The following is a 109833-nucleotide window of genomic DNA, read 5'->3' as shown; positions in this document are numbered from 1 at the left end:
CCAGCACTCGGGGAGGCCGAGGAAGGAGGATCTCTTGAGGCCAGGAGTTTGAGACCAGCCTGGGCCACATGGCAAAACCCTGACTTTGAAAAAAAAATTAGCCAGGCATGGTGGTCTGGGACCTGTAGTCCCAGCTACTGGGGAGGCAGAGGTGGGAGAATAGCTTGAACCTGGGAGGTGGAGATTGTAGTGAGCTGAGATTGCACCATGGGCCACAGGATGAGACCCTGTCTCGAAACAAAACAATGCACAGGCAAACAACATTTCGGAAGGGACTGCAAGTGCTGCAGGAGTGCAGAATTGTGACCCAAAGCTAACAGGGTACAGGGCAGGAAGGAGCAGGGACCAGAGGTCACACAGACTCAGGTGGCCACATCCTTACTGACCAGTAGCACACAGAGAATGCACCTGCCACACTCAGGAGGGGCCACTGAGTGATCACACGCATGTAACCTGCACTCTGTCAAGACAAAGAGCATTCCTCCACCCCGGCCTCAACCCCGACTTCCAACCACATGAATTAGGATAAAGGAGCTTTGGGTGTTCTAAGAACAAACTAACTGTGGGAGTTGGGCTCATGGATGACACAGAGAAAGCGCAGCTGCCAGACCCATGGGTCTCCATCCTCCCACAACAGGAATGCTCCGTGAACTGTGCAGGTAGAAGCAGTGTGGTTATGAGCTGATCAGACCTGATCAAACGGCCGACCTTTGCATGCTTGGAACTTTGCCCTAAATGCCAAGCTGGCTTTATTATCGTTGTGGTTGCTGCCGTGGCTGCTGTGGCTGCTGTGGGCTCAGGGCGTTGGGTGCAGGCAGGTGGAGCCCCCCTGCCTCTGCACTTCCTGCCCATGCTCGGGGCCGCTCCCCACTGGCTGGGACTGCAGCTGCAGAGCCCACAGGGAGCCCCTGGCTGCTGACTGCTGTCTCCAAAGCAACCTTGCCCCACGGGTCCCCCCTCCTTGGGTGCTGCCTCCTGGGAGGCCATCAGTGCTGGACGTTGCCCCGTGTCTCCCCTGATTTGGAAGACAGCGTGGGTGCCCCCCCATGTGTGCTGTATCTGAGAGGGGACAAGGACAGTGGGCCAGTGTGCTCTCGGACAAATGGCAGTGAGATGACAGTCATTTACCTGCCCACGTATTTACTATATTGAGGTTGTCCTGTGTGCTTTCAGAGGAAGTCCCAGGGAGACCATCTCAGACTTTAAAGACCCTGACCTCTCACTGGTGCTGGGAAGGCCCTGGGGGCGGGGGGCTTGGGGAGGGCAAGGGTGAGGGGCCAGTAGGCAGGAGTGGCTTTTGTCCAGGGGTGTGGGAGGTCAGATCCCGGACCTTGTATGTCCAGGTTCTGAGAATGATGGAAGGCGCTGGACCCAGGCAGGAGGCCCTGCTCACTGCTGCCCCCCTCTGCCCTCCCCGGGGGCCACCTCTGGAGGAAGACAGTTTCCTCTCGCATGGCAGGGACAGCAGTACACTTCCAACGTCTTCTCTCAGAGCTGTATCATTTTCCAGCTCACTGCTGGTTTTAGTCACAGACATCTTGATGGTCTTGCCACTGCACAGCATGTCACTGTGGTCTGCCACACTGATGACATCAGGCTGAATCAACCTGGGGAGCAAAAAATGAAAAATGCCAGATGCCTCGGTAAGACACATGCTTGCTAAAAATTGAAAGAGAAAATAACACATTTTCAAAACCTGCCACCTTGGTGAAGTTTCTGTGGGTCCATTGGTCTGATTGGTCAAAATACATATCTAAAATGAAAGAAAACATGCTGTTTCTGGCAAGCAAGCCTACCCCTAAGAAAGAAGGTCGTACCTGGTGAGGCCCTTCGGGTTTGCGAGGCAAGGTGCAAGACACTCGGGGATGCTTCTCTGGCCCATTTTGTGTTATTCATAAAGCGTTTGGTTTCGAGTAGGGCCCAGAGTAAGAAAGATTCTGCTGCTGGTCTAGATGGGCAAGCTGCTCTCCGGGGAGGCCACACAATCTGGTGTTGTTCTCAGACTTTAGCCGGCATCAGAGTCACCTACGTAAACCTTCACATGCACAGGAGGCACAGATCACCTCGCTCCATCCTCAGAGACGCAGGTTCAGTAGGTCCGAGGTGGGACCTGAGGACCTGCGTTTCTAGAAAGTTCTCAGGTGATACTGACGCTGCTGGCGCAGGAACCACAGTTTGAGAAACACTGATCTGGCAGAACCAGTGGGAATTGGAGGGTCTGTGGCAGACGGAGATGTTGTAAGCAGTGCAGAAAATGACAGTTGTATAGAGCTGAACGCTCTCCTGAAAATATGTCTTCTCCTTTTGAATAAGAGCGCCCCTGAGCCATAGCAGAAACTCGGGGAGCTCTGTTACCATAGAAGCTGAGCGGCCCAGCAGAAGCTATTTGTTATTGGACCTACAGAGGTTGTGCAGACAGCATCCTGCCGTCATCAGGTGGGATGTTTACGACACAAGGCTTGAGCAGGTCTGGAAGGCGCGGTAAGTTCCATGAACCAGCACCCACCCTTGCTGCGTTGAGACCGCTTCCTTAACCCAGACCTCTGGCTACATGGGAGTTTCTTATGACATTGAACGGAGAAAATGCATGCGTCGGGGCCTGGATTACATGTGTCTATACACCACACACTGCCCCCACCAGAGAGTGAAAGGCTGTGTCATCATGGCCTTCTGTGAAAGACCAGTGAAAGAAAGCTTCCCAGTGGGCACATATTCAAACCATGCATGAGGTTCATCATCTAGCCAAGGAGGGATGGCCAGAGGATGGCCCTAAATGTAGTCATAGGCAGTGGCGAACGGTCTGGCTACAGAGCAGGAGGCTTCAAAGAAAATTGAAATATTGATGACAAGATTTTTCTTGGTAGATTTCATGTTTGCAGAAAATCTTGAGGAATTTACAAAAAAAACTGTTAGAATTTATAAATGAATTTAGCAAGGCCATGGGATCTGATGAAAATCGATTGTATTTCTATGTACTGGCAGCAAACAATTCTAAAATAAAACCTAAAATAATTTCATTTACAATAGCATCCAAAACAAAATGCTTGGGGATAAACAGTATCTGAGACTTGTGCACCGAAAACCTAGAATCCATTGCTGTGAGAAACTTTTAAAAGTCAAGACAAGCGGAGGAGTGTCCATGTTTATGACTGAAAGGCTCAATATTAATGAGATGTCAGTTCTTCATAAATTGACATACAGACTCAATGCAATCTCAATCAAAATTCTAACTTGCTTTTTGAAGAAATTAACCAGCTGGTTCTAAAATGTGTTTGGAGATGTGGGTGACCTAGAGTAGCCAAAAGAATCTTGAAAAAGAACATTGGAGGAGGACCTAGGAGATGCCTTTCACAATTCCACCATCCTAACAAAACTACTTGGACTTTTTTCTGTAATTATCTTGGCATTTGTGTCTTTTTAAAAACAGCCTTACTGAGGTGTAATGGATATGCAATATTCCAAGTGTACGATTTGGTGAGTGACTGATGGGGTCATGGCAACACGATCACACGCAAAGTGATGGTGGTGCTCATCACTTGCTGACTTCCCTCCTTCTGTGTCTCTTTACCTCACCCCCTCCCCAGGCAACCACTGATTTGCTCTTTTTTTTTTCTCTCTTTTTGAGACGGAGTCTCACTGTGTCACCTAGGCTGGAGTGCAGTGGCGCGATCTCAGCTCACTGCAGCCTCTGCCTCCTCAGTTCAAGCGATTCTCCTGCCTCAGCCTCCCAAATAGCTGGGATTACAGATGCCCGCCACCACACCCAGCTAATTTTTGTATTTTTAGTAGAGACAGGGTTTCACTATGTTGGCCAGGCTGGTCTTGAACTCCCAACCTCAAGTGATAAGCCCGCCTTGGCCTCCCAAAATGCTGGAATGATTTGTTTTCTATGATTACAGAACAATGTGTTTTTAACAGAATTTTATATAAATAGAATTATACAGTAAGTACTGTTTTCTGGGTCTGTTCTTTTGCATTCAGCATATTTAAGAATCCACATCATTGCATCGGCAGTTAATACCCTTTTATTTATTTGTAGTATCCATTGTGTGGATATGGGATATGATGTACTTGGTTTTTCCATCTGCCTATTGATGGACTTCTGTCTGTTACAAATAAAGCTACTATGAACATTTGTGTGCAAGTCTTTGAACATAGGCTCTCATTACTTTGGGGTAGGTAAGAAGTACTTAGTTGTGGAATGGCTGGGTCGTTTGGTAGATATATGTTTAACTATTTTTTTAAAACTGTTAAATGCTTTTGCAAAGTAGTTGTATCATTTTATATTTCCATGAACAGTGTATGAGAATTTTAGTTACTTCATATTCTAATGAATACTTAGTATGGTCAGTCTTTTAAATTTTAGACATCCTAATACGTTTACAGTAATAGCTCCTGTACTCCTCTAATGAGCATGATCTTTGAACAATTTCTCCTGTGTTAGCTGCATAAGTGCCACTTCGTGTCAAGTGTCTGTTCAAATCTTTTGCACCTTTGGGTTGTTTAATCGAGCTTTGAGAGTTCTTTACTATTCTGGGTACCAGTCCCTTATCAGATAGGTACTTTGCAAATATTTTTCCCAGTCTTGGACTGTCTTTTCATTCTCTTAATAGATTCTTTCAAAGAAAAGAGTTATTAATTTTGATGAAGTCTAATTTATCCATTTTTCTTTCACAAATCCTGCTTTTAGTGTTGTATTTAAGAAATCTTTACCAAATTCATGATCACCAAGATTTTCTCCTAAGTTTTCCTCTAAACTTTTTAAAATTATAGATTGCATATCTACACATAGAATGCATTTTAAGCTAGCTTGGTGTAAGACACCGATTGAAGTTCACCACTTTACCTCGGAAGAGCCAGTTGTTCCAGTGGTTTGTTGAAGGCAGCCCTTTCCCCGCTGAGTTGCTTTTGCACCTTTGTTGAAAAGTCAGTTGTGTGTATGTGTGTGGGTTTATTTCTGGGCTCCCTGTTTTATGATCTGTTAATCCACTTTGATGCTAATACCACACTTGCTGTGGACTGAATTGTGTACACCCAAATTCATAGGTTAAAGCCATAACCCCTGCAAGGTGACTTTATCTGGAGATAGGGTCTTTAGGAGGTGATAACATTAAATTAAATTGTAAGGGTGGGGTCGTAACCCAGGAGGACTGTGACCTTATAAGACGAGGAAGCTCTCTCTCTTTCACTTTCTTCCATGTGAAGATAGAGTAAGAAGGTGGCCGTCTGCAAGCTAGGAAGTGAGGCCTCACCAGGAACTGAATCAGCTGGCGCCTTGATGTTGGATTTCCAGTCTCCAGAACTGTGAGAAACAAATGTCTGCTGTTAAGCCCCCAGATCTTGGGTATTTTGTTGTGGTAGCCTGAGGAGATTAAAATAGCACTATCTTCATTATGGTCCTTTTGTAATACATTTTTAAATCAGGTAATGTAGGTCAGACAACTTTGTTCGTTTTCAAAGTTGTTTTGCATATTCTCGGTCCTGTGCTTTTTCATATGAATTTTGGAATCAACTTTTCAATTTCTTCCAAAGTTCCGCGTGGGATTTCTTCGGGTGGAGGCTGCCATCAATTTTTCATCATTGTTCCTTTCTGAGGCAGGCTTGGTGTCTAGATTTTCTTCTAAGTTCTGATTTAGCCAAATTCCAAAAAGTTTGATATGTTGTTTTGTTTTCATTCAGTTCAAAATATTTTCTAATTTCCCTTTTGATTTCCTCTTTGACCCATTGTTATTTAGATATGTGATTAGTTTCCAAATATTAGAAGATTGTCTGGATATGCTTCTTTATTTTTTGCCAAATGTATTTTTCATTTTGGTATCAAATTTATTTGCCTCTTTGTTGGAGAACTTGCTTTACATGACCTGAATCCCTAAAAGGAATTTTATGGTCTGGACTGTGGTCGATCTTGGTAAGCTTTTCACAGGCATTTGAAAAGAATGTGCACTCTGCTATTATTGGGTGAATTATTGTATAAATATCAAATAGGTCATGTTAGTTCGTACTGTTTTTGAAGTCTTCTGTATCCTTAAAAGTTTCTGTGTATCTGTTCTACCAACTATTGGGAAAGAGGTATTGAAATCTCCAAGTATAATTGTGTGAACTGCTCTATGTCTCCTTGCAGTTCTATCAGTTTTTGCTGAATTCATTATGAGGCTATGTTATTAGGTACATAAACATTTGTCCTTTTGGTGAACTGACGCTATCATAAAATGACATTGTTTAGACATGATCTTTTTTGAGGATTCCCATGGCTTGCATATTAGGTGGCTTGAAGTCCCACAGTTCTCTGATGCTTGGTTCATTTTTTTGTCTTTTTTCTTTATTTCATTTTGAACAGTTTGCACTGCCATCTATATCTTCAAGTTCATGTATCATTTCTTCTGAGATGTTGAATCCACCCCTCCTCTCAACCAGTGCATTTTGCATCTGAGACATTGTGGTTTTCATCTCTAGAATTTGGATTTGTGTCTTTTAAAATATTTGTGTCTTTTAAAAATATCTGTCATGTCTCTGTTAAACAGGTTCAGTCTCATCTTTGGCTAGCTCTTGGAATGAGGTAACAGTTATGATTGTCAATGCCTCTCTAATTCTATCATTTGAATCATCTCTGGGTCTGTTTCTATTGACTGTAGGTCACATTTTCCCACCTTTTTGCATTGTGCTAATTTCCAGTGGATGCCCAGCATTGTGAATTTAACCCTGTTGGTTTGTGGATAACACTGTACTAATGTGAATATTCTGGAACTTTGTGTTTGGCCACTGCTAAGGTCCCTGTTGTAGTTTGGTCATTATTTCAGGCTTCGCTTTTAAGCTTTGTCCAGGAGGACCAGAGCAGTGCTTTGCTCAGGGCTGATACTTCTTCCCTGCTAGGGCAAAGCCCATCTTAGTTTCCTGCCTGATGACCGTGTTTCCCAACGGAGGGTAAATCCAGTCTCTACTCTTCCATTTTGACTGGAAGCAAAAATTGTGGACCTATTCACTTTTCTTTTCTTTTCTTTGAGATGGAGTCTCACTCTGTTGCTCAGGCTGGAGTGCAGTGCTGCGATCTCGGCTCACTGCAACCTCCGCCTCCTGGGTTCAGGCAATTCTCTTGCCTCAGCCTCCAGAGTACCTGAGATTACAGGCGTGCACCACCACACCCAGCTAATTTTCATATTTTTAGTAGAGACAGGGTTTCACTGTGGTGGCCACACTGGTCTTGAACTCCTAACTTTAGGTGATCTGCATGCCTCAGCCTCCCAAAGTGTTGGGATTACAGGCATGAGCCACTGCGTCTGGCCCCCATTCACTTTTCTTACATTTAAGGGAGTTAATCTGCACCTAGCCAGCCCTTGACAGTGTCACATGACAGACAGTGGCCTCCTCATCAGTATTGCTGTTTCTGTTGTCCTTGTTCAGCAAATGTTTTTCAGTTACTCTTGTAGCTTCTCGGCCAAGTAGCTCAGTTCTGCCCTGGGGGAATATGGGCAGAATTCATGACATTTAGCTTCATTTAGATGAGAGAACATACTCTGTGTGATTTAAACATCTTGAAATTTATCTGTGGTCAAGCATATGGTCTGTTTTGTCAATTGCTTCATGTGCACTTGAAATGGCACATCATTTGGTGAATAGAGCTGTTTTTCTATGTAACTACATTTTTCCCTGATGGTTATATCAGTTACTAAGAGATCTATGTTAAAATCTCCAACTATGTTTGCAGATTTATTTCTTTTAAATCCTGCCATTGATGCTTAATATATTTAAGCTATGTGATTAGATACATGCACTTTTAAGCATTGTGCCTTCCAATTGAACTTTTATCATTGTGAAATGTCTGTCTTTAACTCTGCTAATTCTCCTAGTCTTTAAAGTACACTTAGTATGACAATCTTGCCAAATAGACTTTCTTAAGGTTCTGTTTGCATGTTATAAATATATTTCCTATTCTTTTACTTTCTTACCTTTTTGGTTTTTTTTTGTTTTGTTTTTTATGAGACAGAGTCTCGCTCTGTTGCCCAGGCTGGAGTGCAGTGGCGCAATCTCAGCTCACTGCAACCTCCACCTCCAGGGTTCATGGGATTCTCCTGCCTTAGCCTCCCAAGTAGCTGGGACTACAGGCATGTGCCACCACGCCCAGCTAATTTTTTTGCATTTTTACTAGAGATGGGGTTTCACCATGTTGGACAGGCTGGTCTTGACCTCCTGAACTCAAATGATCTACCTGCCTTGGCCTCCCAAAGTGCTGGGATTACAGGCATGAGCCACTGCACCCAGCCTATTCTTCTACTTTCAATCTATATTTAAACAGCATATAGTTAGGTATTTTAATTTTTATTTAGTCCAACAAATGTCATTTAGGAGTTTTTAGTCTATATTTAATGTAACTACTAATATGATTGGATTTAAATTTACCATTTTGCTATTTGTTATATATTTCTATTCTCTATCGTTTGTTCTTTCCCTCCCACCTTCCTTCTTAGTTTAGGTAAAATTTACATTTATATTAGTTATACTCCTTTGGTTCTGTTTTCTATGGGGGGAGGTCTTACTATGTGTATTTTTTTTTTTTTTTGAGATGAAGTTTTGCTCAGTCACCTCAGGCTGGAATGCAATGGTGCAATATCAGCTCACTGCAACCTCCACGTCCGGGGTTCAAAAGATTCTCCCACGTCAGCCTCTCAAGTAGCTGGGATTACAGGCACCCACTACCATGCCCAGCTAATTTTCATATTTTTAGTAGAGATGGGGTTTTACCATGTTGGCCACGAGCTCTCCTGACCTCAGGTGATCCACCCACTTCAGCCTCCCAAAGTGCTGGGATTACAGGCGTGAGCCACCATGCCCGGCCACTATGTATATTTTTAACTTACCACAATCTACCTTCAAATGCCAAATTTCTGCATGGTATTCTCATATTTCTGCCTGTAGAACTCTGAACATTGTTGGTCATTATGAACTACTGGCAATGAATTATCTCAGATTTTGCTGATTTCAAAATGTCTCTATTATGCCTTGATTTTTAAAAGATGTTTCTTTTAGCATAGAATTCTAGGGTGGCTGCATTTATCTTTAGCCTCTTTGAAGATGTCATCAGTCATCTGGGTTGCCTAGTTTCTGCAGAGAAGTCAGCTGTCATTCTTAGCTCTGTTCCTTGATGTCTGGGTTGCATAGTTTCTGCAGAGAAGTCGGCTGTCATTCTTAGCTCTGTTCCTTGATGTCTGGGTTGCATAGTTTCTGCAGAGAAGTCGGCTGTCATTCTTGTCTCTGTTCCTTGACGTCTGGGTTGCATAGTTTCTGCAGAGAAGTCAGCTGTCATTCTTAGCTCTGTTCCTTGAAGTCTGGGTTGCATAGTTTCTGCAGAGAAGTCGGCTGTCATTCTTATCCCTGTTCCTTGACATCTGGGTTGCATAGTTTCTGCAGAGAAGTCGGCTGTCTACTATAATCCCTGCCAGGGTATGACACAGGCAGTGGATGTCAGCCTGCCTCTTTCCCAGCCAACCCAGTGTTTACCTAGTAGAATCATTCACAAACTGGCACTGGAAATAGGGATGGAGATGAGTGTGGATCAACAACAAAGAGCCGACCCATCAACAATAGCCTAGGCTGATGCAGTTATCACTGGACTCCCAACATGTCAGAAGCAGGGTCCCATACTTAGCCCCAGGTACCACTCCCGGGAAACGGACTAGCCAGCCCCCTGGAGGCAGGTTGATCACACTGGACTCTTCTATCATTGAGGGGAATATCTCCTGGTTTCAGTTTCCCTTATTCCAGATACGGATATGTCTTTGCTGTCAGTGTTTCTGCCAGCACCATCTGTGGGCTTGATGAATGGCTTATTCACTATTGCCCACCTCCTATGGCATTGTTAAGGAATTTACAGCAAAGGCAGCATGGGAACAGGTACACATTTGGAATCCCTATGTTTCCCATCACCCAGAGGTGACGAGTCTGATAAAGCATGAAGATGACTTCTTGAAGCTTCAGGTGTGCTGCCCATGGGGAGGCAGGGCCCTAGAACATTGTCCTGATGGATGACATAGTGCCTCAAACTGTGGACCAAGACATGGCACCATTTCATAGCCAGAATAATGTCTGTAATGTCAATGGGTGGAATTAGGACTGGCCCTGCTCACCACCACATCCAACACTTACTGCAGGGTGGCTGGTGCTGCTGTTCAGAAGATCCTTCACCTCCTTTGAGGGGCTCCCTTGCAGGACTCCGTGTCTCTAGCTGTTGAATTCAGCTGTGGCCACATGGCTTACTGTGGCCAATGAACCAGGAGTGGGCCTGCTGTATTTTGCATCTGTGCAGAAGATTTAGCATCTAGGCAGGTTTGCTTGTCACCTCTCTCTTCCCAAAGCCATCTGACTGGCTGAGTCCCAGGAGGGGCTGCTGTGCTAGGCTGCATGCAGATGGTGACATGGAGCGGAGCTGCAGCTGACCTGCCTGGGAGAGACGGGCGAGGACCACATCTATTTAGCTTACCCCTACATTTTATTGGTTTACGTTTGTTACTGCAGCATCAATGATCCCAGGTGGGCTGATAAACACCCATTCGCATATTTTTGCTTTCCTCGTCTGTGACGTTGGGCTCTTTTACTTTCGAGGTCCTAGTTCCCAAGGTTGGAATGCTCTCACCTGGGACCTCAGTGATCCACCTGCTGCACTGAAAGTTCAGACGGTCATCAGCTATTTGGGGCTGCTCATGCCACTTAGCTAATAGTTCAAGAAAAGCGTGCCGTCTCGGTGGGGATGGTTAACCTCAAGGAAAGGGCTATCTTGGAGCTCAGTGGATTCTCTAGGTACTTCTCAGTGCTTTCACGACTAATATTGTGACTAATAAAGGCAAGATGACAACTGCATCAGACACACTGGAATGAAAATTTGAGTCCTCTTACTGGGTAAAGAACCCTGACCATCCAAAGTACTGCTTAGGGTCAAGAAAACGTGGAATGGATAGTGGAAGAAGGAAGGTGTAGCTGCTGATCACAGCCTCACAGCTAGCCACAGCATGAGGACAGTACTGGGCACGCAGGCTGTCCTCTTTGCTTGGTGTGTGTGTGTGAGCATGTGTGGGAGCATATGTGTGTGTGCATTAGTGTGAGCATGTGCATGCATGTGAATATGTCTATGAAGATGTGTGCACGTGAATGTGCTCATGAGCATGTGTGTACGTGTGAGCCTCAGCATGAGGCATGTGAGCATGTATGTATGACTGTGTGAGCATGTATGATTGTGTGAGCATGTGTGGATGTGAACATGTGCATATGTGTGTGTGCACGTGAGCCTGGGAGCACACATGCCATTTGTTAATTGATTACTCCTTTTTCCACCTCTCAGCATCCCCACTGTTTTACACAGGGAATATTAGTGGTGGCAGATGGTGAACTTTGAAACTTAGTTTTTCATGTCAGAGAACGTCCAGATAGGTTTGTGGCTGTACCAGAGAAACTAAGGTACCATTAGTGGCGAGGAAGACTCATGGGTCTTCACTGTTTCTGGGGAAGGGAAAAGCACCTGTGTTGGGTGGTGTGAGTACAGCACTGTGTCGGAAGATGTCTGAGTGTGTGGCTTGTGGACACAGAGCAGCTATGGGTGGGCAGTACTGGTCCTTCACTACCCCGTTTGCCCTCAGCCCCACGTCCCACATCCCAAGCTCTGCTTCATGGCCCAGGGGGCCTCTCCTCCCAGCCAGCTTCTGGTTAGGATCAGCACACGACAGCAGCAGCGGCTGGCTGGGAAGACAAGCCCATTCTGTCTGCCGTGGTTCTGATGGAGTCTCCGGCACAGCAGGTACAGCTGTGTCAACTCTTGCGTGAACACCGGGGGTGGGTTTGCTTTCCCTGAGGGTCCCACCTTCATTTCTCCTGGCTCCAACGCTGAGTAGAGAACTGAACACACAGAAGCAGAGGCATGTTCGATGACAAACATGTGTGCCGCAAACCACAGGAGTTACCCTGCTGTGCCCCTCCCCGGGTGCACCCACCAGGCACAGCCACCCTGCCCACAGCCTGCACCTGGAGCCAGACACTCCTCCTCCTCGGTCTCACACCAGCTGTGTCTTAGCAGCAGCTGCCCCATCCAGCGCTGATGTGAGATGTGCAGATCTAGTTTTTGTTTTAACCCTTGCTTTACTTTAAAACTTGGACATAATTTCAATGGCAGTATTCATTTATTAAAAATGGCAAATGCATACAAGCATGAAGTAAAAATTGCTGTTGCTTGAAATAATGTCATTTTGGTGCATATTCTCTCTTACTGAGTGAGGTCAGACTGCACAGCTCACTGGTAGCCCATGTCTGAGACTTACCTTCCTGAACAACATAACGATTCATTTTTCACCTTCTCAGTATCCCCCATAATTGTACACAGGGAAATGAGTGGTGGTGGATGGTGAACTTTGAAACTTGGTTTTTCAAAGTATTAAAAAGGAGAAACGCCTGCAGATTGGACATTTGCAGGTGTTTCTCCTTAAGTATTCTTCCATCCTTGATGTTGGTGAAGACACAATCTTGATTCTTCACATGCAGTTTTGGGGAGTGTAACAGTGAGCTCCATCTTTTACCTCTAGTTCCAACTTTTACTGACTCAGTAGCACTAAATGCCAGATCCCTTTTCCTCTTTGCTTGACAAAACATGCTTAAGGTGCATGTACTTAAAATTGAGAAATTACATAAGTCAACCCACCAGGCAGGCAGACAACCATCCATGTTTCAACTCTGTAAGATGTCTGCTACCATCTGCAAAATACCAAAACACTCCAGAGCGTCCCTTTGCCACCAAGACAGCTTTTTCTATAGAATTTCAATTCTTGTGTTTTCCGAACATACTAGAACCACACTAAGAAAATCTCATCTGGATTGGCTCTCCTCTCACAATGCCTGTTGTTGTCCTTCTAATAAAAAAACCACACAAAACAACATCACTCCCAAGTATAGAAGACTTTGTTTTATTCCATTGAAAATCCCAAGTTCCTTCATGGCAACCCTCCCTCTGCCCTCATACCCCAGCAGGTCCCTGCAGCCCAGGGCCCATGCCCCACCTGCTCACGGGTCTGGTTCCCAGGCCACCAGGGGCCCGTTGCGTCCCGTCTCACACACAAGGGATTTAACTCAATGCTATGTACATTCACAGTTCTGAATACCCGCCAACTCTAAGTCACCACAAAGAGAAAAGAGAATCAGGAGGAACAAACATCCATTCAAAGTCTGTTTATCAGAGATTTTTTTTCTGAAAATACACAGTGGCATTTCATTCAAAAAACCCTTCATCTGCAGACCTGCGGAAGGGAGATGGCCTGGGTCCCCTCCCTCGGAATATCTTAGTTTATTTACCTCCTTCATTGGCCATTTGCAGGCTCTTCTCCTTGAAAAATGAATCTTTACACATTCTCCAATTATAAAATCAATGACTGTTAGCTACCAAAGGCTGCACTAGAATTTCTTCTGTGTCCAACACGCCAAGAGCCCTGAAACTGACTTCAGTTTACTCCATCCCTGTCTGTCCTGCTGGCAGTGTCCATGCTAGAAACAAGTCGAGGTGATTGATTGAAACGGAGCTGAAGGTTGTTTGTTTTTAAATGTCTGTCAGTGGAGAAACGCGTATCACGCATCTCTGAGGAAGTTAGTAAACATTTTTTCCTGTACTTACTGGCCTTGGTGGTCACTTTCTATAGAGATGCCCCAAATATGAAAATCAATTCATTTCAGGAATCAAAAAAATTTTCCAAACAAACCCAGAGCCTTTGCTTTAGGAAGCAAACTGAAGTCTGTGATGATTATTGTGCTTGAAGGATGGGTTTCTAATTATGTCATAAAAAATGATGAAATAAGGTGATGTCATAGGGACTTCAGGTGACACCAAAATACCCCCATCCAGGGCCTGGAAGCCCCTCTGCCTTTGACTCTAAGATGGGGCAGGACCCCCGCTCTCAGTGGGATGTGCCCGCGACCCTGGCACCGGGAGGCAGTGCTGCAGAGAGAGTGGTGTCTGTGCGGCTGTCACCAGACATCCTCGTCACCCTCCGCACCGCACGGCCCAGCGTGTCCTTCCACAAGCAAAAGACTGCGGCTCCTCTCTGCAGGAAGGTCAGCCACACTCAGGTGGCTGCGTCACGCCAGTCACCATGGAAACCAGGGCTGAGAGGAAGATGCAGCCGCTTCCAGCAGGGACCCGGCCTGAGAGCAAGGGAGGAGTGGCCCGTGGCGGCTGCCTTGAGCTTCCAGCTCGGGCCCTGCTCATTTGAACAATATCCAACCTCGGATTGGAGTTTAGGCTACAGTGAAGTGGATTATGTTATGCTGAAACAGAAACATCAAACTGCCAACGTTTATAAAAAAAAAAAGAGGGAACTGGAAAAGGATTAAGAAAAGCAGAAAAAGTGTTTTGGGGCTAGGTCCTTGAGTTCACACCTCCCCAGGGACCCAACGGAAGGAGAGGGATTACCTGCTGGAGAGAGGCCTGATGGAAATTTAAGTCAAAGCCCAAACAGCCTCAGATTATATATATATTAAAAAAAAAGGCCTATAAATAAATATCCTTTGACCCTAAAAGGAAAAATGAAGTAGAAAAACAATTTTCATTTTTTAAAAAATGCTGCATGTTTCCTGAAGTACCTAAATGGAGTTTATAAAATACTCATGAGCTCCAGCACACAGGTAAAAACACTGAAAAATCAGGCGACAGCTCTGCCAGGTTGTGGATCCACAGAGGCAGACAGAGGTTTCGTGCCAGAGTGACACGCAGGCGCACGCTCCATATGGCAGGCGTGTGCTGAGTGTGCACGGAAGCCCGCCTGGTGCACGCTGCCGCTGGAAGAGGCTGTGACAGAGACTCGAAACCAGGACCCCGTGGGAGGACATGGGGTGGCACCGGCGTCCCCCGCCCGGCAGGGAATCTGACCCCATGGGGTCCAGGCCAGGTGGGGGATCCGCGTGCGCGCCCTCCGATTCTCGCACAGTAAGCGTCGGTTCTGCAACAGACTTCACAAAGGAACAAGATACAAACAGCCCCCGAGGCCCCTGGAACTCGGGCTGAAGACAGTGCCTGTACAGCAGGAGTGAGGAGTGGAGCCCAGAGGTCATTCGCAAAGAGGCTAATGGCGGTGATGCCACGCGGGAGGGGCCGCGTCTCTCTGCAACCCTCGGTCCTAATCCAGCTTCTTGCGAACAGGCTTCCACCCAGCGTCCGAGTTTTCCGGGCTGAAATCGGCACAGAAGCCATTTGGGATTGGCGCAGGTGGGGTCTCTGCACAGCTTTCGAAATGTGTCTGATCCGGGTACAGGTATTCCTCTGCGAAGTCAGGGTACATTTCTGCAAACCTGTGGAAGTCAGCTGGAAAGACAAAGGCACCTGTGGTCATGGAATGGGGACGAGCAAATGTCTAGGATTTGGAGGCTCTTTTCCTAGGGCCCTGGCGGGTGTCCACCTCACACCCTCCGGGGAGGGTTAGAATCGTCTGTGAAACGGATGCTTTCGGGGTGGAGAGAGGAACTTGCGCTTACTTTCTTTGCAGTGCACAAAGTCACCCTGACAACGGGGGCAGGCTGGGTGTCCTCCTAGCTACTCCTGCTTTTGGGAAACCCTATAGAAAGCTTCTAGTTTTGAATTCGACAGATATATCCTGGGGACTTAGCACTTCTGAGGCACTGTAACCAGAGGAGCTGGCTCAGGGACAAGCCCAAGTGTCTGGACAGTGATCTGGCGCTCTGAGAGGGTGCCCTCGTCCACACTGGGGGACCCGGCAGGCAGGGGGCCGTCCTCACAGAGCCTCGGACTGCACTTCCTGGCCACTCTGTGCCTGGCTCTCGGGTGAGCACCCTCGGCTTCTGATGGCACCGTGGAGGCTTCTGGTGGGGCTGGAAAGGTGGTGCAGGGGGCTGGTTATGCCAGGCAGCTCCAGAAACATTCAGAACCTGGGCCACCAGGTGAGAAATCCAGGGATGGTTGTTACTGGAAATTGTCTGCAGCTAGTGGGTGCCCACTACAAACATCAAAGAGCCTGAACACACCAAGGAGCGTTGCGTGCTTTCAAAATGGAAACAAGTGCACGCATGTGCACACGCAAACACACACGGTAACCACACATGTGCGCGCACACACACACAAGTGCACACACACAGTAACCACACGTGCACACACACACAAAACAAGCACACGCACACACGGTAACCACACACACGTGCACACACACAAAGTGCACACACACAGTAACCACACATGCGTGCACACACACAAGCACACGCACACACGGTAAACATGCATGCGCGCACACAAAACAAGCGCACACACGGCAACCACACGTGCGCGCACATACACACAAAAGCGCACACACAGAAACCAAACACGTGCATGCACACAAAGTGTACGCACGCACTAAACACACATGCGTGTACACAAAACAAGCACACGCACACACAATGGTAACTAAACACATGCGCACACACAAAACAAGCACACACACACGGTAACTACACACATGCACACACAAGCACATGCACACACGGTAACACGTGCACACACACACAAGTGCACACAGTAACACATGCGTGCACACACACATAACACATATGCACACTCACCCAAACAAAACAAGCACATGCACACACATGCACGGTAACTAAACACGTGCACACATACACAAAACAAGCTCACGCACACACACGGTAACTAAACACACATGCGTGCACACACACAAAAGCACATGCCCACACACAGTAACTAAACACGCATGCATGCACACACACGGTAACTAAACACATGCACACAAACAAGCACACACACGGTAACTAAACACGTGCACACATACACAAAACAAGTGCATGCACACGGTAACTAAACACACGTGCACACACACACAAGCACAAGAGCATAGACACGGTAACTAAACACACGTGTGCTTTCAAAATGGAAACAAGCATGCACATGCACACACAACACACACGCATGCTTTCAATACTGAAACAAGTGCACATGTGCACACACGAGTGCACACACGGTAACACACGTGCACTTTCAGTACTGAAACAAGTACACACGTGCGCGCGCACACGATAACTAAACGTGCACTTTCAGTACTGAAACAAGCGCACATGTGCACGTGCACACACGGTAACTAAACACGTGCACTTTCAGTACTGAAACAAGCGCACACATGTGCATGTGTGCACACACAGTAACTAAACACACGCGCTTTCAATACTAAAAAGCACGCACATGCGTGTGCACACATGTATGCACACACGGTAACTAAACACGCATGTGCACTTTCAGTACTGAAACAAGCACACATGGTAACTAAACACAGATACGCACTTTCAATACGGAAACAAGTGCACACATCCGCACTTCCGCCTCCAGGCCCCCATGCAGAAGCTGTGCACGCAGCTCTCTCGCATCTTCTCATTTGCTCTCAGGCCACACTTCCAGGTGGAGATTGTGGCATCCACCGGGATGAGCCAGGCCAGAGCCTGCAGCCCTGGGAGCCTCTGGTGGATGCAGCGTGGCTCATTCACACTGCAGGGGAGGGAGGCGCCCTGGGCTCGGGTTTGTGGATTTTGCACAGCAATTTAAAAATATCAACCACCATTTCCCGGACACCGACAGCTCGTATTCTGAAAACAGCCGGGTTACCAGTCACCTCATCAGATGTCCACAGACAGGTGAGTTTTCTCGGGAGGAAGTCGTCCTGGGCGGCACGGGGGTCTGCGGCGCCCGCCTCCTCGTCTCTCCTGACAGACCCCTCCCAGGAGAGGGGGGATGTGAGACCACGCCCCAGCCGGCAGTGACAAAGCCCACAGCCAGTGGCCTCGAGGACTGGGTGCGGGTATCCCCCACCTCCAGGCACCTGGATCCCGGCCTGACGCTATGGAAGGCTCAGAGCTTCGGAACTGGGCTTGAAGTTTGGTTGTATAAATCGCCAAAACAAATCAGATTGCAAAGCTCCCTAGGAACCTTGCCAGGTCTCCAGAACCTTCCTTCTCAGGGGTTTCTGTGTTACATAGGGCAGCCTGGTGAATGGAGGCATGGCGGGGACTCCACTCCCATCCTGGGCTCCCATGGAGACTCGCCCCACACTCTGCCCGGGCCCTGCCCAAGGGCCGCGAGCACGACCCCACTCCCGCCAGCTCACCGAATGTGATCTTCCCCTTCTCCTCTTGGTCAATGGCTCGGAACAGGTCGGTCACGGTGAGCTCTGCCACCCCCAGGGCCGTCTTGAGGATGCAAGACAGGTCACCTTCGCCGACGCTGCCGTCCTCCTGCGAACCATACATCTGCAAGGCAAACTGGGTGTCACCTTGCGGCCTCCTCCCCCGCCCACCAGGCCCCGCTGTCCAGGGACACCCCAGCGGCCCTGCCCCGCTTTCTCAGAGCTGCTGGGCACCTGCAGGGTCGGCGGCTGGACACGGGGGACTCGAGCTTCCATGTGGGGCCATGCGGCAGGGCCCTGTACCTTGGATCGGGCCCCTCCAGGTGCCTCGTGGACACACAGCAGATGCTTCTCGGGCAAGGACTTAGACGCTGCCCACCCCACCCGTGATAGCTCAGCAAACCAACCAGCACCTGTGGCTGCCACTGGGAGGCCACAGAAGGGACCTGCCTGGGTCACGGGCCAGCGTGGCGAAGCTTGGGCTGCAGCGTCTCCCCACAGCCCTCTGTCTGCCTGAGTGCAGGCTACAGCGGACGTGTTCACAAGCATCAGTAATAACATTAAAAAGCCCTGATGGTTAGAAATCGACAGGGCAGATCAGGAGCAGAAATGAGAAGGACCTGGGAGGGCCCCAGCGGGGAGCGGGAACCAGGACCTGGGCTCTCTCCTGAGCCTCACACGTGACGCCTCCTCTCTTCCTCCTGCTCCAGCTGTGGAGGCGGCGGCTCCGGCCCTCTCTGTGCAGGGACCAGGGCCGAGATGCCTGCTGCCCACTCCCCACAACTCCATGGCGCTCCCCTCCCTGGCTTCACATGGACTCTGTGACCTGGAGATCCACCAGACCCCTTGATCAGGGCCTGCCCATCCCTTCGTCCCTCTGCCTCCTCGGAAACACTTCGGCTCCCCGTGGGGTGCAGGGTCCTGCCCCAGCCCTTGAGGCTCGAGCCTGGCCCACGGGCTCTGTGGCAGCACTTGCCTCTCAGGTCCGCCCGTGTCCTTCCGCTCCAACCCCCGGGCTCCCTCACCCCTCTCCCTGCCCCCTCAGATGGGCCAGCTCTTCTACCTGGTTCTTCCCCGAGTCCTCTACCTGGGGCTGCACCAACCCCCGCCGCCCCCTCTCTGCCTGGGGCCCCTGGGTCCTGGGGTTCCCGACAGGACCGTCGCCCTGACTCCGAGCCCCCTTCTCCTGCTCCAGTGCGCTGTGATCTTGTGAGCGTTCGCTCCACCCTCCGAGAAGTGGACTGCCTGTGAGGGGCGTTGCCCTCTCTTCAGGGAGGGGCTGTGCCTTCACCTCGCCCGGCTCCTCCTTGTGGTGCTCAGGGAAGAAACGCTGACGCCTCCGGCCTTCCGGCCTGGCAAGCTGTCCCAGGGATCACACCTTCTTCTCCGGGCCCTGTCTCTACCCCCACGGACCGGGTCTGCCGCAGGCTCTGGGGACCCCATCCTCACCCGCGACCCTCCCTCCCCTGGGCCTCATCCCACAGCGCTGGTGCACGCGGGCACCCTGTCTTCTGTGGTCTACGTTTGTCTCCTGCTTTTAGATTTGCTGAATCAAACATCTGCAGACGAAATCCACGCTGGCGCTGCTGGAGCCGCAGAACAGGCCGGGTCAAACCCTCAGGGCCACGGCCTCCAGCTCCTGGGCCGACCTGGATCCCACTCGGCCCCCAGAGAGCAGTGCCTCCTGCCCCCTAGTGGTTCCAAGGCTGCTTCAGCGGGGACGACCTGACATCTGTGTCCGTTTGGACATGACAACTGCAGATGCAGACTTTCATCCTCGGAGCCTGTGTAGATGCTGCACGGGAAACGCAGGGAGGTAGGACTGAGGCTACCACGGGCAACAGACTTCAGTTCTCACTGTCCACTCTCTGAGCTGCTCGAAGTTTTACCAGGACCACATCTTAAGGTTTTACACAGTAATAATAATGAAAAAGAACAAAAACAAGGGGCCCCAAGGCATATGAAGCACGTCTGTGCATTGCCCATCTGGAAAGTCTCCAGCACCAGCGGGTGCCTCTGGGGTCCTAGGTGCTAGGAGTTGTGTGTCCACGGTCAGCCTGGGAGGCAGCTTCCTGGATCTCTATGTCCCAAGGGCAGCACGCTGGTGCAGTTGCTACACTCTCTCACACGAGACTGCTCGCTCCATGGAAGCCCTTCCGGCTACCTGCAGCCCCCCTCAAAATGTGCCAGGCTCCCAGGGCAGCAGAAAAGCACAGTGGCCATGACTTCAGGAAATGATGACACCATGGAAGGTATAGGCTGCAGAAAGGGACATGGGGAGGCAGCCCACAAGAAGGTGGGAGGAAGGCGGGGCATGTGCCCTCAGGGCGGAGCTGCTGAGGGTGGAGGTGAGGCGGGACCCTGGTGTCTCACCCATCTTGGGCCTCACCCATCGCCTGCAGGATTCACCTGAGAAAGACCTCCCGGTGGCACGTACCCCACCCCGAGCAGGGACCCGGTGCACACTGTCCTCCCCAGCAGGCATCCTCAACCCAACCACAGCCAGTTACCCTGCCCACCTGCAGGTGGGGCCTCTGCGGGAGGACGGTCAGGCTCCACAGCCCATTGTTTATGTTGAGAAACAAGGCAAGTGCCGCCCTCACCGCTGCTGTCATTCGTTCCAGATTATACTTGGTAGCTTTACAGAAGGGGCTGGTGGGGCCAGCAGAACGGGGGGTGGTGGCTCATGCCTGTAATCCCAGCACGTTGGGATGCCGAGGTGGGTGGATCACTTGAGGCCAGGAGTTTGAGACCAGCCCTGCCAACATGGTGAAACCCCATCTCTTCTAAAATTACAAAAATTAGCCAGGTGCTGTGGCATGAGCCTGTAATCCCAGCTACTTGGGAGGCTGAGGCACGAGAATCGCTTGAACCTGGGAGGCAGAGGTTGGTTGCAGTGAGCCAAGATCGCACCACTGCACTCCAGCCTAGACAACAGAGTGAGACTCCGTCTCAAAAAATTGTTTTAAAAAAACAGGGCGCAGTGAAAGCACGGCCAGCAGGGGCCGTGAGGCCACAAAGCCTGGCTCAGATCAGGGCCCTAGGAGGCAGGCTGCCCAGGCCTGGAGGAGGTTGGGCTTTCTTACAGAGGGCTGCCAAATGTTGAGGTCATCCAGTTCATCCTGCCTGGTGAGACCCCCACAAGCCACCTTTGCATGTGGGGACATTCCCCAGTGTTGCTATAGAGAGGGTGTGCTGGCGTCAGAAGCCAGAGAAGGGAGTTCTTGGAGCAGTGAGACAAGCAGCTACTGACTCACACATCAGGCCCTCGAGATGTGGCTAATGTGAGTCACGCCCCGTGAGAAGCCTTGGTAAAAGTGTGCCTCTGTACAGGCAAAGCCGGCCCAGCTCTATCCCAGATGAAATCCACATTGGTGCTGCTGGAACCTCAGAATAGGCCAGGCCAAACCCTCAGGGTTACTTGGCCTCCCGCCCTCCAGGCCTGACCCAGACCCCACTCAGCCCCGAGGGAGCAGCGACTCCCTTCGGTGAGGCAAGTCCTGAGGGCTTCCTAGGAGTCTGCAGCTGGGCTGGGACCCCAGACTCCCCCAGTGGTGAATGACGGGGCTCTGACATTTGTAGCCCCTGGGGTTAGCCGATGCTTTCTTCACCAGTCCACAGTCTGAGGGGGAGAGAGGACGAGGCGTGTGGCCCCTGTTAGGTGCCCTGTGGTGTGTGATGGTGTGTGACACTACCAGCCCCACCCAGGTGCCCCAGGACCCAGGAAGAACCTCAGCCATGCTTTCTGATGAGTGTGGATTGCTAATTCCAGGAAGAAATAAATCTGGGAGTTTTCTGGGTGTTTTACAAACAACAGCTAGCATAAAAAGCTTATGTAAAAATAGCAGTTGGGCAAATGATCAATTAACGGATATTATAAGGAACTAGAGAAATGAACAGTGGTGCTGACGTGACTGCGCCGCCCTATCCCCCAGTCAAACCCATGTGAACTCTGCACTCACCTTGAAAGCCAGCTGGATGGTGTCCAGGGTCCGGGCCGGCCGGCAGACGACAGACAGGGCAACCACACACTCTCGCAGGTCCACCTCACCGCTGCCGCTCTGTGGGGAGAGACGCTCTCAGCCACAGCTCGGCTGCCGCCTTTGGCACTGGAGAAACACCAGGGTTTCCCACGGGTGCTGGTGTTAATTAAAGGCCAGTCCCGCTCTCACTCAGGAACGTCTGCCCATGTGAAAAGGGAACCTTGAAAGGACATTCTCCAAGGTCACTGTGCTGTGTACACTTCTTGGGGCCATTACAGTGACTTCCCAAAGTTCACAAGGCTGCACAGGAAGCACCTTGGCAAAGCACACGCGATGCAATGCCTGCCACCTACCGAGACCTGCATTTGAGAAAACCCCATGAGCACCAAGGCTGCTTCTGGGCTCTAGGAATTTAGTCTGTTTATGGCAATCCATCCATCCCGCAGAAAGAAGGTGAACCCGGAGCTGTGACATGGAGCTAAACACGCAGCCCCTAGGCCAGCTGTGGAAGCCAGTCAGCCCCGTGCTGACCATTCTCAGTAACTCCTCACACCCAGAGTCTCCAGGGACACGCGGATGTGAGAGAGCAGGGTGGTGAGAGGCACAGGTGGGGGCTGACAGGGTCTGCACTTCTGATGATGATGGGGACGGTCTGCATGTGGCTGCAGGGTGTGCCCAGGCCATAGGAAAGAACCTCCCAGGTCAGGGCGGGAGGAGATGAGGAGCACCCTGGACAGGGGAGGACTCCCTGGTCAGAGAGCAGGAGGAGGTTCCAGGAGGAGAGCAGCAGGAGCATCCAGGGGTAGAGGGAGGACTCCCAGGTTGGAGAAAACAAGAGAAGGTGGGGAGCACACAGGATAGGGGGTGGACTCTGGCCAGAGAGCAGGAGGTGAGGAGCACCCAGGACGGGAAGGATTTTGGCCAGAGACCAGGAGGCGAGGAGCACCCAGGACAGGGGGAGGACTCTGGCCAGAGAATAGGAGGTGAGGAGCACTCAAGAGCAGAGAGAGGACTCTAGTCAGAGAGCAGGAGGACGTGAGGAGCACCTGGGTAAGAGGGAGGACGCTCTGGTCAGAGAGCAGGAGGTGGTGAGGTGAGGAGCACTCGGGGCAGAAGGAGGACTCCCTGATCAGAGAGCAGGAGGTAATGAGCACCCAGGATGGGGGAGGACTCTGGCCAGAGAGCAGGTGAAGAGCACCCAAGGGCAGAGGGAGGACTCTGGTCAGAGCAGGAGGAGGCAAGGTGAGGAGCACTCAGGGGCAGAGGAAGGACTTTGACCAGTAGTTGCCCCTCTATGCTTGTGTCAACCACAGGCCGTAGGTGCTAGGGGTGAGACGCACACAGGTCCCTGAGGGTCTTCTGAGGGAACTGATAGCTTCCTTTGTGCTACGCCACACCCCTTGCAAGGCATGGGGTACTGGGACTGGGGCTTGGGTATCTGGCAGGTGGAAATGACTATAAGTCCCTGGCTCTGGGAAGGTCTCGGCCTGGGGGTCTGAGGTCCTGGGTGTAAATGGAGAATATTCCTCTCATAAGATCATGTGCATTTGAAATTGCAGAAAATAAAAACTTAACCACACGGTGTCATAAGTTACCTCGGAATGCTGCCTGTGAAACCAGTATTCACCATTTCGCATTTCAATTCCAACACTGTGGTAAAGCACCTGAGTGCAAACGCAGCCACAGCTATGGCACGGACACCAGGCGGGACTTGCATCCGAGACGCTGTTTGCAGCTGCCCCGTAGCAGAGGGCCTGTGGCTGGGGGCCCCTTACAGACACCAGGCGGGACTTGCATCCGAGACGCTGTTTGCAGCTGCCCCGTAGCAGAGGGGCGGTGGCTGGGGGCCCCTTACGGACACCAGGCGGAACTTGCATCCGAGACGCTGTTTGCAGCTGCCCCGCAGCAGAGGGCCCGTGGCTGGGGGCCCCTCTGGTGCGTGTGGTAGAATGCCCTGAGCCACACACTGTGATCCTTGGTTCACACTCTGCATACTTGGGGGGCAGCCTCCTTCCCCTGTCCTGGGTGCTCCTCATCTTCTATTGCTCTCTCCAACCAGGGAGTCCTTCATTTGCCTCTGGGTGCTCCTCACCTCCTGCTCTCTGGCCAGTCCTCCCCCTGTCCTGAGCGCTCCTCACCTGCTCTCTGGCCAGAGAGGCCTCCTGCCTGCCCGTGTTCCACCCAGGGCCGCATTACAGCTGCTCTGTGTTGGTGCAAAGCATATATGGCGCTGTCACATGGGACGTCTCACGCTGTCACGGGACAGTCATGGCTGAAGGAGCCCTCCACACACATCCTGGTGTGTCACCAGCTCCTCCAGGACCACAGCATAAGAGTCCATGCTGGGACATTGACACCCAGAAAAGACCAGGATTGGCCGACCTGTGGCTCGCCGTGGCAGCCTGTCCCGCCCCTGCGTGCCACCTCGTACCTTCCTAAAACCCCGAGGCTGCCCGCATGTTCAGGGCCACCTGGTGTGACCATGGATGCCTCATCAATTACGACGAGGACCTGGGGATGATGTGCGGAGGGCGGAGGGGAGTGGGCGGCTGCACCAGGAGGAAGCCCTCCCACACCCACAGGCTGGCGGGGAGCCTCTAAGCCGATCACAGAGGACGGACGTGTTATTAGAAACTCTTCTGGTGAGCAGGGGCCCTGCAGGGGGTCCCTTGGAGACCCCAGGCTGGGTGTCACCGTTTGATAGTGTTAGACTCTGTAATCAGACTAAAAAACCCCAAACCACAGGCACATTCGTCAGTAAAGGGTAATTTAAACGTCAAATGTGTACATGTATTTAAAGGCATGGGAGGAAACACCTCAGAATGATGGGGGTGGGTAGTGAGGGGTGGTTTTCCTTCTCTGCTTTCAAATTCGTGTGAAAACATATTTATATTAGAATGAGAACAATTTATACTTCAAAAAGCAGGAGGTTTTGCGGAGAGCCCGCTCCGCAGGCGACAGCCCCTACCTCGTCAAACAGCGAAAACATGTCTTCCAGCAAGTCAGAAACGGGGACCTCCAGGGAGGCCGCAAACTCCCCGATACCAATCCTCTCTCCTCCCTTCATCCTGGCTCTTTCTGAGTATCTGTCCAGATCTTTTTCGAGTTTTTCTGGTTTTAGCCTAGACAAAAAAAGAAGGAAAGCTTTCTTTTTCAAAAAAATGGCGGCATGCTAACACTAGATTTACTTCTAAGACGCGTCAAAATATTAAAATTGATAGAAGTAGCAGCAAGTTAGTTTTCAAAAAAAGGCATTCTCCTAATTGGAAGATGTGAGATGTGTTCTGTCCAAGTGTCAAGCCAGGTGCCTGTGCCCCTGAGACCCCTTCCCTTCCCCAGGGCGGGTCTGGCAGGACACAGGGTGGCCCTCCTGGGGCACCGTCCACACAGACAGCTGACGCCAGCATTAAGCATTGAAAGACACTATGTGGGCTGCAGTTGATGTTTGAAAAAGCCAGAATAAACATCATTAATAATAATCTCCTCAGTTCCCCGCTCTGCAACCCCAGGCAGCCCCCGCCGGGCCTTGGCATCACGGGTTCTAGCTAATGCTCAAGGAAGAACCAGGTACTCACCCAAGGCCCCGCACGAGCCTGGCGAATTCTAAAAGGCAAGTGTCAGCAGGGAGACGGAGCTGTCCTTCCGCCAGGGCCAGCTGGCAGTCCTCGAACGTGTAGTCAGTCACGGAGACACCCAAGGCCCTACAAGCAGGGCAGCCCCCTGTCAGCCCAGCCTCGTGGCGGCCAGTTCCCACCGCCCCACCGGAATAACCGCCGATGGCTCAGGGAAGAGGAGGGCTGAGGAGAGGCAGTGAGACAGGGGAAGGGCCAGCTGGTGGGGCAGTCACACATTCATCGGTCAGCTTCACCTCTCATCTGGGTGCTCTGAAACAATGACGGCAGCCACACCAAAGGTCACTAACACAGACTACCATCACGTGAGAACCATGAAAAAGTTTGAAACAGCATGAGAATTACCAACATGTGACGTGGAGACACGAAGTGAGCTCATGGTACGAGAATTACCAAAATGTGACCCAGAGACGCCAAAGTGAGCTCACGGTGCTGGAAAATGGTGCTAACAGGCTTGCTCAACACAGGGTTGCCACAAACGTGAAGCAACTGTCTGTGAAGCACAGTAACATGAAGCAGAGTGAGGAGGGCTATGCCCTCACTCCCAGAGCTGCCCTGACCATGCTGTGAAGCAGAGTGAGGCGGCCTGTGCCCTCACTCCCAGAGCTGCCCCGACCGTGCCGTGTGTGCTTAGGTGATGAGAAATCGGTGCCTCTCCAGTCCTATTTGAGAGCCGCTGAAGTTCCCCTTGGCAAACTTAGGCATCATTGTTTGGGAACAGGAGAGTCTCAGGCTATCCACAGGAAAGGACAAGGCCCAACTGAGGGGCTGCCCGTGAAGATCACAGCAGTCCCGGCCCCGCCACGTGTGACTCCGGGTGAGCCAGGGACCAGGAGCCCCGGCTGGGAGAACCACCCACCTCCACCAGCCACACCTGGGGCCATCCCTGGCCTCTCCTGATGGCCCATCCTGGGGGGCACCTCTCTCCAGGCCAGCACTGTGCATGTGTCATTCAACTCAGAACCCCGAATGACACAGAGGCCAGCCCCATCCCAGATGAAAACCAAGGTCGGGGAAGGATGTGTGCACTCTGCCACCCTGGGGTGCCACCGTCCTCGCAGCAGGCAGGGGAGGAGAACGTGCTTCCAACACTGCCTCCTAGGACCCACTATGGGAGTGGAAAACCAGCCGGGAGGAGGCACCACCAGGGTCCCTCTGCTCATGATCAACTCCACTCCCCGAGAGGGGCTGCACGGCCCCACCCAGGCCTAGGAGTCCGAGGCTGCTTCTCCCTCCCATGTTCCTTGGTGGGGGGTTTTGCTGACGGTGGCAGACCCTCCAATGGCCCTGATGTGATGAAACATGGCTCCCGGTAATTTGGAGTGGGGTTTTAAGAGAATTCTGAATTACTACAATGGAAGCGGCAGCACTCTCGTACCCTAAAAAAGGTACAAGTTCCTCGGAGTTCGTTTGAAATGGAGGGTTCTAAAATAATCAGTGAGGCCCACAGGCGATCTCTCCTTGAGCTCTGTAAAATCTGTTCTCTTCCTCCCAAGTCCCCCAAAGTAGCCAGTATTGGCAGCAGTCCGGAACACAGAGGTGCTGGGCTTGGAGGTGGGAACGCATTCCCCTGGCTTGGCGCCTACTCAGCTTTCTGTATTGTTCAGAGCTGCCTGTGGTGGGGGTTGAGCGGAGCTTTGCGGGACAGAGACTGCCGGGCCCATTTCTACCCTCGGACACATGCTCTGGGAGGGAGAGGACGGGAATGTGAGGGAATGGGCCGCCCAGCTGAATCTTCGGGGTGTCAGTGGAGTGTGAACAAAGTGGCTCAGAGGTCAGAGCCAGGCACACTCTGACGGGCCCGGCCATGGCTGTGTTCCCCTCTGGGCTCTCTGGAGAGACGAGTTCCCAGCCATGCCCCGACCTGCTGCAGTAGGACCTGCTGCGGTAGGAGCCTGGGGGTGGGGCCGGCGAACGAGGCTGACATGGCTTCCAGGTGGCTCCTGCAGCTCAGGTCTGGCAGCCGCCCGGTGGAGGGGAGGCTCTAGCTCCACTGGACAGAGCTTTGCAGGAGGAAGCACTAGGGAGGCATCCAGGTGGGGGTAAATCCAGGTGGGAGGACCTGGTTGCAAGGACAAGTGTGGGGGGAGTGGGACCCCAGGGACGGAAGGTGCTGAGGGAGGGAGATGGGGAGGGTGTGTGAGCTGACGACACTGAGGGAGGGAGGGGGAGGGTGTGTGGGCTGACGACACTGAGAGAGGGAGAGGGGGAGGGCGGTGAGCCATGCTGTCCATGTAAGTGGGGGACGTGGGACCGTGGGAAGCGAGGACATTCCCTCTCTTCCTAACTGCATGCACGAGAATTGTGTAAGTAGCACAAGTCACCTTACAAGATTAAACGTGCAACCACTCCACCCTGCCAGATAGAGTAAGGGCACTGGTAAGTATCACACAGGCAGAAGAGCAAAGGCAGGTGTGGAGGCCGCCGCACAGATGTGAAGTTGGCCCAGGCCAGCGCCCCGTTGGATCATTTAGGGCACAGGGAACATAGGACCTGGGGTGACCAACGGCTGCAGGCAGGTCTGGAAGAACCAGTCATGCATCTTCCAAACATCAGAGAGGGTGAAATGCCATCAGAGGGAAACAAGGGACACAGCACAAGGCCAAGCACACTTCACCAACATGCACGGAGCTGGTTCCTGCACTTGTGCACGAATGCCTTTTCCTAACACTGTTGCCTATTTTAAATAGACAGAGAGCAGCACTCTGGGAGATGCTCCTGACTCGGCGATGGGGGAAGGAACTGCTCACTTACTCGGCCATGACTCGCCGCACGTTGCTGGCGTACAGCGCGGGGCTCCTCTTCTCCTCCTCGTTAGGGCTGTACACAGGAAGGAACTGAGCGCACAGAGAAGCTGCGTTAGTATCACAAGACGCTGACCTCAGCACCACCACCATAACGACAATTGGGAGGCTGACAAAATTAAGATCTGTCAAAGCAACGCCCGTTAGAACCATCTTCAAAGTTGTCATGTGCACACGTGTGCGTGCACACACCCCATGACGCATGAACTGCACACGTGTGTACTTGAACACTCACCCTCGCCGATGCTCCCTGGGAGCACCTGCTGCCTACATCAGAACATCCAGCTCCCTGATCTACACTCACCCCCGTCAGTGCTCCTAGGAGCACCTGCTGCCTACATCAGAACATTCGGCTCCCTGATCTCACAGAGGGGCTTATGCCCATTTCTCACGGAATCAGTTTTGCAATGGGGATAATGCAGCACGTTATTCCTACATTTGGAACAGATTATTGGCAGCGTTTTGCCACCTCTTGCATTTTGAAATTAAAAGAAATTGTCCAATGAACTTGTCCTTGCCTGAGTGACACTTATACAGCATTTTAAATGAATATGACCCACATTGCACGCCGTGCAGGAAAGGGCAGAAGACCACCCTGGATGTCCTTTTCTCTAATACGGAATATTTCAGAATATAGGAACATCCTGAAACCCCAATTCTTGCTCTTATTTCTAAAACTTCCGTAAACTGCCATGGTTCCTCGCATCAACATTTGCATCTTGTATGAACAACGTGAGTAAGGACAGAGCAGTTTTGCAAAGCCATTCACTTTCTTTTCAACTCTTAAAATTGGAAACCAGGCCTGTAACACAGCCATTCAACACCAGGGAGCCCTCGGGAGCTCCAGCTCAGTCCCCGTGTTCTGTGCGTGAGGCCTGGCCTGCACCCTCCCGGCCACGGCCCATCCAGCCACATAATCCGGCTGAGGGCGGGGACTGCCACCCTCAGGCCCGGAACGAGGCCCTTCAGCCCAGTCCTCTGTAATGAGAGCGGCTTATCCTCTATGGAAGTGAACAGCCAGGCTGAAAGCCGGGCTTATTGGTATATTTCGTAGCGCTCTGCAATACTTATTGGAAGGCAGCAAATTGTTTTATTAAATATTTAAGTTGCATGTGACTCATCTTTTATTTCCAGATGCAAGAAGTGCATATTAATTCCCCTTTTAAACAAAAAAAAAAGAACTACTCCTCATCGACTTAGACAAAATCGTGCAGGCTACACAGAGGTGACTATTTAGTCCAAGGTCTTGACTCTGGAGACCTGGGTCAGGCTGAGAAGGGGGATCTTTGACTAGTATTAAACAGAGCATGGTGCTATGACAAACTCAGCGGTATTAAATATGTAAAGTAAAACTAAGAGCCAAACAAATAATTATTTGCACGTGGGCCAGCTTCATATGCCCTTAAGCTACAATACCCATAATAACAAATGGTAGGTTTAAAAAATCCTTTCCAGCTGGCTGTGGTAGTTCACGCCTGTGATCCCAGCACTTTAGGAGGCTGAGGCAGAAGGACTGCTTGAGCCCAGGAGTTTGAGACCAGCCTAGGCAACAAAGTGAGACCCATCTCTACAAAAATTAGCTAGGCATGGTGGCGTGTGCCTGTGGTCCAATTACGTGGGAGGCTGAGGTAGGGAGATCGCTTGGGCCCAGGAGGTCAAGGCTGCAGTGAGCCCGTCGCTACACTCCAGCCTGTGCAACAGAGCAAGACAAGACTCTGTCTCAGAAAAACAAAAAAACAAAAACCCAAATCTTATCCAAGTGGTTCAGACTCATACAAGAGACATAAAGTCATTGAAGTAAAGTAACCAGAGGCTCCTCTAAGGAGCCTTGAGAAATGGAAAGATGGGAAAGCAAGACAGATGATATGTCACATTGTACAAGGCTTATCTGGGCATCCTGGTGTAACCTTGTGTCTGCATCAACCACTGTGAAGAGCACTGTGTAACTCTGTATCCATACGAACCTCGATTTCCACTTGGTTGTGAAACTGACACAGCGTGAGCCACAGGATTTCCAGCCTTAAAAACAGATTGCACAATGTTGAGGAGATTTACAACACAGGTTAACAAGTAAATGACTCCCAATTCTGGAGCGAAACCTCCAGACGCGCCCTCCAGAGGGTGCTACCGGGCAGTCAACGCTCCCGCGGAGGGGGTGCTGTGCCCACCCAGCCCGAGCCCCAGTGTGACATACAGCCATGGGTGGAAATGCTGCTTTTCCGATTCAACACCTGCTCATGTCTTTGGTTCGTCTAGCAAGACACCATCTCCTGCTTGTTCTCCAGCTCAGGAGACCTCGTTCAGCCCACACCTGTCCCTCCACACCTGTCCCTCCTCGCTGTCCCCAGGCAGCACAGGCCCTAAGTCATGCCACCCCTCCAGCCTGGATCCAGAGTTCCCAACCTCAGAACCCGGATCGCCATGCCTTTGCCGCAGGAGTTCACATGGGAGACATTCGGAGCTGCTCCCAGGGCCACACTCATGCCCCCGACAGACAGCCCACTGCCCCAACCCTGTTTCTGCCCTGTCATGCCAGCCCCAGCCTTAGGCTCCAGGGACCCCAGAACCCCTATACCCCCTAGAGAACCCCTCCCAGCTCTGCTCCCAGCTGGGAGCCTCCACACGCCAGCCTGGGAAGCACTGACCTCAACACCTTCACCTGAACACACCAGCGGACCCACGTCCTCCCAAACGCCTGGGATGGAGCTGCTCTCTCTCGGACTTCCCCGCTCCCTCTGCCCTCCCGACGTCAGCTCAGACATCAGCACCCAGGAGGCCCTGATGAGCCTGTGGCCCTGGGCTTCGCCTCTGGGGCTCGTTCCCGTTTCCGTAGGGTTGTTCATCGTTGCATAACTGACCTTCGGTGTCTGTGCCGGGGGGACAGGGACACTGACCCACAGTAGGGGCTGGCCTCCCACCCAGCACTACTCAGTCCCTGCGCCTGTGCAGACGGGGTCCCCCCAGACACCCCTAAATCTCTACTTTCCTTACCAGGGGCCAGCAGGTGGACGATGGTAATTACTGAGCTGGCCAACTAGAGAGTGGAATGCAAGACTCACAGTCCCCTCCTGCTGGTACTGAAGACGTGCAACTTAAGACCCCAGAATCCATGAGTGTCAGGCCTGGGCCACGTCTGTACATTTAGTTTTCACAATGGGCTGAACCTAACGGCTGTCCCACACCTGCTTTCACAACTGCAAAAGTAACTAGCGTGCACGGCAGACCCCAAGCAGCCCCTACGTGTTCATGGAACAACAGGACAGAGGACGACATGGCATTCAACTTACGCTCCAGGTCCTTGCCACGTCCATGTGATGGTGTCCTGGGGAGGAAGAGGCAGGGTCAGTCAGCACAGGGCCTGCACCCAGCACCTGCGTGTGCCGGCCTCTCCCTGCACCTCCCACCCCACAGAGGCGCTGCAGCCAAGGGGAAGGGAGGAGGGTGCTAGAGCTCCAGCTTCCCAGAGCCCCTGAGGATCCAGGACTCGGACCAGTCCCCCAACCTGAGGTCCCCAGAGCCTCTAAGGACCCAGAGAACCACCTCCTTACAGGTCCCCAGAGTTCCCCAAAGATCCCCAGAGTCCCTGAGGACTCAGAGCCCCCTCTTACAGGTTCCCAGAGCCCCTAGGACCTGGGAAAAGGGTCCTCCCTCCCGCCATGCTCTCCTCTTTCCTCACAGGCCTGGGGACACCGATTCCAGTGTGCACCCGGGACCCTGGCCCTCTCCTGCCCACCGCTGTCTCCAAGTGCTCTGGGTGTTCCCCCAGCCACTGTGCATGTACAGGGACCCCCCACCCCAGGTGCTCTGGAAGTCCCATCTTCAGCCTCAGCGCCGCCAGGCAGGGACTACACAGCAGGGGCCCTGACGGCAGAAGCCCGGACACCATCACCCTGGGATGGACCCTCTGCTCCCCTGACGGCTACGCTGAGTGCTTCTTGGTGCGTCCAGTAACAGTGCGTTGCTTTAAACACACTGAAGAAACAATCTTAAAAGTGGAAAATCGAGATGACCGCACAGATCGGTGTCTGTTGTCCTCGGGTTGATTTTTTGCTCACAGGAGTTGCACTGGGGCATGGTTTCTGCAGTGGAGGCAGGAAGGGGCCCTTGGCCAGGAGCCTGGCTGACAAACGCACGCCTCAGTAAGAAGCACGAGGCCTGTCAGTCGTGTGACTACCGGCCCTGACTCCATTTTATTACCTGACCATCAGCCCTCTGGGCAGAGTGAAGCCCGCAGGCATTGGACGGGACAGGCCCTGAGGCGGACGGCCCAGAACCTGGCACCCAGAGGTCACCTGTATTTCTGCCCCACTGTGTCCTGACCCACGAGGTTTTTCTTTCAGTGCTTTCCTTTGCCGTCACAAAAAGGCACTGCTATAGACGGGAAGCTCCCTGTGATGGGCAGGCCCTCCTCGGCACTCTCCCGGGTGGGCGCTCCACCAGGAGTCTGCAGTGAGCCCAGCACCAGTGGGCTGTGGGGACCTTGAGTCCGCCTGGGCCATCTTTATGCTCCAGGAGTCTATGAAGGGGCAAGGACGTGCAGGAGTCATTGCAGTGGAAGGCGGAACACAGCTGGCACCAAATGAATGCCCTGAGCCCGGGGCAGGCCTGTGAGGCAAGGCCACCTAAGTGGGGAGGGCCGATGGAACCGGAAGTATTCTGAGCGTCCAAGAGCACCCGGAGGAAGGCGCAGCAGCCACCTTACAGGTGTGGAAACTGAGGCAGGATGTGGGCAGGGGCGGGGCCAGGGGGTGGGGCTGCGGCCAGGGGCAGGGATGGAGCAGGGCCTGGGTCAGGGGTGGGGTAGGGCCAGGGCAGAGCCAGGGCAGGCTGGGCTGGGGTGGGGTGGGGTGGGCTGGGGCAGAGCCAGGGCCGGCTGGGGTGGGATGGGGTGGGCCAGGGCAGGCTGAGCCTCCTCCAGATGCAGCAAGGCCCCATGGGGAACTGCTCTGAGGCCTCGTCCAGACTTTCTCCCCAAAGGTGGGGTCCACTACCTTCACCCCAGGAGCTCTGGACCCCAAACGCCTTCTTAATTTTGTTTTCTTAAACCAAACCTGGGCAGTAAATGATGAAACCACAGAAATGACAAAGTCACCTCCTTTCTCTCCAGCTGCCTCCGCCTTCCAGAACTTAAATGTTCTTAATTTTTAAACTTCCTGGAGCATGAACTGGGTACTGAAAGCTGCCGGGGGCCCTGGCCAGTGACGTGGGGTCAGGGGGGTTCCCTCTCCAAAATGTCAGGTTTGGCACACAGAGGAAAGGGCAGCTGCTTCAGGACCTACGGAAGCAGGCTCTGGAATACCGGGGACCACTGTGGAATCATGGGCTTGATCAGGGACACATGCGTAGAACAGGCTGCACTCAGGAACCCGCCGAGCCCAGGGCCCGGGCCTGTCCTGCCCTCTCCAGCGCTGAGGCCGGATGGACTCAGCATGGCCGAGCGTGGGCTGTGGCGCAGATAAAGGGTGTGGAGAGACAGAGACACAGGCGCACAGAGGCAGCTCGCAGTTCCCGCTCCCAGAGAACTCCCCCAGAAGCTGACCCCAGGAAAACACAACTCACCAGTTTATTTGGATATCGTAAAACCACAGGCTGGACAGGCGCTCCGGGGATGAACGCACCTGCCAAGAAAGGAACAGCGGTGTTGCCCACGGCAGCCCACGCAGGACAGCGTCTGCTGCGTTTCTCATGCTGCCCTTGGGATAAAAGTGAGCTTTTCTGTCTAGGCCTTCCTGGTCAGCAACGGCACTCCATGCCTCGACTATCTCAACATCTGTCCCAACCGTAAACACCAGTGCCACAGCATGGATGGGCGGGAACATCGGCCAGGGGTGCTCCCTGGCGGAGGGACACTTGCTATTATAACATTGCGCACCAGCTGGAAGGCGTCTGTGGAGGGACACCTGCTACTATAACATTGCGCACAAGCTGGAAGGCGTCTGTGGAGGGACGCTTTCTGCTATAACATCGCGCACCAGCTGGAAGGCGTCGGTGGGAAGTGGGGGTCCTCATCACCGGCCATGCTCATCCACCTGATGGGGTTAGGGTCTGCCCTCACCAAGCACACGAATCTGCCTCGGGGCCCCACCCGCCGCCCTCACCTGCCCCTGGGGCTCAGCTCGAAGGACAGGCGGATTTGGTCACAGCTGCAGCAGGACCTGCCCGGGATCTGCCTCTCTCTCTCAGCGGCTGCCACCTGATGGGCTCCCAAGGAATCAGGAGGAGGCCCAGCGAGGCCCAGCCAGAGCCACAGGCTGCGGAGGCTCAGGAACTTCCCCGTTCCCACTGGAATTGTGGCCGTACCCAGCAGCCACTCCGCCTTCTCACTGGCCAGAGTTGTACCTTTGCGGGCTGAAGCAAGGCACCATGGACTCTGTGGATTCTGTTTCTATTTTAAATTCTATTTAAATTTCTATAGAAAGAGTTTTTTTTTTTTTTTTTTTTTTTTTTAACTGGAAAACTCAGGCATCAGAAGTACTCAAGTTTTAGAACAGGGCAGGTGGTCTGAGAAGGGCTCCCCTGCCTGGCGACCTGAGGCCACGCGGGTGAATCCCCAGGCAGCACGTTCCTCCCAGGCTGCCAGCGAGTGCCGCTATGTGCTCAGGAATCTGGGGTTGGTCCTGGCTGTGGGATTCTGCACAATTCTGGGAGAATGGAGCCCATGCTTGCCCCTGAGGCTGCCAGGAGCATCTGCCCCTAGGGCCAATTCTCCTTTCACCGTGGCCTGAGGCCAGAGGCCTATGTCAGGGCTGAAACCTCGAGCTGACCGCCCAACCCGCTCAGCTTTCGTCTCATGCAGGACATCCGCCTGCAGCCTTGGTGTTCAGCCGGCACCCCAAGTCCCTGGGCCCGTGTGCCGCAGCTTTCCCCGTGTCCAGGGCTGGGTTGCCCCCTTCCTGCCGTGGGCTCAGCAGCACCTGGGAGCGAGCTCACGCAGTTCACCCGGGCACTTCTGTGTGCCCAGGTGAACGGGTGGCTGTCAGGGGAGGCGGAGGACGGCAGGGCTGGCACAGACCCAGGCTCAAGCCCCAGCTCCAAAGCCTGGCAGCCGAGTCCCAGCCCCTCAGACACGCAGTGTGGAGAAAATAGTCCTCACTGCCTGGGACCGGGCCCAGGAGCACCCATGGAGTGCCGAGACCTGCTGTGGGTGATAATGGCTTTGCTGCTGCGGCTCAGCTGACCGTCTCCACCACGTGTCAAGGGGACATCACTGAAACTCAGTAAGAATCAAAGGAAACCTCAACACCCTGGGGACCTCTCAGGAAAGTCCCCAAGAGCACAGAAACCCCCCATGAGCCTGAAAGGTCAGTGACTTCATGGAAACCCCGGTGGGAAAGTCTACAGGGGTCTCTGGCCTCCCTAGTCTCCCAGGGGCCCCTGAGGGTCAGCAGCACCCAGACCCCGCCAGCACCGTGCACCCACGGCAGGCTGCACAAGGGCCAGGCTGGGAGAAACCAAGATGAGGGAGACGGAGCCCAGGGCTTCTGAACGCAGGAACAAGGCTGAGGGGAGGAGGCACAGGCTTCTAAACTGCACAGAAACCTCCATATTCACACATACATTGTGCCGGGCCTGGGTCTAACTTCACTAGTTGCAACAATGAGGCTGGAAAATGGCTCAACAGAGACCTCTGAGGCCTCCAGAAGGTCATCACCCCTTATTCACCCTGACCATCCCCCACAGCCCACCCCACAGGAAGAAACAGTCCACCATGGCCCAGGAAGAGCTGTGTCCACATCTGGGCACAGCCCGTGCAGGGAGGCTGCTGCAGCACAGGGACAGCCACATCCATGTCTGCTCACAGCCAGTGCAGGGAGGCTGCTGTGGCCCAGTGAGAGCTGTGTCCACTTCCAACAGCCACATTCGGCAGAGGCTCATCCTCGGGCAGTCGGTGCCATCACTGGGCCCACGCAGCATCCTAGGGCCTTCTCACTGTCTTCATTCTGCTCTGAGAGCTCAGAGTCGGCAGGCAGGTGGGGTGTGGGCATGTGGAGGGCGTGGGCCCAGGACATTCCAGGACACTCCAGGCACCCAGTCAGCCGATCCTGCTCTCGTGCCCTCTGACAAGGAGGGTGAGTGTGGGCACTGGAGAGGAAGGCCCCACATGGGCCTGTTTCAGGAGCAACTCGCTCCCTGCAGAGCCCTGAGGGTCTCAGCCCTGCTGGAACCCACCACATCCAGCAGACCCCACAGGGCTCTGCTGAGCTCTGTCACCCCCACCTCAGAGGCGGCACCCCTGGCCTGGGTCAGAACAGGGGGACTCAGGTGGACAGCGAAGCACAGACAGGAGACGCTCAGGAGAAAGAAGGCGCCTGGGCCCAGGAGGCTGGAGGCTGGGCCAGATGCAGGAAGGTCTCCGGGGATGAAGGCAGGGAGTCGGCAGTGGTGCCCAAACAGGGGTGACCCCAGCAACATGACCCCAACATCAGGAGATGTGATGGAAGGCGCAGGGAGGGTCTGAATGGACGGGCCGCCACGGAGCTGGGGCAGTTCGAGCCTGAGACACCAGGCAGGCTGTGGGTGCCTCTGGTGTCAGGCTCAAGGTGGGAGACCTTCGAGGCTCTGGAGGGCTCCACCTTGAGGCGTCAGGATCATGCACCACACACCAATTTCACCTCCAAACAGGAGGCTCCAAACCTCTCACTAAAAAGTACCCAGCTAAGACACACGAGGGCCTGCGAGATTCCGAACACGTGACTCGAGGCAGCTGGAACCCCGTGCCTGAGGGTGACACGTGGAACTCATGGCTGGACCCACTGGAAATGGAGATGGGGACATGATCAAGCCACCGTGTCATCTCCCCAGATGCCGTGGAACCCACCTGTGGCACAGCGAGCGCCCTTCCTGGACTGCACACAGTGAGCTCCTGCTGGGCACCGCCGTGACTCCCCTTGGTTTTGTGATATGCGTTGAGAGGTTCTCACGCGCCCTCCTCACGTCTACACGAGGGCCGCCAGCTCCAAAGAGCAAGGCAATGGCCCTCCCCAGGGGCCTCCCCGCAGGCACGAGGCTCCACTCCCGAGGAACACCTGCCCTTGAAGACAGGGCACGGCACTGACCCCAGCCCCACACCTGCCGAGGAACAAGACCTGACGTACTTGCCAGCTGTCTTCTGCCTGGGGCCTTGGAAACACGGCCCACTTTCGGCCTTCACCAAGGTTGCCCACAGGCCATGCCCAGGCATGGGCCCAGTGTGGTGGGGCACGTGGATTCTTGGTCACTGGGTGCTGCCTCCACCCTCTGCATCTCTGGTTCTGATCAGAATGACTCAGAACCACACGTGGTGAAGACAATGGAACGGGAAGACCCAGTACCTTCCACTGAGCTGCACCTTGAAGCCTCTGCTAGCAAAACCTGCCATCTGCCTGCTGCACCAAGGAAGGTGGAGGGTGACAGCACATGCATCTGAGCAGGAGGAGGATGGCCGCAGGCTCGGAAACCACGGCGGCACACGCAGGTGAGCGACTGCACACTTCCTCGACGCAGCTCCCATAAATGTCCAGACACTCAGGTTGTGCGGCCTCAGAGGCAGGGCAGCCGGTGCCAGTCCGAGTGAGGTACCTGCGTTTCCACGTGGCTCTGACCCAACCCGGGAGAACAGGTCTGCATGCCCCAGTATGGACACAGTTGATGAAAGCCACTACTTTCTAAAGTAGCCCAAGGGAGACGACAGGATCCAGGTGGACCCTCTGACACGCCCAAGGGTGTGCAGAACTCCAAACAGACTCAGCGCAGAAAGAACAGTGGACTCCGCTGCCTGCTCACTGCCACACTTCCCATGTCAGGGGTGCAGACGCAACAGTAGACCCGGATGACTGCCGCGGGAGAGGCCCAATGCCTGCTCACTGCAACACTTCCCACATCAGGGGTGCAGACACAACACTAGACTGGGGCAACCGCCGCAGGAGAGACCCAAGTTCACACGCGTTTGAGTCCCCCCTCCCCAGGGAGAAAGAACACCGTCTAACTGGGGACCTGAGGACCTGGGCATCTGAGGATGGCTCGCAGGGATTTGCACCTGGCATTCCCAGGCGGGTGTGGGGGGTGAGCTGCAGGCCAAGAAGGGTAACCTGAGCCATTCAAAGGCAAGCAGGCCCCTTCTGGACCCAGGACCCCCTTAGCCTGGATCTCAGAACAGAGGCAAACACCTATCTCAACCTCACTGGAAACCACCTGAAACCATAACTTCTCCATCTTCCTGCAGACATGATAATCCTTGACTCACATTCTTATATTTATCTCGTGACTTTTCTTAGGAATACCTCTAAGAACCCCAGCACACAGGATAAAAACAGAAACTGTTCTTATCTACACAGCACATTATTAAAATACATCTCTTTAATATTTTCCTTTTCTCTAAGAGAAAAATAAACAATTAAGAAAACTACATACCAGGTTTGAAGGTAATTAGGCAGGTCCTGTTCGTACAAGTTCCTTCTGGAAAAATCATTATCTGGAAGTGGGAGAAAGAAAAGGATCAGCATTAACCTGTACATAATTATAATTCGGAGCTTACAGAAGCCAGTCTTCACAATATATTTTCTTTGCTGCTGACGTAATTCAGACACTGTGATCATATTCAGTATCTAAATTATTAAAATGCATTATGGAAGCACACACTGATTTCCGCTCTGCTGGTTTTACTAAAGTGCAGCAGCAGTGTCAATACACAAACAGCATCTGTCTTCTTCAACTACAGCTCCTGGAAAGCAGGGTAATCGCGGTGCCCACCTCTCAGACACTGTGAGAAACAGGTGCAACTAAATATAACCCACGGTTGGCACAACATAAGCACCTCCTGGGGGCGGCACTCATTCTCATCAGGAAGAAGGCGGAGAGGAGAGCAAAGACCCACAATGGCAGTGCCTGGCTGATGGAGCCGAAGGAGGGCTGGGACCCCAGCAATGGGCTGGATGGGCAGGAGAGCCGAGCCCCAGTCAGGCAGCACCTCCACACCGGGGTTTCAATTCCTCCGATTCACACTGGCCTGCTGTAGCAGAAACTGCACTCAAACTCCCAGCCCCACAGGCTGCTTTCAGTTCTGGGTCGCGCGAGGTAGACGGACCTCAGGCAGGCCGGCGTGGGCTCACCCAGACCTCAGGCGGGCCGGAGTGGGTTCACTCTGGCAAGCCCAGGGCCAGGCAGGCCAAATGGGTGGGGGAGGAGGCTGCCTGTGCTTGTGGGGGCAGAGCTGGGGCACCCTGGACGTCACAGCCCTCTAAGCGGCTACCCCCAGCCAGACCCTGCAAAGCTTCCTGAGCAATCAGATCCCAGACAGTTCTATGAAATTTCTAGCTTCTAATGCTGGCTCAGCTGGAAAGAAGAGAAAGAGCGTTCAAGCTAATGTCGGCCGAGCTGCCCCTACGGCTGGGTTCAGGGCTTCTGAATAATGCCTGGGAACCAGCATACAGACCAGGAAGTTTACTCCAGGACTTTTAGAACCGCCCAACACATAGCTGACACATCAACTCCGAAATCAGACTGCACCAGGAGGGCGGGTGAGCAATGCTCTGAGTCAGAACTTAGTTCAGAAAAGATGATTCAGGAAGCTGAGATGCGTTTGAGAATTATTTTTCTTTACTTTAAATTTCAGGCACCGAAACCAAATGCGCCTGACAGCACCCTCCTGAGTTCACGCACTCACTAGGAGAAGATAATCAGAATCCAGCCCCGGAGGAAGGGCCCCGGTTACTTTCTCCCCACTCTCGAAGTTCGCATCTTTCGGAATAAAACCACTGAAACACCATCAGGGCTGCGTGCGTTACCTGCGGCCACTTTCCATTTGACTGCGCACGTCTCTTGATTTCTTCTACTGTTTTCCTGCGAGAATCCTGGTCTGACCGGGACACGAACACAGGCCGTATATACCGGATCAGAGCTGGAAGAGAGGAGGGGAGAGGATCACGTGGAATGCACGGCTCCCGCCAGGTAGGGCTGAGGAAAGAGGGGGCTGCTGCATGGCGCCCAGTGGGGCAGAAGCCCCCAGATGCCTTAGGGGCTGTGCCATGGGTGGGCTGTGAGTCCCTGCCTGAGGGAACGGGAACAGCACCCGGGCTTCCCACGTCTGTGACAGCAGGAAGCCCTGTAGCCTCAGTGCCACAAGTAACAAACACCAAGTCCCTGGCACCCGCTGAGGACATGGAGCACAGAATGGAGGTCAGTGAAAGACAACCTCCAGGCAGCAGGAAGTCTTTAGTCCCGGTCTTCACAGAGGACAGGGTTGAAGGTGCCAGGTCCCTGGATTGGACCCCGCCTGCCCCCTGTGGGTTGAACTGCATCCCCTAAAAGACAAGCTGAAGTCCTCACTCCTGGTATCAGGAATGGGACCTCATTTCGAAACAGGTGGTAGCAGATGCTCAAGGTCCCAGATGAAGGTCCCTATGGGAGGAGGAAACAAAGCAGATGCTCAAGCTAAAGTCCCGGATGAGGGTCCCTATGGGAAGAGGAGACGAAGAGGGAGAGAGAAGGCCAATGATGAAGGAGGCCATGGGAGGATGTGGCCACAGCCCCCGCCAGGAGCCAGGAAGGCTGAGGGAGCTTTCAGAAGAGCCCAGTGAGGCCAGCACTTTGTTCTGGCGCTTCTGCTTCTAGACGGTGGGAGAATACATTCCTGTTCTAAGCCACCAGCTTTGTGGTGCTTTGTAGCACAGCCCCAGTTCTAACCATGGCACCCCACAGCCTCCTGGAAGGTGCGGGGTCGGGGTACAAGCAACACCCCGCCATGAAGGCTGGTGCTCAACCAGGGCAACGCGGCCACGGCACCTTTCTGCAAGAGGATTTGAACGTGGAAACATACTTCTTAGAAGAGAAAACTCTGAAGACTTTAAAATGAAACTATCCCTGAGCGGAGCTTCCTTTTTGAGGATGGTGAGCAGGATCCACGGTTGGCACCCCCCAGGCCAACTGAGGGTGTCTCTGACCCTACCACAGGCTCCCAGGCTGCTGGTCAGCCCCACCTCCCCACCCCAGTTCAGTTTCCAGTTTCTTTTTTTAGCGCTTTTATTACTTGTAAGGAGTAGCATTTCATGACTTTTATTCTTTCCTGGAGGTTCATTCCTCCAAGAACAACAAGAAAATTGAAGCCAAAAAAAGAAAATTCCTTCTATCCTGCAGTTGCCTGTTGGGTCTCTGCGGGCTTTCCTACGTCTTGAATCATTTTGCTTTTTCACGATTTCAGTACTATTTCATCCTTACTCATTGGTTATTTCCAACTCTGCTAAAAAAGGACGAAATCGGAAGGAAGGGAAGCATGGCGGAGTCCTCTCGCAGGACGGCGCACGCGTGAAAGAAATGGCCCTGACTGCGTGGTCTTTCGGTTCCCACTGTTTTGGCCATAGCGTCCCATGGTCATCCCAGGGCACACGGGGTCTGGAGATGCCACCCTGCCACCTTCACTATCCTGTCAGCTGGTTTGTTTCATGAACAGAGTAGAGATTTCAGAAGTTGTCTATAACGGCAAAGAACAGAACAGAACAGTGACATGGGGGCGTTTCACACTCAGATGGGTCCCAGGGTAAATGTGGGGGGTGCAGGGGGAGGACTCTGTATCCGAGCGACGTCTTGGGCCGTGCATCTTCAGGTGGGTTGCCCGGTGTGCGTTTCACACTGAGAACTGGGCGGTGAGGACAGCAAGGAGATGCAGCTCCTCCCCGGGAGCCCTGAGGAGGGAAGGGCGTCACCACGCCGTGTGCACAGCCACACTGGGACTGGCGCATTTTGCCAGCAAGAAGGTGACAGCGTTCTGCCGTCTTTTGGGCATTTGAGCCTCAAACTTTCCTTGACAAGTCTGTAAATGGATGGTGCAGATATGAAGGTCACTGAAAGGAAACTAAGAATGTGAAAAGGAAAAAATCCACCTGGTTGATCACCCTAATTGGTATTGATGCATCTAAAAATGAAAATATTTTGAACATTTTCAACATTCATCTCTTCAACAAAGTTGTGAGCTGTCAAAGGGTCCACGAGAGGAACCAGAAGTCACTACAAGCTGGGACCAGGGAGACATCTCTGAGCTGGGACCAGGGGAGACGTCTTTGAGCTGGAAACCAGGGAGACGTCTCTGAGCTGGGACCAGAGAAGGCGTCTCTGAGCTGGGACCAGGGGAGACGTCTCTGAGCTGGGGCCCGGGGAAGGCGTCTCTGAGCTGGGACCAGGGAAGGCGTCTCTGAGCTGGGGCCTGGGGAGACATCTCTGAGCTGGGGCCCGGGGAGACGTCTCTGAGCTGGGGCCCGGGGAGGTGTCTCTGAGCTGGGGCCTGGGGAGACATCTCTGAGCTCCCGAATCAGAGGGTGCTCCAGGTGTGCAGTAGAGGAGTCGTCAGCCACGCCCCAGGACGATGGCCCTTTCAGGCCAGGACAGCAGAGAGCAAAATGTGGTTCCTGCTAAGTCTGAATTCTAACGAAAATTTCTGACGAGCTTGTTTGTCGCTATCCTTTCCCTCGCAGGTCCGTGGATTATCTCTGAAATGACAAGAAACACACAGGGCTCCACGAGGGCCCTGCACACAGCAGCAGGGCTATGGCCATTCTTCCTGCTGCGCCGAGATGAAGGCCAGTGCTGGGTCACCTGGGTTGGTCCGGAAGAGGTGGAATCCCGGGCCTCTAGAAAGATGGGACTACAACGTCCAGCGTCATCGCACCAAACACTCCTTCGTGCTGGCGATCTCCACAGGGAGGCACCAAGGGGCACAGGGAGAGCCCGGCCAACGCTCAGGTTCACTCTGGGTGGGCCAGCCCCCCGTCCAAGGACCCCTGCAGCTGCAAGGGTGCCTGGGCACATGGCTCCACAATCCCCCTCCCTGAGCAGATGACGACAACCACGGGCTTTTGCCACGGTGGGGGCGCAAACGTGGTTTCCCGGGTATGCCAGAACCACAGGATGCAAAGGGTGCTGAGTGGAGCTGAGGCTGCCCCATGAGCCTGTGGAGCTTACAGAGCGGGGAAACCTGCGTGTGAGAGCCAAGGCCATCACTCGGATGGTGCCTGCAGTCCAGTCTCGCCTCCAGTGCCGGCCTGTCCAGCCTCCTCCAGGCTTCCCCAGCCAGCTGAGTGCTGCGAGCCCTCCAGTCCCACCAAGGACCATCCCTGATTTCCAAGCCTGACCCAGGCAGACTCAGGCCACCCACAACTGCCCAGCTGCAGGCACAGTCTGGACACCCCCCAGCTGCTGCAGGCCCAATCCCCCACGGGCCGTGCCGGGGTTCCTCACCCCACTTCCAGCCTTCCTATCCCAGCTGTGGCCGCCACCCTCAGTGGTCAGCACCACAGAATGTGTCCCCACCCAGTCCATACTGAATGTGTCCCCCCAGATATTCTCTAGAAAACTGTTACATGAATGCTAACGTTAGGTGCTGCATGGAAACAGAGCCGGCAGGAGCGCCCAGGTGAGGGCCCCGGCCACAGGTGACGCCCCTCCTCCCGGCAGCTCCTTCCCTCAGCACCGCCCACTGCCAACCCAGGACCCGCTGTGCCCCAGAACGTGCTGTGCTGTGCTGACGGTGCCTGCGAAGGAAGCACGAGGACAGAACGGGCCCAGCTGCCCTGAAGAGCACCAAAGACAGCGCTCTGGCAGGTCAGGGCTGCGCACAGGTGGGTGAGGGGCCACACAGGGCTCCAGGGCTCCCTACAGTCCTCGCAGAGCAGTGGGTCCATGGGATGCCGCCCCCAAAGATGGGTCCACATGCTGACCCTGGAACCTGTGAATGGGGCCTTATTTGGAAAAAGGTTTTTACAGAGGTAACTGGTTAAGGATCTGAAGACAAGAGCATCCTGGATCACCCAATGACTGGTCCTTATAAGAGACACACGGAGGAGACACTTGGAGGGAGCCAGGCCAGTTGCCCACTGAGGCAGAGTCAGAGCGATGCAGCCACAGCCCAGGATCGCCTGCAGCCCCCGGAGGAGGAAGAGGCAGGAAGGGGCCCCACAGGGCCTTCGGCCCAGAGACGCCTTGATTTTGAACATCTGGTCACCAGATGACGAGAGGGTGAATCTCTGCTGCAGTGAGTCCCCGGCTTTGGGGAGGGGTCACGGCAGCACCAGGTGCTCAGGCCCCTGGGTTCACGGCACAGCCCCGGTGCATGGGCAGCCCTGCCGACCTACTCCCAAAGACTTCCAGAACTGCCATCTGATAAAGGTGACCCACCCTTGCCAAGCAGACCTGGAGCAAGCACTGTAGCCTGTTATGATAGTGAGGGCACTCAGGTACCAATAAAAATAACAATTACAACAATGAAAATTACACAGGAAACCACAACACAGAAAATGGGGCACAAGGCCAATATGCCCGGCGGTGGGGGCTCGATCACTCCCAGCAGCGTGGGGGGGGTCCCTCACTCCCGGCATGGGGGTCTCACTCATTTCCCCTCATTCCTAGCAGGGAAGGGATCTCTCATTCCCAGAAGGGGGGGTCCCTCAAAACCAGCAGGGAGTCCCTCACTCCGAGCAGCAGAGGGGGTCTCATTCCCAACAGAGGGGGGACCCTCACTCCCAGCAGGAGGGGAATCTCTTATTCTCAGCGGCAGGGAGATCTCATTCCCAGCAGGGCGGGGTCCCTCACTCCCAGCAAGGGGTGTCTCACTCACTTCCCCAGATCGGGATGTCTCTGCTCTCTGCCTTCATCACGATGGAGGACATCGTCATGGTCACAGGGATGGCGTCGAAGTAGGACGAGTGAGGCGCGAGTGTGAGGATGGCCGCCTCGGTGGGCAGCGCCTGCCGCCCCTTCACGGCCACCCGGTGGAAGCCGCCGGCGAACCACATGGTACGCATGATGGCCTTCAGCAGGAAGTCCACGACCCTGCAAAAGAGGGCGCTGCGTCATGCGGGCACATGGGCACGGGTCCGCGGTCTCGGAGGCTGCGTGAGGCACAGGGGCGGTCCTATGGGAGGGCCCTCCAGGGCGCGGTCCAGGCCACGGGCCTCCTGTGGTCGCCACCGCTGGGACATCTGCTTGAGGGAAGAAGAGGCGCCGCGCCTTCCTGGCCTCCGCCTGTGTCCTCACTGGCTGCGCTCTCACCTGTGAAGGAGGCCGCGGAGCCCTGTGTGGTGGTCACGGCCACGTGACAGGCAGCGCTAAGACAACATGAGACTCCGGAACACAGACAGCCCAAGTCCCAGGCCAGAAGACCTCCGGACCTTCATGTTAGCAACTTATTTATCAGCATCCTATCATTTTGAAATGGGAAAAACATTAAAACACCTAAAACATATATCGAAATATGGAGGGGGCTCAGAGCTGAGGACGGAAGCTGAGACCTGCGTGCGAACCTCCCCATCTCATCTCCACAGGAAGCCTGGCGTTCCCACAACCAGGCGTTGTGTTATTACAGTGAGCTGTTTCTAGAAGAAATTAGATGGCCAATAAATTTGGAAAATAAAGTAAAAATCAGCCTAGGTTAACTGAATTTGTGTACCCTTTCTCTCTTTTTAAAATAGGTACAAATGTAGCCTTTTAAACGTGTGTATTCTCTTTCATATGAGGCTGCAGATTAGGCTGTTATTCCACATATCAGGGAATTGACACGCGGCAGACGGCCACGGTGTGTGAGAAGCCACAGGCCACGCACACAGAGAACATGATTCAGCTTCATGAAAGGCCACGTTTCTCTTGGCCACTGGGTTAAGTGGGCGATCACACTGGGTAAAACTACTGCACAGAGAAACGAGAGCCTGAAGCCTTACTGGATTCACATTCCCCTGGGATGGATGATCCTCTCAGGAGACTTCCAGGACGGGTCCCCATGGATCTGAACCAAGGCAGTCACTAGGAGAGCACAGAGCCTCTCGCGGGGCCACCTTGGAATGGCCTTTGTGTATATGGACGATAAACAATGGTGTAGTTACACATGGAGACGCTGGGGACCAGCCCAGAATGCTGCTTTTCTAGAGGAGGGGGGATCACACAGGCGTGCACTTCTTCACCACCTGTTCGGGTGCCCATTTAAAAATGTACTTTTCTGGCCAGGCATGATGGCTCACGCCTGTAATCCCAGCACTTTGGGAGGACAAGGGAGGTGGATCACTTGAGGTCAGGAGCTCAAGACCAGCCTGGCCAACATGGTGAAACCCTGTCTCTACTAAAAATACAAAAATTAGCTGGGCGTGGTGGCGTGCGTCTGTAATCCCAGCCACTCAGGAGGCTGAGAGAGGAGAACTGCTTGAACCCAAGGGGCAGAGGTTGCAGTGAGCCGAGATTGCGCCACTGCACTCCAGCTTGGGCAACAGAGTGAGACTCCATCTCAAGAAAACTAATCTAAACTAAAAAATAAAGATGTACTCTTCTGTATGCATGTTATTTTCCACACACACACAAAAAGTACAAAAACAAAAGCCAACAGACAGCGATTGATGCCTAAGATGGAAGAAACAAGGCAGCGGAGGAGGGAGAAGTGAGGCTGCAGAGGAGGCTGCAGCGGGCACAGGAGCCGGTCCTGGGCAGGCTCAGCTGCAGAGGAGGCTGCGGCGGGCACAGGAGCCAGTCCCGGGCAGGTTCAGCTGCAGAGGAGGCTGCGGCGGGCACAGGAGCCGGTCCCGGGCAGGTTCAGGGGCAGGAGAGAGGACAGCAGGAAAAAAGAGATTAAAACCCGGGCAGCCCTTGGAGGAACACACCTGCCAGCCCCCAAATCGAATTGCAGGGACAGACGGTGCTCAGGGGAAATGTACTGGGTGTCAGGGCAGGGAAAAAGCAGCTTCAGCTCTTCTCTAAAGATCTTGGAGGAATTTTATACCTAAACTATCCACATGTGAAAACCTGGACTGCTGGCATGGATGACAGCCTCAGAGAAAAGCTCCGCTCGCTGTGGGGTTGGGGACCCAGTACCCACTCACCCCAGGGCAAAGGGAGCCAGCACAAGCCCAAGGTGCTCAGGTGCCTTGGCAGCCTGTTCCCAGGGGAATGTGAATCAGGAGACGGATCTATCTGCACACACAGGAGTGGGGATCTCCATCAGCACCCCCGGGAAATCCACTCCGTCCTACCGTCCTCTCACGGACGACACCCAAGAATCCTGAGACATGTGAGCAGAGCAGCTGCATGGCAGAGAAGCAGAAGACTGACCCCAAGGAGACAGAAAGGGCGGGCAACAGAAGAGGGGCACAAAGCATCCACCACGCTTGCCAAGATAGTCAGGAAGAACAGGGTGCTCAGGAGCATCAGAGAACAAGAGAACACTCCCAGAAACCCAGACTCTCACTGTGGAGACAAGCAACGCACAGGAAAGCCTGGGAAATGAGGAGGGGGAAGTCTCCCAGAACATGCAGGGGGAAAAGGAGGAAGGCCGCTGAGGCCTGCATCTCCTCAACCCAACTGGCGTGTGGAGGTGGCCGAGGGAGACCCACATATCTAAGTGTGAGGGGCAGGCGCAGGCCCCGGCTCTGCAGGTTCCAAATGTTCTGCCGTGAGCAGAGGCGAGAGGCGGAGCAGAGCCGGCCCTGGAGGGGACCTATACACATGTACACAGCCCGAGTATATACGACATCGCTCTCATATATACTCATACACACGTGCACACACACACTCATACATATGTACACACATATACTCTCATACACACATGTACATACATCATACATATGTGGACACCTGTACACATGTATACTTGCACATATACACACATACACACGTACACAGAGACGCATGTACACAGAGACACAGGTGGCAGGAGCTGCTGGCTTCTGGGAGACCAGATAAAGTGGTTTGATGCTCAAGTTCAAGCTCCAACCTCCAGGCCAACGTACGGGGAGTACTAGAGTCATCATGGGGATGGCATCCCCAAACTTGGGAACGGGTGTTCCCACACAGAGCATTCAGGAAAGGGCACCATCCATCTGAACCGTCCAGTCAGCCAAGGGGCAGCCCCTGGAGGACCTGGCCCAGCTCAGGACTTGGCCCGTGGTCAAGGATTCAGCGCCAGATGGTCAGGTTTTGCAAAACGATGCTACGGTTTTTACAACACTGTGTGTTGAAAGTAACTTAAAATAGTGCCTTTTGCGAAACTGTGTCATTCTTTCACTGAAAGCCTAAGATTTTTATTTTAGGAAGGTTTGAATGACACTAACTTACATTCAGCAAAAATGCCTTAATTCAACATCAATCTATTCAAAACTGCAGAGCAGTGCAATAACGTGAGCCAACTTAAGTCCCAAACCGACTACGTAATTATTATTCAGCGGTACACTCTGAATCTGCTATTTCAAATCCCGTTTTTTCCTGATCCCTTGCGTCCCTAACTACGGTGCTTTTGTGACTAGGTTTCCCCTTGGGGAGTTCAGAATTCAGGGTTTGTTCTCTCTTCTGTTTCCCTTCAAGCACCAAGCCAAGCCCAGGACTGTGCACCAAGGGAGCTTTCATCAGTGCTGCTGAAGGAGACACCAGGGGCTCCGGGGGTGGGAGGGTGGGATTCAATGCCAGGCAGCACGGGCAGCTTGAGTGCCCACAAGCATCCATGCATACTCTCGCACATGCATACATGTTCACCTGTACACACCCATGCACACATTCACACACATACACAGACATCGCTCTCATATATACTCATACACACACTCATATGTACACACATATACTCACACATATGTACATACATCATACATATGTGGACACCTGTACACACATACACTTGCACATATACACACATACACACGTACACAGAGACAACACATACACATGTACATACTGTCATACACGTACATGTATGTGCACATGATAGACATCCATACATACACACATATATACATGCACTCACATGTACACACATGCAACACATGCAGGTACACAACACACACATATACACATGTACACACTCTCATACACACACATACTTGCACCGGCGGCTCACATACACACATACACAAATGCAACCACACACCTATGCACATGTACCTACTCTCGTGCATGCACATACACACGTATGCACACTCATGTGCATATGTACATACACACATGCGTGTACACTCTCTCTCACACACCCTCTCTGCAAACATACACAGAATGATACACAGTGAGTCTCCACAGATCCAGATGCCCAAAGACCTCATGAAGCAGAGGTGACAGAAATCCCAACGTGTCACTTCACAGGACACTTGACACGTGCATGAGATGTACATATGAAAGCGTCTCTGAAGTGCAGCTGCTGGAGTAAGAGTCCGTCGTGGTCCATGTATCGCCTGATGAAGCCAAGTCAATTATTCACAGACAAGAAAAGCCACCAGGGTTAGCATGGGGAAATGGAAAATTGCCCCAAGCCATCTACTTTGAGAAGTGAGAGCCTGTGCTCGCACGGGGTTCCTGCCTCCCGAGATAGAACAGAGGAGGCGGGGAGCTCGGCCCATCAAGGACACGGGGAGTAAGAGAAAGGGTGCCAGGAAAGCACCGTGAAGCCATTGCTACCCACAGCACCACATTCAGCCAGGTCACCTGCAGCCTGCTTCACACTACAGAACCCCCACTTTCTAGCTGTGGCTTCTCAGCTCAGCAAAACGGAAAGCCTGACTTTGATTTGGTCTTGATTTACTTTGCTTGGTTATATATTTGATATCCAATTCCTATTTTATGGTTAAAACATTTCAAAAACAAACCTCAAGATAAAGCATAAGAGAATTTAAAAAATCTAGAGAGGCAAAATGAAGAACCAAAGCCAGTGATGATCCCGTTGCCCCTAAAGAACCCAGGCTGCCCTGGGTCACCATTACCCAGTGAGCAGCAGGGCCCAGAGTGAGGGACCCCCAATGCCCAGGTTGCCCTCAACTACGACTGCACCATGTCTGCACGCAACGGTGCGGCAAACCCGGGACCCTAAGTGGCGGTCTTCCCCCTGCACCTAACTGTGTGTCTGAGTGTGGCCCCGGGTATTGAGGAGAACCGAAACTCAGGCAGATGTCAGCTCCCATCAGCCTCTTGGCCGTGAAAACTTTGCTGTACATACAGCCCAGAGATCAGACACCTTCCAGAGAAAGGAGGGGCCTGGGCATGCCCACTACACCTGTCGGGGGCCAGGCAGTGAATGCATTAGGCTCTACAGCCACACGGCCTGTGTCCCAACCACTTGGCCTGACTTCCCCCCAGTGCAGCCCTGAACATCACGCAGGCCAGTGGGCGTGCCCGTGATCCAGTAAAACTTTATTTATAGTCAGGCAGCAGCCTCCAATTAACTACTAATATTCCTGTTTTTGAATAAAAGATTCAGGGAGCCCCTTCAGGATGATGAGAGACGTTAACAATACGTGGAAGGGTTGTCAGAGCTGTGGTTATAGGACATGAGTGGTAACTTTTAAGATACTGAAAATATTTATCAAAGTATTTATGATATCTCAACATTTTCATTTGCTAATGGCAGATACTTTCAGTGAAAGCACAGCTTTAGGAATTTAAATGAAACAAGAAAATATTGTGAATCAGTTTAATTTTTTTGTGGTCTCTTTTGGATCTTCAGTTTAGATGTATTCCTCATCAGATAGGTGTGCTTTATTTATATTCCGTGCTTAAAAGCCAGGAAAAGTTTAGGTCCACAAAGCAAGAGAAAGACGGCCCTGGAGGGGTGGTGCCAGCAGGCAGCAGGCCAGGCCAATGTTGGCTGACATGCAGTCTCGGAGGGCGGGGGAGGACCGAGCCTCCTATCCAAAGGCAGGGCTGGGCCTGGCTCCAGCCAGTTGCTGGCCCTGGGGAGCAGGCCCACTGGCCAGAGCTTCTGCTTTTCCAAGACTGGCCAGAAATGGGGATTTTGATGTCAAGTCACTGGACTTTTATGATGTAGCAACCTGTTCCCACTTAGCCCACTTTTAATAAGACCAGGTTGGCAGGAGATGCCACAGCGGCTACCTGCCCCGAGCAGCCGTTCCTCTCATTGCTGCTGCTCTTACATCTGGAAGACGGCCCCTCCCGGGCCCACGGCACCCGCACTAGGTCCAGCTGCCTCTGCATGGGGGCCACTGAGGTGGGGACCTCCCTAGGCAGGGGGCCTGTGTCACTGTGGTGCCCTGTCACTGCAGCCCAAGAGGCTGTCCACTCACAGCCTGAGGGTCTGGGGGAGGCCACCACGGGCAGGGCCAGAGCTGAGGCGGGAGAGGCAAGGGGGCTGGCAGTCACAAAGCCAGGAGAGGGTGCCCAGAAGTCTGACTTTCGTCAGCAACAGGGAGCCCTGGCAGGTTCGGGAGCAGAGAAGGCCACGGTGTAGGGGCGTCTCTGTGCTCAAGGATGTGAAACAATGGCCACACATCCTGCAGAGCCCTGGAAAGTGAAGCCTCAGAGCAGGACCGTGGCGGAGGTGTGGAAGACGGAGGCAGCGGGGAGGTGGCCGAGTCCCCGCTGGCAGGGGGCAGCCCTGGTGGACGCTGGGCTCAGAAGGGAAGGACGGATGGGCTAGGGTGGAGAGACACAACCCCACTGTGAGATGAGTTCCCACTGTTTGGCTGCGTGACCCCCCCCGCCAGGAGGAGAGCACAGCACATGCGCAACTTACTTCCTCCACAGGGCCAGGGGCTGCTCGGGTTCCTTCTCCGCAGAGCCCAGGGATGCGACCAGTGCGAGGGGCCAGGCCAGCAGCATCATGGCGGCGGCAACCAGGAGCCGGACCGGGAAGAGCGTCAGTGTCATGAGGGCCACCTGCGGACAGAGGGGGGCGTTATCCAGAGAATCCATGTAGGACACCAGGCGGCTCCCCACCCGGCAGAGGCCAGCCCAGGGAGACAGCGTGCCCCGCAGAGTGGAGAGCTGGGGAGGGGCTGCAGCTGGCACACAGCTGACCAAGGCTGACCAGCACTGACCGAGGCTGACCAAGGCTGACCAGTGCTGACCAGCGCTGACCAGGGCTGACCGGCCCTGTCCAAGGCTGACCAACATTGACCGGCCCTGTCCAAGGCTGACCAACATTGACTGGCACTGACCAAGGCTGACCGGTGCTGATGCTGACCAGCCCTCACCATGGCTGTGGACACTGACCAGTGCTGACTGACATGCTCCACGCCCACTGCCCGCTTCCTGCCTCCTTACTGGAGCCGCCATGCGAGTGGCTTGGGAACGACACAGTGGAGCTTCCTCCTGCAAATTCAAGGGCCACTCTGACCCACAGTACACAACCCCAGGCAGCTCCACCCACCAGGACGCACCCCCAGGCAGCTCCACCCCCCCAGGATGCACCCCCAGGCAGCTCTGCCCCCCACGACACACCCCCAGGCATCTCCACCCCCCAGGACGCACCCCCAGGCAGCTCCGCCCCCCAGGACGCACCCCCAGCCCCACAGGCCTCACTCAGCAGTTTCCCCTGAAATCCTTTATGTGGACATGAGAGTGCATACGCCACCCTAGACAGTGTTGGTGACGTGGGGAGGTAGCTGGCCTGGAGTTTGCAAGGTTGGACCTCAAACCACAGAGAAGACGGCAGAATGAAGGTGTGACTTTCCAGCCAATGGAAGACCCGGCGCAGGAGAGTGGACTGGCAGGAGGGCAGAGGCGCAGGTCAATATGGGGGCTCAGGAAGGCCCCCCAAGCCAGGGCAGGCCCCCACACCAGGGCAGGCCGAGGCTGCAGGATCCCAGGCAGCCCAGGGTCCGAGGATGGAGGTCCCTCTGGGAGGCGGACAGGACTCCGTGCAGAGGAGCCAGAGGCTTTAGGTGAGGGGAAACACCAGTCCTGAGGTGCAGGTTTTGTGCAGAGACAGAAAAGACCCAGGAGACACAGATGGCAGTTGGCTCCCCAAGCAGCAGCCATCCCTAATTTCTGATGCCTGTCATGAGAGCGCTCCCACTCTGTTTCCTTGGTTTGTCCCTAGATTCTTTTGGGTTCTCAACGGAGACAAGCATAGCCCAAGAGAAACATGCCTGCCACATGCGTCATTTTAAGTTTTCGAGTGGCCACATTTAAAGGGAATGACAATTTAATATATAGCTCATTTTGCCCGGTATATCTGAAATACCATTTCAACACGTACTCAACATAGAAGTTGCTACTGGCTAGTTTGCATTTTCTCACGCTGTCTTGGATGTGCAGTGTGCATTTCACTCTCACGGCTTTATGCCACCCGTGTCTCTCACCCTGACCACCAGTGGTCAGGTCAGCCTGTCGGGTACGCAGATCTAGACGATGTTTGGTTTGCGAGAGATGACGACCTCTAATGTGCCTCTTCTTCCCCACTTCCGGGGCTGCTCCTCACCCCAGCTGGGTCCCCGCTTCAGCATCACGCTCGCTGCACCAAGCAACCACAAATCTGTTATCCCGCCATTGGTGACGATTGTCACTGTTCAACATCGTGTTACTGGCGTTCAGCAAACGTTCTTTACTGCTGAGAAACCTTCCCAGGCCTCATCCTCCATGAGTTTTGTTTTGCTTTAAATCATGAATGGGTGCTGAGCTTTATCAGAGGTGCTTCCTGCATCTGTGGGGAGAGCCACGCGCTGTTTCCCACTTTAATCCACTAACATGATGCCTCACAGCCACGGTCTCTCTAATATTGAAAACTAGCTTCAGCGCTGCGCAGCTACCTGTTAGGATCATTTTTAAAAAGGAATTGCTAGGTCTGTTGGCTAACAGATGCTTGGGACTGTCACCAGCTGTTAAGTAAGACGCGCCTGTCACTTCCTCCCAGCGGCTTCCTGGTGTGGTCGCCCTATGAAACCAGCGTGCGGCCATGCCCACCGGCAGCTCCTGACCGCTGCTTCACTGTTTCCAACCCTACTGTTTAGAGTCCCTCTTTTTTCTTGGGTTGAGTTCACTGTCTTTGTCAATGAGGAAGTCTCTTCCTGGAAGCTTTTGGCATATTTTTCCCTCCCGCTACCAAGGTCTCCTCCCAGCTGCCTTTAAGATAACTGAGTCAAGTTGCCCACCACACTCTCCTTGGGTTTACACCAAGCCTGCTCTCTGGTTTCATTTCTAATGTTACCTGTGTCTGCCAAAACTTCTAAACCTACGTTGCCAGATATTTTTCTATTTTATCAATCTTCTTACAGAACCATTTCAGATTTGTTCACTCTCAGTTGTGACCTAATCATATTAATTTTGGCTCTTATTAGTTCCTCTTTCTTCTGCTTTGAATTTAGTCAAATATTCTTTTCAACTTTTTGAGGGAAAAGCCCACATCGTTATTTTCAGAAATACCTTATTTCCTGATATTCACATTTAGAACACAGCTCCCCCTAAGGACCACCTCAATTTGATTCCACAAGTCTAAGGGGCAGCCTTTTCCTTTATTTGTAAAATTTAGTTTTAAATATTTCGTCCGTTCCCATCTACTGTTACTGTTTCATATTTTGTTGCAGTGGAGGAGAGCGCAGCGGAGGAGACCGTAGCCTCGGCCTTCAGCCTGCCTGGTCCTGGGGCTCCAGGGCCACTGGCTGGGAAGAGGCCACTCTGGGGCGCACAAGCCTGGCTCTGCTGTTAAAGCTGACAGCTGGGCCAGGCATGGAGGCTCACATCTGTAATCCCAGCACTTTGAGAGGCCAAGGCGGGAGGATCACCTGAGGTCGGGAGTTCGAGACCAGCCTGACCAACATGGAGAAACCCCATCTCTACTAAAAATACAAAAGTAGCCGGGGGTGGTGGTGCATGCCTGTAATCCCAGCTACTCTGGAGGCTGAGGCAGGAGAATCACTTGGACTCGGGAGGCGGAGGTTGTGGTGAGCTGAGATCGCGCCATTGTGCTCCAGCCTGGGGAACAAGTGCAAAACTCCGTCCTCCCAAAAAAAAAAAAACAAAAGCCGACAGTAAGTTACTGGGTAAGTTTCTTCTTCCCATAAACTGTTCTTAGAACCTGTTGCCTCCCCGTGCAGACGCCATGAAGCAGTGATAACCAGCACTAAGAGAAGTCTCAGGAAGTTCCCCACTGTGACCTGCGGCCATGGCAGCCTCTGCCCACAGTCTGCTTCACTCCACCTCTGGCACTGCAGCCAATTCTGCTACAACACTGCTTCCACCACAGAGAATGGAATAAAATCACAGTAACCCATGGTGTTCCTGAAACAGCACTGACTGCCAGGCCATTCCATATGGGACAGCCCACTGCGAAAGGCTCCGGGGCTGGGGGAGCAGCGCCCCATCCCCAAACAACATGGGGCATGAATAAGCCCTGGATGGGGGGAGGCCCCACCTGCATCCCGGATAGTCAGGCTGCTGGTTCCTTAGCACATGGGGTTCGCTGGGCCAGCCAGTGGGGGAATGCACTGTGCGACCACGTGACCCTCGGCCCATGCACCCCCGCGCCTGCTCCTGCACACATAGGGAAGACTGGGCGACCACCTGAGCCTCAACTTATGCATCCCTGCACCTGCTCCTTCGTGCACAGATTAGACTGCATCACCACCTGACCCTCGCCCCACACATCCATGCATCCATGCATCCATGCACCTGCTGCTTCATGCACGGGGAGGACTGTGTGAACAAGTGACCCTCTGCACCAGCTCCTTCCTGTATGGGAAAGAATGCCTGACCACGTGACCCTCCCCACCCGTCAGTGCATCTGCTCCTCTTGGTGTCCCAGAAGACTGCGTGACCATGTGACCCTCAGCCCACGCATCCTTGTGCCTGCTCGTGGTGCACCAGGGAATGCGGCCCGTGCTTCTGAGCTTAGCGGCAGCAAGGGGGGGCCTGTGGGCCACAGGTGCAATCGCTGACCCTCGGCAAACAGGGCTGATGAGTGGAGGGTGGAGAGGGAACATGGCCAGGGAGGAGCTCCCCAGGCCTCCAGCAGATGGGGAGGGTGTGGCTCTGCTCTGCAGTGCTGTGAAAACTGCTTGGAGAGGGGCCTCTGGGAGCCCTTGGTAGGAGGAGCAGCAGTGCTCATGGTGAAGAGCTGGGCATCTCCACCGCTCTGCCTTCACTTCGCCCAGCTCTGGGCCTGTGCACTCTTTCTCTGCCAGGCTCGGCCCGCCCACAGGAGCCAGGAGCCCTCACCAAGGAGAACAGGACTTGGGTGACTGCTGTGGCTCCTACCAGAAGCTTCTATGACCCTGCACCTTCTGCCCAACTGTCTCCTCCACAGGCTGCACCCCTGCGTCCAGCCTCAGGCCCACCCATTGGGATCCCTCCATTCCTCATGCCCCCACGCCGTGGTGCAGATGGGTCTGGATGGGCTCTAGCCCCCCGGGAGATGCCAGTATGGCAGAGCTGCAGAGAGAGAAGCTGGCTGGGGCAGCTGCAGCAGCCAAGCCCGTCAGCGCTGGTGGGGGTGGCCAAGGGAGGTGCTGGGTAGGCAAAGAAATTCTTAGAAGATCCTGGCTAGACCAGAAACTCCCAGAACAAAGGCCCTCTAAGGAAAGGGGCTTGGCCGTGTGGTCTCCCAGGCAGCGTCGCTGGAGACTCAGGTCGATAAAGTGGAGGCACCAGGCACAGCCATTCCTCCCCGAGACAGCTTTGCAGTGTCCACTGAGAGCAAGCGTGCGTTTACAGACCTGCAGCCACAGGGACACCTGGCAGAGAGGGCAGGTGTCTCTTTTCCTCACCCAAGCAAGGCCCAGCACCCTGGCTCAGAGGCTTCCACAGAAGCCCCCTTGGCACCTTCACCAGAGGCAGCAGGGGCAGCAAGCGGAACCAAGACATCACTGCAAGTCGTAGACAGGGATAAGCGGACTGCCGCGTGGACAAGGCGGGCAGCATGGGGAGCCGGAGCAGCCTCCAGGCAGTGTGGCCAGAGGCTGAATGCGGGGAGGGGGAGGGACTCGGAGAGGAGAACACGGACCACGCTCCTGGTCACCATAGGTCAGGCCTCCACGCGGCAGCCAACTGGGGAGGACACTGGACGCCTGCAGACGCTGAGACCTGCAACCTGGCGCTCCGAAGACAAGCTGTTGATGGCTGTGGACCGGCTGTCACCATAGGACCCTGATCACCCTGAGAAATGCCAGTTGGAGGAAGCAATATGGTCACCCTGTATGTGAGCCATAAGTGAGGGTTTATAGCATAATCCTAATGGGGAACTTTGTCTGAAGTCTGAGGCTGAGTTACTTAAACTATTTGAAAGTTGGCTACGATAAACCAAGGTGTCCAGGCAGTGACCTGCCCACACGGATGGAGAGCTTTGGTGCAGACTGCGGCCGCTAAATGCCACTTCCCAGCAGAAGGCCCAGGGCTCCTCAGCCAGGCTTGCTCCAGGTCACGGGTGGGAAATGCAGAGATGAAGACGCGACAGCATGGCACAGCCCACATCAGGGAAGCTGGCAGGGGCCGGGCACGGGGGCTCACGCCTGCAGTCCCAGGAGCATGGCGCAGCCCAAATCAAGGAAGCTGGCAGAGGCTCACATTCTGAGGGCTGGCTCGAGGCCTACCCAGCTCACACACACTCACGTGACAGGGGTCCAGCAGCAGCCAATGCCAAGCCTGGTGCAGGAGTAGCACAGCAGACCAGTGGGGACTGACCCTCTCTGGGTCTAGATGCAACCACCAGCTTCCAGAAAACCCCAACGACAACAAGGAGATACAATCAATCAGAAAATGCAGAGAACTCCACAAAACACAGCCCAAATCCATTGCAGCAAACAAGGAGGAGCTGGAGGACCCTCCTGATCCACATGCACCAGAGGCCCGAGGGAGCTCGTTCACCCCTCCAGCTTGTGGGGACACAGAAGGTGCCATCTATTGACCCGGAGGGGGTCCTTGGCAGACACTGAATCTGCCGGCATCTTGGACTTCAGCCTCCAGAATGGTGAGAAATCCGTGTCTGCTGTTTAGGAGCCACCTTGTCTGTGGTCCTTTGTGACAGCAGCCGCGCCAAGCAGGGCGGGCGCAGCGGGAGTGCACGTGACCCCGGTCTGGCCATACACCGTCATTCTCCGGGCTGGGGGACAGGTCCCAGGCCCACTGTATTATCACTCCTTTGGTGTTCTGGGTTGAATTTTGCCCCCCTTCCCCAATTCCTGTGATGTCCTGACCCCCAGGACTCCAGAGGGTGACTGTATTTGGAGATGGGACCGTTACAGAGGTGATGAAGGTAGAATGAGATCATCTGGGGGCCCTGAGCCAACCTGCCTGGTGTCCTTATAAGAAGAGATGAGGACACAGACACCCAGGGAGGGGCGGCCCTCTGAGGACGCAGGGAGAAGGCGCCATCTGTAAGCTCAGGAGAGGCCTCAGGAGGAACTCGGTCTCGGACTCCAGCCTCCAGGATGGTGAGAGAACAATGTCTGTGGTTTAAGCCCGGTCTGAGGCACTTTATTATGGAAGCCTGAGCTGAGAAAGACATTTGACACGTTTGAAATTTCCCATGATAAAAAGTATAAAAGTGATGACTCTTGGTTTAAATGTAAACAAGGCCATCCAAATATTGGCCTGGAACTCTCTGGAAGTCTCTGAGTGAAGGCGCCGGTGGTCACAATGCCCAGGCCCAGGCTCTCTGATGTCAGGCAGCTGGCAAAACCCTCCCTTGTCTCTGCCAAGGCCACCAGGGCCGTAAGCAGCCCCAGGCCCCAGCATCACCAGGCCCCAGCATCACCCGGCGTTTCACAATCAGTGCTGAACCCAAAGACACGAGGTCTCCAGAGAACATGTGGTCCCTCTCGTGTGCACTCACACCATCGCGGTGCTTGGCAGGGGTGCTGCGGTGAGGCCCACCAGGCGCAGTGATGCTGCGGCCCCTCCGAGTCCACTTGTTGGAGGTATCACATTGCAGGGCCCCAGCCAGTGAAGGGTTCCAATGCACCTGCAACAAGGCAGGGGTGCAGGGGAGGCTGCCCAAAGGACGGGGCCCAGAGACTCAAAGGACGTGGGGCTGTGTTACCCCGCACAGGGGGCCGGGGCAGATGCTCAGTGCCAGACACTCCAAGCTCTATGGTTAGCGCAGTGGAGGCAGCTCACAGGAATGCTCCCTCCTGAAGGTGCATCCCAATGTTGCTGTTTTAATTCTGGGGAGAAAATTATCCCGATTCCACAGGATATGTGACAGTGCACTTGCAAATCCACGAAAGAATGTTCACTCCTCCCACAGTGAGAGGGCGAGCGGCAGCACACACAGGCGCCTGCTGTCCAAGGTCTAATTTCCTTTTGCTTTTTCCTTTTAGAGAAAGAACAACTTTTGAAAGCACAGCAGTTCTGTCAGGCATCCCACTGGACGGAGCCGGCACTTCCATCAGCAAACACCACCAGCCCGCCCTCAGCATCTGAGAGGTGGAGGGAGCTTCGAGAATCACCGACTCCCATCCAGCACCCACAGACACAAACCGAGCAAGGCAGCCGCAGGAAACGCCCTCCTTTTCTGTCTCCCCAATCACCAAAACACCTTTATTCATATAACATGCCTTCTGGTCCAAACCAAACGCTGCATTCAAATACGGCATCAGCAATCACACCCACAATGAATTCTCATAGTTAACGATACTAAAAGCAGACACAAAATGTGAAAAACTGGCCCCGTGAACTGTTGCTACGGACTCTCTCCACACACAACCGCTCTTACCTTTGGAGCCCGAGGCACGGCCCACACCCCAGGCGCTACAGATCCCAGGTGAGACCTGCAGGAGGAGGGAAGGGCTGCCAGGAGCGCAGGCCACATCGCGGGGACGGTTTCACCGGGAGGAACATTTTATGTTTACTGGGTATTCCCATTTCTGTTTGGGTAATTTGCTCATTTATATAAATGTATATACATCTTTTGCCAAATTTATGGTGGGTTTCTTTGTCTTTTTCTCACCTCTGTGAACACCCACTGTCTCCTTGACCTTAGATTTCAGTGGGTCACACTCTGGAGCTTTTCACCCCCACCCCACGTGACTGCAGGAGGATCTGCGCCTCCCCGCAGGAACCCCTCTCCCCCAGAGCCCGTGCTTACTGCTATCTATAAAGCTGTTTCTTCTTCGCTCTCCCACTCAAATCTAAAATTAAATATAGCTTTTCTAAAACTGAACTATTTTTCTTTTCAAACCCTCAACCAGCCGCACCGCCTCCTGCCGCTGTCATCTCTACTCCACCATCCTCACCAGAACCCTCGGCACCGTCACCTACCCGAGGCTCTCGCCTGCGAGATGACAAGTGTGTTCAGTAATTCCCTTTGAATTTGCAAATCGGCCCCGCAGTCCCACAGCACAGTGATTCTCCTAGACCACTCTATTTACCATTTTCAACCCACTCCAGTCCCCGGGCATCTTACGAGGATGCTGCACGGTATTGAATGGGATCAAAGCCAGTCCGGTCTTGGCCATGTCTAAACCATGACACCCTGTGACTGGGGAACCCCCATCAACACCCAACCAGCTCTCCTGTGAGCCAGCTTCCAGGATACAGGGAAGGCCCTGGGACCGATGGCACCAGCGTAGTCACTGGGACTGGATGGTATCATGCAGGTAGCACCCTGGGGTGACACCAACGCTGCCTGGGCCACGGTGCTGCATCCGTGGGACACTGGAACATGACCTGGAGGGCAGGCACTGGAGGAGCATGTGGTGTCTCTGGAGCAGGGGCCGCTGCTGGAGGGCAGGCGGGCCTGGAGGAGTGCAGTGTCTCTGGAGCAGGGGCCGTTCTCCGCAGCGTGGGTGGAGCCTGTCTCCCATGGCTTCTGCAGGCCCTGGTTAGTCCTGCTTTCTGGAAACAGCCATGGGGGAGCACACCTTCCTCCTGCGGGGCATCCCCACCAGCGTCTGAGGGGCACTGGCTCCGAGAAAACCCTGGGCTCCTAAGACAGCACTGAGGCCCCATATCCCAGCAAGCAGAGACCAGGGAGTCACTGCGGTTACTCGCTCATGCCCACGCAGGCCTTTCTGTGGATCTCCACACGCAGCACCTCCGACTGCGACCACACTTGCACCTGGGCTCACGGTTGGCTCTGCGGGGTTGGCCTCCCCGGCGAGTGCTGTTTGCTGGTGCTGTTTGCTGGTAGTGTTTGCTGGTGGTGTTTGCTGATGGAAGTGCCGGCTCACCCTACGTGGGGACGCACCTGCTCACCTCGCTCACCCTCTGTGGGGACGCACCTGCTCACCTCGCTCACCCTCCGTGGGGATGCACCTGCTCACCTCGCTCACCCTCCGTGGGGACGCACCTGCTCACCTCGCTCACCCTCTGTGGGGATGCACCTGCTCACCTCGCTCACCCTCCGTGGGGATGCACCTGCACGCCTCACTCACTCTGCCATCAGGACACTGCTTGAATTCCTCTCTTGAACACAGAGCTGCTTCCAGCAGACAGGGTCAGAGAACAGCCAGGGAATTCCTGAGTGGGATCAGGCCACTCCAGTCTCGGTTGGCGAGGAACCGAGCCCCTCCAGGAGGGAGGTCCATCCAGCAGCCTCATGCATCTGCACAGCAAAGCTGGGCATCGTCCTCTGCTCCCAAATGGTGGCACCCTCCTGCTTGCCACTCGGCAAACAACCCCAAGGAGGCGGCCTCATGGCTGGGGCACGCTGTGTTGAGCTGCGGCCCCAGCTGTCCCCAAGCCCTGTGGCTTGGGAGGAGCATCACTTCCCAGTCTCAGCGGGCGTCTGGAGGGTGGGCTGGGATCTGCTGAGGCCAGGCAAGGAGGCTCCACCTGGGCAGCCCCACATCACCACCAGGACACAGCAGGTGGCAGAAGGCGTACCACACTTAGAGCCCTGCTCATTCGCCAGTACAGCGAGCCCCACGGCCACCCGGAGAGGGCTTGGCAGGCACAGTAGTCTGAGCTCCTGGGTGGGGTGCGGCCCCGTGAATGGCAGTGGGGCTATTTGCTGACAGGCAGGCCCTCCGATCGGGAAGATATGGAGCCACTGTCAGCTCAGCATCATCATCCCACAGAGGCTCACAGGGTCACACGGCCCCAGCTCAACAGCAGCCCCACACTACAGCCTCCCTCTCACTCTATCCTTGAAGCACCCAGTGTCTGTGCTTCTCGTAGAATCAAGGGCCATAGACCCTCAACATCTGGGGCAAGCACCCTGCAGTCACCAGAGAAGATACAGCCTGCTGAAGTGCCCATGGGGGGGGCCGCATCTCAGGCTTTTAACCTTGTGTACTACAAATGCAGATTCCTGGATACCTTGTAACCTTTGGAATGAGGCTGTGCCCTGTGGGCTGGCTCCCTCAGGCCCCCTGAGCTATGTATGGCCCACATCTTCACCTGGAGTCTTCCTCCCATCAGGGGGCTCTGCTGTCTGGACTAAGAGCTCCCTCAAGCCCTGGTTCACACCCGTGATGCCAGCAAAGGGCACGGTGCTCACACACTGGTGCTGCTGGTAAGTAACTAGTAAAAAGGTGTGTGAAAGAAAACAGGTTTACTCATTCTGCAGACACTTCCTGAGAGCCTGCGATGTGTACTCTGGACAAATGGTGTCCAGGTGCAGGGAGAACGAGACCGATGGAGACTGCAGCACCACCTGGCTCAGACGGCACAGGTGCAGCCTGTGTAAAGGTGGCACACACAGGCGTCCAGGTGTGGGCCTGCAGGAAAAGGGCATGGGGTGGGGGTGCAAGCTCACCTGAAAAATCAGGAGTAGAGAGTGCAGAGCCCCACGGAGGGAGGGCCCAGGCAGGGTGGTTACGTGAGCATCACAGCCAGTGCCCCAGTTCCTGCTTCAAGATGACCGATGGCAGGCAGGTGCCAGAGCCGCTCCTCTGGTCCCCAGGCTGGCCTCCGGGTCCTGCCCACACACTCTCCCAGACAGTCCTCATGCCTCCTCACCCGCAAAGCTCTGCACAAATCCCTCTTCCCTGAAGTTTTTGGGACTTCCAGCCAGAGTTCTGTCCCTCTGATCCCTACATATGAGGTCCCCCATGTCCCACCTGCAGCCCCACACTCTAGAGGTGAGATTCCACGGCAATCCAGGCTGCAGGCTGGGAGGCCCTTCCATCGCTGCCTGGTCACCCTAAGGGCTCAGCTCCTGCAGGGCCTGGATCACAGCAGGTGCTCGCAAGAAGAATACAGGAGGGAAGGGAGCAGAAACTCAGAAGTGTAAGCTTCTGGGCTGCACACGTTCCACTGCGGGAATAGGCTAAGCTTCAAAAGCAGAAACTGGCTGCAGATTCCTATTTGGAAGCTGCAGGGACTCGGTTACACCTGACCTATTTCCACAGGCTCTCGCCCGTGGGGCAGGACACCCTGTGATTACATTTCCTCGGAAGGCAGCCTTCAAGGCACCAAGCTCCCACGTGCAAAAACGGGCCCTGGAGGTGGGAGCCCCAGGAGCCATGGAGAAGCTCCAATGAGAACGGGGCCAGATGGGCAGCCCGAGAGCAGGAGCCCCACCACCAGCGGCTGGGGAGAGGCTGGAGATGCCAGGGCCCTCCTGGGAGGCACCAGCTTAGTCCTCCAGGCCGAGGGGAGGAGAAGCACAGGAGATGCTGGGCACAAGGGGCCCCGCACAGGCCAGGCACAGGGAGGCCCCAGCCTCATCTGCCCAGTGAGCAATATCCAAAAACAACAAACAGGGTCCAAATGCCAGTGCTGCAGCCACAGCAGCACGAGGGGCCATCGCAGGTGCACGGGCCACACAGCTTCACAGGGCAGAGCCAGGCCAAGCACTCGCGGTGAAAGGCAGCCTGTTTCTTCAGTACTGTTCCTTCAACAGGTCATTCCCGAGCCCCAGGCTGTGTCCCAGGACACTGGGGGTCTGCTCCGCACTGGGGGACTCAAAGTCCAGACGGGGCCCACAGGTGGTCAAGTGAACCAAACGCCCCACATTCCTGACCCCCAGGTGCACGTTTTGCACATTTTAATTCCGAGGTTGGGAATGCACCCCACACCGCCAGGTACGCCACCAGGCCGAGGTTTACAGCAGCATTTCGCTCTGTTGGTGTCTGAGGACCTCAGGGGCTGTGGACCATGCAGGCACTGCAGACAGTGACACATCCTGGGGGCTCAGGAGAAGCGGGCTCCTGGGATCATTCCAATAAAAAGGTCCACCTGCGTGCTCCGCCAGGACCCCGCCTTCCACCTCCAGCCAAAACAGGACCTTTACACATACCTCGGAACTGCACCTCCCCTCAGGGGACCCTTCCCCAAGGCAGCACGCTACCCATTCAGCCCAGGCCCTGAGACAGACCCTCCCGGGCTGTGGCCTAGGGAAACGCCAATCTCCCCGGACCTCCTGCATGGTCTGAGTAAAAAGAATCCTGAAATTCAAGATCCGTGGCATTTCTAGCCGCTTGCATTTGTTTAACAAACATCTGCAGAAAGCCAGTGGGGCCCTGGTGGAGAGCACCTCCCAAGCCGCCTGTGGTGGGAGCCCCACCCCCAGCACATCCTGCATCAGGGGATCCTGCTACAAGAGTTCCCAGCCTGCCCGGCCCATCCTACTCTGAACTGGCTGCAGATATGGGGAGCCCCCAGCACATCCTGGCCCAAGCCCTCAAAAGCTGTAGGAGCCCCCAGCCTGCCCTGTACGCCCTGCCCACTACCCTTAAATACAAGGACCGTCCCACCTCCCCCACCGGCCCAGCACATCCTGGCCCAAGCCCTCGAACGCTGCAGGAGCCCCCAGCCTGCCCTGTACACCCTGCCCCACACTACCCGCAGATACAGGGACCCCCCAACTCCCCCGCCAGCCCAGAACATCCTGGCCCAAGCCCTGCCCCCAGCCTGCCCTGTACACCCTGCCCCATACTACCCGCAGATACAGGGAACCCCCAGAACATCTTGGCCCCACCCCCTGGCCTGCCCTGCACTATCTACAGATACTGGGACCCTCCCCCACCTCCCACTGCTGCCCACACAGAACATCCTGGCCTAAGTCCCACCCCCTTAGCTGCAGGAGCCCCCGGCCTGCCCTGTACACCCTGCTCCACACTATGGGCAAATACAGGGGGCCCCCCGGAACATCCTGGCTCACCCCCACTCCCATGAGCTGCAGGAGCGCCTCTGTCCCCACAATTCTGGGTCTGTGCCACCATCTCCAGGGAGCCCACTAAGCACACCCTGGCCCTGTCCCCGGATGTGGGAGACCCTCCACCCAGGACATCCTGCTCCCCCCAGCTGCAGGGAGCCCCTGGCCCACTGGTAACGTCTGTGAGGCAAGGCTGACCCCTGGTGCTGGCCAGTGGGTAGAACGGGAGTGGGCAGGGGCTGTGGGCCCTGGCAAGTACGTCCACTCCTCTGAGTGCAGGGAGGGACAGAGGTGACCAGCCTGACGTGCAGCTGTGGACAGAGGGGGAGGGCTGCTGGGGGCTGGAGGCCACTGCCCAGTGGCAGTTGTGGGGGAGGCAGAAATGACCCGATCGCTCTAAGGTGAGGGAGAGGAGCGCCCACTCTTCACAGAGACTTCCCCACAGGCACGGGCGCCATGTGGTCCTGGGGCCACTGAGCGGGCAAAGACAGCCTGGCACAGGGACAGGACAGGTCTAGTCTGGGATGTGCTGAGCTTGATGGATGCATGGGACCCATGAGGATGTCACAATGATAATTCACATGGCACACAGGTGACCATGACTCTTCTCTGACTCACTGCTGCAGAAAGGCGGATCTAACCCCTCCAGGGTAGCCTAGGAGAGCAAACAGACTCCACTCTAAAGAGCCCAGGCATTCCACGCTGATCCACACCTGCCCAGCCCAGCGGCATCCCCACTGTCTGTGCTTGGACACCAGCCCTCCCCGGCTCCAGGGCCCTTGCCCTCCAGTACCTTGGCCCAGCTTTGGTTCTACCCCAAAGGCTTTGAAACATTTAGAATTGGGAGAGAGACTGTTTTCTTTCTTTCCTTTTTTTTTTTTTTTTTTTAAGCTTGTATGTGGCAAATATCTTTTAAGAGGAAATAACTCACTCCTCTGGCTCTAAGAGGGAAGCGTGAAATTCAAGAGTAAAATCAAGGCTGGGAAAAGGCTGCTGTCCCCAGGTACCAGCCCCCACCCCGGCAGTGCCTCCCCACACAGGGGACGAGGGGGCAGGGGACGAGGTTGGAGGGCCACCAGTCACAGCAGAGGAAAGACCACACTGAGGGAAGCTGGGAGCTGACTGTGCTGTAAGTTCAAGAACAGCACCTCACCTTTAACACACCTAAGATCACGCTGCTGGAACATGGCTGAGAAGCCAGGGATGCATCGGTTTTAATACAGCAAAAAGTATCCCCCAGAGTTGCAAAATGACGTGGGTTTCAGAGGGACAAACACTGATCACATTAGAAAATAATATTATTTCCAAACACAAGCCTAGCATCATGCTTTTTTCCCTGGGCTCATTTTCAAAATGATTCACATCTAGATTAAAGGTTTACACTGGAAATGCTGGAAACACTAACTGGGAATGGTAAGCATGCCCCAGCACCCACAGGAGGCCCACGGGACTGGGACGGGACGGTCGCGGCTCCTGGCCATTCTGGGAACCATGGCACTTTTGTCATGGGCCGCGTGGGGATGAGGGCCCTGGAAACAGGAAGGGGAAGATCAGGAGGGCTCCTCCTGCAGTCTGTGTGTCAGAGGCAGGGACACGGCTTAGCAAGACGGGTGACCTCATGGAAGCCTAGCTTGGACACTCCCAACCAGTCATGCCCAAGCAGTACAGCACAGGGCACCTTCTCAGACAAGAGCAGTGAGAGGGAGCGGTGAGAGGGAGCGGGACAGGGAGCCACGTTCTCCACTGCCTGGGCCCTCCCAGCACTCGAGGACGCTCTGCCCCTGCGGGCACAGGAGGCACCGGGCATGGGCCAGACACCCAGCAAGTGTGGTAGTTGAGCCCCACGCCCGGCTCCTGCAGCAGGGCTCCTGGGTGGCCACTTTTTCAGGCATAAAATCCTAACAGTTTATATGAGAAATAGCTAATTCAACTGCAAAAAAAAAATCAATGTTAGGAAGAAATGATTTAAATGAAATGGAAGCAAGTAGTGACCACAGCTTGACATTTTCTAAAGACTACAGTTCATCTAGGAACAGAGGCCACGTGTGAAATTCAAGAGTAAAATCAAGGTTTGGAAAAGGTCGCTGTTCCCAGACAGGAGCCCCCACCCCTGGCAGTGCCTCCCCACATGGGGGACAAGGGGACAAGGGGACGAGGTCGGAAGGCTCGGGAGAGCTGCATCTGGAATGCACTCTGAACGCAGCTGTGGGCTGCCTGCCTCCTCTTACCAAAGAAAGTGGACATCAGAGAGGAAGCGTTTGCGAAGTTTGACGACGGCTCACGTGGACTAACGCAGAAGTGAACCCGCAGGGCTGACGGACGCCTCAGGGTTCTCACCCCACTCAGAGCACGGCCCTGCGGCCTCTCTCGAGCCCACCCACTCCTGACCCTGGGTCCCACAGGGTGGGGGGAGGCACCGTGGCCCCATGCATGGGATGAAGGGCCTGGGCCGGGTGACCGGCTGGACGCCTTCCAGAGGAAAGGCAATGCGTGGTTTAAAGCGGAAAAAAACACAGCTGGAAAAAAAAAGAGAAAAATATAAGACAGAGCTGATGCCTTACCCCAGGTTGCTTGTCCCAGGCATAGTAAAAACTTTTTTTCTTTTTCTTTTTTGAGACAGAGTCCCGCTCTGTCGCCCAGGCTGGAGTGCAGTGGCGCGATCTCTGCTCACTGCAAGCTCTGCCTCCTGGGTTCACGCCATTCTCCTGCCTCGGCCTCTCGGGTGGCTGGGACTACAGGCGCCTGCCACCGTGCCTGTCTAATTTTTTGTATTTTTAGCAGAGACGGGGTTTCACCATGTTAGCCAGGATGGTCTCAAACTCCCGACCTCACGATCCGCCCGCCTTGGCCTCCCAAAGTGCTGGGATTACAAGCGTGAGCCACGGCGCCCAGCCCACAGTAAAAACTTAAAATGCACCTGCTGCGGCCAGCACCGACCATGGCTGTGAACAGCAAGCAGAGGCAGGAGCAGAACCCACATGGCCTCGTGTTCCAGTGGGAGGAAGGGGCGGCCCCGAGCGCCAATGATGATAGGGGCCAGACCCAGGCAAGAGGCCAGCATCATTCTGAAATGCGTAAACTACATGTGCCCCTTTAGAGTTCCGGAGCCACGACCACAGGCGGTGAAGTAGGCGCCCTGGGTGTCACCTCCTGTCTGGGAATGGGAAGGTGTTGTCTCACTTGGGCTGATGTGCGAAAGGAACCGTGCCTGCAGGAAGTGTGCAGAGCAGGGTGCATGTGTGGGGGAAGAAAGCAGCTCCCATGGCTCACGCCAGCCTGGCGTCCTGAAACAGACCCAGAAGCTGCAGAGTTATAAAAGTTGGCACAGATGTGTGCTAACAATATAAGATAAAGGGCTCTTTCTCACGATGAAACAGGAGTGCAAAGGCAGTGTCCGTTTAAGACGAGCTTTGGGTCACAATCATGGGCTTCTGCGTGAAACTGATGGTGCTTTGCTGTCAGCTGTAAAACAAAACTATGTGCTTCTGTGTGTATGTGGGTATGCTTATGTGGATGTTTGTGTACACTGGCATGTATATGCGTGTGTATGCACTTACGTATGTGTGTATGCGTGTGTGTACACACATATTCTCATACACACACTCAGAAACCCAAGTTTTAGGACAGAATGCTACAAAAAATGACAAGTAAAGTCTTTCCCAATTTTGAATCCCCCTTCCCATTTTGCAAAGTTAACCACGACTAAGTTTCATGAGTGCGTCATTCGGAAAATTAGACAGGATTACAGGAACACTCTCGATGACTTTGAGAAAAAAGCCAGTTCCCTAAGGTCAGGGCTCCTTGTGAGGTGAGGGCAGATATCCATGCTAAGCCAGCCCATGCTGCCCTCCCTGCCTGGGAGACGGCACATTACGTGGGCCCCTGTGTCCTCACCTGTGCTTCCTGGGGCAAAGGATGACAGTGACCAGAGGCGAGGACATGGGAAAATGACCCTTGGGCCTCTACTGGGCCAAAACAGTTGGCACCATCACACCCAGGTCATCAGAAGGCAGCTGGGGGCCAGGGGCCTGGCACCATCTCCAAGGCCTCTGAGGCATCCAGGGAGGGAGCAGGCCCTGTACAGCCCTGGCCTTCTCCACCCTCCCCAAGGGACAAGCACTCTCCTGCACAACCTCCACAGGGCGTGGCTGCCCTGTTCTCCAGCCGGGTACACTGCCCAGGGCTCCTTGGCCCACCCCACCCCTCCACACCCACTGCCCGGCACTGGGGCTGAGCGAAGAGCCAGTCTTACTGAATCCAGGCAGGCAGCACTCAGGGACCCAGTGGGCAGCAGGAGCAGCTCCGAGAAGCTTGAGGAATCCCCATCCCCGTGCATGTGTGCCTAGAGGGCACCAAGGGTCAAGAACACACTGCAAACACAGCCATCCACGTGAGGAGCCCGGCAAGGCGTGCAGGCACACGAATTCCTGCTCTGCAGTGGCCACACTGGACTCAGGAGCGAGGCTGAGAGGGCGGAGTCCTGCTCCTGAGTTTTTTTAAAAAAATCACAACTCAGGCATTTGTATAAAAATGTGGAGAAAAAGATGGCCCACTTTTGGGTAAATTCTATGCAGGGCCACCAGGCAGAGAGGAGCAGAATCTGTCCCTGGACTCAACCCTCATCATAATCCTCTCTGTGGATTAGCCAGCGTGGGCAGGCGGGCACCCAGCAGCCTCCTCCACTCTGAGACAGCAATGCCCGTCCAAGGACTCAGCTCCAAGGTGCACAGGAAGGCGCTATGCTTTCCAGGACGTAAGTTCTTGCCAACTCTGGTTCTGAGCAGCAGAGACTTTAGAAATGGGGAAAATGGGCCGGGCGCAGTGGCTCACGCCTGTAATCCCAGCACTTTGCGAGGCCAAGGCGGGAGGATCACAAGGTCAGGAGATCGAGACCATCCTGGCTAACACGGTGAAACCCTGTCTCTACTAAAAATACAAAAAAAAATTAGCCAGGCATGGTGGCAGGCGCCTGTAGTCCCAGCTACTCAGGAGGCTGAGGCAGGAGAATGGCATGAACCCGGGAGGCAGAGCTTGCAGTGAGCCCAGATCGTGCCTCTGCACTCCACCCTGGGTGACAGAGCGAGCCTCCATCTCAAAAAAAGAAAAAAGAAAAAAAAGAAATGGGGAAAATGCATCAGAACCATGGTGGGAAATACTCATACCCACAGATTCCACGGAAAGTACCGAGAAAACCCCGGGTGATAGAAAACCACTTCATGACTCCAAAACAATACATGAACGTGTGACTATGAAGAACTTCAGCTGAAGTCACTAAGATCCTAACCATCCTATTTACCGCTCTCTACTACCTCTGTATCCTTGCTTTAGCTGGGGGATTAAAACATTGCACGTATTACAGACCCTGATGCTTTGATACCTCTTTTCAGATCTTAATGTGCTGCTTTCTGTCCAAAGAGATACTTAAGCTCCTCACTAAATCTGTAGTTAAACGACAGATGGGCTGGCTGGAGGAGGAGGTGTCCCCGCATGGCGCTAATCTGAAGACACACAGCGGCCCCTCCCAGGCAGCAAATGCTCACAGGTGAATGCAGGTACTCACTGGTTTATCTCAACTGGGAACTTAGCTGGGTTTCTGAGGGTTCTTGAGTGTGTCAGCCACTACTCGACCCATTTCTTTCTTTGGGGAAGAAGGCTTTCTTGGCTTGAAAGATACGCTATTTCACTCTGCAGAAACTTTACAAGAATGTATTACATCCAAGTAAAAGCTTTGCAAAGCAACGTTCAGTGAAAAGCAAAATGTTTCTGCAGAGAACTTTGAGAACATTTACAAACCATACCCGTGAGCCACACACTGCAGACATCCAGCAGAAACGACTTGATGTACAAACACACCCAGTTCCTCAGATGGAGCCTCTGAAGTGGCAATAAAGCAAGCCCCCTCCCTGAGGAGCCCCAACACCTAAAGCCAGGATCTCTGCCTGGCTTCGGCCCAAGAGAGAACAGCTGCCCGAAGCCTTCAATCTCGGGACCAGGAGCGTCTCGATGACCCTCTGCCCAAGAGCCACTGGGAGCAGCTTGCACCCTGAGGTCTTGGGGAGGAAAGCAGGCCCAGGGGCTGGGCACTCTGGCTGTGCCCTGACATCTGTACCTACCCATGAGAGTCTCTGCCCTGCTTCTCGCCAGGGCAGTGGGTGCACACTTTTGGACAGAACACACCTCAACCAGGGGCTGCAACTATGACAGGGATGACAAAGTGGCCTCCGGGGACCTCCAGCGAGGAGGGGCTTGATGTTTCCCCCAGGGAGCCAGGAGGGAGTAGGAAAGGCAGGAAGAGAAGGCATGCCTGAGGCAGCCAGAGCTGGGGCAGGAGCAGAGCTGGGAAAGCCCTGGAAACCACAGCAGGGGTTCGAATTTCATCCAGGGGCGTCCCGCTGAGGACTTCCGAGCAGCAGAGCGAGCAGCGGCGTGCGGGAGGAAAAAAGCCTGCTGGGAGTGACTCAGGGAGAGTGCCCCAGGGAGAGCCTGGTGACTGGGTGGGGGGTGAGGATTGAAGAGGAGGAACGGTTGAGGGGCACAGAATGAGCGACCGTGTCCCAAGCCCTCCTTTGAGGGGCACAGCACACGGCAGCTGACAGCATGTGGCAGACAGAGGGCCAGGCAGAGCGGCGGCAGAGGGGCCGGCACCGCCCCAGCCCCAGAGTCCAGCTCCCGACACACAGGGAGATGGGGGCCAGGGCCTGGAAGCCAGGCTGGGGACGACCTCACCCTGCGTGTCACCAGGAGGGGCGGCACCATCGGGCTCTCCTGCTCCCCGTCCCCTTCCATACCCTGAGGACCAGCCGCATCAAGGGGCTTTAAGCAAAAGCAGGCGTCCTGGGAAAATGACAACCTCAAACTGGCCTCAAGAACTTTTCACTTCAGGGTTCTTTCAGATAAAGTACTTTATGCATTAACAAATCTCCACCTTCCCGGAAATCTATTGTCACAATTGGAAGTGTGCTCCCTACAAACCGGACAGCCCCATAAGCCCCGAAGCAGTGCTTGCTTCTAGGAATTATTCTAGAGTCAAAAGTAAGGTCCTCTTGAGATTGGATCTCAGGTAACTGCAAGCCCAGCTGGCAGCCAGGTAGCCGGAAAAGCCAGGCTGAGCCAGCACATCCCCAGTGCAGCTTCCTGCAGCGAGCGGCCCCCTCCCCACGACGCCCCCGGGTCTCCCCTCACCACTGTCCCATCGCAGAATCTCAGCAAACCGTTCCCTCCCACGTGGCAGCCCAGGTTGCATGAAGTTGATTCTGGTCACAGACCAGCCCCAAGAAAGCATCCCTTACAACAGGAGCGAAGCATGCACCCCAGAAAGGCAAAGTGCGGCCGCAGAGCAGGGGGACCCGTGACCCTACAGGGGACCCGCACCGCCTGCGCGCCCTGTCCCGGGCACCACCAGGCCCCGCACACGAGGCTCACCCAGCGCCGCGGTGCCCTCCCGCCCGCGGGCAGCGTCCAGGCAAAGCCGCTCCGGAGTCCCCGGGCTGCCCGCAGGGCCTGCCAAGGCGGGCGGGGCCCGGACCAGGGACGAGCGCGGGGACCGGCGATGCGGGTCCAGGCTCCCGCGGGGGCCGAGGTCGCGGCTCTGGGAGGCAAAGAAAGGGTTGTGGGCCCGGTTCAGGGTGCAGGGGTTTGTGGGGAGGAGCAGGACGCGGGGCGGGGAAGGGAAGCGGGGACCCCGAGGAAGGTGCTGAGGGACCAGGATGCGCGTGCGGGCGGCGGGAAGCCCGCGCAGGGACCGAGGCATCGGATGCGGGCTGCGGGGACGCGGGCTGAGGGGCGGCCGCGGGGAGGGAAGGCGCCGCGGCTCGCAGGGCCGCGCCTCGCCCCAGGCCCCCTCCCCGGCCCCTCCTCGGCCGCGCCTCCTTGGCCCCAGCATCCCTGGCGTCCGCGGCGGCTCCCGGGGCCGCGCGCCCGGGGCACCCACCTGGGCCTTCTGCAAGGCGCTGAGGCGCAGCTCGTGCACGAAGGGGTTCCGCCCCGGGGGCGCCAGCAGCCGAGCGTCGCTGGCCCCCGCGCTGGAGGCAGGGGCGGCCCGGGGTCCGCATCCCCGCAGCCTCATGGCCGCGCCGTGCCGCGGCGAGCGCAGCCGAGCTGCCTGGGGTGCCGAGCGGGGCCGGGGCTAGCTGGGCGCGGGTCTCGGGGCACGGGCCGAGGATGCGCGGCGGCTGGAGCGTCCTGGGCGCGCAGGCGCGGGAGGTGACGTGGGCGGGGCGGGGGCGCCGGCCGGGGCGGGGCCGGGGCGGGGCGTCCCTGGAAGCCTCGCCTCCCGCCGGCCGGCAGGGCCGGCACCAGCCGGAGTTCCGCGCCCTGGAGGTTTCTCTGGGGTCTCTGGGGGGCCGGGGCTGTTGGGGACCGGGGGCGCCTCCTGCAGCCACTGGAGCACAGGGATCCCCGGCAGGGTCTGCGCCGGGAGAAAGGGAGGTCTCCGGGGCCCGAGAGGCTGCCACGTCGTCCCCTTCCGCCGCTCGGCCCGCCTGCTCGCGGGGACGGAGGAAGGGGCGGGCACGCGTCCAGCTTACGCGCAAGGCGGGCCAGGCCCTGGGTGCCGAGCCCCGGGTTGTTCCGGCCAAGGCCCCACGCCATTCTTCTTATTCGTGGGGCTCCTAGCTCGCACCGGCGACCCTGGAAGCTGCCCCGGGCTGAGGGAGCTTCTTCCAGCCGCGCCTCAGCCCAGGCGACTCCCGCCTGGGGTCCACTCGACCTTAGGACCCCCCAGACCTCAGGATCCCCTCAGATCTCAGGACCCCTCAGATCTCAGGACCCCTCAAGCCTCAGGACCCCCTCAGACCTCAGGACCCCTCGGATCTCAGGACCCCCTCCGATCTCAAGACCTCTCGGGCCTCAGGCCCCGCAGGGATGGCCCAGGCAGGAGGCGCACATAGGGGCCCTGACTGTCCGGTCCGTGCTGGTTCTGCAGGGGCTGCGATGAGATCCCGGCGCTTTCTCACGCCGAGCTCCTTTGGCTCGGTCATTGCCCCTGTGGTGCTGAGGAGCCCCAGGGTGGGGCCCATAGTTAGCCGGAGCGAGAGTGGGATGGGCTCCCGCCTCCTGGTGAACACGCATGGATTTCAGAACTCACGCAGGCCTTCGGTCACAGGCTCACGGCTTCCTCACCCCAGCTGGCCCTGTTGGTTCCTGCACGGCCAATGGACCTCACCCAGACAGAGCCGGTTTGGGCCACCTGGCCAACCCCCCAGGGTCCTGGCTCCTGGGGATGTCACTGCTGTGTTGGCCCCAGCTGGGCCCCATCCTCAGCAGACGCCAGGGAGTGCCCCGACCCCTCCAATGACCCTGCCTGCGCCCTTGTGGACCTCATAGTGCAGCGGGCTGGCAGAGACCTTTCTGTGTCTGAGACCTAGGTGAGGGCCAGGGGTCTGTGCCATCCACCTATCATGCACAGAGAAGGCCCTGGCAGGCCAGACCCGCTGCATGGCCTTGTTCCTGTCCCGCAAGAGTCCCAGCCCATGCCTAGCAGCAGCACCTGTCCCAAGTGCCACACCCACGGGGATGGGGTGAGCCCTGTGTGCTGGTGGGCATTGGTGGCTCTGTGGCCCGGCCACCAGCGTTGCACCCACCTCCTGGGCTTTTAGTGGCCACTTGCTCTGATCCCCAAAACCAGAGCCCAGCACCCGAGGCCACCTAAGGCTCCTCACAGAACTGATCATCAAGAAAGCCCAGGACACAAAGCCTGCCAGCCACAGGGCAGCACCTGCACCCCAGCAATCCAGGTGGCCCCACCTGCTGCCTCAGTGCTCTGGAGAGGAGGGGCCCTAGGGTGTCCCAGTCCTGGGATGAGAGCAACCTCAGGACCGGGCTTGGAGAGCCATAAAAGTGGGGTCCTCCCAGAAGCACAGGCCAGGAAGCCGTGTGTGGTGGAGGAGAAGCCTGCTGGAGATGGCGCGGAGCCAGATTCAATGGGGAGAGCTGCCAGAGAGTCATGGCTGTGTCCCCAGAAGATGCAAAAGTCCTAACCCACAGCACCTGTGGCCGCGACCTTATTTGGAAACAGGGTCTTTGCAGATGATCAGGTTAAGAGGAAGTCTTTAGGGTGCGCCCTAGTCTGAAATGGCTTGTGTCCCTATAGAGAGGGAGATTCCGGCTCAGAGACAGACACAGAGGGAGCTCCACCGGAAGGCCAGGGTTCTGCTGCTACAGGCAAGCAGTTCCCAGGAGCTGGAGAGGCCTGGGGCGGGTCCTCTCTAGTGTCCTTAGAGGGAGCCTGGCCCTAGGGTGCCATGATCGCAGGCTTCTGGCCTCCAGACTGGGAGAGAATAAATTCCTTCTGCTTTAACCTGCAGAGTGCAAAGTGAGTCGGAACCCAGGGAAGGAGGCGGGGAGGCTGGGGGAGGAACCTCATACTGCCCAGCAATCTAAGCAGGGTCAGCAGGTTATCCTTGAGCCAAGGTCGGTGGAAAGAGGAGTTCCTCTCCCGGCAGAGGTCTTTGGTGGAGCCACTGTGGGCAGCGTGGCCTTGGCGTAGAAGCTCAGTGGATCCTCGGGTCACTGAGGCACCATTTGCAGGAGGCTCAGAGGCCTAGCTCTGGGGTCAGTACACAAGGGGGCACAGCTGGGAGGGTGGGTGAGACAGGGCCAAGGGCTGTGCAGAACAGGGGGCAGGACTGGGGCACACTCTTCCTCACCAAGCAGAACCCAAGGAGGCCCCAGAGAGCGGCCAAGGAGCAGAGGCCCCCAGAGAGGCTGAGTCCACGGAACTGCCCCATCCAGGAGGACTGGCCAGGAGAGAACTGGGAAGGCCAGCCAGTGGTAGTAGCAAGCGGTGGAGACTACCGCCCTGCAGGGTGCTGTGGAGTGGACAGGAGTTACAGTGGTTCTTTCCCAGCTACCTGAGAAAGGAGGAAGCGTGACGGGCAGGAGGAGGAAAATGGAGGCTTGGTGGGAGGCTGGGATCCGGGGCAGCAGCTCAAGGAAGGGGCCCAGGACGTGTCCCTGGGTGGAAGGCAACAGGCCAGCCTCACAGGAGACGTAGAAAACCCCTATGAGAGGGGGTGTGATGGGCCCATGGAGCGGGGACTCCTCTGCTGCAGCTGGAAAGGGTTGGATGGTCCACAGGGCACATGCCCAAGGGGTGGGGAGCTGGGGCACTCCTGTGAGTGGGAGTCAGTTTTCCCCTGGGGACTGCGAGGGGTAGGGGGGAGGGCCTGGTTATGGGGAAATCAGTGCAAGCGTGGAGGGGCAGCAAGGAAATTCCTCCGCCCACACTGGTCCTTCACATTAGGCTTTGGTTCTGCTATGTAATGGAATGTTCTTAAGACCTGGAGGGTCTGGAAGCTTGATTCAGAGAAGTTGGTCTTGGGTGGGGAGGTATAAGCAGTTTTCTCTCTCTAGCAGGCGAACAATGAGTTTCTCATTAGGACTTAGTTTTGGGAAAAGCACCCTAAGTGCCCTTTAACTACAAAGGGAGCCCCCACTGTGGTTCTCAGGAACCTCCTGGAAGCCCCCACAGCTCCCTGGGGCTGGTAACCACACCCCGAGGCTTCTTGCTCTGGTTTTGTCTCTGTTTTAAGAGTGTAGGCTCACAGAGAAGTGTTTCCTGTACTCCAAGCGCATTGAGAACATGAGGTACCTGCTTGTTCTGGTGAGGCTGAGTATTTTTGTTTTGTTTGTTTAATTTTTGAAATTTAGAGTTTTCTGGCCAGGCGCGGTGGCTCACGCTTGTAATCCCAGCACTTTGGGAGGCCGAGGCAGGCGGATCACGAGGTCAGGAGATCGCGACCATGGTGAAACTCCGTCTCTACTAAAAATACAAAAAAAATTAGCCGGGCGTGGTGGCGGGCGCCTGTAGTCCCAGCTACTCGGAGAGGCTGAGGCAGGAGAATGGCGTGAACCCGGGAGGCGGAGCTTGCAGTGAGTCGAGATCGCGCCACTGCACTCCAGCCTGGGCGGCAGAGCGAGACTCCGTCTCAAAAAAAAAAAAAAAAAAAGAAATTTAGAGTTTTCTATAGGACAGAAAGAGATATTCTCCTTCATTTTCTACTAACATCTTTTTTCAGTTCTGCCTTTCATGGTGGCATTTTAATCCATTTGAAGATTTTTTTCTCTGCGTGGAAACCTGATATTCTCAACACCACGTATCAATCAGACTCCCACGTGTGGGTCCACTTTCAGCAAGAACAGAAGCTCCTGAAGCTCCTTCTGGCTGCCCCATCTCGCCCATTGGGCTGTGTACTCCATTACTCCCGTCTCACCCGCCGGTCCGCGTACTCATTTACTCCCATGGTGGTGCCCGGCTGCTTCGATGACTACACCTTTCAACCGTCTGCCTTAGTAACTGTAGAGGGGGTTCGTTCCTGTTGTCGCTTCTTCCCAAGAATTGTAGTAGGAATTCAGGGAATTTTATTTTTCCATCCAAATTTTGGAAGCAGTTGTCCCCATTGCTAAAAATTCCCACTGGAAGCTTCCTTTTGAGTCACATCAATTGTACAGGATACTTCAGTAAGAATGTTACTTCGTTCTTACTGTTCATTCTCCCTGTTCCGTAAAAATGTTCCTTCAGTAATGAAAGGGGCCGGGCGGAGACCAAACTGCACTGGTCGCGGTCAAGAGATCTTTATTGGAGGTGTCGAGCAGAGAAGGAAGAGAGGAAGGGCTGCCGGTGTGCTGGGTTTTATATCCCTTGGGCCTACGTGGATTGGGCTAGGGGTGGGCCCAAGGGAAGGCGGGAGATGCTTCTTTCTGATTGGCCCTCCTTTGGCGGGTTCAGACAGTGCCCGGTCAAGGAGGGGAGAAGAACCCGGAACCAGCCCCATCTTAAGGTACGGCGCCATTTTAAGGTACCCCATGTTACCTAACAAGTAAGAGCTGGCTGGCCCTGAGAGGGGCCCTCGAAGGGCCAGCGAGGCTCCAAGGCTTCAAAGCACTACAAAATAAAAAAAAAAACACAACATTTTTTTAAATGGATGATGTGGCATGGACACTTTATAATTGTGAGAACGATTTTTCACCAACATGGTTATTCTACCATTTATTTAGATGTTCTTTCATGCCCTTTGGTAGCATTTAAAATTTTTCTACATAAAGATTCTGTATTTTTGTTAATTCCTTGATGCTTCATACTTCTGCAGTGGTATAATAATCGTTTCAAAAATTGCTCTTGGGCGGGGCACAGTGGCTCACGCCTGTAATCGCAGCACTTTGGGAGGCCGAGGTGGGCGGATCATCTGAGGTCAGGAGTTCAAGACCAGCCTGAGCAACATGGCAAAACCCCGTCTCTGCTAAAAATATGACAATTAGCCGGGTGTGGTGGCACACGCCTGTAGTCCCAGCTACTCGGGAGGCTAAGGCAGGAGGATTGCTTGAACCTGGGAGACAGAGGTTGCAGTGAGCCAAGATCACGCCACTGTACTCCACCCTGGGCAAGAACAGAGCGAGACTCTGTTTCAAAAAAAAATTACTCTTGACAGTATGGATTATATGGAGAACCACTACTGATTGTGTAGAGGTTGTATGAAGACAGACCCCAGGGTACAAGAGGACCTGTGGCTGTTCCAGCTGAGGAGTGCACAGCCCCAGAGTGAGGGACTCCATCACGTACAGTGGATGGACTTCCTATTCAACCCAGAATCATGACAAACAGAAAATTGTGGTGGTTGTCAGTCACTACGGACTGAGGTGGTTTATTAAGCAGTGATAGTGTCTTTCAAAGAGCAGATATTTTAAATTTTGATGAAGTCGATTTATCAGCGTTTTATTTTAGGGATCATGGCTTTGGTATCCTCTTTTATAAATATTTACCTGCATCAAGGTCATTCAGATTTTCTTATTTCAGAAGTTTTACGGTTTTGGCTTTACCACGTAGGTCTGTATTCCATTTCAAGTTGACATTTGTACACGGCATAAAGTAAAGTGGAGGCAGAGGCTTTTTTAGTTTCAAGTATTTTCATCTGAATATTCAACTGTTTCAGCACCATTTGTTGAAGGGAATACTTTTTCTCCGTTGACAACTTTGTAAAAAAATTAAGTGGCCATGTATGTATAGTTGAGCCTGTCCCTGGACTCTGTATTTTGTTCCATTGATCTGTACGTCTGCAACTGCCAACATCACACTATCCTGATTACTAAAGCTTTATATTAAGTCTTGAAATTAGACTGCATTGCACTGGAGTACAGTGACCCGATCTTGGCTCACTGCAGCCTCCGCCTCCCAGGTTCAAGTGATTCTCCTGCCTCAGCCTTCCGAGTAGCTGGGACTACAGGCATTAGCCACCACACCCAGCTAATTTTGTATTTTTAGTAGAGATGGGGTTTCACCATGTTGGCCAGGCTGGTCTCAAACTCCTGACCTCAGGTGATCCACCTGCCTTGGCCTCCCAAAGTGCTGGGATTATAGGTGTGAGCTACCATGCCCGGCCAAAATTTTAGAATCATTTTGTCAAGAAACTGAAGTATCCAGGAACAAACAAACAAAAGGTTGGTGGGATTTTTAATGAGATTGTGTTGAATCTATTGATTAATTTGGGAAAATTGCCATCTTAGCAATATGGAGTTATCCATTCATGAGCATGGTGTAGGGATCATTTATTTAGGTTTTCTTTAATTTCCCTCAGCAACGTTTTATAATTTTCACTGCATAGGTCTGACATAGGTTTTCCTAATTCTGTTCCTATTTCATGTTTTCATGCTGTTGTAAATGATACTGCTTCTTAATTTAAATTTCCAGAAGTTTGTTGCTCGTATATAGAAATACAACTGATTTTATATATTTACTTCATAAGCATTAACCTTGCTAAATTCATTTATTAGTTCTAGTGACTTTTTTTTTTGTAGATTCTTTAGGATTTTCCCCATTTCACAATCCTAATACCTGTAAATAAGGAGCTTTATTTCTTCCTTCACCAGCAACACGTATGCCTTTCGTTGTTTGCATTTCCTCTTGTTCCACTGGCTGTGACATTCTACAGAATGTTGGGCAGAGTGCTGAGACTGGGCATCTTGTCTTGTTAACAATCTTGGGGATTGTTAGTACCCAGTGCCCAGTCTTGACGTGAGCTGTGGGTTTTCACAGATGCCCTGAAAAAGGATGAGGGTTTTCCCTTCTATTCCTAATTTACTGAGTAGTTTTTATCATTTTGGCCAAAAATCTTGCTTGCGTCTTTTGAGATTATCTTAAAATTTTCTTCTTAATCCTGTGAATATGGTGAATTAAATTGGTTCATATTCCAATTTTAAACCAACCTTGTTTTTCTGGATAGGCCTCACTTAACCATACTACACAATTGATTGATTACTGAATTTAAATCGATAAGTTTATGTTAAAGATGTTTGTGTCTATGTTCATGAGAAATATTGGCCGTAGTTTCCCTTTCTTATAATGTCTTTGCCTGACTTTCTAAAGAGGATAATACTATCTTTAAAACATGAGTTAGGAAGTATTCCAAATTCTCTATTTCTAAATAAAGAGTGAGTAGGGTTAGTGTTATAGCTTCCTTAAATGTTTGTTACAGATCATCAATGAAGCTATCTGGAATGATAGTTTTCTTTTTCAGAAAGATTTAAAGATTATGAATTTGAATGCTTCATTAGATAGGTGTTATTCATCTTTTCTATTTCTTCCATCTAAAAACCTAAATTTTTTTAGTAACTTAGATAGTTCAAGGAATTTGTCTATTTTATCTAAGTTATTGATTTATTGGCATACAATTATTTATCATAATCCCTTTTATCCTTTTAATATCTATAGGATCTAGACTGATATCCCTTGTTCACATTTATAATATTGGTAATTTGTGTCTTCCTTTTTCTTGATCACTTTGGCTAGAGGTGTATTTTGTTATTGATCTTCAGAAATAGCTGCCTTTTGAATTCATTGATTTTTTTTCCTATTATGTTTCTGTTTTCTATTTTTGTTGATTTCTGTCTTTATCATTTTCTTTTCTCTCCCTCTTTTAGGTTTAATTTGCTCTTCTGTTCCTACTTTCTTAAGTTGGAAGTATAGACCATTGATTTTAGACCTGCCTCATGTAATACCACAAATTTCCTTCTAAGTTCTGCCATGTCTGCATTCCACAAACGTTGGCATGCTGGTTTTTCATTTTCGTTCAGTTTTCAATGTACTCCGTCTTTTCTCATGTGGTTTCTTCTTTGATTCCTGTGGCTTTTTTGTTATATGTTAATTTCCAAATGTTTGGAGAATTTCCAGTCAATTTTTATTATAATTTATTTGTGGTCACAATACATACTCTGTATGATTTCAATCCTTTTATAGTCTGTGTTTATGACTGTTCAGATGCATATTATAAGAAAATGTTCTCTTGTTTTTGTGTGGACTGTTCTCTGAATGCCAGTCAACTCCATTGGTTGATAGTTTTGTTCAAGCTTCCTGTATCTTTGTGCTTTTCTGTTACTGTTATATGAATGACTGAAAAACCAATTATAATTGTGGATTTGTTTATTTCACCTTTCAATACTGTTAGTCTTTGCTTCATATATTTTGAAGCTATGTTATTAGGTACATATATATTTGAAATTATTCTGTCTTCCTGGTGAATCAACCTTTCCATCATTGTGTTATGTCTCTCTTTTACTCTGGTAACATTTCTTTTTTTGTCTTTTCTTTTCTGTTTTTTTCTTTTTTTTTTTTTTTAGACGGAGTCTCACTCTATCACCCAGGCTGGAGTGCAGAGGCACAATCTTGGCTCACTGCAACCTCTACCTCCTGGCTTCAAGTGATTCTCCTGCCTCAGCCTCCCGAGTAGCTGGGATTACAGGTGCACACCACCGTGCCCAGCTAATTTTTGTATTTTTAGTAGAGATGAGGTTTCACCATGTTGGTCAGGCTGGTCTTGAACTCCTGACCTTGTGATCCACCTGCCTCACCCTCCCAAAGTGCTGGGATTACAGGTGTGAGCCACTGTGCCCAGCCTCTGGTAACATTTCTTGTTCTGAAGTCCACTTTGTCTGATATTCACATAGTCACTCCAGATTTCTTAGGTTTAGTGTTTGTGTGGCATATTTTTCCATCCTTTTAATCTTTCTGTGGCTTTATATTTAAAGATGGTTTCTTGTACACAGCATAGAGTTGGATCTTGCTTTATTATCTAATCTTAAAATCTTTGTCTTTTAATAGGCATGTTGAGATCATCCATATTTGATGTGTTAATATGATTAGATTTAAATATACCAACTTGCTATTTGTTTTCTATTGTCTTATCTGGTCTTTCGGTTTACTCTTTAACTGCATTCTTCTAGATTAATTTAGTATTTTGTCTCCACCATTGGCTCATCAGCTATACCTCTTTGTTTTAACTTTTTAGTATCTGCTATTAATATGTGTATTATTGGAAGACATTTTAAATAATATACTGCTTCACATGTAATTGAAGACCTTTGCGGCATTACACTTTCACTTCCGTTTTCATCCTTTAGGCTAGTGCTTGCATACATTTCACTCTTATATGTGCTGTAGGCCCCACAATATATAATTTTTTTGTCTTGAACAAAGTCTTTTTAAAAAAAATTGAGAGGTTTTTATATTTATCTGTGTGTTTGCCATTTCAAGCACTTTCATTGCTCTCTTGAGATTTGAGTTTCCTTCTTGTACCACTTTTCTGCCTTCTGAAGAAATTTTACTAATATTTTTTGCAGCACAGAGCTGTTTGCAACCAATCTTTTGGATTTGATTTGTATAAAAAACTTTTTTATTTTACTTTTGTTTTGTAGGATTTTTCCCCTGATAAATATAGAATTCTAACTCAACAAGTTTTTATTTTGTTTGTATATTTATTTGCTTTCGAAATTTTGTCTTTATTACTGTTTTCCTGCAAATCAATTATGATGTACCTGTGCGTGAGAAATCACTGAGCTTCTTTGATTTATGGGTTTATACTTTTAATAAAATTTAGAAAACTCATAGTCATTATCTCCTTATCATGACTTTATTGAATTATAATTGATATATAATAAACCACATAAATTTAAAGTGGACTTTTGCTGTTTTTATATATACACACATATATGTATACACACACACACATCCTATGAAATTGCCACTGTATTTAAGATAGGAAACATAGTTATTCCCAAAAGCTTTTTCACTCCCTTTTGTAATCCCTACATCCCACCCCTACACATTTCACCCTCAGGCAACCCGTGTTCTACTTTCTGTCGCTATAAGTTAGTTTGCGTTTTCTGAAATTTTATATAAACAAAATCATAGTTTCTTCTTTGGTTCCAATTATTTCACTCAGCATAACTATTTGAGGTTCACCTTTTTTTTGTTTTTATCAATCATTTACTTGTTTTTATTGCTGAATAGTATTCCATTGTATGGATATATGTTTATCCTTTCTCCTGTTGATAAATATTTGGGTTGTTTCTAGTTTGGAACTATTACAAATAAAGATGCTGTGAGCATTTGAGTACAAGTCGTGGTATGGATGTATGGCTTTCATTTCTGTTGGATAAATACTTACCAGTGGGAAGCTGGGTGATATATTTTGACAGAAACGGTCAAACTCTTGTCCACAGGGGTTGGACCATTTTACATCCCCCAACCCAGACCGTGTATGAGAGTTTCAGTTCTTACATATTTTTGCCTACACTTAGTATGGTAAGCCTTTTAGGTTTTAGGCATTCTAATACATATGCAGTGGTGTCTCGTTATGATTTTAATTTGCTTTCCCTTTGAACAATGACCTAGAACATCTGTGCATGTGCTCATTTATCATCCATAAATCTTCCTGGATGATGTGTCCAAATATTTTTCTCATTGCAGTATTTTTCTTTGTTTTATTATTAATGGGTCTGGAGAGTTTTTATATATTGTGAATACAGTTTCTTTATAAGATAAGTGATTTGCACATATTTCGTACCATTCTGTGGCTGCTTTTTCATTCTTTTAACAGTATTTCTCAAAGAGAAGTTTTTAATTTTTATGTTCAATTTACCTTTTTAAAAAACAATCATGCTTTCGGTGTTATATCTAAAAATATCTTTGCTTAATTCAAGGTTATGAATAGTTTCTCTTGTTTTCTTCAATCAGTTTTATAGTTTATATTTTATAATTAGGTCTATAATCCATTGTGAGCTAATTTTTACATGGTATGAGGTATAGATACAAGTTTTTTATTTTTATTTTTTTACCTATAGATGTAGAATTGTTCCATATCATTGTAACACTATCCCTTCTCCACTGAATTGCCTTTGCAGCTTGGTGAAAAATTGATTGAGCACATCTGTGTGCTTCTGTTTCTGGGCTGTCTGTTCATTGCATTGACCTATTTATTCATTTGGGTGCAAGTCTTTACTGCTGTAGTTTTATAATATGTCTTAAGATCTGGTGACATTAGTCCTTAAACTTAGGTTTTCTTTTTGAAAGTTGTTCCAGCTTTTTGAGGTCCTTTCGATTTCCATAAGAATCTTAGAATCAGTTTGTCAATTACTACAGAAAAATCCTGCAATTTTGAGATGGTGTTGGCACCGTGCACAACTTTTGAGAGAAATAACATCTTGACAGTATTAAGTCTTTCGACCGCTGTCGTGGTGCATCTCTCAGTTCATCTAGGCATTCTTTAGTTTCTCTCAACAATGCTTTGTAGTTTCCAATGTGTAAATCTTACCCATCTTTTGTCAGATCTATCATTAAATATTTAACATTTTGTGCCACTGAAAATGGTACTTAAAATTTTTTGTGGCCGGGCGCGGTGGCTCACGCTTGTAATCCCAGCACTTTGGGAGGCCGAGGCGGGCGGTTCGCGAGGTCAGGAGATCGAGACCACGGTGAAACCCCGTCTCTACTAAAAATACAAAAAATTAGCTGGGCGTGGTGGTGGGCGCCTGTAGTCCCAGCTACTCGGAGAGGCTGAGGCAGGAGAATGGCGTGAACCCGGGAGGCGGAGCTTGCAGTGAGCCGAGATCGCGCCACTGCACTCCAGCCTGGGCGACAGAGCGAGACTCCATCTCAAAAAAAAAAAAAATTTTGTGAACTTGTGGAGAATGTATATGCTGCATCTGTCAGGTGTAGTGTTTTATAAATGTCAGTTACCTCAAGCTTGTGGATAATGATGTCATGTCTTCTATTTTTAACTGATGTTTCTGTCTGACTGTCTTTACTGGTGTGTTGTTCATATTGCGATATGGTTGACTTCTCCGTCTAATTCTTTTTTCTTTTCACCTTTTGCTTTTGGTGATTTGAAGCTCTGTTACTAGGTACACACATATTTCATTATGTCTTTCTGATGAGTTGAGCCTTTTAACATTATGAAATATCTCTATTTCTGGTAATGCACTTTGTTTTGAAGTCTATTTTTTCCTGATATTAACAAACGCACTCTAGTCTTAGTTTTGCATGGTACATTTACTATCAACCTATTTGTGTCTTTATATTTAATATGGATCTTTTGTAGACAGTATAGTTTTTTTCTTGATTTTTCATTCTTTTTCTCTCAGCCCTTTTACCCCCATTCTTCATAGCACACTTTTAATGTGCCTTATATCTACATTGATTACCTGCCCTATGAGAGAATATAATAATTTTTGCTTTTAACATCCCTATGTATTTTAAAGAAATTAATAGTAAATTAATAATCACTTTATTTACTATTTCTGAAGCTCTTTATTCCTTTCTGAAGTTCCCTGTTCCCATAAGGTATAATATACGTTCATCCTGAAGAATTTCCTTTAACATTCCTTACAGTACCTGTCTGCTGCACATGAATAGTTTTTTAAATCTTAGTTTTAAAATCTTTGTTTTGCTTTCACTATTGAAGGATATTTTAATGATTTTAGAAATCTAGGCTGACAGTTTATTTTCATTCCACCCTTTAAAAATCTTGTTGCCCTGTCTTCTGGCATCTAAAAATGCTGGTGAGAAATCAGCAGTGATTTATATCTTCGTCTTGTGTGTGTCATGTGTCATTTTTATCCGGCTGCCCTCTCTTTTTATATTGATCTTTGGTCTTCGGCAGCTTGATGTTAATCTCCCTAATTGTGGTTTTCTTAGAGTGTATCCTGCTTGTAGGTTTTCTGAGATCCTTGAATCTGAAAATGTATGTCTTTCACTACATTTGGTATAACTTCAGATTTTTTTTCTGCTACTTTTTTTTTCTCATTTCTTCTTCTGGAGCTCCTATTACAGATATATAAGCCTTTTGATATTGTCCCATAGCTTTCTGAGGTTCTGTTCATTTTTTTAAAAAATTCCCTCTTTCTTCTTTATACTGAGCAATTTTGAATGATCTGTCTTGCATTTTAATGCATTTGTCATTGCCGTTCTGCTGTTAGGCCAACCCAGTACATTTGTATTTTCAGATACTGTATTTTTCAATGTTAGTTTTTCACTGGGTTCTTTTTAGTAGTTTCTTTTTCTCTGCTAATATTTCCCATCTTTTTATTTATTGTGAGTATGTTTTCTTTGCTCTAAGCATAGCTGGAATGGCCACCTTACAGCCCACATCTGCTGTCTCGGCACTGGCTCCTCACTCAGGGCTTAGCTTGGTTGGTCGTCTTGTTCTTTGAGATTGGGTCACGTTTCCCTGTTCTTCACGTGGGGCGTAGGAGGATCTGGAGTGCACGTTCTCTCAGTGAATGCTGGTGGCTTCCCTTTAGTGCTGTTTGGTTGGATCTGACTCACATGTGAACTCTGTCTCCTGGGTGGCAGCCTCTGTTTTGGTTCAGTTCAGTCCTTGGCTGAGCTGCTTTGGGTCACTCCACACCTGGTGATCCTGGTGTTAACCAGTGACGTGACATGGATAGAGCTTATGTACAGAATCTGGGATTCCTCTTCATGTCTTTTCTCTTTTTAGGGTTCCCCCTTGCCCTTCAGTGGATTTTCTGTCATAGTATTTGCCACTCTGTGTGGTTCTAACCTCTGGCTCAAAGCTACAAAATGGGACAGTTCCCTGCGTATATCTCTTCTTACAAGGTTTGCCTCCCATCCCCAATTTACCAGCTTTTGTTCATTCTCCAAGATAGGTCATCAAAACATAAAAAAAAAAAGAAATTCTCAGGAATCTTGTCTAGTAGCAGCTTACACAGACATAGCCAAAGTAGAAAACCCCAAACTTATATTTTTAAAAATGCGTGCCTGTTCTCTCTCCAGATCTCTTAATGCACTTCACAAATTTTTAAAAAACGGAATCAATTGTAACTTTCACTTTCCCTTTTATTTCTCATCTAAGATAAATTATCATTTAAATTTAGTTGAAAATCCACACTGATAAACGAACAGGAAATAATATGGGTACTTGCCTACAATTTAGGCTTTTTCTGATTTCCAGAAAGGCTACAAATGAAAATGTTTGCTCAGACGTTTACTTTGTACCTGAAATAAGAAGGATGTGGTCCATCTGGTCACTGTGGCCACTTTTGTGGCGGGGCTGGTGTCAGCATTCTAGCATCAGCGGTGACCTGGGTACTTTCACATGAATTATCTTCTTGTTTATTAACTCCATAAGGAGGTGTTAATCCCAGTTTTCAGAGGAGGACATTGAATCTCCGCAGGTTGCACAACACAGCCCAAGGTGTCAGAGGAGGCCAGGAACAGCACTGAGGTTGGAAACCAGGTTTATGCCTCGAAATCCTGCGCCTGCCCCACCACAGGGGCTACCTCTCAAACTTCCAGGTTCTAAATTCATTGGTTTCATTCAATGTATGACAGTTGTAGATAGAAATTTAAAAAACAGAAAAGGTTGCCACAAAACCCTCCTAATTAATAAAATCTGTGACTCGAGTCTTCTCTTCTGAGTTGGGGTCGGAAGATGGCTCGTTCCCCTGGGATGGAGCTTCTTTGAAGGGACACAGCTGCGGTTCCGGGGTCTGGCCCGGAGTGAGCCTCAGGGTTGGGGGATTCTGTAGTTTGTAGTTTGCTCATGTTTGCATGGAACTAATGACAGAATTTTACCTTGGCCAGTGTACTCGCTTCTTAGAGCTATTGTAACAAATTACCACAAAGTGGGTGTCTTAAAACAACAGAAATGTGCCTCTCACCTTCACACCCATTTGCATTTCCTGATGGCCCAACCTTGTTTGAAAATGCAGGTTTTATTATTATTCAGGTATGGCAAGGCCAACATGTCAGGAGATGACGCCCACTGACAAGAGATTTTCTTCCCCACAGTGCCCAAGATGGGGGACTGGAGGGACAGCATGCCACACAGGCCACACAGGCTACACGGGGCCACACAGGGCCACACAGAGCCACACAGGCCACACGGGGCCACATGGGGCCACACGGGGTCACATGGGGCCACACGGGGTCACATGGGGCCACACAGGGCCACATGGGGTCACACAGGCCACACAGGGCCACACAGGGTCACACAGGCCACACAGGGCCACACAGGGTCACACGGGGACACACAGGGTCACATAAAGCTACATGGGGCCATACAGGGTCACACAGGTCACACAGGGTCACATGGGGTCACACAGGGTCACACAGAGCTACATGGGACCACACAGGGCCACACAGGATCACATAGGGCCACAGGGGGCACACAGGGTCACACAGGGCCACATGGGGTCACACAGGGTCACACAGAGCTACATGGGACCACACAGGGCCGCACAGGATCACACAGGGCCACAGGGGGCACACAGGGTCACACAGGGCCACGTGGGGCCACATGGGGTCACACAGGGCCACACAGGGTCACACAGGGCCACACAGGGTCACACAGGGTCACACAGAGCTCCATGGGGCTTCACAGGGCCATGTGGGAAGAATCCGTCAGGAGGCATTTCCGCTGGACAGGGCAAGCAGGCTTAGGGCTGGCTCACTGGATTAGTCTGTGGTTCCACGGGCTCAGGGCACATGTAGAAGCTGCCCCCTGCTGTCCAATACCCGGCCCTGGGGTGGGCAGGGCAGGTGGAGAGCGGGAGGCAAGAGCACCCTGGCCTGTTTGGTTTCCACATGGAAAGTGATGTGGGTTGTCTGTGTCCCCACCCAAATCTCACCTTGAATTGTAATAATCCCCACATGTCAAGGGTGGGGCCAGGTGGAGATACTGAGTCATGGGGACAGCCTCCCCCATACTGTTCTCGTGGTAGTGAATAAGTCTCACGAGATCTCATGGTTTTATGAATGGGAGTTCCCCTGTACAAACTCTCTTGCCTGCTGCCATGTAAGATGTGATTTTGCTCCTCATTCGCCTTCTGCCATGTGTGAGGCCTCCTCAGCCATGTGGACCTGTGAGTCCATTAAACCTCTTTCCTGTGTAAATTACCCAGGCTTGGGCCTGTCTTTATCAGCACGTGAGAACAGACTAATACGGAAGGTTTGCTCACAGGTAAGCGGCTTCCTAACTATAGGTGCTGGCCAGGCCTGGGAGAGGTGATGGCTCCAGGGTCAGCAAAGCCCCAGAGTCAAAGCTTGGAACATAAAGATGACTGGGACACATTCCCTCTTCGCCACGCCAGCACCTCCTGCCTGGGGAATCTCTGGCTTCCTGGCTGGCCCTGGCTGTGCCCCGGTTTTTCATCTCTGTGGCCAGGGGATCCTTCCGGACATAAGTGGGTGGATGGGGCTTCCTTGACTGGGGCCACCAGTGGCACCCACCTCTCCAGCAGGGAGATGCCTCTGGGCCTGGCTCCCACTGTGGCCCCTCATTCCTGACCCCTCTGCCTCATCCCTACCCTTCCTGAGGGTCCTCCCTGCCCCCCAGGCTGCTGTGCTCTGGCCAGTGGGCTCTTGCCCCTGCTGTTCCTGCAGCCACTTCTTTTGCGTCTTGACCCAAAAGTCTGGCAGACAAGCCCTGGGCCCTGCTGTGTGCACAGCTCTTGTGAGCCCATGCATCCTGCCTGCATCTTAGAGGAGGTTTCATTGCTTGGTATAGAGTAGTTTCCAAGGCACCTCGGTGAGTGAGTTAGACCATTTTATAGACAGGGAAACTGAGGCACAAGAGACTGACCCGGGTCATAGCCAGGACCAGTGAAGGAAGGTGGTGACCTCCTTCCCAGTCTTTGGGCACTCACCCAGCGTCCCAGGTGGAGTGTGCCCTGTGACCGTCCATTTCTGCAGGTGACTTCTAGAAGGAGGCTCTGATTCATAACACTTGGTTCCCAGAAGAAACCATTTTTCTCAACTACGGGACATTTGGCATCAAATAAGGATTTAGATACTTGACATTGTTTTCATATCCTATTAGGAAATTCTGACTTCATTTACTATATTTTGATAAACATTCAAAGCCCATGGTAGTAATTGTGGCAGCAGAGCCGGCACGCTGAAACCGCTTCCATGGAGATGCATCTCACAGGGTCCCAAGTGATGTAAAAAAAACTTGTGTAATGAACACAGCATCTCCCTCAGCGGCTGTGTCTGTCCCATTTTCTTTGACTTTAAATACATGATACTCTGTAGGAAACATGAGCTGAAATCATGATCTCGTCAGTGGGTCTTTGTGAAAACTAAAAAGATTTTTGAAATCTAGAGGCACGCAGCTTTTTTTTAGCATTTGAATGCATCTTTCTTCACACTTTGGGTTTGCAGAACAAATGTTTGCATGTAATTTTGCTTCCCAAAATGTCAGAAATAGCACAAATATGAAAACAAGTGTTCTCAAAGAGTGATCTTTTATGGAAAGACTGCTTACAGTAACTCGTTCCAGTTGGCTTTGGAAAATGCTGGGTGGAATTATCTTCACACACTTGGGAGCAGGGAGTGTAAGGGAAACCCCTGCCTCACCATCTCAGGAGCATTTTGACGAGTGCCTCTTCCTTTCCTGGCCTCCCACAAGCCCCAGCATCTGTTGATTGAATGAGGAAGGTGTATCTCCTATTTTAAAATCATGTGTAATTTTATATTGTCTAAAACATAAGCATGGCTAATTGTATGATCGCTTGTGTCATTTGTAAGGAATTCAGCATAAAAAAAAAATTTTCTCAGCTGGGCGCGGTGGCTCACGCCTGTAATCCCAGAACTTTGGGAGGCCAAGGCAGGCAGATCACGAGGTCAGGAGTTCAAGACCAGCCTGACCAACACGGTGAAACCCCCGTCTCTACTAAAAATGCAAAAATCAGCCAGATGTGGTGGCATACACCTGTAATCCCAGCTACTCAGGAGGATGAGGCAGGAGAATCGCTTGAACCCGGGAGGTGGAGGTTGCAGTGAGCTGAGAGCTCACCATTGCACTCCAACCTGGGCGGCAGAGCAAGACTGTCTCAAATATATATAATTTTTTTTCTCAGAGTTGCAAAGACAGAGACCTCCTTTGGTTGGGAGGAGGGCAAGTTTCGAAAGGAGGAACTTTGCTGTGGGGAGGAGTCAGTGGCCAGGCCCCACAGAGTCTGACGGCGTCTCCTGGCATCCAGCCTCACCTCCTTCCTAATGATACAACCTGCATGTTTTAGCTGGATGTGTGGCTACCCAGGGTGAAGACTGCATTCCCAGCCTAGGTGTGGTTGTGTGACTAATTCCTGGCAGCACATTGGATTTGATCCCAAGATTGTGGAGCTTCTGAGACGTGCCCTTGAGTAACTCCTGTTGGCTGGAAGGTGGCTGTGTTGGCTAGAGCTCCAGCATCCATCTTGGCCTATAAAACAACTTCAGGGAGGGAAATCAGGCCAGCAGCAACTGGGGAGAAGGCGTCTGCCTCCTGGACCCTTGGAAGGGCCCTCTCAGTTCTGGACTGGCTACCTCTGGCCTTAATGAATGGGAGGGGGGAATGAATGGGAGGGAGGAATGAATGGGAGGGAGGTATGAATGGGAGGGGGGAATGAATGGGAGGGGGGTATGAATGGGAGGGGGGAAGGAATGGGAGGGGGGAATGAATGGGAGGGGGGAATGAATGGGAGGGGGGAAGGAATGGGAGGGGGGAATGAATGGGAGGGAGGTATGAATGGGGGGAATGAATGGGAGGGGGTATGAATGGGAGGGGGGAAGGAATGGGAGGGGGGAATGAATGGGAGGGAGGTATGAATGGGAGGGGGGAATGAATGGGAGGGGGGTATGAATGGGATGGGGGAAGGAATGGGAGGGGGAATGAATGGGAGGGGGGTATGAATGGGAGGGGGGAAGGAATGGGAGGGGGGAATGAATGGGAGGGGGGAAGGAATGGGAGGGGGGAATGAATGGGAGGGAGGTATGAATGGGAGGGGGGAATGAATGGGAGGGGGGAATGAATGGGAGGGGGGAAGGAATGGGAGGGGGAATGAATGGGAGGGGGGTATGAATGGGAGGGGGGAAGGAATGGGAGGGGGGAATGAATGGGATGGGGGAATGAATGGGAGGGAGGTATGAATGGGATGGGGGAAGGAATGGGAGGGGGGAATGAATGGGGGGGTATGAATGGGAGGGGGGAAGGAATGGGAGGGGGGAATGAATGGGAGGGAGGTATGAATGGGAGGGGGGAATGAATGGGAGGGGGGAATGAATGGGGGGAATGAATGGGAGGGGGGTATGAATGGGAGGGGGGAAGGAATGGGAGGGGGGAATGAATGGGAGGGAGGTATGAATGGGAGGGGGGAATGAATGGGGGGGGAATGAATGGGAGGGGGGAATGAATGGGAGGGGGAATGAATGGGAGGGGGGAAGGAATGGGAGGGGGGAAGGAATGGGAGGGGGGAATGAATGGGATGGGGGAATGAATGGGAGGGAGGTATGAATGGGAGGGGGATATGAGTGGGAGGGGGGAATGAGTGGGAGGGGGGAATGAATGGGGGGGAATGAGTGGGAGGGGCGAATGAATGGGAGGGGGGAATGAATGGGAGGGGGGAATGAATGGGAGGGAGGTATGAATGGGAGGGGGATATGAATGGGAGGGGGGAATGAGTGGGAGGGGGGAATGAATGGGGGGAATGAGTGGGAGGGGACAATGAATGGGAGGGGGGAATGAATGGAAGGGGGGAATGAATGGGACGGGGGAATGAATGGGAGGGGGGAATGAATGGGAGGGGAGAATGAATGGGGGGGGAATGAAGTTCTATCTCATTTAGGTGATTATTGTTTTGGACATTTCTGCTACTTGCAAGTAGCTGATTCTAATGGACCTGCAGGCTCCTGGAGACGCTTGGACTGGAAAAGCGAAACCAAGGCCCATGACATCTATCTTTGCATACTGAAGTAGATTTAGAAAACCCTTTCAAATCCCTCTGAGTACTTTTATTTGCTGCTCCCTCTCAACCTCGATTTTGTTTCTCATCCCACTTTCTATCGGACATTTTGACCTGGCCCTTTGCCCTCCCTTCCCTTTGCCCTCCCTTCCTGCACGCTGCTGAGCTGTAGCTCTCTCGGGGGTGCCCGAAGACTCCTGCCCTCCCAGCCCTGTCTCCCCCGCCCTCGCCTCAGCCCTTCCTCCCCACTGAGCCCCCATGCCTAACTGTCTGCTGACCGTGGGTGCTGCCTCACACTCCAAAGCCCATCTCCTCCTCAGGTCACCCCTTGGCATCTGACACCCCCAGAACCTTATTCACCTTCTCTGCAGCTCCAGAGCCCAGCAGAGCTGTAGGCCGTGGCAGGAGAGCGGGAGGCATTTCCTAAGAATGCTGCCTTTGGCTCTGAATTCCCAGGACATTTTGGTTGCATAATATTCACTGTCTGAGAAAACAAAGAAAAGAGACTCACTTGGAGAATTAAAAAAATTATTATAGAAAAGATTTCTTTTAATAAATCCTCATTCTCATTAGTATCTAAGTAGCCCTTTTACTGTCCTAAATAGACGCCAGGGCGGGAACCAGGGTGCAGAGGGCTCTGGCCCTGGCGGCAGACTGGGACTCACATTGCCGCAGGGGGGCCCAGAGTCTTCAGGGAGAAGCCTGTCCCCTTCTATCTCCCCCCTTCCCTTGTGGAGAAGCAGCTCCTTCCTGCCTGGGAGTCCCAGGAGATCTTCGAGGAGAGGACATTTGAGAAGGATGGGGGAAGAGGCCAGGAGGAAAGCAGGGAGCGAGGAGGGAAACCCATCATCAGCTATGGCCGAGGCCCGTCTTGTAAGACCCCAGGACCAGGGCCAGGGCCGGGCCGGATGTGTACCAAGTCGGACCACGTGGAAGAGGCTTGAATGTGTGAGAAGGTGCCCTCTCCCTCCTTCCCTCCTTCCCTGTCCCCTTCTATCTCCCCCCTTCTCTGTGAGCAGGCACTGGCTCCTCAGAAGGGCCTCTCACTCAGTTAGATGGTGATGCATTCCCCACTCAGGCCTGGAAGTAAGCGGGCACAGCCGCTGTGGATGAGTTGGCAGTGGAACCATGAGTGTTCCTGCATGCGGCCTGCACCTGCACTCACACCTCCGCACACACCTGTACCTATGCACACACCTGCACACATACCTACACACACACCTGCATCTATACACACACTTTCCTCTGTGTACACACACCTGCACCCGCACTCACACCTGCACACACACCTGCACAGAGACCTGTACCTCTGCACACACCTGCACACATACCTACACACACACCTGCATCTATACACACACTTTCCTTTGTGTACACACACCTGCACCTGCACTCACACCTGCATGCACACCAGTTCCTCTACACACAGCTGTCTACATCACCCCACATGTGCACTGTCACCTAAGCTGGAGTAGCCCAGAGGGTTTGCTCATTAAGTGGTTCTTGCTTGAGCAAACCAGGAAGTCATCTTGAGCGGAAGCACCTGGTCTCTGGTAACAGACGCTGAGAATCACCTGATTTGACCCTTCAACAGTGAGATAATTGTCATAACAGAACCCTTGTGCATATTTTCAATATGAGTTGATGAGGCCAAGAGTTCTTATTGGATCGGAGGTTTATTTCATAAGCCACTTGATTTTAAAGACTCAACAAAGAGGACATATTTCTTAGTACACTGAGTAAGATATTAACATTTGTGTTTGAGGGAGGACATTTGAGCCAGGATTTTGCAAACATAATTGGTTTGCAGTCCTTGACTCCTTGGAGTGTTTGTGTCAGTTGGGATTGAAATGGCATATATTTAACTTTATCAGTGTGTTTTTAGAATGATCTTCATTTAGAAAATGCATCGATAACCCAGAATGAACACATTTTTTGAAGTGATATTCTTTAAGCTGAAAATGAAATATTTGCTTCTACACCATTGAGTTGTGCCAGTCGCCTTTGATTTAGCAGACGATTGTCTACGGCCATACCACCCTGAACGCGCCTGATCTCGCCTGATTTAGCAGACGATTTTGCTCTGGCTAAGTTGCTCTTTTAGACAGACGTTAATATGGGCGATGTTTTCCAGCGATGTGTTTAGCAATTCTCCTTTTCCCCATGTTCACATTTAAAGGATTGTCTTAGACACACATTGGCAGCCAACATGATCCCTAAGCTGGGACAAATGCAGCAAGTCAGGCCCTTCTGTTCAGGAAGTTACTCGTCGTGACCCGGGAAGGCGGTGACACAGGGAGTGACAGGGCTCTGGGCTCTGACCTGTGATCTTGGGAAGTGACTCGGCTTTTCTGCTTCACCTTCCATCCTCTGCAAAGCAGGGGCAAGGTGGAACTTACCTGTAGGACCGTGGACCGCACAGCTGTCCGGAGACCGGGCCTGGCCCACAGCAAGTGCTTACTCAATGCTGATGTCTCGGCACGTGCTTCATGTTCCGTTCTGGGTCAATTGTCTTTCATGAACATGTGGGAAATTTTGGGGTGGGCAAGGGCACATCACCGGATCTAGGTAGAGTTTGAGCTGATGTGACTGGTTAGCTGGAAAACATTGATTATTTTATGGGGGTGAAGAACCAGCCACACTTTTTACAGTGTTGGGTCTCAGATTGCAAACTGCGTTTTGTGAAAAGCTGGGAATTTCAGCTTCAGCTACTGATTAAATTACCACAAAAAAGCACTGCCAATTTAGGGTATTTTAGTAGAACTCCGGGTTTGAATATTTCTGATTTCTAGAGGAAGAGACAGCATATTGTGTCTTGGACAAGTTAACACCTCTTTGAGAAAATTATTTCTTCTATATTCACAGATGATTCAGAATTAGATGGAGCCAACAATGATGTGTCCTCAGTTCTTCATTTTGACAGTTTGGGTTTCTTACTGCTCAGAGTGCACATGTATTTCTCTGGACATACATCCCTCGTACATCTGCACAGTGACAGGACTTTAATGTATCAATGTGCACACATCGGGCACTAGAACTGGAGGCTGTCCACTCTGCTCTCTGGCTACCCCTGCCCTTCAGGGTCTCCCGGGAGACAGTGACACCGTAGGGTGTGGGGCAGGCACCAGGACTCTGCAGCCAGAAAGCCCTGGGTTCAAACCCTGTACTGTTTTCGCCACTGGGATAACTTTGGAAAGGGATTTCCACTTCTAAGCCTTGGTGTCTCCTCTATAGAAAGGGGTCAATGAGAAGACCTGTCTTCAGGGTGACTGGAATAGCATCATGGTAGAACACTCTTACTCAGCAGTTACTGTCATCGTTAGCTCCCTAAGTGTGGGGCTCCTCTAACCTAAACATAAAATTCTGGTCTTTCTCCCTCACTGTGCCAGCAAAGGGAATGTACTCTTTGCCACCCATCAGGTTTGAAGCCGCGGCTTCTTCTCGTCCAAGAGTCTGCTTGGTGCTTGCGGCTGAGCTCCTCCCGCGTGCCTGTCAACACGTCCTCCTGACAGTGGCGCTCTCCAGAAACCAAGTGCGCTGCTGTTCTGCTGTCTTTTTCTTACTAACCATGAAATCAGAGAATGTTTCAGCAGTTGGTATCATGTCTTTAAAAGCGATGCTTACTTTTTTTTTTTTTTGAGATGGACTTTCGCTCTTGTTGCCCAGGCTGGAGTGCAATGGGGCGATCTCGGCTCACCACAACCTCTGCCTCCCGTGTTCAAGCGACTCTCCTGCCTCAGCCTCCCTATTAGCTGGGATTACAGGCACCTGCCACAACACTCGTCTAATTTTGTATTTTTAGTAAAGATGGGGTTTCTCCATGTTGGTCAGGCTGGTCTCGAACTCCCAACCTCAGGTGACCCACCTATCTCGACCTCCCAAAGTGCTGGGATGACAGGCATGAGCCACCGCACCCGGCCAGCAATGCTTACTTTTATTAGAACACGTTAGCTGGCATCTGAGTGTCACAGGGATGCTGTGTGGTAGCCAGCCCAGTGCTTGAGTCACAGCTCAGCTCTGCTTCTCAATTCTCATTCCGTCCTTGTTCCCTGGAGTCCTGCGGGAGTGGCTGCTGCTGGATGTTGTCTCTTCTTTGGTAGCTGTCAAAAGAGATTCATGAAAAAAGTGAGTAGGTAAATGGCCCAACTACCTTACTCACCTGTAACCCTAGGAAATAAGCTGGGGTGGTTGGGGGCACAGGACCCTCTAACGGAGACCGCAGGGACCCAGGCGTGTGTGTATAAAACCAGCCAACAACAAATCAATCTGTAATGGCAAGAAGATCTAAGGAAATGTTCTCTTTTCCTTTTTTAAGAAGAACGTTGGGAAAGTGATGCACATGGCAAAACGATGTGATCGGAGGGGCTGATAAACGGTGTGATCTGAGGGGCTGACAAACGGTGCGATCGGAGGGGCTGACAAACGGTGCGATCGGAGGGGCTGATAAACGGTGCGATCAGAGGGGCTGATAAACGGTGCGATCGGAGGGGCTGATAAACGGTGTGATCGGAGGGGCTGATAAAGGTGTGATCGGAGGGGTTGATAAATGGTGTGATCGGAGGGGCTGATAAATGGTGTGATCGGAGGGGTTGATGGTGTGATTGGAGGGGCTGATAAAGGTGTGATTGGAGGGGCTGATAAACGGTGTGATCGGAGGGGCTGATAAAGGTGTGATTGGAGGGGTTGATAAATTGTGTGATTGGAGGGGCTGATAAACGCTGCACAATGTTGCCTGTTGTTCTACATTGTTCAGAAAGTGCCCTCAGGCGATGACACTCAGTGCCCTCACTGCAGGCCACAGGTGCCTCCCTGGAGAACTGCGGAGGGAATCTACAGCACGGACCCTGCCCATGTCATGGGCATACAGAAGAATCCGTGCAGGCTTCCCAGCGGGCGGGATCCTGGTGAGGGGCTGGTTCTTCTGAAACAGGAGCAGCTGAGCGTGCAGGGAGACTGCTGACGGCCCTGCCCCGGGGTCTTCCGCAGCCACGGTTGCCTTGAGCAGGCAGAAAGAAGAAATATCCGAAAATGGGACTCCTTGCACAGGAATCCACATTTGCAAACGGGACAGGTCCACCCCAGAAGGGTGCTGAGCAAGCTTACATGTCTGGGACTGGCCTGTCCTACTGTCCGAGGGGTCCTCTTTCAGGGCCAGGCTCAGTGGGGAGAGGACGCTGGGTGGGCTGCCTGCACGGGTGGGCCGGTGCAGCCCCCAAGCGGACAGCCTGCCTGTTGGAACAAAGAGTCATCTAATTTGTTTAAAGTCCAAGTGTAAAGAGACACGGCGACTTTAATGCTGAGGCGCCAGCGTTCTTCAGAAGACGCATCAGAAACAATCTCCTTCCTTGGAACTGAATTCTGCCTTACCATAGGAAACTTGGTAAAATCTGCGAGCAGAAGACTTGCAAACTTTTACTCTTAACATCTTTGCAATGGCCATTTCTCCTTTGGGTCCGCCTCTCAAGCTGCACTGCACATAACATGTTTCTAGCCCCAGCACAGCCTCCGTGGGATCCGCCAGGTCTCAGCAGCTCAGTGACAGCTCCAGGCAGTCTTCCTCCCAGGTGATGCAGCTTTGCAACGCCTGCCATCGGCCGCCATCTCTTTCCTCATTCTGCGTAAATATTCCATTTCATATCGATTTAGCGTTTGTGATTGTGTACCATTTTTCTTAAAGAAAACCCCTGAAGTTATCTAAGGCCCAGGCCCCATGAAACATGGACCAGAGTGGGAGCAGATGACGGGGAGCCGCCACCTTCTCCCAGAGTCCCTGCGGCTTTCAAGGATGACAGCCCTGAGCATGTGCTGCAGAGGCAGGAGGAGACAGTTTCTGAGGGCGGCAGGGCAGGGCGCTGATGGAGCCTGCTGGCCTCAGCCATGGACCCGTGGGGTCGCCTTCCTGAGGCCAGCACCTCCGCTCTCCAGCCACGTGGCCAGAGGCTGGCTGCTGACTTCACAGGTCCTTGGTGTTCTCATTTGGAAAATGGGGCATAAGAGCTGCTTCGTGGGGTCATGGGAATGTCAGAAGCCCCTGCCCAGCGTGTGGCACTGAGCATGTGGGTGGCTTTCTCCCTCTGCTGCTGGGCTTGAGTGCTGTCAGGAGTGTGACCAGCACCCCGTCCTTTTTGTCCCACATCCTTCACGCCTAACTACAGCGATGGTCATCCTGTCACCGTGGGCTCAAGATGGCCTTGGGCTTGCGTTTAACCTGAGTGTGCCTCTTCCCAGGTGAGAACACGGCTACACAGAAAACGATGGCTCCTGGAGAGGATCTTTGACCTCTGACCTCTGCTCTGCTCCTGCCCCAGGGCCTTTGCCCCTGCTGCCCCTCCCACAGAAGGTTCTCAAGGCTCATGGACCCCCACTGTCCTTGCTAAGACCAGCTCTGGCTCCACCCCACCCTGTAGGCTCCCTGCCTTTTCCCTGGGGTCAAGCTGTTTCTGTCCCCACTAGCAATGGGCCCTGTGCAGGCAGGGATGAGGGTTCAGTGGGTACCTGGCGTGGTCATCCCTCTGCAAATGTCAACGGAGGCAATGAGCTCAGTTTTAATAACACGAGTTCTTTCTTTAGAAGTCTGCACAACGGCCCCGTCTTGTGCCTCTTCCTTACCCCCTGGAACGGCAGTCTCATCGCTACACCTAGGAGAACAAACATTATGAGAACTGGGGCTGAGGAGCACAGCTGGGGGTGGACACACAGCACAGTCACCGCCCAGGACATGGTGGGTCGTGGCCTGGGGAACAAAGGTTCCTTCTGCAAAGCCATCCAGGCCGTCCTTGCCCAGCCCCAGGCCCTCTCATTCACTTGCTTGCTGCGCTTACTGTGCCTGTCTGTCTGCCTCCCCTGCTAGACAGCAATCCCCCTGAGGGCAGGGCCCGGCCGTTAGGAGATGCTCAGCCAGTGCCACTGAATATCGGGTTAGAAAGTGAATGAGTCTGTCGGGGTGATAAGGAGCTTTGGAAATAGAAATGGTGATGGTTGCACAACATCGTGAATGCCATTGACGGGTAACTCAAAGACGGCTAAAATGGCAAATTATATGTTATACATATTTGATATTCCATAGTTCATAAAAACCCAAAAGAAGGAGTGACTAAATGTGAAAAGTGTAATCTTAAAGTTAAAAACTAGGAGATTTTCTTAATGCCTAAGATAGAAAAGGATTTCTTAATAACTAAAAGCATAGAGAAAAACATTGGCAAATTTAAACAAGGCAACGTTGTTAAAGTCACCATAAACCAATGGAAAATAAAAGCTGTGAACTGGCCAAATAGTAGTTACAGTGAATATAATTGGAAAAGGACTGGCATCCACAGACTAAAGAAGTTCCTCGGAGCTATAGGAAAGCAAAACACCAAAAAACAGGCAAAGCTCATAAACAGGAGACTCGCTGAGAGGAGACCCACCGGGCCACGGAGACAGGGCACCCGCCATGCTGGAGATGGCTGGGGTACCAGAGCTGCAGCGGGTGCCCCACTGGGGATGGATGCACCCCTCTCCCCTCGACTGAGGAAGGGAGCAGGTCTGACCAGGCCTAGAGCCCATGACTGCCGGGCAGTCACACTGAATACAGAGACTGGAGGCTCTACTCAGGAAGGCAATTCGCAAATCTTCAGCGAAGGAAGCTGCGAGGCTGAGATTCAGGAACAACACTTGCAGGAATATGCCCTGGAGGAACTGACACTCGAGAAGAATTTTTATTTTGGAATTGTGAGAAACTGAAAATGCCCATCTGCAAGGTAAGTGATAAATGAGGTGGAAGGAGTGATAAGAGTTTTGTACAGTAGTATACGGAACACTCAGTCGAGCCGGATGCGTAGCCACGACTGCCCGCACCTGCTCCTGTTAGCAGCATCACCGTGCAGCCCAAGCCCGACAGTGGGATGGGGATTGCTTTAGAGGCCCTGCAGTAACTGTGTTCTGCAACCAGAGAGGAGAGACACGGGTTCGGCGGGACTTTGAAGGCAGCGCTTTTCAGCGGGGGCTCTGGATCTTCGTAAGAGACACAGTAGAGACGGCAGAGAAAACACCACTTGGAAAGAAGGAGCAATAGCAGATAAACCCTGTGTGGCTGAGCCTGGGGACACGGTGCACAGGAAGGGAACCGGGTGACCTGGGGGCCCTCAGGGTCTCACACGCCAGGTTGGGTGGGACTTGGGAGCAGGACTGCGAGGGGTGAGATGCTAAGATACTTCACAAGTGTTCAATTGTGACTTTAAGTTTTACCCATTTAATTTTGTTTTATTTGACAATTAAATGATGGTTTTATATTTTTATTGTAATTTAGCTTTTTTCAATTCTATTTTAAATTTCAAAGTAAAAGCATTTTCTTAATAATAAGTCATTTTACTGCTAACAGCATTGATAGGCATCTGGTTTTAGTTTCAGTTCGTAGCCAACCCTTTCGCTTTCAGAGTGAGGCTTCAGTTCATCGGTGCAGTTGTATCTGGCGGCGTCAGCACCTCTGTGACAGGCAGTCTTTCTCCGGGCTTAGAGTGTCAGCGCAGGGATTATTTCAGGCCGACACTTGGCATGGAGAGTTGTCAGGCAAATGCATTTTTGAAGAGTTGGATTTGATCTCAATTATTCCATTTGGCTTTGTGAAAGGAGAGGGAGGGAAAACAGTTTACCCAGCTTCTGGCTCTGTCATATTTTCATTTTAAATCTAAAGGCAACGACGCTGGCAGGCAACCAGCTCTCGGCACGGACTGACACTTCAGCTACTCTGGGAAAAGCAACCTCATTCAAACAAGCCAGAGCCTTAGTAGCAGCCACCCCACTTTCCCGCCGGGCTGTGCCGCGACGCTGACCCAGCGACACACAGATCCCTTGTGTTCCCGCTGGACGCTGGCCCGGAGGCCGTGGCCTATAGAGCAGGCTCCTCGGTGCATGAAGCCAGCACAGCCCTGGAAATCCCGTGCAACAAAAAGCCTCTGTTCCACCCAGAAGAGCTCTGAGCAGAGAAAGCCCCGCCGGGCCTGCCGCGATGGACTCACAGATGGGCGCCTGGAGAGAGCGGGCTTTCATTAGGTCAGCCCAGGGGTGGGGGCAGCAGACAGCACCGCTGGCCTTGGCTGGGGAAAGAGGCGCCCTGAACCTGGAGGAACTTCAAGAGTTTACAGGACGCTCAGAGCCTCCTTCACTCTGCCTTTTCTTCACGTCCTAAAGTGCACGGAGCTGGTCTTTAGTTTCCAGGCAGTGAGCATTGGCCCAGGCGGGCTCTCCTCTGCCAAAGAGGGTCCTGAGAGGACCCCCACAACTTACAGCCCCCACCGCTGACAGCCCCCACCACTAGAGCCCCCACGACTTAGAGCTGCCACCACTTAGAGCCCCCATGACTTGGAGACCCCACAGCTTAGAGCACAACCACTTAGAGCCCCCACAACTTAGAGCCCCCCATTCCTTTGGATTTTGGGGAATTGCCCCTCCAGCTCCCAGTCTTTGTGGCTCTGTAATCTGAGATGTCCAGATGGTCCTTTGATAGAAAAGCCCAGCCCTGTGGTTTCCTCTGCAGCCCATTGATGGGGGAAGTGGGGTCCTGCAAGGCTCTGGTGGGCCTGGAAGCTGGGCCTGCTGAACCACAGGGGCTATTCTGATCACCTCCTTCCTCTCTAACCTATTGGCAAGGGGGACCCACTGCCCTCAATAGCACCAGATGCCTGAGTGCCCAGCACCCAACCCTGGACAGCTGAGAGTGACAGCAGGCCACGGTCACAGGTGCTGATGTGCTGGTGGAAGGCGGCCCACTCCACTCGGGGACAGGGTGGGCTCTCAGGGGCTGCATGGCCTTGCACTGACCGCCCACAGGGTGAGGGGACCCTGGCTCTGTGGGGCTTGGGGCAGGGTGTTGGGAGAATCCTGTGGGCTGGCAGGGATCTGAAGCCCAGCGGGCTGAGGACCGGATGGGTGCTGCTGGTCTCGCTGGTGGAGGAACTGGCAGGGTGGGGAGCTTCTCCCCGTGGGGGGCACATCCTATGAGGGCAGCAGCTCCCAGGAGGCCTCCACAGGCTGGGAGGACTTTCAACGTGAGGATCTTACTGGCCACAGGTGCTGCTCAAACGAACGTTCCGCAAGTCTCAGCAGGTGAGAGCGCAAGTCTCAGTGCCAGAAACTGCTGTGCTGGGGGTGAGGACGGGTGGCCCCAAGGGCAGCCAAGGGCTTTGTGGGGGCACCTGGGGCCCAGGGGCCCAGGAACAGCCATGCCCCACATCCAGTGCCCCCAAGTGTAACACCGCGCCTCATGGCTCAAGAGGTTTTATGTGTGGATGGGTTTTAACTGGGTGTCTGGAAGCAGGTAAAGTTGTGTCTGAGCTTGGTAATGAGAGGCAGGGTGAAAGGGAGGGACATCTTGGAGGTGACATGCCTGATGCAAGGTCTTTACCAAACAGAAACTCCACAGGACTGACCACACCTGACCAGGGCACAGGGCAGCCGAGGCCAAGGGACAGGTCCTGGTTTGGGGTCACTGCGTGTCCTTGATCAAGGTGTTGGGTGCTCAGCACCTCATCTTCCTTCTCTGCAAGGTGAGGGGCTTGGTCCCCCAAAACCCCAGTGCATTTACGAATTTTAACTGTTCTACAAGGCTACGGCCAACATGTGTGCCTCTGAGGCTCAGCCCGAAGGCAACATGCGGGGAGCCTGGTGGAAACCAGCCGTGTGGCCAAGGGCGGGCGCATGCCAGGAAGTGCCCCTGTGCTGCGCTCATTAAGTTGTGATGGTGGCTTGTTAGCAGCTTGTTTTACTTCAAGATACTTCACTACATAAAGATTTTCAATTATAAGACAGATTGAGTTGAAAACTGACTTTTCTAAAAACAGGGATTATTCCACATTGCAGAAATGATCCTCGGCTTCAAAGTTTTGTTTTTAATGAGTGCACCCTTTAGGCATTTGGCACGTCTAGGCTCCAAACCCTTGTGTTTGTCCTGTGGACTTTGCCAAACGCACAGTGCCACATGTCTCTTTCTGAACCTGGTCTGGTGTGAGCAGTGAGGAGGGAGTGTCTCAGGCTCCCACGTGGCTGAGGATGGGCTCCGCGATGTCCCTCAGCCCACAGAGACAGAGACGCACCCGGAACCTCCAAGCCATGGGTCTTGTCTGCAGCTGGGCCAGGTGGGCTGCACCTGCCAAGGGAGCCTCCAGGGTGGGTGCTGGCTGGCCGGGCGCGCTCCTCACACGAGGGCACACCAACTTGAATGGAACCGTGTCTGCACACAGTGCTGTCTGTGCCCCCAGCAGCTGAATACCACCTGCTGAGCTAATATTTGCTGAGCCATTGAGTCGTGGATTCCTTCCTGACGTTGCTCAAGTGTTTATCCGAGCAAGAGCTTGGTTCAAGGATGCCCTCATCTCCCTGCCTCCCTCTGCAAACACCATTCAACTGCCAGCAGTGCCCTTGATGTCCCGTGTCCAGCTCCTCCGAGTGTGGTTTCCTGGCTCATAGTTGTGCAATGTACGGCATTCCTTGTGGTGAACCACAGGGCTGGCCCAGGCTTCTTAGATGTCAGAGGAGGCGAAGATGCCACGTCCAGCAGAAGGAGCTGCACAGTGGCGGCTGCGCGTCAGAACGGCAGCTGCGGGGTGGCTGTGGAGCAGGGCGCTGGCGGTGGGTTGTTTACGATGAGCTCTGCAACCAGTCGCTGTGTGTTTTTTTTTCTTTAATGGAATGAAGCAAACACAGGAGTGCCACGTCCCTGCAAGGACACAGTAGGGGTCTGGGTGATTTAGGGCCCTGGTGAATTCACACCCTCCAGGACATGAAGCCCTGTTTTCTGCACCATTTTACTGATGAGAAGCTTGAGGCTGAGAGAGGCCACTGGAGCAATCCGAGGGGAGGCCGGATCAGTGCTGAGCCCTGCGGGCCCACCTCGCAGGCCACAGCCTCCCTCACCATCTCTCCAACCCCAGCCGAGGCCCTGGATCCACCCGTGTCTGGGTCATGCTCCAGGAAGGGGTCAGTTCTGATCAAAAGCCTGGCGACAGAGCCCCTGGCCCGAGGCCTCCAGGAAGGAGTGCATCTCCAGCTTGCTGCCCATTGGCTGAGGACAGCAGGCCAGGGCATGAATCCCACGTGCACACAAGTGCTGTTCTGCTCTGTGCTCTGTGAACACAGGTGGCCCGAGCGCCTCCAGAGCACCACGTGCAGAGCAGGCGGTGCCAGATGGGGCCCACTGCCATCCACAGGGCTTGTGGAGGTGCTGCCGTGCCTCCCAGATGCCCTGTCCAGGCCTGCACCCCTGTGCCGAGCTGACGAGGCTGTCTGTCTCTTTGGGAGATGCCTGGGAGGTCACGAGCACAGCCTGTGGGTGGCCCAGAGTCAGTGACTGACAGTGGTGGGTGCCACGGCCACCCTGGCCTCCCCAGGGCCAGCAGTGGGGTGCGGGTCACCACCCAGAGCCCCCGGGGCACTGGCTGACAGGGACCCCCTCCTGACACCTGGTCCTGCCCTATCCTGCTCGCCTCGCCCCTCACCCTCAGGTTCCTCCTACAGGAATCCCCATGGGAGTGCTGGCTGCTGAGGGACGGAGCTTCCTTTCTGGTGGGGCTACAGGGTGAGGAGGGCTTTGCATGGCGGAGGCGGCAGAGGGAACGGTGCTGTGAAGGCCCTGGCAGAGTGAGAACAGGTCCACGGGGTGGGGGCGGGGGGCGGGGGGCACTGGAATAAATGGAAGAAGAACCGGTATGATACAATATAGCACTTTAAATTATGCACCTGCAGCACTTTATGACATGGAATCGTCTTAATACCACGTGACAATGAAGGGCGCAGAACCGTGCGACGTCAACCCTGAGTAGAGGCGAACACAGAGGAAGGTCCCGGAAGGCCTGTGGCCATGGTTTTCAGTTTCTTCCTTTCCCTCAATGCCTCTTCCAGTTTTGTAGGGTTAGCACGCATTGCTTTCATAAATAAACACAAAATAATAATGTGTGACATAGAAGGTTCGACTTCTTGAAATGCTGAACCCTAGGTAACTGTTTGACTCTAAACTTGTTTCTGGAGATGATTTTCCTGTTTCTCATGAACTGCTCAGGTGGGTAGGGGCCACTTACAGTTGGCAAACGGCAGAGGGCCCGGGTGTGGAGCTGTGGCCCCGGCTGGTAACAGGGGAAGTTCCTCTGATTCGGGCTGAGGTTGTTCCCAGTGCATTTCCAGGCACGCCCACCTCCCTGAGTTGTTGAAACCTTTGCGCCTCCTTCTCAGGGGGAGCCCGCATTGCACTCCCCTGTCAGCTCAGGTCCTGTGTTTTTTACCTGGGGTGAGCAGGGCCCAGCCCACCGCGTGGGTGAGAATTCGGTGAATTCCCTGTGTGCGGGTTTCTGTGTGCCCCGTGTGCGTGCACCAGGGCCAGGTGCTGTTTCACTCACAGCTGGGAGCTCCATGGCCCTGGATGGTAAAAGCGTGTTTCTCCCCGGGGCCTGACTCTGCCTTGAGAAGCTGCCTTCCTCTAGGGGCCTCTTGGAGTGTCTGGCTGGGTCCCTGCATCCAGCTGTGAATGACAGAGCTGGGGGCTCAGTGGACAAGTGGGGGCATGGCGGGGCGGGAGGGAGTGCCGGGGAGCATGGCATCCTTGCCCCCTGTCCTCCCAGGCAGGAGCAGTCACGTGGTCATGTCTGAGTGCAAGGGCACAGAAGCCAGTGGCCCTGTGCTGTGGGAGGGAGTTGGCGTGGCCAGCATGCTGCCTTATTGCTGCACTGGTGCCCGAAGCATGGCTCCTGATCGGCGTAATAAATGCCGGCTGCCATGGGGAAATCTCTCTCAAAGTGTGTGCATTGCTACATCCAAGAACAAGCCACTTTCTAAGACAAAAGGAGCATATCCCAGGCATTTTAGCAGTAATTAGTCTCACATCTATTCCTATCACATCTGCAGTGACTTCCTTCACTGAAGGCTGGAATCCCTCAAAGTCATCCATGAGGATTGGAATGAACCTCTTCCAAACGCCTGTTCACGTTGACACTTTGACCTCCTCCCATGAATCATGAATGTTCTCAGTGGCATCTAGAATAGTGAATCCTTTCCAGAAGGTTTACAATTTACTTTTCCCAAATCCATCAGAGGAATCACTAACTATGGCAGACACAGCCTTAAAAAATGTATTTCTTAAATAATAAGGCTTGAAAGTTGAAATGAGTCCTTGGGCTGTGGAATGGGTGTTGTGTTAGCAGGCATGGAAACAACATTCATCTCCTTGTCCATTTCTATCAGAGCTCCTACGTGACCAGGTGCATTGTTGGTGAGCAGTAATATTTTGAAAGGAATCTTTTTTTCTGAGTGGTGGTTCTCAACAGTGGGCTTAACATAGTCAGTAGACCATGCTGTAAACAGACATGCTGACATCCAGGTTTTCCTGTTGCATCTACGAGCAAGGCAGAGTAGACTGAGCATGATTTTTAGGGGCCCTGGGATGTTCAGAATGGTCCATAAGCATCGGCTTCCAATGAAAGTCACCACTGCACCAGCTCCTAACAAGAGCGTCAGCCCTGTCCTTTGAAGCTTTGAAGCCAGGCACTGACTTCGCCTCTCTAACTAGGAAAGTCCTAGATGGTGTTCTTCCAATAGAAGGCTGTTCTATCTACATTGAAAATCTGCTGTTAAGCGCAACCCCCTTCATCAATGATCTTAGCCAGATCTTCTGGCTGCAGAAGGTAACTTGCTGCAGCTTCTCCATCAGCACCTGCCGCGTCGCCTTGCGTTTTTATGTTATGGAGACGGCTTCTTTCCTTAAACCTCATGAACCCACCTCTGCCAGCTTCCGCTCTTCCTCTGCAGCTTCCTCACCTCTCTCAGCCTTCACAGAATTGAAGAAAGTTAGGGCCCGCTCTGGACTAGGGCTTGGCTTAAGGGAATGGTGTTGCTGTTTTGATTGTCTATCCAGAAAACAAAAACTTTCTCTGTATTAGCAACAAGGCTGGTTCACTTCCCATCATTCATGCACTCTCTAGAACAGCACTTGTGATCTCCCTTAAGAACTTTTCCTGCCGGGCACGGTGGCTCAAGCCTGTAATCCCAGCACTTTGGGAGGCCGAGGCGGGCGGATCACAAGGTCAGGAGATTGAGACCATCCTGGCTAACATAGTGAAACCCCGTCTCTACTAAAAATACAAAAAATTAGCCGGGCGTGGCGGCGGGTGCCTGTAGTCCCAGCTACGCGGGAGGCTGAGGCAGGAGAATGGCGTGAACCCGGGAGGCGGAGCTTGCAGTGAGCCGAGATCGTGCCACTACACTCCAGCCAGGGCGACAGAGCGAGACTCCGTCTCAAAAAAAAAAAAAAAAGAACTTTTCCTTTGTCTTCACTACTTGTCTCACTGGTGCAGGCCTTGCTTAGCTTTCAGCCTGTCGCAGCTTTCAACCTGCCTTCCTTGCTAAGCTTAATCGTTTCTGGGTTTTGATTTAAAGTGAGACGTGGTGGCTCTTCCTTTCACTTGAGCACTCTGTGGCCATGGAAGGGTTACTAACTGGGCTAATTTCAATATTGTTGTGTGTCAGGGAACAGGAAAGCTTGGGAAGAGGGAGAGAGGTGGGGGAACGGCTGATTGGAGGGGGCAGCCAGAACACACCAAACATTTATTAAGTTTGTGTCTTCTATGGGTGCAGTTCATAGCACCCAAAACAATTATGTTGGTAACACTGAAGATCCCTGATCACAGATTGCCACTACATATATAATAATAATGAGGAAGTCTGAACTGTGGCGAGAATCACCAAATGTGACCCAGCGCCATGAAGGCGGCACACGCTGCTGGGAAAACAGCGCCCATGGAATTGCTCCACACCGGTTGCCACAAACCTTCGATTTGTAAAAAAAGTCACATCCATGGAGCAAAATCAAGCAAAGCACTGTAAGACAAAGTACACCTGTACACCTGTACGGCTCTCCATAGATCCACACTTTCAAATGCATAGATCTATATAATTTATATAATACTTATATAATATCTCTATATAGTATATATTAGGTATGCAATATTGATTATACAGAGCTACATGTAGATCTATAAATTATATACATAGCCAATATTTTAAAACATATAAGAATGACTCTTTATAATGTCAGAAGACATAAATGTCTCCTCCTTTTCTATCTATGAATCTGGAATCTAATCTGACAGAGAAAACAACCCTAACAAGCTTTCGTCGTACGATGGCCTGGCTTCACTGAACCTGCATCTTATGTAACACTTACTGCCAGTAGGACTTTCCTAGACATTTAGCTGTCCTTCGAGTGGGCTGGCACCAGACGGAAATTGGGCATAAGCTTTCGTGAGAGATCGGGTGCAGGTCCTGAGCTTTGTGTTACCAGACACTCTCTTCTCAGATGAGGGTCAAATTGAAATTTCATTACAGAAACCACCAGTCACCACTGTTGAGGTTCAGAAGGGGTCCACCTGGTAAGGAAGGAGACCACTGCTACTCCTGCTGCCCACCTTGCCTAGTTCACAAGACAGGAGGAAAGAGAGAAAGCGAAGAGTTGGAAAGAAACAAAAGTAAGATAAATAGCCAGACAACCTTGGCACCACCACCCAGCCCTAGGAGTTAAAAAATAATAATAACATCAACCCCTGACCTAAACTACTT

At 52.7% G+C, this 109833-nt stretch overlaps 1 protein-coding gene and 1 long non-coding RNA gene across 3 annotated transcripts; one reads left to right on the top strand and one right to left on the bottom strand.

The window, feature by feature from the left end:
- Positions 1–12912: 12912 nt before the first annotated feature.
- LPCAT1 (lysophosphatidylcholine acyltransferase 1) lies at positions 12913–73455 on the bottom strand. Of its 2 annotated transcripts, XM_055245529.2 has the most exons (14): positions 73178–73455; positions 52006–52148; positions 45133–45347; positions 40316–40428; positions 38943–39003; positions 34113–34171; positions 31841–31875; positions 30518–30572; positions 28504–28586; positions 25693–25818; positions 25086–25239; positions 22097–22195; positions 18117–18258; positions 12913–15319 (listed from the first exon to the last, which is right to left on the bottom strand). In XM_055245529.2, exons 1-14 carry the CDS (start codon positions 73310–73312, stop codon positions 15135–15137), a joined length of 1605 nt encoding a protein of 534 aa, XP_055101504.1. In that variant the 5' UTR covers positions 73313–73455; the 3' UTR covers positions 12913–15134. The 2 variants fall into 2 exon arrangements, with proteins under 2 accessions (XP_055101504.1, XP_055101505.1); XM_055245530.2 differs by lacking the exons at positions 12913–15319; positions 18117–18258 and adding an exon at positions 19160–20393 and having other exon boundaries at positions 73178–73451.
- Positions 39387–45139, top strand: LOC129464386 (uncharacterized). Its single transcript, XR_010116276.1, has 3 exons — positions 39387–40048; positions 40144–40478; positions 42995–45139. It is a non-coding gene; the product is annotated as an uncharacterized lncRNA (long non-coding RNA).
- Positions 73456–109833: the final 36378 nt, after the last annotated feature.

The sequence above is a fragment of the Symphalangus syndactylus genome, chromosome 16 (genome assembly GCF_028878055.3).
Source record: "Symphalangus syndactylus isolate Jambi chromosome 16, NHGRI_mSymSyn1-v2.1_pri, whole genome shotgun sequence".
NCBI lineage: Eukaryota > Metazoa > Chordata > Mammalia > Primates > Hylobatidae > Symphalangus > Symphalangus syndactylus.
Note: the sequence above shows the minus strand (reverse complement) of the source record. Positions and strands in the feature narration are given on the sequence as shown.

Coding starts and splice junctions, on each gene's coding strand:
- LPCAT1 (XM_055245529.2), bottom strand. CDS start 73,312: ATGAGGCTGCGGGGATGCGGACCCCGGGCCGCCCCTGCCTCCAGCGCG. Junction 40,429..45,132: donor AGACATCCCGATCTGGGGAA/GTGAGTGAGACA, acceptor CCTCTCTTCCAG/CTCTGATCCGGTATATACGG. Junction 34,172..38,942: donor CCTAATTACCTTCAAACCTG/GTATGTAGTTTT, acceptor CTTTCTTGGCAG/GTGCGTTCATCCCCGGAGCG.